We start from the raw sequence: 144,179 nt of genomic DNA, 5'->3' as shown, positions 1-144,179 counted from the left end.
CTCTCTCGCCCCCGAGATGATCATAACTCGAAGGACGCTCAGCAGCGTTCAATTCGACATTGGGTCGCTGCTAAATATCTAGTTGGCCTATCCAAAAATTTCAAGTTGGCCCAACCCCGCATTGCAACTGCGACTACGCCAAATTTCAAATAGGCCCGCTGTGTAATCGAAGTTCACTGGCCCCTGACTTTGTGTTGGACCATCCCCAAATTTAAGTTAGGCCACCCCCACCGCCAAATTCAAGTTCACCAACCCCTAAATTTATTTTGGCCCGCATGCATACTTCAAATTGACCAATCTCAAAAATACAAGTTCGCCAAACCCCAAATTTAACTTGACCCAACCTCAAATTTACCTTGGCCCAACCACAAGTTTAATTTGGTGCACCCCCAAATTTCACTTTGCTCCCTCCTAATATTCAGCTGGTCCGTCCCTAAATTGCAGTTGTTCCAGTTTGAACTTTCAATTTGGCCCAGTCCACATTTCAAGTTGACTCAGCCACAAATGTCAAGTTGGCCCACGTGCAAATATTAAGTTGCCCTACCCCCATATTTCAGTTGTTCAAGCCCCGAATTTCAATTTCAATTTCAAATTTTAGTTGCCTTACCCCTACTTCCCCGTGCATTTTCGGACGACTCTGTATGTCTATGGGTCATCTCTTTCTTTTTTTTTTTGCTTTAAGTTGTTGTAAATTTCCAAAAGCTACAAGTCTTATATATTTACGCTACCACAAAGACTAAATGTCTTAAGCTTGCAAATGGCGCATTTTGTGCAGGTGCGAGGCAGTACACTTCTCGCGCGACAGAGCTCGGGAGCTCGCGAAACAATGCTTACGCATTAAAAAGCTGCTGAGGGACGAGGAACGGAGAGGACTGAATTAGCCGAGTGAACGCATGTAAAACGCAGCGTTTACAGAGGCGCAATTACAACGAAAGCGATACTTCGCACGGGCAAGGTGCGCGCTGAAAACGCAAGCACCGAGAGTATTCTGTCTGCAACAAAAGCAAGAAGCATCTGAGGAGGACGCGTTGGAATGCAGGCGAGGACGGCGAACAAGACGGGCGGTACAAGCGAGTTTACTGGGGAGATCGTCAGTGTGCGTGGTATATTATGGAGTTGGTCGTCACTTAAATTACGGCAGTCGTGGTTTCAAGAGAAGAGTATGTTAGGTTTAGGCGCCGAAAGCCACCCTTGATTATAAGGCACGCTAATGAGAGACTCGGTTTGCTTTTTTTTTTATTTGGGGTTGTTTAACGGGCAGCTGAATCCAATACACGAGCGTATTTTTTTTTCTATTTCCTGTTTCTTTTATTTTCGTCTTCTTTTTTTTCCTTTTGCTCCCATCGAAATTCGGCTCCCGCGGCCACGATTGAATGGACGACCTTCAGTTCAGTAGTGCAACACCTTAGGCACTCAGCTACCGCGGCTCTTATCACACTAAAGAAAGTCTGCAACGTTCACCTTTACAGTTAATATAACCAACTCTAGAAGAAACACTCGCCATGGCTCACATGCAGTGAAATCGGCAACTGCAAAGACGCTGCTACGTTGCTCTTTTCCACAACGGCTGCATCGCAACTGGCGACGAGGAAGCGGCAGGGTGTTCTTTATCTCATCGGCAGCGCTCGGCCAGCAGCATGCATTTGTGCCGTCATCCAACAGGAGCCGACCTTGTTCACCGAGCCCACGCTTGGGAGCAGCCCGATACCACTGCGGAAGCGCTCAGTCACGTGGCTTTTTTTCGTATTTCGCGGGCTTTCTTTACAACCCGGAAAAAAGGATTATTTGAGACGCATCGTAAAGGAAACATCTCAGTCGCTGGTTTCTGAAGGTGCTCTACGAATCTGCTTACCATGCTTGGGGTCCTCAGCCAATAATTAAAAACGTTTTGCAACTAAACAGAATTAATTAGTGAGCATGCGGAAAACCAAAAATAATCTGAGTTGCTATAGCCTAATGCGAATACCATGCGTTCAGTTCAATTCGCTTCCGACGCGCCTTTGATTTTTAAATTCTTGGCTCAAGTTATGTGTGACACCCTGTATGCTCCATAGAGTAAAACGAGATGACTAGCGTGTTTCATTAGAATTGAAGAAGATCTCCATATAAAGACACGAGCTGTGGATATATGAGGTAAATATTATCCATTATGATCTGCATATACCCAGTACCCATCGGGAAAGACGAAAAACTTTTATATAGATTCCAGGGCTCCTATGTAACTTGCATAAAGTACAAAGAGTGCGCTTTTCGTTAGGTTGTGGCTCATTGGACGCTCGATTTTCCCTTGGACTTCAAATCATTGTGGAAATTCAATCATTCTTCTGAGTTTAATCACTGAACCGTGCATTTTTTCTTGCATTGTGCGTCGCGTCCTTTGCTTTCGTTCAATGTTAAAATTCATTCGTTCTTCTGGGCTGAACAGTTTAACCATAGAAAGAATAAGTAGAAAATTACGATGAAACTATGACAACCACCCTCTCTCAAGTGTTCACGAGCAAACGAAAATAACGTGGACGTGCCAACAGCAATGGTGGCTATTCAAGAACTGATTTGCGCAAACTCCCGAAGGTAAGACACTTCTGTCTGTGACAACGCTATCGAGGGTAGGCTGATGCATCTGTCACCCTGCAAAAACATGTAAAAGGCTTTCATTATTTTCCTTCTTTTTTTCCGCTCTGTGCCAGTACAAAATTTGTTCTATGAAAAACCGGTTTACACAATCTTAAGCGGCAATGAACCGCCAAATGTGAACCAGTGCCATTTTTTACAAACAGCGCATGTTCCTGGATGCTGATATTTAAACATCGATTTGTTTGCCCTACGTAATTTGTTCCGCAAAAGCACGGTATTTTATAAACAACTTGAATTTTGCAATCCACGTACATCTGATGATTGACAGAACATCCTGTAGGTTTGTCACTTACCTCGCCGTTCATTTTTTTTTTCGTGGACCGTTGGGCAAACCTGACCAAGCTTATGGCCTACACTAAAGACAACGTCTATCTTGCACCGTCATGCCAAGTTTTTTAACCCGTCTCCTAAAGTACGGATTCTTGGTTTCAAGAGAAGAGTATAGCGAGTGTGAGTGGCATAGTAACGGGGGGGGGGGGGGGGTTGCTTCAAGGGGCCGTGGGCCCCGGGTGCGACTTGGGGTGGGCAGGGTTGTCATATGCCTGATGACTCTATTCTTTCCGCCAGCTTGACTTGACGTAAATTGTAAAGAATGTTCCGGTAACCAGCAGCCCGAGCTCATGTACCCGATGTATCAGATGTGTAGTGCTGCAGAATTGTCGGCAGCAGCTTCAGCAACATCCTACGTAATAATTGCAAGAATGTGCGTGCTAAAAAATTTAGTTTGGTAACTGGTCACTGAGCTACTACTCCCCTTGGCGGAACGTTTCGTGTGCGGTGCGCTCGTGCGTTGCGCTACGATTCATTGCATCGCTCCCTCCCCCGGAATATGCAGCCGGAGAGGAACAACGAGAGACGCTCTGCGCGGGCCAAGGCACTGGCTCGACAGCTGGAAGAGGACCCCGAGGTCCTCTACGCGGACGCCTCGCTTCCCAAGCACGGAACCAGAGCAACGGCGGTCGTCACCACCATTGATAAACTGGTCACAGGCGCGTCGATACGGACGACGAATACAGCCGAAGCAGAAGAAGTGGCCGTGGCCCTCGCACTCGCACAACCGGGAGTGAGGACCGTGGTCACAGACTCGCAGACCGCCTACGCAAGCTACCGCAAGGGGACCATCTCTCCCGCGGCACTAGCGATCCTCACCAAATGCAAATCACCGGGACGGGCCGTTGAGCTCGTGTGGGTCCCGGCTCACTCGCACGTGGAAGGCAACGCACTCGCCGACCACTATGCCCGAGAGCTGTCAATCCGGGCCGAGGACGAGCCAGAGCTACCGCACCCCGTGACAAGCTACAAAGAAATCACGCAAATGTACAGAAGCGGCAGATGTAGGCTTCCCCGTCCGCATCCGCAACTGAACCGAATGCAGCAAACGATCGTGCGACGCACGCAAGCGGGGTCGCTAGCGCATCCCGTGCTCTTGCACAAGATGTTCCCAACAGAGCATGACACTTCATGCCCTTTTTGCAGACGGTCAAAAGGCACTCTAGCCCACATCCTTGCAGAGTGCACTAAGCTCAAGAACCCCCCACCATCCCTACCCCCCACCCTCCCCAGTCCCAACCCCCCCGAGCGATGGGAGGCCTTGTTGTCCAGCCCCGACCTACCGACCCAGCTCGCGCTGGCGGCTAGGGGCCAGGAACTGCTGGACGCATATGGGACCTGAGAAGAAGGTTCCACCCCATCTGGTGCCAGCGCGCACCAACCGTCACTAAGGGCTCAGCACAAAAGTTGATTCTCTCTCTCTTGGGTCCTTCTTCCGTTCATTCCGCGGTATCCTAAAATAATATCTTAAATAACTACTTAATTAGCAATTATAGAGCAACGAGAGAGAGAGAGAGAGAGAGATGCAAATGAGAGGAAGGCAGGGAGGTTAACCAGACTTAAAACGTCCGGTTTGCTACCGTGCACTAGGGGAAGGGAAAGGGGATGTAAAGACGGAAAAAATAGCGTAACAAAAATAAAAGCGTGAGAAAAAATATGAAAGGGGACAAAGTGGGGTCATTACAGTCTTTCTAATAGGCCACTGTCACGTAGAAAAGTCAACAAAGCCTTGACCGACTTTTGCTACGACGACAGTTCACGTCGGCATTCCAAAATTGACTGTTCTGAAAGTGGCCTGTCGTCAAGGCGTGCCAACGCGGTCGCTAGTGACAGCCGGTGCGCGTTGTATCGAGGACAGTGGCAAAGCACGTGTTCGATAGTCTCTTCTCCACCGCAGAGCAAACATTGCAATTACAGAGTTGAGGACCCAAAGTCATATTATTAACTCAACAAAAGCTTTCCTAAACAAAATCGTCTAGAGCGATAGAGCCTGCAGCATGGCAGTACCCAAACTAATAAGAAATAGTACACCAGTGGCGTCGACCTCTCTATCCTATCCATGGCGAATGCAGACCAACAGTAGCGCACGCTTGCATTCTGATAGCAGATGTGCAAATGCGCTTATCACAAGTTATCAGTGCAACACCCTGTGTTATCTTGCGCAGAAAATAAAACAGCGTGTACAACTGCTATATTCGTGATCTCAGGGAATGAAAGCGAAGGGGTTGGATGTGTGGTTTCCAAAGCAGTTGTGCTTGTGCTGAAACATCACTCCTCCCCTCAGCTTCCCGGAAATTTTCCATATCCTGCTCTTCCTTACAACAACTGGGGATGGGGGGATGACCAAACACCTATGGGCCCCGGGTGCCAGACGACCCAGATACGCCACTGTGGAAGGTGCTTCAATACTTTTCACACTGGTATAAGGTTCATAGGTAGTGGTTCCCAAGAATGCTACGCAATTTCCGACCGTTCCCCTGTGTCGAGTACCTGCTCCAAATTTCCAATGTGGCTCTTGAAACCTTCGGTTTTATCGGAGGGTTGTTGCGTCCCTGGTGATCATAAACGCGCCACTCCTGCGTCATTTCCTACTTCTTTTTGTCATTAGCAAGGTGAGGTCGCTTCTTCCGCTTTGGTAATTAAGGCTGCAATTTAGGCTGAGCGCAAGCCGGCCGCTGCCACTTTACTTAAATTTTAAGCCTCGTTCACAGAAGGAAGAAACGTTCTCGTCTATTCTTGTCGCCCCCACCAATTTAAATTTTGTTTCCGAACGAGAGTTCTTAGTACTGCACAAAAGTGCGGTGAACGTGTCAACAAACCTGTCGAAACCTCGATGAGCGTTCGCTAGGAGTGATAACATGGAAGCGCATTGCTTGTGTGTTCGTGTTCGGTTAATAGTAGTGACATATATCAATAAACTGTCTCTAAGATGCGTACTCGCATTTGCACCTTGATATCTCGCTTGTAGCTAGGCCATCACTTTTGTTCTACACCAAAAGTCACCTTGATATCTCGGTTGTAGCTAGGCCATCACTTTTGTTCTACCCCAAAAGCCGATAATCGCGATAAAGTGTAAGTTTACATATACACATTTGTAATGGTTCATTTTTGCGTGCTTGTTGTTTTGACGCATAGTGAAGAATGGTTAGTATCATTGACCCTTGCAAAATTAGCCCGACTTCGCTGAAGGTGTAAGGGGGAGATGATTTGATAAAGCAGAATTCCTCGCTGTTGCAATGGTTTTTAAAGCGAAGCTGCTTACCTCTACCGTCCTAAAAAATTTTCGTGTCGCTGTCGGCGTGGTAAGCAAAAAACTCCCCATACGTGGGCCGATACCGGAGAAAGTGCAATGCCGGTCCTACCGGCGAGGGGGGGGGGGGCGCAGTTCGTCATTAAGGGGTCCACATATACAGTTTCGCGGGTCATACTTCTTCACAGACGGGAAGGGCACTGAGTTTTTTTTACGATTCTTCCATGGTGCCACTGGCTTCCTTAGTTTCGGGCTCTATAACGTAAAGCTATTCCAAAGTTTTCGATTCCGATTCTACAATCAGCCCTCCACAGTTGGTCAAAAAATTTTGGCGCCACCACCTATACGCCTGTCTGTCACGAGACGTCACGGAAGCTGCGAAAACCTCCCTTCAAATATGATATGCGCACGCTAGTTATTCATGATTAGAAAGTCTTACAGCTTCGCTGTAAAACAGTAATCTGTGATCGTCAGTGAATGAATCAATAAATAAAGGCCGCGCACTAGGTCACGCAAAAATTTTTCTAAGGAGCTAAGTTTATTGCAAGAGTCATGTTCGACTTACATGGTAATAACATTGCAGCAGGAGGTCCCAGAGTTTCGAAACGCTACCAGGAGGACCTCCTATGATTAGAAATTGGGTTATTATACAAAAACAGCAAAAAGTGTGGTCATGTGAACAATAATAATTAGGCAAGTTCATTATATATAACAGGAAATTGGATAGATAAGTTAAGGGCAATGCGAATTATTCAAATAACATGAAAAGTAACTTAAAACGTGGGAAGAAGCAGAATAACCGCCAATGTTAACAAAAATAATCAACCCGACATGACCGACCCAACTCGTTGCACTATCAATAGTATGAATTACTTATAGAAAACGAAAGGTATACAGAAAAAGGACAAACATATTGACAGTTTATTAAAAAATTAGGATAAATAAAAAATTCCAGAATGAGATATTTCTTGATGCACGTGTAGAATGTATGAACGTTCTGTGATGATATTTCCAAAGGTAATTTTATATTGCTATGCGGAGAAGGGGGCTGTGACCTTGCCGTTATTCGTTCTCACAACAGGTACAGGAAGATTATTCCGCAGGCAAAACCGGGTGCTGTTGGTCTTAGTAATGTGTTCAGGATCAATGCCTTCAATGAAGACGTCATGTGTGATGAGCCTATATGCAGTTATGGATAGTTTCTGGCGAAATAATTGTAACAGGAGAATGTTAAATTTAGGAAACAGTGGGCGGCAGGACAATTCATATGAGCTGAAAGCCATTAGTCTCAAACCTTGGTTCTGAAGTCGCTGCAGACGTTCAATATGCGCAGAATAGCTCTTGGCCAATGACGATGCACAAAACAAAAGATAGTGTTCGAAACCTGTATGACGTAATAACCAATATCAACAGGCGGGATGTCGACTGAATTTTGTTGGCAATGGAACACCATAAATATGCTTTTAGTTGGATTAATGTACAGAATATTATTTTTTACCATAAACTAATATTGTTTAAGTCGGTGTTAGGGTTAAACTGGAGTGCGGGAATGGATTTACTGGATGTAAAGATGGTCGTGTGATCAGCGGAAGTATGCACTTAGTGTTAGCAAGAATAGTAGGTAGGTCTTTAATAAACATCAAAATAAAATTGGGCCTAAAATTGGTCCCTGTGGGACACCTAGGCTAATTATCCTCGATGATGAGAGATGGTCGTAACCTGTACCGTTTGAGACCGGTTACTCAAGTAGAGTCTTATAATGTTTAGCGGAGGACAAGATATACCAAATGATTCGAGTTTAACAAGTATTATAGGATGGTTTATCGCGCCAAATGCCTTCGTCAGATCGATGAATACGGAATCGACAATGAGACCTCTGTCAATAGCTTGCTCGATTTCTTCAGGTAAAGTATTAAGTGCCAGTTCGGTTGAATATCCTTGGCGACATCCGAATTGCTGAAGAGGCAAAAGATGAAATTTCTTTACGTCGCGCCTTAATCGAGTGTGGAAAACATTTTCAATCACTGTGCCAAAGAAAAGAGGGCTACAAATTGTCCTGTAGTTCCCTAGTGAAGTATGATGACCGTTTTTTTTTTCGAAAACAGGAACCATACTACCAATTTTAAGACCGCTCGAAGACACCCCGGCAGGGAACAGCTTGTTAATGATGAGTGCCAAAAATGATATTTCATTTGAAATTAGTTTTACATTAAGAGGATCAGTGTAGTCTAATCGAGCGCTTGTAGTCTTCAATGATGTGATGACCTGGCGAGCTTCATCGGCAGTCGTCGAATGCAGATAACAGGAATGGCTACACCGAGGTGTATGAGGTAAAGGACACGCCGGCTGCTGCGTATCCGTAGATGCACAAAAATGCGAACTATATATATATATCTATACATATATATGTATATATATATATATATATATATATATATATATATATATATATATATACCGTGGGCAAAAATGCTCAAACTATATGCAACGAGAAGTTACAGGTCTCTGTTATTGCGTGCTTGAAAGGTGCTATGTTGATGGTTAACGTCAAAGAGGTGCACATTTCTATGCTCTGTCATGAGAACTGGTAGATGCGTGCTAATTTCAGAAAGGTGACGTATAGAGAATACGGGCAATTAACCCACGTTTCCTAAGCGCTGACAGCGCACGGTCCTAAATTGCCTTTAGGCATGGGCAAGACGCCTTGGAACCTTTACAGGTTAATAAGGTGTTCTATGGCAGCTGACACTGTCGCTTTATGCTGTGAGAAGGCATTAATTTCAATCATTCTGCTAACAAAGCTTCCAATATTATAAAGGAAATGCAGAGCAGTATGGCTTCACCTGAGTGCATAAGACTTAAGTGGCACTGCGTCTAACTTTGGACAGCCTGTATGTATTACATGTTTGCTATGAGGCCTGTGTTGTGTATGAATTGAAGCATTGCTTTGTGGAATCTGTTATCACGTATCCGGTGGTCATGGCTGGTTCCGACACTATATCGGAGGCAAGCGTGCAATAGGAGACACGATCGTTCCGATTCTAAGCCTGGACTTCTGCATATTAGGTGCTACGCATCTCCTCGTCCGTCACTTGTAATTAGCAGTATGGAAACGGTGCACCCAGTGGTAAATGCAACCAGTTCCACTTCCAGACGACAGCCGCCGTAAGGGCCATTCCAGCCCGAAGCATCTCAAGCACAACTTCTTCCGCCTTGTAAGGTTAAGGGGGAGGGAGCAGACGCAGTGTGGTATAAGAGCACTTGCTCACGCAATTTTTATGATGGCTGAAACTGACTCATTTGAAACTTTGCTCGCTGATCAGCCTAGATATTGTAATGTCGCGTTTTCCGCGCCGGACGCCCGCCTTGATCTTGAGGCACACTACAATAAGGGCCTAGGAGTGATGTTTCAATGTGGGGTTGTTTAACGTGCCCATAAATTCAAGTACACGAGCGATTTTTTTTTCTCTTTTCATCTTTTTTTCTGTATTTCGCTCCCATCAAAATTCGGCCCCCGTCTCCACGATTTAATGCATGACTTGAAGCTCAGCAGCGAAATGCTTTAAGCGCGAAGCTACCGTGACTGGAATCGCATTAAGCCTGCAATGTTCACCCATAGAGTTAATGTAACCAACTCTAGAGGAAACGCTTGCCAAAGCGCTCATCCATTGAAACCTTCAACAGCAAGGACGCCGCCATGTTATTAATTTGCGCTGCCACGCAGGCGCCGACAAAGAGATGCGAGTCAGACGAGATGCGCAATGAACGCGACACGGAGCCTCCCTTCATCATGGTGGCGCCATCTAGTTCGGGCGCCTGCAAACGCTTCTTTTAACGCACGATAATAATTCGCTAAATGTTTTATAAATGTTCATCCGATATTTCTCCAAAAAGACACGGAATGAGCTTTACATAATGCCCCTACGGTCATGCACTTGGAAATGCTAGTTTTCGCATCGTATATTCAATATTGTTAGCTTGACAGAAATGGGAGGTAGCAACTTGGCGGCGCCTTTTCGGTGGCCACTACTTTTCACGCAAATTCACTCTATTGTGTCTAGCGGTAAAATCATTACGACGTCATGCCTCAGTGCGCGATCAACCAACGTAGAGGACTGACATATATACTTAGTGAAGCAAAACAAGAAGACAAGCATTTTTGGTTAAAAGAAAAGCAGATCTTGGTATAAAGACACGGGCGGCGAATATGTTTCTTAAATATTATTTAATTGCTCTTTCCATTTGTTCAGAAACCTTCGGGACCTGTAGAGAAACTTATGTATCGATCCCAGGGAACCTAGCGAGTTTGTCTAGCATACTAAGGGACCGCTTTTCGTAAGCTGTTGCTCTACTTGCACTGCATGACGAGTCTCTGGCTTATACGAACATTTATACATTTTTTCTTGGCTTAACCGTAGATGTAGCGTGCTTTCGGTAAATACTGAAATTCATTGATTCTTCTGGGCTCCATTATTCACTGCATGACGAGTCTCTCGCTTATACGAACATTAATACATTTTTTCTTTGCTTAACCGTAGATGTAGCGTGCTTTCGGTAAATACTGGACTTCATTGATTCTTCTGGGCTCCATTATTTCACCCTAAAAGTTAACTCCGGTGATATTTTGTCCAGATGTATGAAATTCATTAGAGACCCTCCTCTCGACACATTCGAGGCGCTCTTCGAAGCTGCAAGGCTGAGATAAATAAATCCTGAATTTTAGGTGCCAGAACTACGATTTAAATTTGACACACACCGCAATGGGGCACATGGAAATTTGCACCACCTGGGGCTCTTTACCGTGCACCTGAGTTTAAGTACACCGGTGTTTTCGCATTTCTCCGCCATCGAAATGCGGCGGCCATGAGCACGGTTAAGAGTAGAGCAGAGTCTTTAGAAATTATTCCTTCAACCACCTGAACCCACATTCTTTTTCTTCTCCTCAGGTGTCGGCTACATTGTGTTACGAGTTGAATAGCCGTATGTGCAGAGCATACTGGGAATTAATGACAGACGACAAATTCGACGACCGTGAGGTCGAGTTTGACATGAGATGTTGCTGTCTCTAGAAGTTAAGTTTTCTGTAAACGTGTGACTCATGGTTGGAAAGTGTTGATGAATTGTTGGCTGCACAAGCTTCAGTTTTCACGAGCCGCGAACACAGTTTAGCCAATGTCGGTCTCTTTGAGCCCATAAGGTTCGGCCCAGTACACTCCCCGAGTTTCTGCGCCTGCTACTCGCAGGCCCGAACTTGGGCACAAGCCAACAGATGAAAAAAGACTTTTTCTATAGTGCAGTGTTTACCACACTGATTTGAGATGAACCATCTTTCACGAACGCGATGAGACTGCTCGCTATAAAGATCGATACGTTGCCGTTCACGAATGCTGCCAGTCGTACTCGCTGGCGCTTCCCTTAATGAATGAGTAGACGTAGATGGGTGTGCTTGTGCATATTGTTAAGCAGGCTCATTATTTAACCTACGAGATTCATTGTTTGCCTCTTATCCTAAAGGGGAACGAGTGGCGGCCACTCCGATACATTAGCGTTAAACAACTGCCTCATTATTCTGCCAACGGTTTCAATATTCACATCGGCACCCGACGTTCCTTAGATGAAACTTTGCGTTCCCAAAATGAGATATTATACACAAGAAGTTCTAATATATCTCTGATTTCTAGTGCACTCGAATTGTATGATGAAAACATTACGAAGGATCATAAATTTACAGTACTATGTCCGTTCTCCTGCTCACTTCTCTGAAGATGTCCCGCCAGATTTGTACGAGTTACAAAAAACGTGACAGGCCGGCGTGGCATACGTTGCAATGTAACATCGTAAGCTGGAGGAGCGGCCGATTAGGCGCTCCATTTTTGCCACCACACTCGACAGAATCTTCGCGTCGAAGTCTCTTAGCGTCGTTTTCACGAAAACGATCAGAACTGCCCGCCCAGCTTCGACGGCGAGCTGCGGCTTGCCCGGCTGCTAGTCCTGCCTTGTACACAGCGCTCTGGTGATGTAGGCTGGATGCAGCCGCGTGCGTAGTTTCTACGATCAGTTTCAGCAGCGGTTCGTTCCTTGCGTGGAGGCGCCATTACGTGTACCGAAAGGTAAACAGAGGTATCCAGACTACGTTGCGCACATGTCACAACCCTGGACCTGTGGCACGGTACGATTCTGTTCTTATTCTTGATGATAATGGTGGTTTATTGGCATCCCCTTCAAAACGGTGTAGCGATAAATTGTCAGCTAACCTGCTTGACCTAACCTGGACCAGCTACATGCCGATGCAACTTCTACACGTCGGAATACCTGCTGCAATATAGCGAAACTGAAATGCAAACTTTGTACGTATCGACGCTACGCGGCGCGCATGTCACATCACTTGTGATATGGCATGATAGGATGCTAATGATGATGATGAATATTTAATGACATTCCCCCATAAAACGGGACGGTGATAGTCACCTAGCCTTCTTGAATATATAATATATATCATACATGTTTTTTCATTACATCAGTATCTATACATCTCAGTAATTTCCATTTTCTTCAGAGTCCTCTATCTACCTTGTACCGCTGCCTAAGCAACTGCTACATGGCATGCCACGTGGTGTAATAATGTGAAACTCCAATGCAACGGCCGTGCGTACAGATGCTAAGTGGCCCGCATCTCACAACGGAAGGCAAGTGGCAAGATACGATGCTAATGATGATGATGATTTTTGGCGTCCCCTCTTAAAGGCGGCAGTGATGTAGTCACGTAGCCAAGCTGATTTAATCAGGTACAGAATGTATAGTTTTTGTAGCATTCTTTTATACATCTGCTTAATATTTTTTCTTCCTCAATCTTTCTTTAACTGCCTTGCACTGCTATCTGCGCATCTTCTACGTCGCGATCCTCCTCGTCTACTAATGCAATGAAAAATGTGCACACATCGACGCTACGCGGGGCGCATGTCGTATCGCGTGTCTCCTTGCGCGCTAGGACGCCTTTATAGGGCATTTTTCCGCTGTGTGCTAGGCGGCGCTGGCTTGGCTAAGTGGTAGAGTAGCTGACTCCTGGGCAACGGTCCTGGCACCTATCCCAGCCGGAACTTCATTTTGTTTCTCATTCCTGGTGATAGCTGCTACGGACACAGGACATCGTCACCAGTGATTTCCAATTATCCCTGTCTTGCGCTAGGTGAGTCCAACTTGCACTCCCAAACTTGCTAATTTCCTCATTCAAACTGACTTACTGCCGTCATCGACAGTACTTCCCTTTTCTTGGTGCCCATTCTGTAACTCTAATGGTCCACTAGTTATTTGCCCTGCGCATTACATGGGCTGTCTAGCTCTATGTCCCCCCCCCCCCCCCCTCCGTTGTCATCGAGGTTTTCTCTCTCATCCATGCTGTTGTACTCCTGTCTGTAAACGTTACGCCTAAGGTTTTTTGTTGCATTTTTCTTTTCGTTGTGCTTAAGCTTGTTCTTGAGCTTTGTTAATGTCCACGTTTCTGCCCGTATGTTGGAGTGGGCAAAATGCATAGATTGGATACTTCTCGAGGAAAGTGCTAAGCTTACAATCAGGAATTACGTACTGCCTGTCGTACTCACTGCAGCCCATTTTGATTCTGTTGTAAATTTCCTTCTCCTGATCTAGGTGCTCTGTGAGTAATTTACCTAAATGAACGTACTATTGCACATATACTAGAGGATTACTGGCGATCGTGAATTCTTGCTTCCTTGCGAGATTACTTAACATTAATGTTGTCTTCTGGGTATTAAATTTCAAGTTTACTCCGACAATTTCTCTGCTAAGGCCATCAGTAATTTCTTGCAATTCATCGCCAGGGTTGCTCAACAGTATATATTCAAGTACAGATTGCTTTGAAACATAGGATAGTGAAGGCTAATAAAGCATAATAAATAAAACTGCAGAGGAATTCACCGATGAATACGATGCTCCATAATGCAAAATTTGAGCGCCGCTCTTTAGGGGTGTCGAATTCCACCGGTTGCGTCGCTCATTGTTCAGAAAGAAGGCACGAACACGGGAACGGCGCGTCTTGCTCCTCAGCGCAAGCCAGCGCTTTGTTTCCATATTTCGTATCAGTGGACGTGTTCGCCAAGCGCTTGCAGGATGCCTTAGTAATGAGGTCATCGGCGCAATACGGCGTACATGACTGTGACGCCAAGTCGTATTCTCGTGTGGCACTCTGCTTTCCTCCTCATCGTTTCGCCACGCTCTGCTACTCCGGTTTCCGGTTCATGCCTTCGCTGTAACCTCCTCCGATTTCCTCCTTGCGCTCTCTTCGCTACTGCTACGTTCCAACCCCCGCCGCGCTCCGCGTTCAGTCTTTCATCCTTCGCTGTGCTCGTTCGCTCGGCGAGGCCGAGGTACGCCGATGACCCCGACGCTCAACGCAGCAACGGGCACCTTAAGGCCGCCCCACATTCAACGTCCTTAACGGCGTCTTCTGGCGTCTTCCGCATGAACGCGCGTCCAGAACGCGGATTAGTACTGATTGGTCTGCGCTCATTGAGCCGCTTCCGACTGCGGCGGCGAGATCTGGGGTGGCTTGCTCGAATGTTTAGCAACGAAAATATTAAAGAATTTAAGACCGCGTTCTAGTGCGGACTAGGAGTTGTCTACGGAGCATTTGCGAACGCGTTCTTCAGTTTGTTTTTATTATTATTATTAAATGCTCGTGCAAGTCGCCGATGGTGTCTCTTGAGCACGCAAACATCAGCATCGACGCCGAGTTACGCCGGGTGACGAAACGCCGCGAGCACGCTGAATGTGGTGGCGGCGGTAAGAGCTGCGCTCTAAAACGGCTATGATCATGGTGGGAGTCACAGCTTTGTCATTGTGATCACTAAGCGAAGTACATAAAGCGAAATTAGGGAGTGACTACGCGAATTAGGAGGATGAGTAAATGAATTAAGGGGAATGTGTACATTATGTGTCCGTCTTTCATGCATCGGCACTTGGGCTTTCGCCTTCGTTTTACGGATAACATTAGGACCCTGTGAATTTTATTGAATAAAACTCTGTGGCCCAACTATCATTAGAACTTTCTCTACACGCGATTGGCGCACTCCACATTGGAGGTATCAGTGTCACATCATGGGCTGGAAAACAACAATTTCCGAAAGATTTTATTGTGTTTATTACCTAAAAATGAAAATTGTGTTTGTATTCCCCTCCCCAAAAAGCTACAGGTATTCAGATAATTGTCTACCGATGCGTAAGCATTGTATGGCTCCGTTGTGACTTCGTTTTTACTTAGTTTTGCGCACTTGCCTTTCCTAGCTTATGCGCGACTACTCATGTCCTTTCCGGGGGCAAAGGATACTTGGGCTTTAGTAGACAATTGTCGGAGCTTCTCGCCGCATCCGGCTTCTTGAATGCAAGTGTGTCAATGAAGTCAAAGCGCTGAGAACAAGCACGCCTCGACAGAGCAGGGTAGTCGAGGCGCCCTTAGAATCCATTCAGAAAAAGCTGTTAGATTTATCTATGGCAATTATGACCTTATGTGTGACCGTGTGCCATTATGACCACACGCACGTGCTTTAACACTCTACCCATTATTGTTTCGTCGCACGTGTGACCTTCTAATCGTGCTGCTCAAAATCGTACATGGATCGACTAAAATTTAAGCGCCTATCTCACTAATCACACCTACTGCCCGAGTAAACCGACGTACTCACCCATTAAGCATAGATCCCTTGGTTCCAATAATAGATTGTTTTAAGTTTTCTTTTTTCCACAGACTATTGAATTATGCAACAAATTGTATGGTTCTCTGAGTTTATTGCCGACTAAGCAATTTCAGAAAGAACTGCCGAACCACGTTAGTTAACATTCCTGTGCTCATAAGTTATGCAGCCCATCTCCGCTATGCCTCAAAGTGAGATGGCAGTACTTGCAAATAAATAAATAAATAAATAAATAAATAAATACAAGAGAACACCAGCTGCCACAGTAGTGTGCGAAGCGTTGCGTGAGTGGAGAGTGCATCACCGCGAAGCCACGTGACCCTCGCTGTTGCTCTCGCAAACGTGTATTATGCGCGCATTCATTGTCCATGCACTCTCGCGCCCCCGAGATGTTCATAACTCGAAGGACGCTCAGCAGCGTTCAATTGGACATTGGGTCACTCCTAAATCTCTAGTTGGCCCATCCCCAAATTTCAAGCTGGGCCAAGCCCCCCTTTCAATTGCGACTACCCCAAATTTCAAGTAGGCCCACTGTGTACTCGAAGTTCACCCGCCCCCAAATTTAAGTTGGGCCACCCCAACCACCAAATTCCAGTTCACTAACCCCCTAAATTTATTTTGGCCCATATGCATATTTCAAATTGACCCATCTCCAAAATTCAAGTTCGCCTAACCCCAAATTTAACTTGACCCAACCTCAAATTTAACTTGGCCCAACCCCAAATTTTATTTGGCCTACCCCTAAATTTCGATTTGCTCACTCCTAATATTCAGCTGGTCCGTCCCTAAATCGCAGTTGTCCCAGGTTGAACTGTCAATTTGACCCATTCCACTTTTCAAGTTGGCTCAGCCACAAATGTCAAGTTGGCCCACGTGCAAATTTTAAGTTGCCCTACCCCCAAATTTAAGTTGTTCAATCCCCGAATTTCAAGTTCACCCATGGATGGATGAATGGATGAATGAAAAACTGTCCCGACGTGGGAGCGGGCCGCTTCCACGTCGGGACAGAGAGGCCGAGCCTCTCCGCCGCGTCGCGGCCCCGTTGGAAAGCCCATAACTGTTCTTCAATGTTGGGGCTGTGTAGGATCGCATCCCAGCGTGAACAAGTGTTGCTTTCATCGCCGCGTAACGTGGGACATCGCCAGAGCATGTGAGGTAAGTTCGCTTACTCATTGTATAGTGCACATGCACTTGTCTGAATTTCGGGGTACATCTTGTGAAGAAGCAGGGGGTTTGGGTATGCCCCAGTCTGTAGAAGCCTTAGTGTCAAAGCCTGAGGTCTATTGAGTTTGCAATGTCGGAGGGGGTAGATGCTCAAATTTTAGTTGCTTTACCCCTACTTCCCCGTGCATTTTCTTAGGACTCTGTATGTATATGGGTCTTCTCTTTTTTTGTTTGCTGTAAATTGTTCTAAATTTGTAAAAGCTGCCAGTCTTATATATTTACGCTACCGTAACGACTAAATGTCTTAAGCTCGCAAATTACGCATTTTGTGCAGTTGCGACAAACTGCACTTCTCGCGTGACAGAGCTGGGGAGCTCGCCAAATAATGCTTACGCATTAAAAAGCTCCTAAGGGACGAGGAACGGAGAGGTCTTAATTAACCGAGTGAACGCATGCAAAACGCAGCGTTTACAGAGGCGCAATTACAACGAAAGTAAGACTTACTTAGCACGGGCAAGGTGCGCGCTGAAAACGCAAGCACCGAGAGTATTCTGTCTGCAGCAACAGCAAGAAGCATCTGAGGAGGACGCGTTGGAATGCAGGCGAGGACACCGGCGGGCAAATTGCACGAAAAAAGAAACACATATTTTTTTCAATTACCAAAACAAGACCGGCGGTGCAAACAGGTTTGCTGGGGAGATCGTCAGTGTGCGTGGTATATTATGGAGTTGGTCATTACTTAAATTATGGCAGTCTTGGTTTCAAGAGAAGAGCATGTTGGTTTTTAGGCGCCAAAAGCCAGCTTTGATTATAAGGCACGCTAATGAGAGACTTGGTTTGCCTTTCCTTTTTTGGAAGACGACGAAGTGTCTTCTTGGCAGAACACTTGTTTCTGTGCTCTGTGAATTTTTGGTAAAATCTTCGGCTTTCGAGGTGCCTCGCCTCCCCGTCTTGCAGCCATGGACGCGGAGCATGCTAGAGGCCCGCCTGGCCAGACGTCATCACAGCCGTCAACCGCAAGGAAGCGAGTTGGCTCCCCCAGTGACACCGAAGACACCGAGCTGTACTCCATGTCGGACGACTCATCCGATGACGGCTTCATACCCGTCCGGAGTAAGAGGGCGAGAAGAAAAATCGTCAACACAGCGCCGTCAACTCCTGCGAGCACAACGACTATGAAGTCAAGGCCTGCGCGCTGGCCACACGTCATCATTTATATGCCGGAAGAGCCATCAAGCAACCTACGATTGCTGAACAGGCAAGCCCTATCCATTTTTCTGGAACGTGCGGTGCCGGATCAAATTAAAGATATAAGAATAAATCCACGCAAGAATATACTCGCCATAGACGTGTACAACGCGAGTGCGCTTGGAAAACTTCAAGCGATCACGGAGCTAGGCGGAATCAAAATGCGCCCCTTTATCCCGATCGACGACACATCCATAGCCGGTGTGATTTACGACATCGACATAGCCATTCCTAATGATGACTTACCTAGCCTCATCAAGCCGCCATACGAAGGCACGATCATTACGCAAGTGCGCCGCCTTGGGAATACGCGCTGCGTAAAAGTAATATTCAAGGGGGATTGTATCCCATCCCACGTTAAAGTCGGACATTTTCGACATCCGGTCCGACCATTCATCCAGAAGCCGCTTCAATGCCATCAGTGTTTCCGGCTAGGACACGTCAAGGGCGTGTGTCCCAACTCGCTACTGTGTCCCCGTTGCGCTGAACCTCATGCAGAACAGACCTGCGGTGCCACGGTCCTGAAGTGTGCTAACTGTAGCGGCCCTCACGCGGCCTCGTCGAAAGACTGTCCCCGCATCAAGAGGGAACGCGCGGTTCTCAAGCAAATGGCCAGAGACAATTCGGCCCACAGGGAGGCAGCCAAAGTAGTCCGGCGTCGGCGTCGACGTCGGCACCATCGTACGTCTTCGAAGAAGACGCATGCGCGAAGTGACAGTACCCACTCCTCTGCGGTGCCAGTTAGCCGCGCCGCGAAAGGGCCCACCACTTCCACGAAGGAAGCAGAAAAGACTCTATCTTTAGAGGAATGGCCTACGCTACCGAGCCGCTCCCTTGCGAAAGAACCTCAGAAGGTCGGGGCCCCACCTGATCCTTCTCCGGCCATGGATGATTCACCTAAAACAGACCGTCAAGTCATCTCGGTGCTACGTTCTCTCATGGAGGCCATTCGAGCGCTTTTAGTGGACATGAGGACACCATCTGCTCGAAGCGCACTTAAAGTGTTGGACGCCTTAAGCCCAGTGCTTGCATCCCTCAACTAGAAAGATGGCTACTCCTACCCCATCCTTCCGGAAAGAAGTCAAAGCAGCGTCCGTCATCCAGTGGAACGCCAGAGGGCTAAAATCACGAATTTCAGATTTTCGTCAGTTTGTCTACACCAATGGGTTTCCACTCATCGTCATTTGTGAGCCCAACTTGTCGAAACCAATAAGACTGTCAGGATACGAGTTTATCATCTCATCAACAAACGGTGCATGCAGCAAAATCGTCGTTTTTGTTCGTCGTGAACTCACCTATGTTTTGCAACCAATTGCGCCCCACGACGACAATCAATATATATGCATCACAGTTAAAAAGAACAAACTCTTGTTTACTCTCATAGGCGTGTATATATCGCCTTCCAGCAATTTCGATACCAAAAGATTTGCGGATATCTTGAGTGTTTGTCCCGCCCCATGGGTCATCATAGGAGATTTCAATGCACACCATCCAGCATGGGGAAGTACAAGGACAAATGCAAGAGGACGAATATTAGCAAGTATCGCCCACAACTATGGCCTTATTCTCCTGAACGATGGTAGCCCCACCTTTCTTCGAGGCGTGACATACGGCAGCTGCCTCGACCTTGCTTTCGTCTCCAACTCTCTCGCCAGATGTGTGAAGTGGTTTCCAGACATTGAGACACATGGGAGTGACCACATTCCCACCTATCTGAACATCAAAGGCTTGTCGTCTACATCAGGCTCACGGAATACCATTCGGACGATTCAATGGGCCAACTTCAAATCTGAGATGGAAGATGCCTGCCGCGAGGGCCTACCCTCTGGGTTAGAGCAAACGATTAAAATGACGATGCAAAACGCCACTCGCATGATGACGATCTCTTCCACGCGAAATGACTTCGACATAGAATTAGAGCGACTTCGAGCGCTTCGTCGCCGGGCGGAACGTCGATATCGACGTACAAAATCAATCCATGACCTTAGGGCAGCGAGGAGGATGCAAAAGAAGATTAAGCGTCGTATGGATAGATTAGCGTCGGAACGGTGGGCAACGTTTTGCCAGACACTCGACCCCCGCAAGCCACTGTCTCACATTTGGAAAACGGTGCAAGGTCTGCGTTGCCTTCCGGAACGGCGTTTTCCATTCAAGGCGCTAGCGCTTTTCCAAGGGCGGCAAGACATCGATGTCGCAGAAGACTTTTGTGCGCGGATCGCAGACCAAGCGGCTCGTCCAGATCCTCCAGCCCGAGCTGACGTCCCCCATTCCCGTGATTGCCGCATGGACCTTCCTTTTACAATGGAGGAGCTCGAAGCGGCACTAGCTCTCTGCAGGCGCTCATCATCTCCGGGTCCAGATGGTATATCGTACCGGGCCTTGTGCTATCTCGGAGAGTCCGCACGGATAGAATTGTTGAGCCTTTACAACTCCTCATGGCAGGAGGGAAATGTTCCTGACGAATGGAAAGTAAGCCGCCTGGTGCCACTCTTAAAGCAGGGCAAATCCCCATTGGAACTCACCTCTTACCGCCCAATAGCACTGGCCAGCTGTGTAGGAAAGATAATGGAACGGATGATCCTTGGCCGCCTGGAATGGTACCTTGAATTTTACAAGATTTATCCGCTTTCCATGGCTGGTTTCCGACGTGACCGCTCTTCCATCGACAGTGTAGTTGATCTCGTTTCATATGTCCAGCACGAAAGGTCCCGTAAGCGTTTATCTGCAGCTTTATTCTTAGATGTGAAAGGGGCATACGATAACGTATTACATGAGGCCATTCTCGACGCTCTTGCGACGGTTGGCCTAGGTGGTCGAGTTTTTTTGTGGATTGCAAGTTACCTGTCTGCAAGATCATTCTATGTGTTAACTGACGATGGCCCAACTACGCGACGCTATACCAGCAGGGGCGTTCCTCAAGGCGGTGCTCTCAGCCCGACGCTATTCAACCTCGCTCTTGTTGGACTTGCTGAATGCTTGCCAACTACCATCAAGATTTCAACATACGCTGACGACATCTGTGTCTGGACTTCGGCAGTCACACGTCCTCAGATACGTGCGCGACTTCAAAGAGCGGCCACTTTGACAGCGAACTACTTGTGTAAACAGGGTCTCAGCATATCACCTGAAAAATGCGCACTAGTCGCATTTACTCGGAAACCGATGACGCCTTATATCATCTCAATCAATGGGCGGACCATTTCCTATGTCCGAAACCACAGATTCCTTGGCGTCATTATTGACCGAGACCTCGGTTGGAGCCCACACGTGGCCTACATGAAACGGCGCCTGACAGCTACTTCCCAGTTGTTCAAATACTTGACAGAGAAGACGTGGGGGATGTCAGTAGACGCAATGCTTAAACTCTACAGAGCTCTCTTTCTCGGTTTTTTAAGATACAGTCTACCTGTACTGAACAACACCTGCAAGACAAATATTCGTGTTCTGCAGGCAGTACAAGCTCAAGCACTCAGAGTCTGCCTTGGTTTGCCCAGATGTACGTCAACAGAGGCGACTCTTGCGATTGCTCGGGACCATCCAATGCGAACTCACATTACGGTGGAAGCCCTGAGAACGCACATCAGACATTTTGCACGTGCCCCCTATCACCACCTTGCAGCACTACCTTCAGACAGGCACCAATCATCATTCTCTAAAACTATCAACAAGTACAACGACAAACTTCCCTCGGGCTTCACCGCTGCATCTAAACCATCGATACCCCCTTGGTGTCTTATCAGCCCCACAGTACATCTCAGTGTACCAGGAATCGGAAAAAAGTCTGAACTGTCGTCGCCTGTCCTCAAACAACTGTCTCTGCTTCTTCTGCACGAGAGGTACGCGGACAGTGAACACATTTATACTGATGGTTCCACAAACATCCAGTGTTCGTCCGGTGCTGTGGTTGTCCCAGCAAAAGCTATTACCATCAGCTTCAGAACTGACCACCCGACAACATCGACATCTGCTGAACTAGCTGCTCTTCGCGCTGCACTCCGTTTCGTCAGTCGGGAGCCACCTCGACAATGGTCCATCTTCAGCGACTCAAAGGCAGCCCTACAATCTGTACTATCAGCTCTGCGTCGCGGGCCATTCGAACAGCTCGTATTCGATATTAGATGCCTACTCCATACATCACAGGAGAAAGGACACCACGTGACGTTTCAGTGGCTGCCAAGTCACTGCGGCGTCACTGGAAACGAAGACGCCGATAATGCAGCTCGGGCAGCTCTTGAAGACGCACAAGAAGAGGCCATACCGCTTTCACGATCCGACGCAGCTAGCAGACTTCGAGTGCTTGCACAGGAGATGACGCTCTCTTCATGGTGCACACCAAACAGCCAGACCAACCAGAGCAACCGTCAATACCACCTGCCCTCTTTGATGCATCTCTATATGCCAACTGGACTCCGCCGAAGCGAGGCGACTCTGCTTTATCGCTTATGGTTAGGGGTGGCTTTCACGAAATCTTACTCATTCCGCATTGGAATGGCCGACAACGCTCTCTGCAATGCCTGTCTTTGCGAGGAGACGCTGCAACACATTCTGTGCGACTGTCCTGAATATAATGTTCAGCGACAGTCCCTGGCATCCGTTCTCGCGCACCTTGACACTAGACCATTGTCCCTCGACACGATTTTCACATGCCGCCGACAGAAGACATCGCAGGTGAAGGCGACAAAGGGACTACTTCAGTTTTTGAAAGAGACGGGATTGGACAAGCGGCTCTGACAGTGTTATCACGTACAATGCCAGATTGATAGACTCTACCGGACGATGTTTGTGTGCTGTGCTATGTGCTCTCTCTCTCTCTCCCCCTTGCCCATCTTTCATCGCACCCATCCCTCTCCCATGTGTAGGGTAGCAAGCCGGTTACGCTAAACTGGTTAACCTCCCTGCCTTTCCTTCTCTACTTTTTCCTTCCTTCCTTCCTTTCCTTTTTTTGGGTTGTTTAACGTGCACCTAAATCCAAGTACACGAGCGTTTTTTTTCTTTCTTTTTCATAATTCTTTTATTTTTGTCTTCTTTCTTTTCCATTTGCTTCCATGGAAATTTGGCTCCCGTGGTCGTGATTGAATCGACGACCTTCAGTTCAGTAGTGAAACACCTTAGGCACTCAGCTACCACGGCTGTTATCACACTAAAAAAAGTCTGCAACGTTCACCTTTACAGTTAATATAACAAACTATAGAAGAAACGCTTGCCATAGCGCACATGCAGTGAAATCGGCAACTGCAAGGACGCCGCCATGTTGCTGTTTTCCACCACGGCTGCATCGTGAAAACGAAGTCGGCTGCATCGTGACTGGCGACGAGGAAGCGGCAGGACGTTCTTTATCTCGTCGGCAGCGCTCGGCCAGCAGCATGCATTTCTGGCGTCATCCGACGGGCGATGACCTTTTTCACCGAGCCTACGCTTGGGAGCAGCACGATACCACTGCGCAAGCGCTCCGTCACGTGGCTTTTTTCATATTTCGCGGGCTTTCTTTACAGCCCGGAAAAAAGGACTGCGTCAGACGCATCGTAAAGGAAACATCTCAATCGCTGGTTTCTGAAGGTGCTCTACGAATCTGATTATCATGCTTGGGGTCCTCAGCCAATAATTAAACACGTTTTGCAACTAAACTAAATTAGTGATTATGCAGAAAACCAAAAATTATCTGAGTTCCTATAGGCTATTGCGAATAGCATGCGTTCAGTTCAATTCGCTTCCGACGCGCCTTTCATTTTTAAATTCTTGGCTCAAGTTATGTGCGACACCCTGTATGCTCCATAGAGCAAAACGAGAAGACTAGCGTGTTTCGTTAGAAATGAAGAATATCTCCATATAAAGACACGAGCTGCGGATATTTGCGGTAAATATTATCCTATTATCATTTGCATAAACCCAGTACACTTCGGGAATGACTAAAAACTTTTGTAGAGATTCCAGGGCACATATGGAGATTGCGTAAAGTACAAAGAGTGCGCTTTTCGTTATGTTGAATCATTGTGGAAATTCATTCATTCTTCTAAGCTCAACCGCGCACTTTTTCTTGCACTGTGCATCGGGTCCTTTGCTTTCATTCAATATTAAATTCATTCATTCTTCTGGACTGAACAGCTTAACCATAGCAAGAGTGCGCTATTCGTTACGTGAATTACCATTGTGTCGTTAAATACTAAAAGGCTTTCATTTTTCTGGGCTTAACGGTTAAACCATAATAGAATGCGCTTTCCTTAAACTATATGCATCGAGTGTTTCACTTTGGTTCAATACTAAAATTCATTCATTCTTCTGGGCTGAAGCGTTTAACCATAAAAAGAGTACGCGTTTGGCTAGACTCGTTGTTCCATTGACAATGTACCAGGTGTTTAACTTTCGTTCAACACTGAACCTCATTGATCCATCGGGGCGTAGCTGTCTAACCATAAACAGTAACTATGTAACAGTAACTAATATCTAAGTACACGGCTGTTTTTGCACTTTGCCCCCATCGACATGCGACGGCCGTGATCAGGATGTAGAGTAGCGCAGATATTTTACAAATTATTTTATCAAACACCTGAAACAATACAATTTATCTTCTTTTCTATTGCTGGCCACATTGTGTTATGAGTAAACTAGTGGTATGGAGAGCATACTAGGAACTAATGGCAGACGATAAAGTCGGCAACCGTGAGGTCGAGGTTGAAACGATATGTTGCTGTCGTAAGAAGTTAAGTTCGCTGTCAGCAGGTGACTCATGGTTGGAAAGTGGTGATGCAGTGTTGGCTGCACAAGCCGCTGTCTTCACAAGCCCCGAGCACAGTTTGAGCCAACGTAGATCGCGGTGAGCCGATAAGGTTTGGTTAGCACATTCCCCATGTTTGTGTGCCTGCTACTGGCAGACCCAAACTTAGGCACAAGCCATTAGATGAATGAGATTCCTTTTATATAGTTGAGAATGTACCATACGGAATAGAAATCAACCATTCTTCATTTCGTGAAGCGCACACCCAAAAAAAGTGAGAAGCGACAATACTACGCGGTATAAGCATCGGTACGTTGCTTTCTCGAAGGCTGCCAGTCGTAGTCGCCATCACTGCCCTTAATAAATGTGACGATGTACATGGATTAACTTGTGCATATTGTGAAGCAGGCTCATTATTTACCTTCCAAGATTCGCTGTTTCTCTCTGAAATAAAAGGTGAAACAAGTGGTGGCCACTTCCATAAACAAGCTTGAAACAAGCGCCTCGTTCTGCTGCCAACGGCTACAGTATTGGCATCACTGCCCGCTCCAGCGGGCAAACTATTCATTCCTGAAATGAGCCATCATACGCAAAAAGTCCTAATATGTCTGGTTCTAGGTACGCGTGAACTGTATGCATGAAAACAGTACGAAGAATGATAAATATGCCGTACTATATGCGCTCTCCTGCCCACTGCTCCGAAACTGTGCGGTCGCCAGACCTGCACTCGTTACAGAAAACAGTCACTGGCCTACGTGGCACACGCTGCACAGTCACATCGTAAGCTGGAGGAGCGGCGGCACAGGATCTCCATTCTTGGCACAACACACTGCTGGCTCTTCGCGACGAAGTCTCCGAAATAGCAACAACCCGTCAAAATTTATTTCATTTACCAAACACAAGACTGGTGGTACAAAAGAGTTTCCTTGGGAGATCGTCAGTGTGCGTAATATGGATCTGCTCGTCTACTAAAATAAGGCAGTATTGTTTTCAGTAGGTTGTAAGAAGGATACCGAAATACTTTTCACCCTGGCATAAGATTCATAGGTAATGGTTCCGGAGAATATGCTACGCACTGTATGGCAATTCCCCATTGGCGATTTTCTTTCCAATTTTCCCTATGGCTCATCACAAGTCAGTTTTTATCGGCGGGTTTTTGCGTCCCTGGTGATCATAAATGCTCCACTCCTCGTTAATTACTACTGCATTTTGATAACGGAAATGTGAGTGTTTTTCTCCTGGGTAATTAAAGCTCAAATTTAGGCTAAGTGAGCGGCGGCCGCCGTTACTGCACGTAAATCTGGATCCTCCTTAACGGGATCTTACGAGGAAACGTTTTCGACTGTTCTTTTTGGCCCCAACGATGCATAACCTGTTTGCGAAGTAGAGTTCTTAGTATTGGACGAAGGTATGGTCAACGTGTCACCAAACCTGTCGAAAGCGCGAGAAGCGTTCGCTAGGAGTGATGACATGGAAGCGCATTGCTTGCGTGTTCGTGTTCGGGCACTAGTAGTGTGATTACTCTGATGTGGTACTTGCCCACATCTTCCCCCTTGATATCTTGGTTGTAATGAAGAGATTTTTCTTCCACACCTAAGACCGCAAATCGCGATTAATAGTCGTTTACATATTTACATTTGTAATACTTTGTTTTTTGCGGTTGTTTTTGCTGACGGACAGTAAAGAATTGCTAGTATCATTGGCCGTAGCAAAATCAGCCTGATTTCGTCAAAGGTGGAAGGCGCAAAGGATTTCAGTAGGCTGAATTCCTGGTTATTGCAGCTGTCGTTTTAAATGCCTCTTCCATTGTGCCACTGCCTTCGTTAGATTGACATCAAAACAACAGTGTGACAGTCTTTAATTTTTTGCTACAGTGACGTTTCCAAATATCACTTTAAGGAAATGCGATGAGTTATTACTACAGGCGCTCTTACAATAGAAACAGTTTAGGAGGTAAAGACAAACAAATAAAAACAAATATATTGGATTTAGCTTTTCAAGTTTACGCTAAATATTGCACCAGCTACTGCCACTCTGACGCCCATTCCGGTTTAATAAAGCCTTTGTCGTTCCTTCCGTGAGAAAACTTACTAACATATAATCTGTGATTTCTCCGAAAAGTTGCATCGCCTCCCGATGAATGAAAGCGAAAGAAAAAGCGGCAGCAATATATCGTATCCTCTGCCTAATGTTCTGTTCTATCTGGTTCAAAGAGGAAAAGAACCGCAACTTCAGACGGAACGTAAGACGTATGACTGGACAGGACGAGCTGTAACTAGCAATTGATGTTTATTACATTACCATAAAACACATTGCAGCAAAAGATCGCGCATCAGCTTGCAGCTATCTATCCATATTCAATCTGGGCGCTCGCACTCGGAGGCTATTTACAAGTTCTACATTCGGTATTCGGCGAACTTAGAAATCACGTGACAGGAACGCGCAAAATCCTAAAAGCCCCAAAATTTGTCGCGGCCAGTGGACCTAGTAGCGTATGAAGACGCGTCATGCCGATTTCATGAACCCCTAAGTAGAGTGCTTGAGCTCAATCGAGTATGAGTCGTCGTTCTGTCACGGTGAATTTGCATTTGGTCACTGTTGCCGCTTACTGGTAGAAGGAATTCGACACATTAACAGGCACCCTAAGCAACAATCTTTCTTCGAGTAATTTCAAATGTTCAAATAATTTATTTCACCGCGTTCCACAACGTTTTCGGAATTATATGTCAGGAGCGACACAAACGGTCACAATTACTAATGACTTGCATGTATTCCTTCACTCTGGGTTCTTAATTGGCTAAACATTTTAGAAATTTTCGAAAACTTTCGATAAAGTAGATCAGGAACTACTAGTAAATAAATTAACTGCTTTAAAATTGAACCGAAAATGCTCGACTAGATTGAAATCTTCCCAAAAGAACTCAGTATGTCGCTGCTAACGATGCTAACTCACCTGTGATGCCTGTAATATCACCTGTACATTAGGGATCAGTTCCAGGAGCCATCTTATTTGTAATTTATAGTAATAATTTATCTGAATAAATCTTTTCGTCTGTCTGCCTTCATTACTGAAGATTGCTCGTCTTACCGAAAAATTAATTCTGACACTCGTACTACTAATAACAAGGGACGTTAATAACATTGTTACCTGATACAAATTTTAGAAAATGGAATTGAACATCGTCAAATGTAAATTAATCAGTGTTTCTGATACTCGATCCCCCTGTTCTATTTATTCCCTTAGATTCACTGAAGTCTGACTGCCTATAAAACCACGGAGTTCACATCTCTAAAATTTTCTTCATAAACACATATTTTGATAACTGTCGGTAAAGTTAATCATGAACTACCAATTAATAAATGAAGCCATTGGAAGATTGAACAGATTGTGCTCTACTGGATTGAAATTTTCCTAGCAGAACTCAGTATGTCGCTGCTAACGATGTAAACTCACTTGTAGCGCCGGCGGGATCATGTGTGCATCAGGGATCAGTTCTAGGGCACTTGTGATTTGTAATTTATAATTATGATTTACCTGAATAGATGTCTTCTTCTGTTTGCCTTTTTACTGACGACTGCGTAACGTACCGAAATATTTTTTTTCTTGCACTGATACTACTAATCTACCACTTACCTTAATAACATCGTTACCTGATAGAAATTCCAATGTAAATTAAAGAGAGTTTCTTACACTATATCCCCCTGACATACTTATTCCCTTAACGACATTCCGCTGAAGTCTGTACGTGCCTAGAAATACCTCGGAAATCACATCCCAAAGAATCTTTCTTTAAAAATTCATCTTGACTAAATCATACTTTAAGCCAATCGCATGATTCATTTTCTAAAACGAATTTCTTTCACTTGCTTCTACAGTGCTCAAACTTAACACTGCCCAGTTTGCCTTAACCTGAAATCAGCTTCGTCATTGTGGGTCCCCGGTCACTTTGCACTTAAAAATAAATTTAAGCGCTGCAGAATCGCTCAACTCGCTTGATTATGTCTGTCAATGCACTGCCATCGCACCTAGCATGAAACCCAGTCTAAACCTTCCTTGCTGCTAGACAAGACTTGTCGAGACTGTGTCTCTTTCATAAAATGCATCACGGTAATGACGTATTCAATGCCCATCAGATCAGACCAGCTCCTTTCGTTTCTCCGCGGACCACATAGTCAAAGTAAGCATCCCGCGTCTAACACTGTCACTTATTCCCTGTCCTTCGTGCCTAAAGCATGCCACGAATGGAACCACCTTCCTACTTCGTCAATCATCACTACAGACACTGGTCATTTCCACAGGTAACTCGCCAGCATAATATAAATCCCGTTCTGATTGTGCTAATGTGTGTTCAGCTTACGCATTTGTTTGTTTATTTTTTCGGCCTTTGTACGTCTAACGACACCAGTTAACTCTTGCGCGTATATTTTCTTTTGTGACAATATTGTTTCTTTGCTCATTGTGTTCTTGTGCATTATTTTTTGTCTGCATTTCTTCACATATTTATGATGATAGCCCCTGCCCTCTCTTAAGTACTGTACGGCTTTTGGGGTACAATAAGTAAATTCATAAATTGTACACTTTCCCAGTCAACTGCGAGAAATGGGGGAAAAGTGGTAATTAGTCAAGATTAGGTAGTACCTTTGCGAAAAAAAGAAATTTGGATAATTGCGCTTGTGAAAACTGCTGAGCGAGGTGCTGAAGGAGCACGGCAGTGGGCCATACTCGCAGATACCTAGAGAACAAAAGTCCCGGATGCCGTAATATGTGCGCGTTCTAAAATCAGGCAAGACAAGTTGGCGGGGAAGCAGTTAGGTGAGGTCTACCTAGTTGTAGGTGGATTGGCTTGGGTATATGGAAGCCGATGGTGCGTCCCGATGAGCTTGTGTTCTCTGAGGTGCTGATGTTAGCCCTAGAGTGCGTGTAACATTTCTACGGAAGGCTTCCAATTGGACCTAGCGTACGTTCAGCGCCAAATAGTGCCGACAATTGTAAATGGAGGCATTATAATTTTGATGCATTTTATTACGATAAATATTATATACACACTCTAGGCGCAGTTTTTCTGTCGTCGTTGGCGCGTTCTTCTGTGTGAAGTCCAAGCACGATAACACTTTCGCCGTGCGTCGTATGCTGTATGTGCGGGTGAAAACATGCAAAGAAAGTCAAAGATCGCCGCTCAACCTCAGCGAACGCTCCGTATTACTCCAAAGGCCGTGGGGGTGGGGGTGGGGGGGGGGGGCGTGAAAGGGAGGCGGCGTTGGCGCAAGGGATCTGACGATGGCGGCTGAATCTCGCGCGCCATATTTGGAGGAAAGCGGCGAGGCAGCGCGCAAGGGAGGAGGTCCGGCTTCAACTCCGCCAACAAGTGCGTACTTTGCGCGGCGGTGCCCGTACGCGCGCGCCGTATCTTGAAAGGAATCTTCAGACGGCTCATACATGTGTGCAAGTCATGTTCTTGCCGCTCTTGCGTTGAAGCAACACACAGCACGAAAGTCGCTTGGCTCGCTGCTCCTGCCGCGCTTTCTTGCACCAGCATTTTGACAGCGCGTCCGCCCTTATCCAGTGTGATGTGTTCATGTTTGCTTCGCTTGTTCGCTCTGACGCCATGCTTGTTAATTCAGTTAGTAAGCGATTGTTTAGAAGTTCATACGGCCGACAAAACTTATTACTTAGTATACATGTCTACTAATTTGCTATCGCAATCGACGATTCTCTTTTGGGGCGAAACTGCGATTATTTTTATGTGGTTCTTTACACCTTAGCTCACATAGGAAAGTACGCAGCCGTTATTGTCTATAGGATAAATTTTTAATAAGTCGGTATAACTAACCTGCTGCATAATTCAATTGCTGCTAATCTATTTTCTTGACAGCAATCTTGTCCATTCAGGGAACATTACTGATGAGAAACACGTCGAGCGGTAGCGGCTAATTATTATCGTTATGATATAGGCACCTCATCTCCGGACACCTGTAGGCGGTGTATGGCTTTTCGCTTCTGGAATACAGTTGTTGTTCTCTAATCACTATCCATATGCACCTCACCGTAGAGTATTGCTTGTCGAGGAAATGCGCGCCAACTTATATTGCGATGAGTACATAGGCATGGGCGTTCGGCAAAGCAGCTTTTGTGCCTCCCGTGTAGGGTGGATAATGTGGTTTGACAAATAACTGCGCAGAGTGAGCGATGTGCGACTCTTCCCCGAAAAACTGCAAGTAACGCATAAATAAGTACTCAAACATGCCTGAAATTGAACACGGACATAATAACAGTTAGGATATACAATTAATGCGAAAAGGTGAAGTTTGCCGCCAATCGCAAGAGTAGCTGGATAAGCGAAAGGAGGCAAATTTGGTGAAAACTTAGGTTTAGGAACGTCACCAAGTGGTTCCCACCACTGGTTATTAGGCATAAATAAATCGCCCACTGATAAGGCGCTTATAACTCATTGGGAGAAAATTCCCTTGGTATGCAGTATAGGGGCAGAACAATTAACATATAAGTGTTGGAAAAATAATGCTACTGATCACAGACACCTTTCGACTGTCAAATAAGGAATCCGCTATTTTCCATGGAGTTTCGCTTAAGAATTGCAGTACCCAGGAATACATACAAATCTAGGAGTTCAACGCTTGAAGAACGTATTGACGCTCGCCCGAAAGTAGCACCATCTATATATCAGTGCTGAATGAGCTTGCGTTTGCAAAGCTGACTCTTCGTTCATGCGACTTGTTCGTCTATTATTTCACTGTGGACAACAGAAGTCGAAACACGTTGTTTGAAACGAGAACGTTCAATTATGCGCATCCTAGCAAATGTGTCAGAGGTTTGTGAAGCTCTTTTGCTGCACTTATGCAATTTCTCCGAGGGTCAGTATTCCTAAACGTTTGGAGAATTGGCCTTAAGGGTGCCTCACCAGGTTGGGCCTAACAAACACATACGCGGGACTCCTAGATCACGAAGTGCTTATTCTGTATGCAAATATGAAGCAGCTGCACGCATCCAGAACAGCTGGAATTTGAAACAGCCCGGGCGTCCTCTTTCCTGAGGAATCCCGCTCTCTGCCACAGATTCAAGCTCACTTTTTTTGCGCTGTATGCCTGTACAAAATTTGTTTTATCAAAAACCGGTTTACACTATCTTAAGCGGCAATGAACCGCCAAATGTGAACCAGTGCCGGTCTTTACATTGAGCGCATGTTCCAGGATCCTGATAATTAAACATCGATTTCTTTGCCCTACGTATTTTTTTTCCGCAAGAGCACGGTATTTTATAAACAACTTGACTTTTGCAATCCACGTACTTCTTATGATTGACAGAACATCCTGCAGGTTTGTCACTCACCTCACCATTCATTTTATTTTTCGTGGACAGCTGGGCAAACCTGACCAAATTTATTGCCTACATTAAAGACAACGTCTATCTTGCACCGGCTTGCCACGTTTTTAAACCCGCCTCCTAAAGTACGGATTCTTGGTTTGAAGAGAAGAGTATAGCGAGTGTGAGTGGCGTAGTAACGGGGGGGGGGGGAGGTGTTTGCTTCGGGGGGCCGTTGGCCCCGGGTGCGACTTGGGGTGGGCAGGGTTGCCATATATGTCTGATGACTCCCTTCTTTCCTCCGGCTTGACTGGCCGTAAATTGTAAAGAATGCTCCGGTAACCAGCAGCCCGAGCTCATGTACGCGATGTACCCGATGTGTAGTGCCGCAGAATTGCCGGCAACAGCTTCAGCAACATCCTACGTAACAATTGCACGAATATGCGGGCTAAAAAATGTAATTTGGTAACTTCACTAAACTACTCGCCTTGGCGGAACGTTTCGTGCGCGTTGCGCTCAGAGTCATGCGTCGCTAAACATGGAGTCTGGCGATGTGGGACTTGAGTCCCTCTTCCGTTCACTCAGCGGTATCCTAAAATAATAACTTGAATAACTACTTAATTAGCAATTATAGAGGAAACATTGCAGTTAGAGAATTGATACCCAAAGTCATATTATCAAGTCAACAAAAGCTTCCCTAAACAAAATCGTCAAGGGTGATAGTCTGCAGCATGGCAGTACCCAAAGTAATAAGAAATCTTACACCAGTGGCATCGATCTCTCTATCCTATCCATGGCGAATGCAGACCAACAGTAGCGCACGTTTGCATTCTGATAGCAGATGTGCAAATGTGCTTATCACAAGTTATCAGTGCAACAGCCTCTGTTATTTTGCGCAGAAAATATAACAGCGTGTACAACTGCTATTTTCGTGAGCTCAGGGAACGAAAGCGAAGAGGGGAGTGGCTTCCAAGGCAGTTGCGCTTGTGCCGAAACATCACTCCTCCCCTTTCCGGAAATTTTCCCTAACCCGCTCTTCCTTACTACAACCGAGGACGGGGGGATGACCGAAGACCTATGGGTCCCGGGTGTCAGACGACCCAGCTACGCCTCTGTGGAAGGTGCATCAATACTTTTCACCCTGGTATAAGGCTCATAGGTAATGGTTCCAATGAATGCTACGCACTTTACCACAATTCCCTAGTGGCGAGTACCTGCTCCAAATTTCTCCTGCGGATCTTGAAGGCTTGATTTTATCGGCGAGTTGTATCGTCCCTGGTGATCATAAACGCGCCACTCCTGCGTTAATTCCTACTTCTTTTTGTCTATGACAAGGTGAGGTCTCTTATTTCCCCCTCGGTAATTAAAGCTGCAATTTAGGCTGAGCGCAAGCCGGCCGCTGCCACTTTACTTCAAGTTTAAGCCTCGTTCACGCGATTTTAGGAAGAAACGTTCTCGACAATTTTTGCGGCCCCCACCAATGTAAATCTTGTTTCCGAACTAGAGTTCGTAGTACTGCACAAAATTGCGGTCAACGTGTCAACAAACCTGTCCAAAGTGCGACGAGCGCTCGCTAGGAGCGAAAACATGGAAGAGCATGGCTTGTGTGTTCGTGTTCGGTTAATAGTAGTGAAATATATTGATAAACTTTCTCTCAGACACGCACTCACATTTTCCACCTTGATATCTCGATTGTAGCGAGGCCATCAGTTTTGTTCAACACCAAAAGCCGATAATGTAAGTTTAGATATGCACATTTGTGATGGCTCATTTTTGCGTGCTTGTTGTTTTGATGGATAGCGAAGAATTGTTAGTATCATTGTCCCTTGCAATATCAGCCCGATTTCGCTCGTGGTGTAAGGGGGAAATGATTTAATAGAGCAGAATTTCTCGCTGTTGCAGTGGCTTTTTAAGGCGAAACTGCTTACCTCTACCGTTCAAGGAAATTTTCGCGTCGTTATTGCGTGGTAAGCAACAGCTCCCCATACGTGGGCCGATCCTGGACATAGTGCAATGCCTGGACGAACCGAGGTGGAGGTGATTCAGGCGTTAAGCACTCCCCATACGTGGGCGGATGCGGAAGATAGTGCAATGCCGAGGCGACCCGCGGCGGAGGTGCCGTTCGCCATTAAGCGTCCCACCTGTACAGGTTCGCTGGTCATCCTTTTTCACAGAGGGAAAGGACATTGAGTTTTTTAAACGATTCTTCCATCGTGCCACTGCCTTCCTTAGTTTGAGGTGCTATAATGCAAAGCTATTGCAATGTTTTCTATTCCGATTCTACAATCAGCCCTCCACAATTGGTCAAAAAATTTTGGAGCCACCACCTATGCGCCTGTCTGTCATGCGATGTCACGAAAGCTGCGAAATCCCCCTTTCAAATGTGACATGCGCACGCTGATTGTTCATGATTACGAAGTCTTACAGTTTCGCTATAAAACAGTAATCTGTAATCGTCAGTGGATGAATTAATGAATACCGTGCCCTAGGCCATGCAAAGATTTTTCTGAGGAGCTAAGTCTAGTTTATTGCAACAGTCGTGTTCGAGTTACATGGCAATAGTATTGTAGCAGGAGCTCCCAGAGTTTTGAAAAGCTGCCAGGGGGACCTGTTATGATTACAGAAATTCTAATATTATACAAATACAGTTAAGAAGTATGGTCATGTGAACACTAATAATTAGGCAAGTTCATTATCTATAACAGGAAATTGGATACATAAGTTAAGGTTAATGCTAAATACTCAAATAACATGAAAAATAATCGAAAGCGTGCGAAGAAGCAGAATAACAACGAATGTTAACGAAAATAATCCGACATGACCCACCCAACTCCTTTCTTTATCAATAGTAATAATAAATGATAGAAAACAAATGGTATACAGCAAAATGACACACATATTGACACTTATTTAAAGAATTAAGATCAGTCGGTTAATTCCTGAATAAAATATTTCTTGGTTCACGTGTAGAATGCATGAGCGTTGTGTGATTATATCATTTCGAAAGGTAATGAATTTCATACAGCTATGCGGATAAGGGGGCTGTGAACTTGTCGTTATTTGTCCTCCCGGCAGGTAAGGGAAGATTATTCCGCAGGCCACAGCGGGTGCTGTTGTTATTAGTAATGTATTCAGGATCAATGCCTTTAATGAAGGCGTCATGTGTGACGAGCCTATATGCAGTTATGGATAGTTTCTGGCGGAATAACTGTAACAGTGTAATGTTAAATTTTGGAAACGGTGGCCGGCAGGACAGTTCAAATGGGCTGAAAGTCATTAGTCTCAAACGTTGGTTCTGAAGTCGCTGCAGACGTTCAATATGCACAGAATACGTCTTGGCCTATGACGATGTACACAACCAAAGATGACTACGAATATGCAAAATGCAAAGATCGTACGATGTGAGGTGGAAAATAAGTGCGTGTCTTTACGATAATGTGGATGCCAAATGCAACCCTTTTCACAGTTTATTTGGCGGGTCCATGAAATTCATTATTTAGTATTCAGCATCTGGCGGGTCATGGAGTTCAGTATCTCAGATGACACCGAGGAACGGCGCTTTGTTCGAAACCTGTATGACGTAATCACCAATATCAACAGGTGGGACGTCGATTGAATTTTTCTGAGAATGGAATACCATATATATGCTTTTAGTTGGATTAACATGCAGATTATTGTGTTGTTAACATAGACTAATATTGTTTAAGTCGGGGTTAAGGTTAGACTCGAGTGCGGCAATGAATTTACTGGATGTAAAGATGGTCGTGTCATCAGCCAAAAAGTATGCACTTGGTGTTAGCAAGAATAGTGGGTAGGTCATTAATAAACATAAAAATAACATTGGGCCTATAATTGGTCCCTGTGGGACACGTACGTTAATTATCCTGGATGATGAGAGATGGTCGTAACCTGCACCGTTGGAGACCGGTTACTGAAGTAGCCTCTTATAAAGTTTAGCGGAGGACAAGATATACCAAATGATTCCAGTTTAACAAGCATTATAGGATGGTTTATCGCGCGAAATCCCTGCGTAAGATCGATGACTACGGAACCCATAATTATATCTCTGTCAGTAGCTTGCTTGATTTTTTCAGGAAAAGTAATAAGTGCCACTTCGGTTGAATATCCTTGACGACATCCGAATTGCTGAAGAGGCAAAAGATTAAATTTCTTTAAGTAGCGCGTTAATCGAGTGTGGAAAATATTTTCAATCACTTGACCAAAGAAAGAAAGGCTACAAATGGCCCTGCAATTCCCTAGTGAAGTATGATCACCTTTTTCTTTCGAAAACAGGAACCATTCTACCAACTTTAAGACCGCTCGGAGACACCCCGGCAGAGAACAATTTGTTAATGATTAGTGCCAAAACTGACGACATTTCCTGGGAACTAATTTTTACTTTACAAGGATCAATGTAGTCTAAGACAGCGCTTGTAGACTTCAATGATGTGATGACCTGACGAACTTCATCGGCAGTCGTCGAATGCAGATAACAGGAATGGCTACACCGTGGTGTATGAGGTAAAGGACACGCCGGCTGCTGCGTGTCCGTAGATGCGCAAAAAGGCTAACAATATCTATGCACTGTGAGCAAAAATAGTCAAACTACATGAAATGAGAAGATACAGGTCTTTGTTATTGCGTGCTTGAAAGGTGCTACCTTGATGGTTTACGACGAGGAGGTGCACAAATCCATGCTCTGTCATGAGGACTGGTAGATGCGTTCTAACTTTAAAAAGGTGACGTATGGAGAATACGGGTCATTAACCCGCGTTTCCTAAGCGCTGACGATGCACGGTCGTAAATTATCTTTAGGCATGTGCGAGGCGCCCTGGAACCTTTAGTGGTTAATAAGGTGTTGTATGGCAGCTGACACTGTCGCTTTATGCTGTCGGAACACATTAATTTCAATCATTCTGCAAGCGAAGCTTCCAATATTATAAAGGAAATGCAGAGCAGTATCGCTTCACCTGAGCGCTTAAGAAGACTGAAGTGCCACTGCGTCTAATTTTGAACAACCTGTATGTATTATATGTGTGCTATGAGGCCTGTGTTGTGAATGAATTGAAGCATTGCCTTGTGGAATCTGTTATCACGTATCCGGTGGTCATGGCTGGTTCCGACACTATAGCGGTGGCAAGCGTGCAATAGGAGGCACGATCGTTCCGATTTTAAGCCTGGACTTCTGCATTTAAGTGGGTACGCATTTGCTCGTCCGTCACTTGTAATTAGCAGTATGGAAACGGTGCACCCAGTGGTAAATGCAACCAGTTCCACTTCCAGACCACAGCCACTGTAAGGGCCATCCCAGCCCGAAGCCTCTCAAGCACAACTTCGTCCGCCTTGGTAAGGTTAAGGGGGAGGGAGCAGGCGCAGTGCGGTATAAGAGCACTTGCCCACGCAATTTTTATAATGGCTGAAACTGACTGATTTGAAACTTTGGTCGCTGATCACGCTAGAAATTGTAATGTCGGGTTTTACGGGCCGGAAGCCCGCCTTGATCATGCGGCACACTACAATAAGGGCCCAAGAGTGATTTTTCAATTTGGGGTTGTTTAACGTGCACATATATTCAAGTACACGAGCGTTTTTTTTTCCTTTCTTTTCTCTTTTCATTTTTCTTTCTGTATTTCGCTCTCATCAAAATTTGGCCGTCGTGGCCGCGATTGTATGCACGACCTGAAGAGCAGCAGCGAAACCCTTTAAGCGCGAAACTACCGTGGCTGCTATCGCATTAAGCCTGCAATGTTGACCCATAGACTTAACCCTTTACTGCACAATTTTTTGTTTCCTCAAAATATTATTCATCGAGTTGTAGGGAAGGATAACAGTAGCTGTGCTCCCATGGAAACTAACTTTAGCGAATTTCTGTAGTTTGAATTCGCAGAAAAAGGGTATGTTGCGTATTTGCAACAACGTGCAAATAAGGAAGAAGTTGAAGGTGAAAAATAGACTTAGTGCGATTCACACTCGGATGTTCATTTGCACGTGACAATCGTTGGTGCACCTACTATTTAGTGTGGAACACTAAGGAGCAATTGTTGCTTGTGCACCACAGGTGGTTCCCACACTTCGTGCAGTACGTCATGCAGATTCCTGTGCAGCCAGGAAACAATGCAGTGTTTTCGTGTTATTGTGAAAACTTAGAACATAGAAGCACAGACTGTGCTTCTATACAAGGCTGTGCCCGGTGATGACGCGACACGACAGCGTGCGGATGCACCGCATCCTTTTGAAAAGAAAATTAGGCCTGAAAACATTTTTCACACATATTGAATCAAACCGGATTTACTCTAGTTGTTGTCGTCACTCCAGGAAAGGTCGCTGCATTCACAATCGGAAAGAATTGCTCGGCCATAAAAGCGTTTGGAAGCCATTTCACTTTTCCGAAGAAAATAAACCATGTACACGTTGTTGCATTTGCGCAACATAGCATCGTTTTGTCGCCAGGAACAAACTATTCCTAGATAACAATGCTTTTTTGAATCTACAGAGTCAGGAGGTTGTGGAGCTAAGCGCAAGAATTTTTTTTTTCGCTTTGTCTTATCGAGAAACAACTTTACGATTGGCAAAACTTATCCGTATCAATGCTCGTGAGCGCGCGCAGCCTCCATCACGTTTCTTTTGGTAGAAAATGTGAAGGATGAGCACAGATGTAGAACAAGGCGGCTCGTACTTTAGAAGAATGCTGCGGAAATGCAACAACTTGTACAGGCAGCTCTAAACCGACTTTGCTTCTGTGCTTAACGCCGTTCATCGGAATGTTGCGTAAATGCAACAAGGTGCAGCAAAGGGTTAATGTAGCCAACTCTAGAGGAAACGCTTGTCATAGCGCCCATCCACTGAAACCTTCAACTGCAACGACGCCGCCATGTTGTTACTTCGCGCTGCCACGCAGGCGCCGACAAAGAGATGCGAGTCAGACGAGACGCGCAAGGAACGCGACACGGCGCCTCCCTTCATCATGGTGGCGCCATCTAGTTCGGGCGCCTGCAAACGCATCTTTTAACGCGCGATCATAATTCGCTAAATGTTTTATAAATGTCCATCCGATATTTCTCCAAAAATACACGGAATCAGTTTTACACAATGCCCCTCGTGGAAATGCTAGTTTTCGCATCGTATATTGAATATTGTTAGCCTGACAGAAATGGGAGGTAGCAACTTGGCGGCTCCTTTTCGGTGGCCACTACTTTTCGCGCAAATTCACTCTATTGTGTCTTGCGCTAAAATCATTACGATGTCACGCCTCAGTGCGCTATCCACCAACGCAGAAGACAGACATGAATACTTAGTCAAGCAAAACGAATAGACAATCATTTTGTGTTAGCAGAAAAGCAGATCTCGGTATAAAGACACGGGCTGCGAATATGTTTCTTAATGCTATTTACTCGCTGTTTTCATTTGCTGAAAAACCTTCGGGACCTGTAGAGAAACTTATGTAGAGATCCCAGGGAAACTGTAGAGTTTGTCTAGCATAACAAGAAACCGCTTTTCGTAAGTTGCTGCCTCCAATGACACTGCTGCCGACACTTTCCGTCTTCTGCAATACGAAAATTCGTACATTATTTTGGGCTTAACCGTACATGTTGTGTGCTTTCGTTAAATACTGAACTGCATTGTTTGTTCTGGGCTTCATTATTTCGCCATAAAAGTTAACTCCGGCGATATTTTTTCCAGACGTCTGTGAAATTCATTGGAGACGTTCCTCCAGACATGCACGTCGGCGACATCTTCGAAGCAGCTGGGCTGAGATAAATAAATCCTCAATTTAACGCGCCAAAACTACAATTTCACTTTGACGCACACCGCAATGGGGCACACTGGAACATAGCACCACCTGGGGTTCTTTACCGTGCACCTGAGTCTAAGTACACGGGTGTTTTCGCATTTCTTCGCCATCGAAATACGGCGGCCATGAGCACGGTTCTTCTCCTCAGCTATCGGCTACATTATGTTACGAGTTGCATAGCTGTATGCGCAGAGCATACTGGAAATAAATGACAGACGTCAAAGTCGACGACCGTGAGGTCGAGTTTCACATGAGATGTTGCTGCCGCCCGAAGTTAGGTTCTCTGTAAACGTGTGACCCATGGTTGGAAAGTGGTGATGGATTGTTTGCTGCAGAAGCTTCAGTTTTCAGGAGCCGCGAATACAGTTTGAGCCAATGTCGATCTCTTTGAGCGGATGAGGTTCGGCCCAGCGCATTCGCCGAGTTTGTGGGCCTGCTACTCGCAGACCCGAACTTGGTCATAAGCCAACAGATGAAAGAAGACTGTTGTTTTATAGTGCCATGTTTGCCACAAGGATTTGAGATGAACCATTTTTATTTCGTAAAGCGCGCACCCAAATAAGTGAAACGCGAATAGACTGCACGCTACAAACATCGATACGTTGCCGTTCTCGAAGGCTGCCAGTCGTACTCGCCGGCGATTCCCTTAGTAAATGAGAAGATGTAGATGGGGGTGCTTGTGCATATTGTCAAGCAGGCTCATTATTTAACTTACGAGCTCCATCGTTTGCCTCTTATCTTAAAGGGGAACAAGTGGCTGCCACTTCAATACATCTGCATGAAACAACTGCCTCGTTCTTCTGCCAACTACGCGTTCCCAAAATGAGATATTATACACAAGAAGCCCTAATATATCATAGATTTCTTGTGCACTTGAACTATGATGAAAAGAGTACGAATGATGATAAATCTGGAGTAATATATCCGTTCTCCTGCTCACTGCTCTCAAAGTGTCCCGCCTGATTTGTACACGTTACAAAAAACGTCAGAGGCCGGCGTAGCATACGCTGCAATGTCACATCGTAAGCTGGAGGAGCGGCCGCATAGGAGCTCCATTTTTGCCACCACACTCGGCAGAGTCTTCGCGTCGAAGTCTCTCAGCGTCGCTTTCATGAAAACGATCAGAACTGTCCGCCCAGCGTCGACGGCGAGCTGCGGCTTGCCCGACGGCTAGTCCTGCCCTGTACACAGCGCTCTGCTGATGTTGGCTGGTTGCAGCCGCGTGCGTAGTTCTACGATCAGCTTCAGCAGCGGTTCGTACCTTGCGTGGAGGCGCCATAACGTGTACGGAAGAGGTATTCAGCCTACGTTGCGCACATGTCACATCCCTTTACCCGTGGCACGGTACGCTTCTGTCCTTATTGTTGATGATAATGGTGGTTGATTGGCATCCCCTTCAAAACGGTGTAGCGATAAATTGTCACCTAACCTGCTCAACTTAACCAGGACCAGCTACATGCAGATGCAACTGCTACACGTCGGGATACCTGCTGGTATACAGCGAAACTGAAATGCAAACTTCGTACGTGTCGACGCTACGTGGCGCGCATGTCACATCACTTGTGAAATGGCACAATACAATGCTAATGATGATGATGAAGATTTAATGACATTCCCCTATCTATACATCTCCGTTATTTCCTTTTTCTTCAGAGTTCTCTATCTACCTTGTACCGCTGCCTAAGCACCAGTACATGGCATGCCACGTGGTGTAATAATATGAAACTTCAATGCGACGGCCGTAGTACAGATGCTAAGTGGCCCGCATCTCACAACGGAAGGCAAGTGGCACGATAATATGCTAATGCTGATGATGATTTTTGGCGTCCCCTATTATACGCGGCAGTGAAATAGTCACGTAGCCAAGTTGATTTAATCAGGTACACAATGCATAGTTTTTGTAGCACTCTTCTATACATCTTAATCTTTTTTCTTCCTCAATCTTTCTTTATCTGCCTTGCACTGCAATCTGCGCATCTCCATGCATCGCGTTCTTCCTCGTCTAATAAAGCAATGAAATATGTGCACACATCGACGCAACGCGGGGCGCATGTCGTATCGCATGTCTCCTTGCGCGCTAGGACGCCTTTAAAGGGCATTATTCCGCTGTCTCATTATTCCGCGGTAGAGTAGCTGGCTCCAGGGCAACTGTCCTGGGTCCTATCCCGGCGGGAACTGAATTTTCTTTTCTCATTCCTGGTGATAGCTGCTTCGGACACCGGACATCGTCACCAGTGACCTCCAATTGTCCCTGTCTCGCGCTAGCTGAGTCCAACTTGCGCGACCAGATTTGCTAATTTCCTAATCCAAACTGATTTTCTGCCCTCATCGACAGTACTTCCCTTCTCTTGGTACCCATTCTGTAACTCTAATGGTCCACTAGTTATCTGCCCTGCGCATTATATGGCCTGTCCAGCTCTATTCCCTGCCCCCCCCGCCCCCCCATTGTCATCGACGTTTTCTCTCTCATCCATACTGTTGTCTTCCTGTCTCTAAACGTTACGCCTAGGTTTTTTGTTCCATTCTTGTTTTCGCGGTGCTTAAGCTTGTTCTTTAGCTTTGGTAATGTCCACGTTTCGGCACCGTATGTTGGAATTGGTAAAATCCATATATTGTATACTTTTCGAGGAAAGTGCTAAGCTTCCAATCAGGAATTAGGTACCACCTGCCGTACTCACTGCAGCCCATTTTTATTCTGCTGTAAATTTCCTTCTTCTGATCGAGGTGCTCTGTGAGTAATTCACCTAAATGAATGTACTATTGCACATATCCTAGAGGATGACTGGCGATTACGAATCCTTGCTTGCTTGCGAGATTACTAAACCTTATTGTTGCCTTCTGGGTATTAAACTTAAAACTTACTCTGATAATTTCGCTGCTAAGGCCATCAGTAATTTGTTGCAATTTATCGCAAGTGTTGCTCAACAGTATATATGCAAATACAGAGTGCTTTGAAACGTCGGATAGTGAAGGCTGATAAAGCATAATAAATTAAGGTGCAGAGGAATTCACCGATGACTACGATGCTCCATAATGCAAAATTTGAGCGCCGCTCCTTAGGGCTTTCGGATTCCACCGGTTGCATCGCTCATTGTTGAGAAAGAAGGCACGAACACGGGAACGGCGCGTCTTTCTCCTAACCACAAGACCGCGGTTTGTTTCAATATTTCGTATCAGTGGACGTGTTCGCCAAGCGCGTGCTGCGTGCCTTAGTAATGAGGTCATCGGCGCAAAACGGCGTACATGACTGCGACGCCAAGCCGTAGTCTCGTATAACACTCTGCTTTGCTCCTCACCTTTCGCCGCTCTCTCTTCCTCCGGTTTCCGGCTCATGCCTTCGCTGTAACCTCCTCCGATTTCCTCCTCGCGCTCTCTTCGCTACTGCCACGTTCCAACCCCCGCTGCGCTCCGCGTTCGGTCTTTAATCCTTCGCTGTGCTCGTTTGCTCTGCGAGACCGAGGGACGCGATGACCCCGGCGCTCAAAGCAGCAACGGGCACCTTAATCTAAGGCCACCCCACATTCAGCGTCCTTAACGGCGTCTTCTGGCGTCTTCCGCATGAACGCGCGTCCAGCCACTAGAGCGGCACGCGGATCAGCACTGATTGGTCTGCGCTCATTAAGCCGCTTCCGACTGCGGCGGAGAGATCTGGGGTGACTTGCTCGAACGTTTAATAACGAAAGTAATAAAGAATTTAGGAACGCGTTCTAGTGCGGACTAGGAGTTGTCTACGGAGCATTTGCGAACGCGCTCTTAAATTTGTTATCGTTTTCGTTGTTAAATGTTCGTGCAAGCCGCCCATAGAGAGAGAGAGAGAGGAAAGGGGAAAGGCAGGGAGGTTAACCAGAGAAAAAGATCCGGTTGGCTAACCTACACTGGGGAGAGAGGGGAGCGGGAGGTAAAGTGGTAACAAAGTAGAGATAAGGAAAGGATCGAAGGAGCGTAGACACACAATCACAATCGGTCACTGGCACCGAATACTGTCATCGCACAGCACAGTGACACTTGCCGCACTATCAACATCTGTTCAGGCTACAGCCGCCTGCCCAATTCTGTCGCCCTCAAAAACCGCAACAGTGCCCTCGTCGCCCTCTGCTGCGATGGCTTGTGATGGCGGTATTTTAAAATAAGTTCCTCTTTGAGAGGTCTTTGGTCAAAGCGCGCTATCGCGGTTGCGAGTGATTGTCTCTAAATTATATCGAGCACAGTCACAAAAAAGGTGTTGAAAAGTCTCCTCGTTACCACAGTTCTCACACGAGGCGTCGTCGGCCCATCCAATTCGGTAAGCGAAAGACTTGGTGAAAGCCACCCCTAGCCATAGTCGACAAAGCAGGGTAGCTTCGCGACGGCAGAGTCCAGCTGGAATACAAAGGCGTAGAGGGTAGTCAAGATTGTGGAGTCGGTTGTCGTGAAAACTTCCAGCGTTCCACAAGGAGAACGTGATGTCACAGCTGATCATTCGAAGTTTTCGAGCGGCAGCTGTCCTTGATAACGGTATCGGCTCCTCTTCGTCCCCTTGAAGAGCCCACCGAGCAGCGTTGTCAGCGTGTTCGTTCCCTATGACTCCGCGGTGACTTGGAAGCCACTGAAATGTCACGTGGTGTCCTTTCTCAGTTAAGGTATGAATGAGTTCTCTAATCTCAAATACCAGTTGTTCGTGTGGTCCGCGCCGCAGGGCCGATAGCGAAGATTGCAGTGCAGCCTTCGAGTCACTGTATATTGACCATCTTCGAGGTTGTTCTTGGCCGACGAGACGAAGTGCAGCGCGAAGGGCTGCAAGTTCCGCGGCCATCGGTGTCGTTGGGTGACATGTCTTGAAACTGATGGTGGTGGCTTTCGCTGAGAAGACCACGGCTCCAGAGGAACACTGGAGAGTTGCCGATCCATCACTATAAATATGTACGTGTTCGGCGTACCTCTCGTGCAAAAGGAGCAGAGTTAGTTGTTTAAGAGCAGGTGATGACAGCTCAGATTTTTTCCTGATTCCTGGTACGGTGAGGTGCACTGCGGGTCGAGCCAAACACCATGGAGGATTCGATGGCTTAGTTGCGGGGGTGAAGCCTGACGGGAGGCAGGTGTAATACTCCGAAATCGTAGTACAAAATGCTGCCTGCGGCCTTTCTGACGGTAGCGTTGCCAGATGGTGGGAACAGGCACGGGCAACGTGCCTAATGTGCACTCTCAACACTTCTACCGCAATGTGTGTTTATATAGGTTCTTCCCGAGCAATCGCAATAGTCGCTGCTATCGATGTGCATTTTGGCAAACCAAGACAAACCCTGAGAGCCCGAGCTTGAATAGCCTGTAGAGCACGAAGATTTGTCTGGCAGGTGTTGGTCAGTACGGGCAAACTGTATCTCAAGAAGCCCAGAAAAAGAGCCCTGTACAATTCCAACTTTGCATGCACTAACATTCCCCAAGTCTTTCCTCCCAGAAACTTGAAAAGTTGGGAGATTGCTGTCAGACGCTTTTTCAAGTAGGTCACGTGCGGGCTCCATGAGGGATCTCTATCAATGATTATGCCAAGAAATTTGTGAGTCTTCTCATAAGAAATTAACTGGCCATTTATTGATATGGCGTAGGGCGTCATTGGTTAGCGAGTGAACGCCATCAGTGCACATTTGTCTGACGAGATTTCAAGACCTTGGTGGCGGAGGTATATAGCTATTAGAGTAGCAGCTTTTTGGAGTCTTGCACGTATCTGAGGAAGTGTCACACACCTGAGGTCCATATACATATGTCGTCGGCGTACATTGATATCTTGATCGCTGCTGGCAGATGATCAACGAGACCAATGAGTGTGAGGTTGAATAGGGTAGGGCTTAGTACACCGCCTTGAGGAACACCTCGGTACGTGTAGTGTAGTGCGGTTTTACCATCACCGGTACAGACAAAGAACGATCTCATAAAAAGGTAATGAGAGATCCATTGGAAAACTCGACCACCTAGACCAACCATCTCAAGAGCATCCAGGATAGCCTCGTGAGATACGTTATCGTATGCCCCCTTGACATCCAAGAACAAAGCTGCACATAATCTTTTGCGTGACTTCTGAAGCTGGACGTACGTATAGAGATCAATAACACTGTCTACTGAAGAGCGATCTCGACGAAAACCAGCCATGCAATTCGGTAACATGTTGTAGTGCTCCAGGTACCACTCCAAGCGGGCAAGAATCATCTTTTCCATTATCTTTCCCACACAGCTGGGTGGGAAAGCAGATTAGAAAGTTTGCAAGGACAACATGGCCACAATTAGTACATGACCGGGGTAGTTGGAGAAGTATGGGAGCGGCCTTTGCCCTGCAGTGGGCATAACCAGGCCGATGATGATGATTTGTAAATAAATAAATATGTAAATAATTAAATAAATAAAAGGAAACACCGGCTGCCGCAGTAGCGTGCGAAGCGTTGCATTAGTGGAGAGCGCATCACCGCGAAGCCATGTGACCCTCGCTGTTGCTCTTGCAAAGGTGTCTTAAGCGCGTTCATTGTCCACCCACCCTCTCGCCTCTGAGATGATCATAACTCGAAGGACGCTCAGCAGCGTTCAATTCGACATTGGGTCGCTTCTAAATATCTAGTTGGCCTATCCTAAAATTTCAAATTAGCCCAACCCCACATTTCAACTGCGACTACGCCAAATTTCAAATAGGCCCACTGTGTAATCGAAGTTCACTCGCCCCCAACTTTGTGTTGGACCATCCCCAAATTTGAGTTAGGCCACCTCAACCACCAAATTCAAGTTCACCAACCCCTAAATTTATTTTGGCCCGCATGCATACTTCAAGTTGACCCATCTCGAAAATACAAGTTCGCCAAACCCCAAATTTAACTTGACCCAACCTCAAATTTACCTTGGGCCAACCACAAGTTTAATTTGGCGCACCCCCAAATTTCACTTTGCTCCCTTCTAATATTCAGCTGGTCCGTCCCTAAATTGCAGTTGTCCCAGTTTGAACTTTCAATTTGGCCCATTCCACATTTAAAGTTGACTCATCCACAAATGTCAAGTTGGCCCACATGCAAATTTTAAGTTGCCCTACCCCCACATTTCAGTTGTTCAATCCCCGAATTTCAAATTGCCTTACCCCTACTTCCCCGTGCATTTTCGGAAGACTCTGTATGTCTAAGGGTCATCTCTTTTTTTTTTGCTTTAAGTTGTTGTAAATTTTCAAAAGCTACCAGTCTTATATATTTACGCTACCACAAAGACTAAATGTCTTAAGCTTGCATATTGCGCATTTTGTGCAGGTGTGAGGCAGTACACTTCTCGCGCGACAGAACTCGGGAGTTCGCGAAACAATGCTTACGCATTAAAAAGCTGCTTAGGGACGAGGAACGGAGAGGACTGAATTAGCCGAGTGAACGCATGTAAAACGCAGCGTTTACAGAGGCGCAATTACAACGAAAGCGAGACTTCGCACGGGCAAGGTGCGCGCTGAAAACGCAAGCACCGAGAGTATTCTGTCTGCAACAAAAGCAAGAAGCATCTGAGGAGGACGCGTTGGAATGCAGGCGAGGACTGCGAATAAGACCGGCGGTACAAGCGAGTTTACTGGGGAGATCGTCAGTTTGCGTGGTATATTATGGAGTTGGTTGTCACTTAAATTACGGCTGTCGTGGTTTCAAGAGAAGAGTATGTTGGGTTTAGGCGCCGAAAGCCACCCTTGATTATAAGGCACGCTAATGAGAGACTCGGTTTGCTTTTTTTTTTTTTTATTTGGGGTTGTTTAACGGGCACCTGAATCCAATACACGAGCATCTTTTTTTTCTCTTTTTCCTGTTTCTTTTATTTTCTTCTTCTTTTTTTTTTCCTTTTGCTCCCATCGATATTCGGCTCCCGCGGCCACGATTGAATGGACGACCTTCAGTTCAGTAGTGCAACACCTTAGGCACTCAGCTACCGCGGCTCTTATCACACTAAAGAAAGTCTGCAACGTTCACCTTTACAGTTGATATAACCAACTCTAGAAGAAACGCTCGCCATGGCTCACATGCAGTGAACTCGGCAACTGCAAAGACGCTGCTACGTTGCTATTTTCCACCACGGCTGCATCGCAACTGGCGACGAGGAAGCAGCAGGGCGTTCTTTATCTCATGGGCAGCGCTCGGCCAGCAGCATGCATTTGTGCCGTCATCTACCAGGAGCCGACCTTGTTCAACCAAGCTTGGGAGCAGCCCGATACCACTGCGGGAGCGCTCAGTCACGTGGCTTTTTTCGTATTTCGCGGGCTTTCTTTACAAGCCGGAAAAAAGGATTACTTGAGACGCATCGTAAAGGAAACACCTCAGTCGGTGGTTTCTGAAGGTGCTCTACGAATCTGCTTATCATGCTTGGGGTCCTCAGCCAATAATTAAAAACGTTTTGCAACTAAACAGAATTAATTAGTGAGCATGCGGAAAACCAAAAATTATCTGAGTTGCTATAGCCTAGTGCGAATTGCATGCGTTCAGTTCAATTCGCTTCCGACGCGCCTTTCATTTTTAAATTCTTGGCTCAAGTTATGTGTGACACCCTGTATGCTCCATAGAGCAAAAGGAGATGACTAGCGTCTTTCATTAGAAATGAAGAAGATCTCCATATAACGACACGAGCTGCGGATATATGGGGTAAATATTATCATATTATTATCTGCATATACCCAGTATATACTCCTATATGAATACAACAATCAAACCCCGGCCCTCAGTCCCCAGCAGCCGCGAAGCAACTGACCACGGCGGCGGTCAGATCTGTGACGCTGCAGAGGGTGCTAAGAATACCTGGCTCCGGACAGGCCGCCATTGGAATCTGAACCTGGCAACGTTTAACGTTAGAACGCTATCTAGCGAGGCGAGTCTATCAGTGTTATTGGAGGAATTAGAGGGTAGTAAATGGGATATAATAGGGCTCAGTGAGGTTAGGAGGACAAAAGAAGCATATACAGTGCTAAAAAGCGGGCATGTACTGTGTTACCGGGGCTTAGCGGAGAGACGAGAACTAGGAGTCGGATTCCTGATTAATAAGGAAATAGCTGGTAACATACAGGAATTCTATAGCATTAACGAGAGGGTGGCAGGTCTTGTTGTGCAGCTTAATAAGAGGTACAAATTGAAGGTGGTACAAGTCTATTCCCCTACATGCAGTCATGATGACCAGGAAGTCGAAAGCTTTTATGAAGACGTGGAATCGGCGATGGGTAAAGTCAAAACAAAATACACTATACTGATGGGCGACTTCAATGCCAGGGTAGGCAAGAAGCAGGCTGGAGACAAGTCAGTGGGGGAATATGGCATAGGCTCTAGGAATAGCAGAGGAGAATTATTAGTAGAGTTTGCAGAACAGAATAATATGCGGATAATGAACAACTTTTTCCGCAAGCGGGTTAGTCGAAAGTGGACGTGGAGGAGCCCGAATGGTGAGACTAGAAATGAAATCGACTTCATACTCTGCGCGAACCCTGGCATTATACAAGATGTAGACGTGCTCGGCAAGGTACGCTGCAGTGACCATAGAATGGTAAGAACTCGAATTAGCCTAGACTTGAGGAGGGAACGGAAGAAATTGGTACACAAGAAGCCAATCAATGAGTTAGCGGTAAGAGGGAAACTAGAGGAATTCCGGATCAAGCTACAGAACAGGTACTCGGCTTTAACTCAGGAAGAGGACCTTAGTGTTGCAGCAATGAACGACAATCTCATGGGCATCATTAAGGAGTGCGCAATAGAAGTCGGTGGTAACGCCGTTATACAGGAAACCAGTAAGCTATCGCAGGAGACGAAAGATCTGATCAAGAAACGCCAATGTATGAAAGCCTCTAACCCAACAGCTAGAATAGAACTGGCAGAACTTTCTAAGTTAATCAACAAGCGTAAGACAGCGGACATCAGAAACTATAATATTGATAGAATTGAACAGGCTCTCAGGAACGGAGGAAGCCTAAAAACAGTGAAGAAGAAACTAGGTATAGGCAAGAATCAGACGTGTGCGTTAAGAGACAAAGCCGGAAATATCGTTACTAATATGGATGAGATAGTTCAAGTGGCTGAGGAGTTCTATAGAGATTTATACAGTACCAGTGGTACCCACGACGATAGTGGAAGAGAGAATAGCCTAGAGGAATTCGAAATCCCACAGGTAACGCCAGAAGAAGTAAAGAAAGCCTTAGGAGCTATGCAAAGGGGGAAGGCAGCTGGGGAGGATCAGTTAACAGCAGATTTGTTGAAGGATGGTGGTCAGATTGTTCTAGAGAAACTGGCCACCCTGTATACGCAATGCCTCATAAACTCGAGCGTGCCGGAATCTTGGAAGAACGCTAACATAATCCTAATCCATAAGAAAGGGGACGCCAAAGACTTGAAAAATTATAGACCGATCAGCTTACTGTCCGTTGCCTACAAAGTATTTACTAAGGTAATCGCAAATAGAATCAGGAACACCTTAGACTTCTGTCAACCAAAGGACCAGGCAGGATTCCGTAAAGGCTACTCAACAATAGACCATATTCACACTGTCAATCAAGTGATAGAGAAATGTGCAGACTATAACCAACCCTTATATATAGCTTTCATTGATTACGAGAAAGCGTTTGAATCAGTCGAAACCTCAGCAGTCATGGAGGCATTACGGAATCAGGGTGTAGATGAGCCATATGTAAAAATACTGCAAGATATCTATAGCGGCTCCACAGCCACCGTAGTCCTCCACAAAGAAAGTAACAAAATCCCTATAAAGAAAGGCGTCAGACAGGGAGATACGATATCTCCAGTGCTATTCACAGCATGTTTACAGGAGGTATTCAGAGGCCTGGAGTGGGAAGAATTGGGGATAAAAGTTGATGGAGAATACCTTAGCAACTTGCGATTCGCTGATGATATTGCCTTGCTTAGTAACTCAGGAGACCAATTGCAATGCATGCTCACTGACCTGGAGAGGCAAAGCAGAAGGGCGGGTCTGAAAATTAATTTGCAGAAAACTAAAGTATTGTTTAACAGTCTCGGAAGAGAACAGCAGTTTACGATAGGTAGCGAAGCACTGGAAGTGGTAAGGGAATACATCTACTTAGGGCAGGTAGTGACCACGGATCCGGATCATGAGACTGAAATAACCAGAAGAATAAGAATGGGCTGGAATGCGTTTGGCAGGCATTCTCAAATCATGAACAGCAGGTTACCACTATCCCTCAAAAGGAAAGTGTATAACAGCTGTGTGTTACCAGTACTCACATATGGGGCAGAAACCTGGAGGCTTACGAAAAGGGTTCTGCTGAAATTGAGGACGACGCAACGAGCTATGGAAAGAAGAATGATGGGTGTAACGTTAAGGGATAAGAAAAGAGCAGATTGGGTGAGGCAACAAACGCGGGTAAACGACATCTTAGTTGAAATCAAGAAAAAGAAATGGGCATGGGCAGGACATGTAATGAGGAGGGAAGATAACCGATAGTCATTAAGGGTTACGGACTGGATTCCAAGGGAAGGGAAGCGTAGCAGGGGGCGGCAGAAAGTTAGGTGGGCGGATGAAATTAAGACGTTTGCAGGGACAACATGGCGACAATTAGTACCTGACCGGGGTAGTTGGAGAAGTATGGGAGAGGCCTTTGCCCTGCAGTGGGCGTAACTAGGCTGATGATGATGATGATGATGCTGATGATGATGATGCTGATGATGATGATGATGATGATACCCAGTAACCTCTGGGAAAGACAAAAAACTTTTATAGAGATGCCAGGGCACCTATGGAGTTTGCGTAAAGTACAAACAGTGCGCTTTTCGTTAGGTTGTTGGCTCCATGGACACTGCATATGGCCCATGATGTGAAATAATTGTGGAAATTGATTCATTCTTCTGAGCTTAATCGCTGAACCGTTCACTTTTTCTTGCACTGTGCATCGGGTCCTTTGCTTTCGTTCAATATTAAAATTCATTCGTTCTTCGGGGTTGAACAGTTTAACCATAGAAATAGTGCGCTTTTCGTTACGTCAACTATCCTTGTGTCGTTAAATAATAAAGATCTTTCATTTCTCTGGGCTTAACCGTTCAATCATAAAAGAGTGCGATTTCCTTAGACTATAGGCATGGAGTTCTTCACTCTGGTTCAATGCTAAAATTCATTGATTCTTCTGGGCTTAAGTGTTTAACCATAAAAAGATTGCGCGTTTCGCTAGACTCGTTGCTCCACTGACAATGTGGCAGGTGTTTAACTTTCGTTCTACACTGAACTTCATTGATCTATCGGGGCGTAACCGTTTAACCCTAAACAGTAACTATGTAACAGTAACTAAAATCTAAGTACACGGCTGTTTTTGCACTTCGGCCCCATCGACATGCGGTGGCCGTGATCAGGGTGTAGAGTAGCGCAGATATTTTAGAAATTATTTCATCAATCGCCTGAAACCATACAATTTATCCTCCTTTCTGTTGTTGGTCACATTGTGTTAGGAGTTAACTAGTGGTATGGAGAGCATACTAGGAATTGATGGCAGACGACAAAGCCGGCAACCGTGAGGTCGAGTTTGAAACGAGATGTTGCTGTCGTGTGAAGTTAAGTTCCCTGTGAGCAGGTGACTCATGGTTGGAAAGTGGTGATGCAGTGTTGGCTGCACAAGCTGCTGTCTTCACAAGCGCCGAGCACAGTTTGAGCGAATGTCGATCGCAGTGAGCCGATGAAGTTTGGTTAGCACATTCCCAATGTTTCTGTGCCTGCTACTGGCAGACCCAAACTTAGGCACAAGCCATTAAATGAAAGAGATTCCTTTTATATAGTTGAGATTGTACCACACGGAATAGAAATCAACCATTCTTCACTTCGTGAAGCGCACACCCACTAAAATTGAGAAGCGAGGAGACTACGCGCTATAAGCATCGGTACGTTGCCTTTCTCGAAGGTTGCCAGTCGTAGTCGCCATCACTGCCCTTAATAAATGTGACGACGCACATGGATGTACTTGTGCATATTGTGAAGCAGGCTCATTATTTACCTTCCAAGATTCGCTGTTTCTCTCTTAAATAAAAGGGGAAACAAGTGGTGGCCAGTTCCATACATAAGCTTGAAACAAGCGCCTCGTTCTGCTGCCAACGGCTACAGTATTGGCATCGGTGCCCGCTCCAGTGAGGAAACTATTCATTCCTGAAATGAGCCATTATACTCAAAAAGTCATAATATGTCTGATTCTGGGTACACGCGAACTCTATGCATGAAAACAGTACGAGGAATGATAAACATGCCGTACTATATGCGGTCTCCTGCCCTGAAAGTGTCCGGTCGCCAGACCTGCACTCGTTACAGACAAGAGTCACAGCCCTACGTGGCATACGCTGCACAGTCGCATAGTAAGCGGGAGTAGCGCCGGCACAGGAGCTACATTCTTGGCACAACACACTGCTGGCTCTCCGCGGCGAAGTCTCCAAAAAAGCAACAACCCGTCAACATTTCTTTCATTAACCAAACACAAGACTGGCGGTACAAACGAGTTTACTTGGGAGATTGTCAATGTGCGTAGTATTGAGCTGCTCGTCTACTAAAATACGGCAGTATTGGTTTCAGTTGATTATAAGAAGGGTCTGAAATACCTTTCACCCTGGCATGAGATTCATAGGTAATGGTTCCGGAGAATATGCTACGCACTGTATGGCAATACCCCATTGCCGAAGTTCTCTCCATTGTTCCCTATGGCTCGTGAGAAGTTCGGTTTTTATCGGCGGGTTTTTGCGTCCCTGGTGATCATAAATGCTCCACTCCTGCGTTAATTACTGCTGCATTTTGACAATGGAAATGCGAGTGTTTTTTCCCCTCGGTGTTTTCACCTCAAGTTTAGGATAAGTGCACTGCGGACGCCGTGACTGCACGTAAATGTAAAACCTCGTTAACGGCATTTTACGGGGAAACGTTCTCGACAGTTTTTTTTTCCCCAACGATGCATAACATGTTTGCGAAGTAGAGTTCTTAGTATTGGACAAAAGTATGGTCAACGTGTCAACAAACCTGTCGAAAGTGCGAGAAGCGTTCGCTAGGAGAGCTGACATGGAACCGTATTGCTTGCGTGTTCGTGTTCGGGTACTAGTAGTGTGATTAGTCTTATGTGGTACTTGCCAACATTTTCCCCCTTGATATCTTGGTTGTAGCGAGGAGATTTCTCTTCTACACAAAAGACCGAAAATCACGATTAATATTCGTTTATATATTGACATTTGTAATACTGTGTTTCTTGCGGTTGTTTTTGCTGACGGACAGTGAAGAATTGCTAGTATCATTAACCGTAGCAAAATCAGCCTGATTTCGCCCGAGGTGGAAGGGGCAAAGGATTTCAGTAGGCGGAATTCCTGCTTGTTGCAGCTGTCGTTTTAAATGCTTCCACCATTGTGCCACTGCCTTCGTTAGATCACGTCAAAACAACACTGTGACAGTCTGTTTTTCCTTTTTTTTTTTTTGCTACAGCGACGTTTCCAAATATCAGTTTAACCAAATGCGATGAGTTATTACTACATGCGCTCTCACAGTAGAAACAGTTTAGGAGGTCAAGACAAAGAAATAAAAACAAATATATTCGATTTAGCTTTTCAAGTTTACACTAACTATTGCACCCGCTATTGCCACACTGACCCCCATTCCGGTTTAATATAGCTATTGTCGTTCCTTACGTGAGAAAACTTACAAACATATAATCCGTGATTTCTTCGAAAAGTTGCATCCCCTCGCCACGTATAAAAGCGAAAGAAAAAGCGGCAGCAATATATTGTATCCCCTGCCTAATGTTCTATTCTAGTTGGTGTAAACAGGAAAAGAAACGCGACTTCAGAAGCGACGTAAGACAAATGAGTGGAACGAATGAGCTGTAACTAACTAGGTTTATTACCATGAAACACATAGCAGCAAAAGATCGCGCATCAGCATGCAGCTATCTATCTATATTCTTTCAGGGCACTCGCACCCGGAGCCTATTTGCAAGTTCTACGTTTGGTACTCGGCGAACTTAGAAATCACGTGGCAGGAACGCGGCAAATGCTAAAAGCCGAAAAATTTGGTCCGGCCAGTGGAACTAGCGGCGTATGGAGACGCGGCGTACCGATTTCATGAACCCCTAAGTTGAGTGCATGAGACTCAATCGAGTATGAGTCCCTGTTCGGTCACGGTGAATTTGCATTTGGTCATTGTTGTCACTTACTGGTAGAAGAAATTCGACAAATGAGCCGGCACTCTAAGCAAAAAATCTCTCTTCGAGTGTTTTCAAATGCTCAAATAATTTATTTCACCGCGTTCCACAACGTTTTCGGAAATATTTGTCAGGTGAGACACAAACGGTCACATTTACTAATGACTTGCATGCATTCCTTCACTCTGGGTTCTTAATTTGCTGCACATTTTCGGGATTTTCGAAAACTTTCGATAATGTAGATCATGAACTACTAGTAAATAAATTATGCTGTTTTAAAATTGAACCAAAAATGTTCGAGTGGATTGAAATCTTCCCAAAAGAACTCAGTATGTCGCTGCTAACGATGCTAACTCACCTGTGGTACCTATAATATCACCTGTACATCAGGGATCAGTTCCAGGAGCCAACTTATTTGTAATTTATAATAATAATTTGCCTGAATAAATCTTTTCGTCTGTTTGCCTTCTTTACTGACGATTGCTCGTCTTAACAAAAACTCATTCTGACACTGGTACTACTAATCTACAAGGGACCTTAATAACATTGTTACTTGACGCAAATTCTTGAAAATGGAATTGAACCTCGTCAAATGTAAATTAATGAGTGTTTCTGATACTCGATCCCCCTGTTCTATTTATTCCCTTAGCGGTTCTCGCTGAAGTCTGACTGCCTATAAAACCTCGGAGTTCACATTTCTAAAACTTTCTTTATAAATTAATATTTCGATAACTGTCGATAATGATAATCATGAACTACTAACGAATCAATTAAGCCATTGGAAGATTGAACAAATTGTGCTCCACTGGATTGAAATTTTCCTAGCAGAACTCAGTATGTCGCTACTAACGATGTCAACTCAATTGTAGCGCCTGCGCGATCATGTGTGCATCAGGGATAAGTTTTAGGGCACTTGTGATTTGTAATTTATAATTATGCTTTACCTGAATAGATCTCTTCTTCTGTTTGCCTTTTTACTGACGACTGCGTAACTTACCGAAATATTTTTTTTTCTGGCACTGATACTACTAATCTACAACCGACATTAATAACATCGTTACCTGATGCAAATTCCAATGTAAATTAAAGATAGTTTTTCGCACTAGATCCCACTGACATACTTATACCCTTACCGATATTCCGCTGAAGTCTGCGACTGCCTAGAAATACCTCGGAAATCACATCCCTAACAATCTTTCTTTGAAAATTCATCTTGACTAAATCATACTTCAAGCCAATCGCATGCTTCGTTTTCTAAAACGAATTTTTTCACTTGCTTCTACAGTGCACAAACTTAACACTCCCCAGTTTGCGCTAACCTGAAATAAGCTTCATCATTCAGGGACCCCGGTCCCACTTTGCGCTTAACAATAAACTTGAAGCGATGCAGAATCGCTCAACTTGCTTGATTATGTCTATCAATACACTGCCATCGCACCTAGCATGAAATGCAGTCTAAAGCTTCCTTGCTGCTAGACAAGACTGGTCGAGCCTGTGTCTCTTTCATAAAATGTATCACGGTAATGACGTATTCAACGCCCATCAGATCAGACCGGCTCCTTTCATTTCCCCGTGTCAAGACGACATGCTCAAAGTAAGCATCAAACGCAATAACACTGTCACTTATTCCCAGTCCTTCGGACCTCAAGCATTCCACGAATGGAGCCACCTTCCTGCTTCGTCAGTCATCATTACAGATACTGGTCATTTCCGCAGGTCACTCGCCGGCATATTATGAATAACCGTTCTCATTGTGCTAATATGTGTTCAGTTTACGCAATCTTTTGATTCTTTTTCTGCCTTTGATACGTCTAACGACACCACTTGCGGGTATATTTTCGTTTGTGACAGGAGTGTTTCTTTGCTCATTGTGTTCTCGTGCGTTATTTTGCATCTGCATTTCTTCACATATATTTATGATGATAGCCCCTGCCCTCTCTAATGTACTGTACGGCTTTTGGGGTACAATAAATAAATTAATAAATTCTACACTTTCCCAGTCAACTGCGACAATTGCGGGAAAAGTGGTAATTACTCAAGGTTAGGTAGTATCTAGGCGAAAAAAAAAAGAAATTTGGATAATTGCGCTTGTGAAAAGTCTCGCGCGAGGTGCTGCAGAAGCACGGCAGTGGGCCATATTCGCTTATACCTAGAGAACAAATGTCCCGGATGCCGTAATATGTGCGCGTTCTAAAATCACGCAAGACAAGTTGGTTGGGAAGCAGTTAGATGAGGTCTACCTAGTTGCAGGTGGATTGGATTGGGTATATCGAAGCCGATGGTGTGTCCCGATGAGCTTGTGTTCGTTGAGGTGCTGATGTTAGCCCTAGAGTGCGTGCAACGCTTCTACGGAAGGCCTCCAATTGGACCTAGCGTACGTTCAGCGCGTGATCGTGCCGACAAATGTAAATGGCGGCATTTATCGTTGTGACGCAGTTTATTGCGACAAAAATTATATGCACATTCCAGGCGCAGTTTTTCTGTCGTCGTTGGCCGTTGTTCCGTGTAAAGTCCAAGGACGATAACACCTTCGCCGCCACTCTGCTCGTTGGCCATAGAACGTCGAATCGCTTCCGCTGATTATTACGCCCTGCTCGTAATGCAAAGTACGCAGCAACTAATCGCTTCACCTCCTGCAACTTAGCGTCGTCGTCCAGCGTCGCCGTGTCAGCCATTTTGTTTGTTTTCAATTTATCGGCTACTCAGGTGGCTAAGCCTTGTTTTGGCTTATACTGGTCACATAGCCTGAAATAGAACAACTTTTTTTATACGCATTACTAAAATATTTTTTTTTTGCAGGGAAGTGACGTCCCAAAAATATATTTAAAAGTATAGATTGCTTATGCAAGCACTTTATACCTACCTTGTTCTACTTTAGTTGCCACGTTTTTCGGAATCATCGCCATTGATATCGCCAACGAATGACATTAATTTTTCGAGTATAGCACCTCCGCGGGCGAATGATATTCGTTGCACCGAATGCCATTCGATTCGAATGAGATTAAAACTCCCAGTGTGACAGGGGTATTAGTATACCTGCCTACTACTTTGCTATCGCAATCGACGATTCGCTTTTGGGGCGAAACTGCGATTGTTTTTATGCAATGATTCACACCTTAGAACACAAAGGAAAATACACAGCCGTCATTGCCTATATGATAAATTTTTTATAAGTCGTTATGACTTACCTGGTGCATAATTCAGCTGCTGCTAATCTATTTTCTCGACAAAAACCCTGTTAATTCAGGGAACATTACTGATGAGAAACACGTCCAGCGGTAGCGGACAATTATTCTCGTTATGATATATGCCCCTCATCTCCGGACACCTGTAGGCGGTGTACGGCATTTTGGTTTCAGGAATACAGTTGTTGTTCTCTAATCGCTATCCATATGCACTTCCCCTCAGTATATTGCTTGTCGATTAAATGCGCGCGAAGTTATAATGCGCTGAATAAATAGGCATGCGTGTTCCGCAAAGCAGGTTTTGTGCCACCAGTGTAGGGAGGATAGTGTGGTTTGACGAATAACTGCGCAGAGTGAGCGATGCGCGGCTTTTTCCCGAAAAACAGCGAGTAACGTATAAATAAGTACTCAGTCGTGCCTGCAAGCGAACACGGACAAAATAACAATTAGGATATACAATTAATGCGCAAAGGTGAAATTTGCCGGCAATTGCAAGAGTAGCTGGATAAACGAATGGAGGCAAATTTGGTGAAAACTTAGGTTTAAGAACGTGACCAAGCGGTTCCCGCTACTGGTTATTATGCATAAATAATTCGCCCGCTGATAAGGCACTTATATCTCATTGGGAGCGAAGTCCGAAGTAATGCGGTGTAGGGGCAGAACAATTAACATACTTCACCATCATAATCATCAGCCTGGTTACGCCCACTGCAGGTCAAAGACCTCTTCCACACTTCTCCAACTACCCCGGTCATGTACTAATTGTGGCCATGGGAAACATGGCCACAATTAGTACAAGTCTTCGAAACATACAAATGTTTAAAAAAATACAAATGATCACAGACACCTTTCCATTGTCAAATAGCGGATTCGGTATTTATTCGGATTCGGTATAGCGGATTCGGAAAAAATGTTTTTCCAGCGTCTGCACAGAAACCAAGCGAGCCCCTCTGGAAATCGCAGCCATCGGCATGTACAAAAGAGTGAGCCAGCTGACTGCTGCATCAGCTCTGCCGACGGCAGCGTCGGTGGCGCGTTGCCACACGGCTGCTTCGGAGCTCCGACGCAGGCTGCGATGCTGGCTGTTCAGAACTTGGTACACGTCGTATGTGAATGAACATTGATTCGCGCCGAGTTATTGTATCTGCCTTGACTAGGAGAGGTTGTGCGAGGTTGGCGAAACCGAAACCGGTGCCGAGCGCGCCCGGTCTACATTGCGTAGGAATACCATCAAATGCAAAAGCTCCGCCCCCGGAGCTTTCGCTTAATAGCCAAAAAAAGTTGTCTGCGAGTATAAAGAAATCTGAGACCTCATTTTGTATGTTTCTTCATAATTGTTTTGTTGTTTTTTTTATTCATTTTTCTATTCTGTGCCCAGCATCGGTACGCTGCTCTCTTAGAGGGAAAGGAGGGCGCCACTCATACTTGTTTATCTTTTCCGGTAACCGTCTTTCATCGGCCAACGAACGTTAAATGTTGCCGCTCAACGCAAGACTCACCTCTTTGTATGCGAAGTTTCTAGAATGTTAAAGCTAGTTTTATCTTTCGTCTACGTTGCGCTTGAAGCTTTTTCATGGTTGAATTCATGCGCGACGCAAATAGCGTTGTACATACTTGAATACACGCGAGCACGAGCGATTATGCTGGAATTGACGCTGAGTCGTGTATGAATAGTCGGCGCATTTGAGCGGTAGACCAGAGTTCGATGATCGCTGCCTGCACCCGCACCTGTCAATGCAAATAATTGACCGTTGCTTGTTTTATTTCGCACAAGTCCGCCCAATAAAGGGGCGGCTTTGTTACTCGTCCTAAGGGTACTAATCTTATTTACTACCTCTCAATATATGACAGTTTAATTGTTGAGTTTTGACGTGCCAAAATGAGGGTTTACATCAAATCACCAGGCGAGAAACGTACTATCAAGCCCGGGGTCTGCACGGTTTCGGCATCGCAATGAGGTTTCACAAGCCACATACCGTCGCACGCTGTGACAGAATTCTAGTCCACAAAATACACCTTGGTCTGGCTTTCACGTGGCATCATGCATCATGTGAATGGCACATACCCTCTGTCTCAAACCGACGGGAAATGCGCGCAATGTGACATGACTGGGCACGAGCTCAGTGGTACATACACAGTAGCACCTGGGTGCATATGCTCATCAGCGAATGGCAAGTTACTAAGGTATTCTCCGTTACCTCTTATCCCCAATTCTTCCCAATCCAGGTCTCTGAATACCTCCCGTAAACACGCTGTGAATGAGCATTGGAGAGATCGTATCTTCTAGCCTGACGCCTTTGTGAGGACTTTGTTGCTTTCTTAATGGAGGACTACAGTGGCTGTAGAGCCGCTATAGATATCTTTCAGTATTTTTACATACAGCTCGTCTACACCCTGATTCCGTTTTGCCTCCATGACTGCCGAGGCTTCGACTGAACCAAATGCTTTCTCGTAATCAATGAAAGCGCTATATATATATATATATATATATATATATATATATATATATATATATATATATATATATATATATATATATGTATATATATATAGGGCTGGTTATATTCCGCACGTTTCTCTATCACCTCATTGATTGTGTGAATATGGTCTACTGTGCAGTAGCCTTTAGGGAATCCTGCTTGGTTCTTTGATTGACAGAAGTCTAAGGTGCTCCTGATTCTATTTGCGATTACCATAGTAAATACTTTGTAGGCAACAAGACAGTAAGCTGATCGGTCTATAATTTTTCAAGTCTTTGGCGTCTCCTTTCTTATGGATTAGGATTAGGTTAGCGTTCTTCCACGAATCCGGCACACTCGAGGTCATGAGACATTGCCTATACAGGGTGGTCAGTTTTTCTAGAAAAATCTCCCCACAATCCTTGAACAAATCTGCTGTTACCTGATCCTCCGCAGCTGCTGTCCCCCTATGCATAGCTCCCAAGGCTTTCTTTAATTCTTCCGACGTTACTCGTGAGATTTCAAATTCCTCTAGGCTATACTCTCTTCCATTATCGTCGTGGGTGCCACTGGTACTGTGTAATTCTGTATAGAACGCCTCAGCCACTTGAACTATCTCATCCATATTAGTAATGATATTGCTGGCTTTGTCTCTTAACACATCCTTCTGATTCGTACCCATTCCTAGTTTCTTCTTCACTGCTTCTAGGCTTCCTCCGTTCCTGAGAGCATGTTAAATTCTATCCATATTAAACTTCCTTATGTAATCCGTGTTACGCTTGTTAACTTGGAAAGTTCTGCCAGTTCTATTCTAGCTGTAGGGTTCGAGGCTTTCATACATTGCCGTTTCTTGATCAGATCTTGCGTCTCCTGGGACAGCTTACTGGTGTCCTATCTAACGGAGTTGCCACTGACTTCTATTGCACACTCCTTAATGATGCCCATATGATTGTCGTTCATTGCTTCAACACTAAAGTCTTCTTCGTGAGTTAAAGCAGATTACCTGTTCTGTAACTTGATCAGGAATTCCTCTATTTTGCCTCTTACCGCTAACTCATTGATCGGCTTCTGCTTTACCAGTCTATTATGTTCCCTCCTCAAGCCTAGGTTAATTCGAGTTCGTATCATCCTATGGTCACTGCTGCGCACCTTGCCGAGCACGTCCCCTTTTTGTATGATGCCAGGGTTAGCGCAGAATTTAAAGTCTATTTCATTTCTAGTCTCACCATCCGGGCTCCTCCACGTCCATTTTCGGCTATCCCGCTTGCGAATGACCATTATCCGCATGTTATTCTTCGCTGCAAACTCTACTAATACCTCTCCCCTGCTATTCCTAAAGCCTATACCATATTCCCCCACCGACTTGTCTCCAACCTGCTTCTTGCCTACCCTGGCTTTGAAGTCGCCCATCAGTATAGTGTATTTTGTTTCGACTTTAAGCATCGCCGATTCCCCGTCTTCACAGAAGCTTTCGACTTCCCGGTCATGATGACTGGATGTAAGGTAGTGGACCTGTACGACCTTCACTTTGTACCTCTTATTAAGTTTCACAACAAGACCTGTCACCTTCTCGTTAATGCTATAGAATTTCTGTATATTACCAGCTCTATCCTTATAATCAGGAATCCGAATCCTAGTCCTTGTCTCTCGGCTAAGCCCCGGAGCACAAGACGTGCACGCTTTTTAGCAATGTGTATGCTTCTATTGTCCTCCTAACGTCAGTGAACCCTATTCTATCCCATTTATTGCCCTCTAATTTCTCCAATAGCACTGCTAGACTCGCTTCACTGGATAACGTTATAGTGTAAAACGTTGCCAGGTTCACGTTCCAATGGCGGCCTGTTCGGACCCCGGTATTCTCAGCACCCTCTGCTGCGTCACAGGTCTGACAACCACCGTGGTCAGTTGCTTCGCAGCTGTTGGGGATGAGGGCTGATTGTTGTATTCCCACCCACGTATGGGGAGCGCTTAATTCCTCCCTCACCTCCGCCGCGGGTCGGCCCGGCATTGCACTATCTTCGCGATCGGCCCACCTATGGGGAGTGCTTAACGCCTGCTTCACCTCCGCTGCGGGTCGGGCCAGTATCTCACTATCTCCGTGATTGGCCCACGTATGGGGAGTTTTTGCTTACCACGCCAATCACATGAACATTTCCTTGGAAGGTAGAGGTATGCAGCTTCGCTGTAAAACTGGGTTGCACTCGCGAAGGATGCCGCTCGCGTCAACACAGGTAACACACTAAGCCCACCACCAGCGGCAAGCACAGTTTTCTATTTTCCAAAACCCGGTGCACAAGTCAAGTTTGGTTGCCATTTATCGATGACACATCGCACATTCTTGTGTTGTGGCTTATGATCGCGTAAGCACCAGAATATACACCGCTATACGCGTCGCACGCGCGATCGGATTAGGCGATGTAACACGCTTTAGTACAGGCGACAACATTAGAAAATTTTGGATGCATGTGGGCGAGACGTCACCGAGTGGTAATTTTGTGACAGTGCTTACTCGGTAAAAAAGAAAGAACACAAAATTACTGCAGGAACTCCGCTGTGGGACTTCTGAGATAGTGCGTGAGCATTCTTCCCAGTCGCTCGCATGTAGTGACTATATAAAATATATAGTCCTAATCATAAATCGCAGTTGTCACACGTAGCCATAGGGCTACCTGTGAAGTAGATGATATAATCTGTTGTTGTGTCACCTATAATGTCGGATTTCTTCTTGCGCTGACTGTTGTGGCAACTGTAGGTCTACTGTACGTTTTCTTAAGTAAAACCAAATGAAATCTTATAATACGCTATCTTACATAGGCTTTCCTTTTTCTACGTAAGCATGGTAGTCATACTTGTTGCGCCGACTGTAGAGGCTCGCTTTCTTTCTGTGCTGACTGTAGGCGTTCAGTAGTCATGGTCATAAATCTCATAACTGTCATGTGCAAGGTGCTTCCCGTAACTTGAACCAATGATTTAAAAAGAATGGTTAACGGTACCTAATAAAAAAGAAACAAAGCTCGCATTCGTGCATAGCGTTCGCCGCCAGCGTTTCCAGGAAACCATTACAGTTACATAAGCTCCAGTTGCTGGGAAGCGTGAGTAGCATGCAGGGATCTTATCGTGCTATCGCGTTCCACACTTACTGGCGAATCTTAAGCGTCGTCCTGCTTTTAAGCATGAAATGGTTTCAGCTTCCGTCCTTGAGCCAAAAGCCAGAGAGCTTATCCGGGCAAGTTGACAAGGAAATTTATTCACCCGTAGGCACGCTTACAACTGCGCTAGGAACAAAATGTACAATATAAGGTACAGCACATGTAATACATCATACTTGTTGTAAACAGAACTGATTAGCAAATGAAATAATAAATGGTGTCTGCTTGACACTGGCTTTGCCACTTGCGAGATTAACACAAAGACCCCTCCTATTTATTACCTCAACGCCGCCCAATATGGGGGCTATTCCCTAAGGTTATTACATAAGACCGCATTGCATGCGCTAGTTGCTTCCCAAAAAAGTTACAAAGAATATTGCTTCCGAGTTATTCCTAATGTGCGTTGCTAATATCACTCAGGCTGTAACTTCCAGTACGCTGAAATTTTATTTGTCATTTCTAATAGCGGGGGGGGGGGGGACGTTCCAAAGGCAGATCCAGGGCACTATACACTTGATTGTCATTTTTTGGAGCTGAGTGTTTTTTTTTTCTTTAGCGCCCGAGGTCCATGAGTCCCGCGGGGCGTCCGGCGCGCCGGCAGCGTCCGGCGTACCGCGAATGGCTGTTTGACCGAGACTGACTGACTGAAAAACTTTATTGTTCGAAGTATTTACAGGGAGCGTGTGGAGCAGTCCTTAAGGGGCCGTTCCTTATAAAGACTAGGTGGGCTCCTCATTGCAGGAGCCCATTGGCTATAGCTTCGGCTCGGGCAAGGCCGAGCAGGGCCTTCTGGTTCGCCAGGTCGGAGCAGCCGCGCAGGGCCACCTCCCAGTCCTCCCGGGTAGAGTTGGGTATAGGGGAAAGTGCGGGGTTGATTGGCATGCCCACACCATGTGGAAGATGTCCGAAGATTTTTTCCTCACAGTGCGCGCACTTCCCTGTGCAAGCCGGGTCGAAATCTTTTAGGAGTGCCGGGCACAACAGTCTTTTAGTATAGAGGCGAAGGACTAACGCTCATCCGCCTTCGTGAGGCCCTTACAGGGCTTAGGAAAGATTGCATCGCCGTATTGGTAACGTTGGGTGATTTGCTTAAAGGGGTCGGGGTCCGCAAGGAGGGAAGGCGAGGGCGATTCCCGGAGAGTGAGCGCGCGGGCAGCGGCGTCAACCGCCTCGTTGTCCTTGAGAGCCTCGTGCGCGGGAGTCCATATTATCGTGCGGGACGCGGGGAGCCCGAGATAATTGCTGCCTTGAAGTAAGCGGTACGCAAAATAGGGAATAAAGCCCCTTTCAATGTTTCTGCAGGCCTCTCGCGAGTCGCTAATAATTACCCGCGAGTCCTGATCGGCGGGGGCGAGCGCGATGGCCACGTCTTCCGCATGTGTTACGTCTTGTGCTTTGGACGCAATGCCGTTCACCGCTGCGTTTTGGTGGACGAGTGCGGCCGTATACCAACCCCCATGGTGTGGGCCGGAGGCGTCCACGTAGAATACTTCGTGCTTGTTCCCATAGTGACGTGCCAATGCTTCCGCCCGTGCGAGGCGCCGGCCGCTATGGTCGTCTCGTGTCATGTTGGCCGGAAGAGGGCGCACGCGCAGGGCTTATCGCCAGATTTCCGGGATGCGCACGCGCTCTTGCGTCAGTGTTGGATGGTGGAAGAAGGCGGCAACCCGACGGCGTCCTTGAGTGTCTTGTGTAATGGTTCGTCATGTATGCTTCTCGAAGTTCCGCGAAGGTGCTGACCATTCACAGGCCGAGGAGGCGCCGGTTGGATGTGTTGACTGGGAGGTCGAGAGCACGCTTGTAAATTTTACGGAAAATCACCACGAGGTCTTTCTCGTCAAACCTGCGAAGGTAGAGGTAAAGAGTCGAGTACAACACTCGACTGGTTACGAATGCATGCGCCAGCCGCAAGGCGTCTTTGCACCGTGACCCCCCGCGTTTAGTGGAAACCCGGCGAACCATGCGGCCTACCTGGTCTCCCACCTTGCGCAGTTTGGCCAGTGTTGTGTCGACTCGGCGGTGTTTATGAATAAAGAGACCCAGTACTCTGATCTCATCGTCTTCTGTGATGGGTCCATTTGGTAGGGACAGTTCGGTTTTGGTAGTGCACTTCGGCGAGGGGCGAATGTGCACAAATTACGATTTAACCGGGCATCACTGAAGGCCGCAGCGGCGGGCGTAGGCATCGACGATATCTGCCGCTTGCTGCAGGTTGGCTTCAAAGTCTCCTACCGATCCGTATTTAGCCGAGATGGTGATGTCGTCGGCATACAGCACGTGCTGTATGCCTTCTACATTCTCCAGTTGAGCCGGCGTTTCAGCATTGCCAACGTGAATAGGAGGGGTAAGAGGACCGCGCCTTCTGGGTACCTCTGGTGCCTAATTGGTAGGGGCCGTGTTCTTTATCGCGTACCCGGATGTAGGATTGTCAGTCGGAGGGAAATTGCTTAACGTATTGAAACGTGTTGTGTCCACAGTTGGTTTGGGAGAGGTGCGTCAGAATTATGTCGTGTGTGACATTGTCAAAAGCCCCCTTCAAATCGAGAGCGAGTACTGACTTGTCATTGAGGGGGTATTCGACGGGATTTAGAATTTCGCTGTCTAGTTGAAGCAGAATATCTTGCGCGGACTGGTGCGGGCGTAACCCGAGCATGGTGTCTGCGAAAACGTTTTGGTTTTCCAGAAACTTGGAAAGCCCATCTCGCACCCTAGTCTCAGTCAGCTTCCCTGCACAAGGCGTGATAGAGATGGGGCGGAGGTTGTCCGTGGTTATGGCTTTGCCGGCTTTGGGAATGAAAGTGACCAGGGCCGTCTTCCATTCGATTGGGAGAGGTGCCTTACAGAGCCAGGTTTAGTTTATGTATGCGAGGAGCGCCTTGTAGGCGTAGTCGGGAAGGTTGGCAAGTAATTTCACTATAATTTTGTCTCTTCCCGGCGCCGTTCCTCGCTTCATTTTAGTGAGGGCCTCCTTCAAGCTGTGGAGCCGGAACGGTTGGTCCAGCTCCGCGTTCTCGGAACCTGCATACGAGTACACTGGCCCTCGGGGATCCTGTTGTATAGAGAGGCATTGATCGCGCAGTTTCCATGCTAATATTGATATCTCTCCGTCGAAGCTATGGATAGCCCGTTGGAGATGTTTTGCATCTCGCTCTGGTTTCAGTCGGAACGATCAAGCCGTGAAAGAGACGCTAGTTGCTACGGCTAGACATTTGTCTAGCGGCCGTGTTGCATCGGTACACCCAATTCGAGTCGGCGAGCTGGGCCGCGTACTCTGCCACGCATTGGGTGAGCCCGGCGATGCGAATTTCGAGCTTCCGATTGTGTTTTTGACGGCACCACCTACGCACAGGGCTGTGCCGCGCCTCCCATAGGTGCAGCATGTGGTTGTCCACCTCCGGCGTGGCCTCCGATAGTTCAACTTGAGTTTCCGTTGAACGAAGCTGTGTAATCAATTCTTGTGACCACGCGCGGTAACCTCGTTCAAGGATAGGGGCCGAATTAGTGTAGTTTTGCTGGATCTTGGTTCAGTCGGGTAGGCGGGCTTGGGTGTGGGATCTTGCAAATGGTTTGGTTCTGAGGGTTGTGTTGAGTATGCAGTGGTCACTGCCGAGGGTTTTCTCGCTGTTGGCCCATTCTGCGTGTGTAATGTTTTCCGTGAAGGTAAGCTCCGGACACGTGTCCCGAGTCACCGAGTTACCCACCCGCGTTGGATGTGCAGGGTCGGTCTGAAAAGTCAGGCCCAGCGTGGACGCAAGTTACGCTAGCTTGAGCCCGCGCTTCTCTACAAGGACGTACCCCCAAAGTGCTGTGCTGTGAGCGGCGAAATCGGCCACAATCACCAGGGGGTCTCTGCCCGCAGCCTTACTGAGGGCAGGGACCAGGCCCCGGCCTCGCCTTGTGGCGGAGACGTCGACAGCTTTCCAGTGCCGCCGTGTGGTGGCGGCTGAGTCGGCGATCGCAAGCCGGCTCCTCCGCTTGGTGGCGCCGGCTTCTCGGTGTTCCTGTCGTCCCGGCTCGGTGACTCACCGGAGAGGCCAAGATGGCGGCTCTTCTTCTTGGCCGTCATTTTCCTCTTTCTCCCGTCCTTCGGGGCGGCCATCTTGTGTGTGCGGAATTTTTCGCGCACTCCCGCGAGTTTTTGGCCTGTCCACCACCCCAAACAGAGCACCGCGAAACACACTCGTGAGGGGCCCGCACCCCCTCCACAGGAGGGGCTTCTTGCCCGCAAAGTCCGTACATATTCTGCTGCGTGTTGGGAAAGCATCCGCTCGGTGGCCGGCAGACCCACACAGGCCGCAGGCCTGGATTATCCGGTAGTAGGTTTGTACTGGGATGAGCATGTTCTCATAGTGCACAAAACGCGGTTTTCCCTCCCGGCGAAGGTTACCCAAGCTTTGTTAGAGCTGCTGAATTCCCTCACCTCGACGATGGTGCCTGCTCTCCATTGCACCTGCTGCCGAAGCGATTCAGTGATGCCAGAATTGCTGACGACGATGACGCCGTGGCACACATCGCCTCTGTCTTGTCTAAGGTATCCGTGGAGCGGAATCGCCCCACGCTCGATGTTGATTAAGTCCCCGAGGAGCCGATCTGCCACCGCCGGTTTCGGGGTGTGGATAATTATAGGGTTTTGTTCACCGACGGCAGAACCGTAACAGACCTTGCCACCTCAGGCCCGAGGTAGGCCGTAATGGCGGCACCGTAGCGGTTCTCGGAAAAGGCTTGGTGCAGCGACACATGTTCGCGTGGCTGGAGCACGACCACGAAGTCGTCAGGGCCCAGTTTCGGAAATGGGTGAGGCTTCCAGTTGATAAAGGCCTTACCTTTGCTTCCCGCAGCGCATGAGACAGGAGGTTGCGTTTCTCCGGCCGGTGTGCCGGATGCCGGGGCGGCGATTGACGCCGCCGTCTTTGCTTGAACGAGCGTGCGACGCGCGACCGCTTCATTGAGAGATTGGTGCTGAAATTTCTGAATAAGAGCGGAGTTTTTATCTTCTGATGTTGAAACTGTCATCCAGGCCATGGCGTCGGGATCGTAACCCCACAGGAATGACGCCGGAGCCGTCATTTTACCTAGGGAGGCCGCTTCCACGCCGCCGGGTGTTGGCGGCGCCGTGTGGCCTAACGGCGTCGCCCACGTAGGCGGGTGTAATTCGGTCATGAAATCTTCAAAAGCGGCCCCACCTGGTGAACATTAGTATCCACGTGGTCCAGGCGGTTTGCTGCATCGATTGACGTCGGTCTTGTTGGGGTGCAGAGCTTTGAGCCGTGATTCCTGCCGAAAATCGACGGAGCCGATACACCGCACGTTTTACGCCGTTACGCGCTAGCAGCGTTCTTTTCCCCGGATCCTTGACCGAGGTGAGACTTGCAATGAGGTTCTGTCTGTGACAGGAAACTATTGCGTACATGTGGACTAGTTCACAGTATGGCATGGTGCGGTGTGGTATGGTGTAATGTGGTGTGCCGTCGCGAACATGCGCATACATCAATTTTAATATTGTGGCCAGCATCATTTCAAACCAATATGCTTTGCGGCAATCCGTTTCATGTTTACATCAACTCTAGATTACTGGAGAGCCAGGATTTCTTTATGTCATCCGGTTTATTTAGACTCCACGATATACCCTCGGGATCGGCTCACATTTTAAGACTGCGTGATCTCCGGGGTAGGCCCGTATATTCGTTTGGCAAAGCCGCTCTTCTGCTTTCTGTTTTATAGGTACGTGCACTTTGAGCAAGTGTATCTGAGTTTATTGTCGGCTGTGTTGCGGTAATTACGCATTATTACTTCTCCATACATAACGCTGTGCTAACGTGCCTGCTTTTAGTTCCAAGCCTCACTTTGACGCCTTTCTCGTGGTCCTATGTGCACTATACAACGTCAAATCACTTCATTCATTGAATAAAACCTCACTTCCTTCTCTGGTTTGAGGAGCGCACCGTTTGAAAGAGCACGTCTTTGGATTTCTTTCGATCTGTTAGCCTATATTGAGCGCTATTACTGCTTCATACATGTATGGCTCTACGATAATTTGGTTGGAACAACGTAGGGTAACTTGGTGCGTTGTTTTTATTGCAAGCTTCATTTTCACACGTCTTTTGTTATCCTACGTGTTCCGGGAAGCCTAAAAAAATCTGACTTAGAAAGCGAAAGTGACCATAAACCATAATTCCACGAAGCACAAATCGAACTCAAGTCTCCGAATAAGTCCTTCTCTTTCAAAAGGGAAAGGAGAGGTGTAACGTGCATGATTGATAGAGAAAGCTTTATATGTGTTGGTTGGCCCAAACTTTGTCTTTTGACCACACCAAAGAGTTCTGGCATAGTGCACGCTGAAAGTTTTTTTTGTACGCACATACGAGTGCCGGTATATCTTTGCCCGATTCCGTTTTGGCCGCATTTTCTTATTCGCACGTAGCCTTGAGGACGACAAGTATGCAAATGAAGACGCCGGCTGTAAAAAGAAAAGCGATGTATGGTAAAACAGTCACTAAGTACGTGTTTTGGATAATTGCCTCCCGCAGCCAAAATGAAAAGTTTGGGCTATATCTCTTTGTTATGGCTGTCTGGGAAGGTGCAAGAAAAGCGTATCAACCAGAAAAGCGGGAAAAGTAGGGATGGTTTTTGATGCACACTTCTTCTTGAATTCAACTTGTTCCGTCTCACTCTTGCCTAACGTCAAGCTGACTTCGAATATCGTGAGATACGCTAATAAAAGCGCATGAAGTGCTTCAGTTTCATTGCTCACACTCGAAGTGGGAAATCTCAGTGACACTGGCCAAAAGAGGAATAGCGTATTTTCTTCTGAAAACTGGTGTAACATGTATTTCACGCATGTTCTGGTGTATTTTGATTGGATTGGATCCTGCAACTGTTCGCTTGCTTTATGGGTAGAGTTCTGCGTGATCCATTGAAAACTGCCTCTGAGTTCAGAAGGCCACTTTGTATTTATTTCATTTTGTCTTTATTAAAAAATAACGTACAGCGCAAAGGACAAGGACAGCGATAGACGACATACACAGCGCTGACTTCCAACAAGATTTTATTGCGTTGCCACATCGTGTGTATATATACAAGAAGAGGTATGCGCAGAAAATGTACGACAGTCACAGGGGGTGTCCTAACAGCAAGTCATTGAACTAAGAACATGGTCACCTGAAAAAATAAAAATTACGATTACTATCTGTTTAGAAACGCGACTTCACCAGGGATCAGCGCGATAGAGGGCGCACTAACGCAAATACTGCCAAGTTTTCTGATGAAATCAGCTTCCACAATTTCCCGGGTGAGCTGTGAGCAGTGTCTCGCTAAAACTTGCGTATCTTCAAAGAATGGCACGCAGCCGCAGTCCCGGCAATGGATGCCCAAGTGGCCTTGTACAGTGCTGCGGACGTTGTTACAATGCTCTCTTAGTCGATCGTTTAAGCACCTGCCCGTCTGTCCTACATATTTACTGCCGCAAGACAGGGGAATTTGGTAGACTACATTAGTTGTGCACGTCACAAACCGTTTTCCGTGCCCGACAGAACAACTCTGATGCGATTTAGGCGCGTTTATACGCTTACAGAGCCTTGCCAATTTTTCCGGGGCTTTCCTTATTTTTCCGTTATTTTTTAATCATGAGTTACCAACTAGCCCAAGCAACCACCCTAGTTCATTTTGTCTTTATATTTTGTAATCGTTTTTCTTGAAGATAAAACATCGTAATATACATCGTAACCATTTTTATTATTTACGAAGTTTTTACCTAATGCGCAAACCTACATTTACCATTTATTTCGCTGGATAATGTGCACGTCGTAGTACGCACTTGTATTTGCTATGCCGATAATGTTGGTTCTGACATACGTTCAGTATAGCAAGATTATACCATTTTTCGTCGTTGTGACTTTTCATCAACATTATTCATAAATATGTTCGTGCCTTTTGGTACCACGAGCTACACCTTTTTTCACAGGGCGCACATAATTACGCGCAGAACTTAGCAAATGATACAAACTAAAAAAACGGCTACATTACTTTTGCATTTCCCACATGAAATATCTTCACTGCACGTCTAGTTCTCTCATCGCTTACTTTCCCGCAAGACTCGGAAGAGCAAGGAGAGGCAAAAATGCTAGCGGAGTTAGCAGAGTGACACCCGAAGGCTTATTATTCAATAAACGATCTGTAAAGCAAAAAGGTGTCAGTGATCTAAAGTTGCTGGGGGGATGAAGAATTAAAATGATTCATATTCATTACATGTAGGTAAACTACGGAGGCACCTATCTCGTACAACAGCGATGACAAAGTAATTAAGAAATTATCTACAAACTAGACTAATTTAAGGAATATACATTCGGCAAATTAATTGGCGCTATATTTTGTCTTATAGATTGGGCCACAATAGATAGACAGAATAAACTTTATTGTCCAACAGATAAGGTGGTCTGTACCCACCCCCCGACACGCAGGTCAAGGGGGCGGGTGCCGCCGCTTCAGTCTCTGGACCACAATAAAAAAATTAAGATCACGCTCTTCTGCTTTAAAAAAAAAAAACGAATAATCCCGGCCGTAGCAAACATACATAACTTAGAGCACTTTGCAATAGCTTCACAAAATTAGAATATTGAATCTTTTAACATTATATGAAAAGTGAGTCTAGTAATTTTTTACAAGGCAAACAAAAAGCTATATTTAGATTAAGTTTCTATGCTAAAGACACACAATACAGGGTGTGCCACCTAAATTGAGCCAAGATTTTAAAAATTAATGGCGCGTCGGAAGCGAATTGAACCGTACGCATAATATTCACACTGGTCGATTGTAACTCAGACAATTTTCTTGCTTTCCCCATACCCCAATAACTACTCAAGTTTAACTACCCAACTGTTAAATTATTGGCTGAGTACCCCAAGTAAGATACGCAGATTTGTAGAGCATCTTCAGGAACAACCGATCGAGTTGTTTTCTTTACGTCTCTCGTAGCCTTTTTCTCCGGGAGGCAAGGAAAGCCCACGAAATACGTAAAAAGCCGCTTGACGGAGCGTTTGCGCAGTGGTATTGCGCTGCTCTCAAGCGTGCGTTCGGTCAACAAGGTCGGCTGCATCGTGAATGGCGACGAGGGACCGGCAGGGCGTTCTTTATGTCATGGGCAGCGCTCGGCCTGCAGCATGCATTTTCGCCGACATCCGAAGGGAGCCCGCCTTGTTCACCGAACGATCGCTTGAGAGAAGCACCATATCACTGCGCGAACGCTCCGTCATGTGGCTTTTTAGCGCGACAGCGTTAATGAGCTCGTGTCGCAGAAAAGCCGGCGTCATCGCAGTCGGCATCGGCGACGTTGGCCGTGAGCGAAAAATGGCGGAAAGCAATTCTTAAATAAAAACCACTTGCAAGATGGGCTGCTTGGGAATCGAACCAGGGAATCCGGAGTGTGAGACGGAGACGCTACCACTCGGCCATGAGTTCGATGGTTCAAAGCGAGATAAAAGCGCCTCTAGTGAATGCGGTGTTGCCTCAGAAACGTGCCGTAGAATGTTATACTTCAGTGTATATCGCTAATTATGAGCATATAAATTACAGAAGTTGCCGTTAGACGTGTAGCGAAGTACGTTTCCACTACATTTCTTCTGCGCTTGGCGCATCCGCAAAGCCATCTTGCGGCAAACGCAGAAGACCTCCTCCTCGCAAGACCCCCTCCTCGCAATGTGCGGCGCTGTCCCGACAGGTGGCGCGCCACTCGGTCGCTTCTCCCCTTCGTCTCCTTTGAGCGCATTGGGCCCGTGCGGGGACCGGTGCGAGGATGCCCGAATACCCTTGCGTTTAATAGGTTTTCTCGCTCTCTCCCCTTCCATCTTCAGCGTGCGTCACTCGAACCCTCAAGTTTAGGCGACGCGGCTCCTGTTTACACTCACAGCGCTATTCCTAGGTGCGGAGTCTGATGCGGGATGCCTCTGACGTGATCGGTGCCCCGTAGCGCGTCCGGTGGGAAAGCGTCCCCTGCGATGTGTGCCATGCTGCGTCTGCGTGGTGCTGTCATGCGTGTGCGTGGTGCTCCCAAGCGAGATAGAGGACGATCCGATCGAGGCGTCAGCCCCATCGCGTCCACCTTCATGCGCGTCGCGGCCCGGCTGTTCGTGCCGATCACGACGTTTGGCTAGCGTAAATCGTTTCTCCCTCCGAGACACCAAGTTCTTTGGTGCGTTCCGCCTGCTCAGGCGCACGTTTCGTTGCCGCGCCGAACGCTGCGTTGCTCGGCGCTCACCGCATGTCTTTGTGTGACTCAAGAGCATGCCAAGCGAATGAGTGGGTGGTATGAACGGGGGTGCGATAACGCTGTCGCGTTCGACTCTTGAAGGCGAAGCTTAAGCGTTCTCCAATTTTTTCATATTTCAAGGGCTTTCTTTGAAACCTGGAAAAATGTACTACGTGAGACGTCTCGTAAAGGAAACAAATAAAGCGGTAGTGTCTTAAGGTTCTCTGCAAATCTGCGTATCATAGTAGGGGTTCCCAGCCAATAATTAAAACTTGAGGTAATCAAGCTATACTAATTAGTAAGTTACGGGGAAAACAAAAAATTCTTTCTGATTCTCAGGTACTTTAGGCTATTGGGAATAGTATGCGTGTGGTTCAATTCGCTTCACACGCTCCTTACATCTTTAAATTCTTGGCTCAAGTTGTGTAGGACACTGGATGTACACCATAGAGCAAAACGAAAAGACTAGCGTGTTTCAATAGTAATGAAGATCTCCATATAAAGACAGGCGCTGCGGTTATTTTAGGTAAATACTCTTTGATTACCATTTGCATATACCAAATACCCTTCGGGAATCACGAAAATATTTTATAGAGATTCCAGGACGCCTATGGAGTATGTGTGACGTAGAAAGAGTGCGCTTTTCTTTAAACTGACTGTTCGATTGCCACTTGGTCAAAATGAGATCCGTTCAATGTAAGAATTTATTCATGCTTCTGGGCTTAATCGCTGAACCATAAACAGCCACTATTTCTTCGGTGCTTCATATACTTGGGGTCCTCAGCCAACAATTGGAAAGTTGGGCAACTATACTAAATAATTAGTGAGTCATGGGGAAAACAAGAAATTGTCTGAGTTACTATAGGCTATTGCGAACCGTATGCGTTCGATTCAATTCTCTTCCGACGCGCCTTTCATTTTTAAATTCATGGCTGAAGTTACGTGGGACACCCTGTATATATTTTCTGGCAAACTAATTTGTACAGGACGTTTCCGAAGAAATTTGCAGTTCATCATTTGACGGGCATCAGACTTATTAAATCATAACCCTATATTTCGGAGACGCTAAAGTTACGAGCAGCTGTGTGCTAATTTAAGAACAGCAACACGGAATATTTTCTGGCTGGAGCGCACAGCACATTGTAATCCGGTTGGTGTATCAATCAACTGTCTCTTCTCTCTTCCTTAGAAAGCTTCAAGTTTATGTTCATACATATTTTTCATGTAATCTGCGAGTTTTCCTTTCTACTATCCGTAATTAGGATAATGTTTGATTCATGTAAAGAATACCGTGCTTTTACCATGTTTCTTTGTTCTGTCGAACAGCTTTTTCTAAATATTTGTCTTGTGTTCGTTTCGGTTACGTCTGCTACACTGGAATGTGAGTGCAATGGTTGCATGCCTTTTCAGCTGCTGTATTCATATTGCCTTCCCAGCCATGGCAATTTCTTTGTATAATTGCCTTGAATAATGAAGAAGTGGAAAAGACCGCACAATGTGTCGATTTATCCACAGAGTTTATTCAGTCTAACAAAAGAGTGGCTTAAGTGGCTTACGCAGAACGAGTACCACTCGGTTCTAGCACACCGCACTGTGGCTATGCAGCAGACATGCTCGAAGTCAGCTTTTTGAAGGCCTCGCTCCATTGACGTATGTATACGTCTTGAAAATGGACGGAGAGAGGCGTATAAGTGAAAGGCAGGGAGGGTAACCAAAAAAGACTCCGATTGACTGCCCTGCAGCGGATAAAGGAGGAAGCAAAAAATTAAATTAAGTTATAGGGTTTTACGTGCCAAAACCACTTTCTGATTATGAGGCACGTCGTAGTGGAGGACTCTGGAAATTTCGACCACCTGGGGTTCTTTAACGTGCACCTAAATCTAAGTACACGGGTGTTTTCGCATTTCGCCCCCATCGAAATGCGGCCGTCGTGGCCGGGATTCGATCCCGCGACCTCGTGCTCAGCAGCCTAACACCATAGCCACTGAGCAACCACGGCGGGTAAGGGAGGAAGCAAGTATGAAGACAATAATTCCAGCGTACGGGGTTTCTACACAATATAAGAGTCGTGCGTGGTGGCTAATAGTAGTTAATGACAGTACGCGATGACAAGATACCTACTTTATAAGTTTATTCCTAACTAGCATTTTTTTTTCACTTTTCTATTTCCACTTACCTTGTCCTTAGCCAAAGAAGCAAACCGCTTGTTTCTCGTCCTGTTAACTTCCCTGCCTTTCGCACCTAATTTTGTTCTCTCTCCCTCTTTCACTAGCAAGATGGCGCGATGATTCGTTGATGCTTCTGCTGTTGGTACTGTACATTTGCTCGTAGGTTTCTGTATGCCTCAGTCAAACAAAACAGAATTTACGTGAGCGTCCAAATAGTTATCTGTGTATGTCTCCGTTTTTATATCGTATTCCTTTTATATCAATATTTCGTCGTTTCTTCTGAGGCTGCTCTAAGCTGGATAACCACGTCATAATTAGTAAAAGGGGGTTGGCTTGCAAGCTCTGTTCAGTATGTGCTTTTTCTGAAAAGCAAGATCAGTAAAAAATTCTACTTCGAAAAACAGCATTTTAGATGCGCATTGGAACTTCCAACGGTGCACCCGATCATTCACGCTAAATATTTTTTTTTTCGCAGGGCAACAGACCGTATTGATAGGCATATACTGTCGAAAATTGAAGATGTGTATCTTCTGCCAAGAGAGCGCGTGCTTCAGGGAACAGCGATATGTATTCAATGGCGACAGTTGTTCCCTGCGACGTTATTTCTGTACCATCGGAATGGTGGCGTGCCGGCAAGTTATTGCAGATGTCACGCGAAGCGGTGCTTCGTTATATCGGATATTGAGGAAGCCTCGAAGGGTGAGTGCGTGCACCCTAATTACCGTTTTCTGAAAACGCTAGTTCCATCCGCACATGCGGCGATCGCCACTTCTAAGGAGATGCATTCACGCTAACTTCCTAGCCTTTATTTCGGCTGCTAGAGAATACACGCGGGCCTCTGGTTATCTCGGCCGCAAGGCTATTCTATGTTTTTGTGAAGAAAAAAAATTCCTGCACGAGCAACGGGAACAATGATTGGGCTTCTTTTTGGTTTGGTTTATTAGAAAATAAGCCGGTTTTGACTCGATAGCAAACTTCTTCATTCCTCCTTCAACTTCCTTTTAAGTTGAGTACTGCGCTGTTTCTCCTGCGGTTTATAATTTAGCTGGTCCTTATGTTATCTGATCTTTTCGCAAACACAGCGTTACTTGGAAATGTGCACGCGTGTTCACAGTCCTAATAATCTTCATTGATAAAGAGGGAATATATGGATAACACCTTACGTTTATTTCCTTGATGGTTCCCATTTGGCTGAGACAACCAGTAATATATTGCGGGCTGATAAAGTAAGCATTATTATAGGAACACAATTTGCCGCAGAAACAAGTCGTGCATTTCCGTAGGCGCTGTAAATAGCTATAAAGCAGGGAATGTCAATTGTAGCTCCTGTACTTCATAGGTTTTCTCATATAATCCAGTTTCCAAAAAACTATCTGCCAAATTGATGTTGCTTTTCCGCGCAATCACCTCTGCATTTTGATCGATGCGATAACCCTCGTGACATTCTTCCTGCAAGGTGTGAAAGAGAACTGTTGCCTTTTAGAGACGCCCCCAATACTCCTCATTTAGCCGTAACCGTTTGGTTGGAGTCCTAACTATGATTAGTAGTCGTTCCCTGGAACCTAGTCGTCGCTGCACTTGCTTCACCTTGCCACACCTTCAGCGCGGGAGCACCCCGAGTGGAACACCCACAGGCGGGAGCACCCATAAGTATTTGCAATAGCTATAACTAGATTGAAGTACTATTTTCAGAAAGGCCATTTAGAGTGCCTGCACTCACCCTTCGAGGCTTCGTCAATATGCGATATAATGAAGCACCGGATCGCGTGACATCTGCAATAACTTGCAGGCACGCGACCATTGACAGGGTACCGAAATAGCTTCGCAAGGAATAATTCCCGCTATTGAATCCAAATCGCTGTTCCCTGAAGTACGCCTTCTCTTGGCAGAACGTACACATAGTCAGCTACTATAGAAATCACCGTATCGGAGCTATGAGACTTTAAGAAAACGTTTTTTCTGGTTTTAAGTTTTCATGTTATTTTGCGAAAAGATCTGTGCGGGTTTTCAGTTTGCGATTTTCTTTTACTCGATTGGGTGCCACCGTTTGCCATTGGTGTGTTACATATACCACTGTTGCGCTGGGCGTTTTCAAGGCCCTAAAACACCTGAGGCACGAAGAAGACGAAGTGCTTCTCTTGCGGAATAAATCTCGCTCGTCCGCATATTTTCGTCAATTTCACCGCAACCAGGCCACCTATGGCCACGAAAGTTGCTAAGGATTTTCCCTACCTCATCCGGCATCCGATTTTACCAACGGAAGACCCCTGCAAGTAACAGTTGTTCGGCAGTTAGCCCTTTTATCCTGACCAAGCCGGGACGCCGCCCTTGCCTAACGGCAACCGGCGTCTCGCGTCCGCGGCCGCTCAGTGCGGCGTTTGCCTGCCTCGCCGAGCCTCGCCCGAGCCCAGCCATGGAGTACGCCGTAGAAGGCGGAGACATTGACCCAGCCGAGCTGTCCGACGGGACGTGGAAGACGGCCCTGGAAATGCAGCAGAGATATCGACGCCGGACCGGAGCCGCATCGAGGCCCGCCAACGGAGAAGCCTCGCCGGAGGTTGGGCCAACACCGACACCGCGACGACGGGCCCGCCCGCCTCCGATCGTGCGCCGTGGACCCATGCCACGCTTAGAGTGGACGATTACAAGGTAGTCTTTCGACCGAAAGGTGCCGTCAACCTGACAGAGGTTGGGCCAGCTGTACTCCCGGACGCGATATGCGCCGCCGACAACCTCGACCCTCGCCAAACCCTCCCTATAGACTAGGTGAGGATCATCCCCACCAACAACACGACCACCGTCAGCACCCCGGACCGGCAACGGGCCGAGGCCTACTGCAATATCACAAAGCTGCAGCACCCTCAGCATAAGCTTGATACGCCTGTGACAACGTAGATTCCGGCGCCCGACAACTCGGTACGAGGGGTGGTGTACAGGGCATGCAGCTACGAAACGAACCAAACCATCTACGCCGAGCTTCGCAACAGAAATCCCGATCCGACAATTGTGAACACGTGGAGAATGGCCACGACTCACCACTTCGTGATCACCTTCGCCGGAGTCAAGCTCCCGAAATTCGTACGTTACCGGGCTTTCACGTTTGAAGTCTTCCCGTTCCGAGAACGGCCGGAGGCCTGCTTCAACTGTTCGAACCTGGGGCACCGAGCAGACGTGCGTCCTCAACCCCGACTGACAGGACCTAGATGCCGGCGGTGCGGCGAAGAACACCCTTCGCTACCTATGGAGAAAAGCCAACCTGCTCTCCCTCCTGCGTAGTATGCGGTGGAGGCCACCCGACCGGCAGCAGGAGTTGCAAATATCGGTTTATCCAAAAAAAGCAGCCCGCCAACCTAGCCAACGCTAACACCACGCCATCGCCATGTGGAGGAGACGAAAACGGCAAGAAGGAGTCCACGAGAACGTCCAGACCACAGGAGCGGGGTCAGGTGAGCGGCCAGAGCCGAACCGAGTCCTTTCCACCTCTTCGCGGCCGGAGCGCGACCGTGAGACACCCGTCGGCGTCCCGGCCCCCTGGAGACCGCTCGAGATCCAAGAGCACACAAGTCGCTTGGGGAACAGCCAAGCCTCAGCCGAAGCCCCGGAAGAAGCTGCACCATGTGCCATATTCTAAGACAGCAGCTCATTTTACAATGTCCTGTAGAGCGTATGGATGTTCCTGACTGAGAGTAAAGTGCTTTTAGAAACGTGTATATTCTCATGTGAGGCTGCACGTTCAGCTAGTTTTGCTTATATTTCACATAAAATTATTCAGGTATAGGCTGCACCTCATTGTTTCTAAGTGTGGCTTGTCGTGGTTCTGCAGCAATATCCTGCTCGGTCTCAAAGCGGTGCAGAGGCATATCATATTTCCTATTCGGTCGGCCTCCTCATGAATGTAGTTTCCTGGTGCTATTGAGATTCATCCGTTACACTTTCTCACAAAAGATGCAATTTACAATATTATCTGGTGTGTACCAAATGAGTATAAAACTACGGAAGGCATTGACATTAAAATCTTGCACGTCAAATTTCAGGTCATATATGGTAGCTTTTCACTCCCATTACGGTGTAAGAATGCTATACTTCTGAGGAGCAGCTTGCATAAATAAATGATCAATTATTGTGAGTCGTTGAATATGCAATCTAACTAAAGTATTGCATGGCTTCAGATGTGAACGAAAAATCAGATGTGATGAATATGATGCATCAAAGTCGGCATAAGCATAAGTACAGGCTGGTAAGTGCATGAAAAAGACAAACAAAGAAGCAAAACACAAATTGACAATGACCCCATGCTGTTTCACATTTTCCTTCCATGCACGTGGATTTTGCATGCGACTGTTCATATACTTGCACAATGAAGCAACTATCTGAAACGAAAGCTTTTTTTTTGTGCTGGAGTGGTTAAGATGCGCTAAAGCTAGAAAAATTATCGCACTTCACAGAATCTTCGTCTCAAAAGAAGTGCATATGTGTCTGGCAAGACTAATACATCGCCTCACTCTGTACTCTATCCCAAGTCCCGAAATTTACCACTCGCAAGAACGCTTTATTTTATAATTCCTTATAAAAATTGTGTCTATAGAAGCCATGAAACTAAGAGGCTTTTGCCTAACACTATATATCCACATCCGCCAATGGATGAACAAGTGTTCTACTCAGAGGATCTCTGTTCTTTGCATTGAACATATCTCTACCTCCACTAGCATACTTGGTTAGCAAGTAGATTGAGTCTTCCTAATCAAAACATCAAATACCTGCCAGAAGCTTTCATATCACTGTTTCACAGATGCAGAAACCACAATTTTACATTTTTAAAATAAGTTTCAATTCCAAGTGACTATCCAGCTTCTAATATATCAAGTGGGCACCACGGTATACACAGTTAAAGGCCTTAATTGCTCCTTGCTTTCGCTTCGGGAGGCACGAGCGGTTCTGATGAAGTGGTTTCGTCAGCATGCACGTAAACGATAATTATTTCTTAAACATTCCCCCAATGCTCCCCCTTTCTGTAACCAAAAAGGAAGCCATAATTCTAAAATTAGGTGCAAAATGTAGATAAAGGGAAGACATGACAATATGTCTGCTTTAAAATTTAAATTTAAAATACACAATCCCAGTGGTTTGCATTTGCACCCTTGCATTCACGTGACGTTAAATGTAAGCTATTAAATCTGTTAAATGTATGTAAGCACCTAACCAAGCATGACCTGTTGCGTTTTATAGTGAAGACAGGCACCGTGCTCATTGCAAGTATGTATCGTGTCACTAAGCATATATACAGTTTCATTGTACCACTATTTTTGTCACATGGTTATATCGGACGAGAGGCAACACAAAAAGCAGTCACTTATCATTAAAACTAATCAGCTTCTTCTTAAAAACATTTCTAACTTTTTAATTACACTTGCTCCTCTGTGCTTGTCTCCTGAGGGGATACCTGATTTTGACTTTCCCATCAGAGACATTGCATACATATGTTATGTTAAGATGATTGTCTAGAGCACATTAGAATTTTCAGCTTGGTGTGACATACTGTATATTGATTTTATTGACATTTAGTCAAATTATGCACCTAATATACCCACATTCTAGTTTTCTCGTCCGAATTGCATGGCAATGTGTTTTGATGTTTTAGCTTGCGCTCCTCTGCACTACATGGAGTCGTGCTTGGCTGGCTCTTTGACATCCTTGTTTTCTTGCAGCTGCCTTATCGCGGTATATAAAGCGGGTGCCTGAGAAATATCGTGTGCAAAAGTGAACATGAGGACATGGTGTAAAACATCAACACAGTCAAGGTCACGGCATTAAAGAAAGTCTTAGCTCTTAGTCTTCCTACTGGAATGCATGCGAAACATCTTAATGACTGCAACAGTCTTGAACTAACATCAGTTTTTAGATTGAAACAAAAAAGAAATAGTCGAAAGTTCATCCTCGTTCAGCACCAATGTTAAAGTACTCCTGCTAATAAATAAAATATTGGTGATTGTCAGATGTCATAATTCTGTCATTAGTCTAGTGTGTCGCGAACAGCGCTTGTGACACCCCTTAAGTGCGTCCGCAATGTGGCTAACGCACAATCTCTCGTTCTGCCACTGCTAAAGCCATAATTTGAAGATCATATCTGCAAACGCAATGCTCCGTAGGGATGAAAATGTGGTCCTTCAGTTCAATGAATATGACTGTATGTTCCTATAAGAAAGGGCAACAAGCCTTGTTATGACAAGCTTACCCACATTTCAATAATAACAAGAAAGTTCACTGTGGCCTTTGATCTGCCATGCAGTAGCAAGAGGCACACATTACTCTTGTAACCCCAAGAGCAAGGGTGTACACCCAAGATGAAAGGACACGCCACTGCCCTCAGAGTGTGGCGTTTCCAAGCCAGATATGCGCTCAGCCTGACCCGGCCACGACCCCTCAGAGTACGATCGGCATCGGCGAAAAGGGCGACCTACCTCCGCATTGGTGGGACCTTATGTCAGCGGCCTCCTGGCACCGGATCGGTGGGAGCTGATGTCATGGACCCCCCTGGCAACAGATTGGGGGAAGTGACTAAACAAAGATCACACGCGGCATGAAAGGAGCTACGAACGGCGGAAGTAAATTAGCGACTACCACTTTATCATCAACTTTTCTGTATTTCGTCGGATTTCTTTGTATTTCTTTGATTTTCGTGTGCTTATATAAATATACCTGTTTGTCCAAGGTCTTGAATATCGAACCCAGCCTGACGTTCTCTTACCCCTCCACGAGGAAAGAGGGTCCCCCGTCTTCGATCCCCGAGTTGCAACATTGGATTGCAGCGGTGAGATAGTCTGCGCTGCGCTTCAACTTTGGCATGGTCAGTTATATATGAAACGAACTTTGCGGCACCTTCGCGATCAACCCTTTTTCCTTTTGCGCAACTTTACTCTAATGTGTTCATCGGTAAAATCATAACGATGCCATGCCTCAGTGCGCCATCAAGTTCAGTAGTGGACAGGCGCAGATACTCCATCAAGCGATACGAGAAGACTACCATTGTTCGTAAGCAAAAAAGCTGATTTCCGTATAAAGATATGGGCTGCGGATGTTTTAAATGAATACTATTGATCGCCGTTTCCATTTGTCCAGAAACCTTTGGGACCTGAAGAGAAACTGAAGGAAGGATGCCAGGGCTACGATGGAGTTTATCTAGCATAGCTAGAGTGCGCGTTTCGTCAGTCTGGTGGCTCCATTGACGAAGCGCTGTCGTAGGGGCTTCTGCTGCTTAACTGTTTGACCATAAACGTCAAGTCCCACAATATTTCGAGAAGAGAAACTGATGGAAGGATGCCAGGGCTACGATGGAGTTTGTCTAGCATAGCTAGAGCGCACGTTTCGTCAGGCTGCTGGCTCCTTTGACGAAGCGCTATCGCAAAGGCTTCTTGTGCTTAACTGTTTAACCATAAACGTCAAGTCCCACGATATTTCGAGAAGAGAAACTGATGGAAGGATGCCAGGGCTACGATGGAGTTTATCTAGCATAGCTAGAGTGCGCGTTTCCTCAGTCTGGTGGCTCCATTGACGAAGCGCTATCGTAGGGGCTTCTTCTGCTTAACTGTTTGACCATAAACGTCAAGTCCCACAATATTTCGAGAAGAGAAACTGATGGAAGGATGCCAGGGCTACGATGGAGTTTGTCTAGCATAGCTAGAGTGCGCGTTTCGTCAGTCTGGTGGCTCCATTGACGAAGCGCTATCGTAGGGGCTTCTTCTGCTTAACTGTTTGACCATAAACGTCAAGTCCCACGATATTTCGAGAAGAGAAACTGATGGAAGGATGCCAGGGCTACGATGGAGTTTGTCTAGCATAGCTAGAGCGCACGTTTCGTCAGTCTGGTGGCTCCATTGACGAAGCGCTATCGCAAAGGCTTCTTGTGCTTAACTGTTTAACCATAAACGTCAAGTCCCACGATATTTCGAGAAGACAAACTGAAGGAACGATGCCAGGGCTACGATGGAGTTTGTATAGCATAGCTAGAGTGCGCGTTTCGTCAGTCTGATGGCTCCATCGACGAAGGGCTATCGCAAATGCTTCTTCTGCTTAACTGTTTAACCATAAACGTCTAGTCCCACGATGTTTCGAGAAGAGAAACTGAAGGAAGGATGCCAGGGGTACGATGGAAATTGTCTAGCATAGCTAGAGTGTGCGTTTCGTCAGGCTGGTGGCTCCATTGACGAAGCGCTATCGCAAAGGCTTCTTCTGCTTAACTGTTTAACCATAAGCGTCAAGTCCCACGATATTTCGACTTGTGCGGAAGTCTGTGAAATTCGCTGGAGACATTCCTCTGGACATGCACGTCGGCCACATCTTCGAAACAGCAGGGTTCAGATAAATTAATATTGGGTATTAGGTGGAAAAACTACGATTTGATTTTGAGGTACACCGTAGTGGGACACAGTAGAAATTTTGAACACCAGGAGTTTTTTAACGTGCACCTAAATCTAAGTACACGGGTGTACTCCCATTTCTCCCCCATTGGAATGCGACGGCCATGAGCACCATGAGAGTAAAGCACATTGCGTAGAAATTATATCTTCAATCACGTGGAAGCAGATACTTCTTCTGCTCCTCAGCTATTGGCCACATTATGTTATGAGTTAAATAGCTGTATACTGCGAATTCATGGCAGACGACAAAGTCAATAACCATGAGGTCGAGTTTGACTTTAGATGTTGCTGTCGCGAGAAGTTCTATTCCCTGAGAACGGGGAATCATGGTTGGAAACTGGTGATGCATTGTTGGTTGCACAAGCTTAAGTCTTCACGACCCGCGAGCACAGTTTGAGCCAATGTCGATCGCGCTGAAATGATGAGGTTAGGTTAGTACATTCCCCGAGTTTGTGTGCCTGCTATACTCGCTGACCCGACCTTAGGGACAAGCCATTAGATGAAAGAACATTGCTTGAGTTTTTAGCACACGGAGTAGAAATCAACTATTCTCGATTTCGTAAAGCGCACACACACAAAAAAGGAAGAAGCGACGAGACTGCGCGCTGTAAGCATCGGTACGTTGCTGTTCTCGAAGGCTGCCAATCGTATTCGCCTTCGCTGTCCTTAATAGATGTGACTGCGTGCGTGCGTGTACTTGTGCACATTGTTAAGCAGGCTCATTATTTAACTTCCCCGATTTACTGTTTGCCTCTTATATAAAAGGGGAAAAGTGTGGCGGCCACTTCCATACATAAGCGTGAGACAACCGCCCCGTTCGGCTACCGACGGCTTCAGTATTGGCATCGGCGCCCGGCGTTCCTTCGTGGAAACTAAGCGCTCCCAAAATGAGCTGTTATAGGCAAAAAAGCTTGAATATATGATTGATAATAATATATGTCTGATATTACATGTGAGCTGTGTGCATGAGAAGAGTACGAAGAATGGTAAATATGCAGTACTATATGCGGTCTCCTGTTCAATGCTCCGAAAGTATCCTCTCGCCAGACCTGTGCTCGTTACAGAAGAGTCACAGGCCTACGTGGTGTACGCTGCATAGTCACATTGTAAGCTGGAGAAGCGGCGGCACAGGAGCTCCATTCTCGGCACCCCACACTGCTTTCTATTCGCGGCGAAGTCTCCGAAAAAGCAACACGTCGTCAACATTTCTTTCATTAACCAAACACAAGACCGGTGGTAAAAAAGAGTTTCCTTGGGAGATCGTCAGGGCGTCGTATTCTACGGAGTACTCGTCTAATAAAATACGGCACTGTTGGTTTCAAGAGTAGATAATAAGGAGGGCGCTTCAATGCTTTTCACTCTGGCATAAAATTCATAGGTAATGTTCCAGAGAATATGCTACGCACTGTATGACAATTCCCCAGTCGCGAGTTTTTCTCCAATTTGCCATATGGTACGAGAAAACATCTGTTTTTACTTTTGGGCTTTTGCGTTCCTGGTGATCATAAACGCTTCACTCCTACCTGAATTCCTACTGCATTTTGACAATAGCAATGCGAGGTTTTTTCTCCCCTCTGCAATTAGAGCTGCAATTTAGGCTGAGAGCTCGCCGACCGCTGTGACTGCATATAAATATTAGGCTTCGTTAACAGGATCTTACGGGGAAACGTGTTCGCCTGTATTTTGGGCCCCAGCGATGGATAACTTGTTTCCGAACTAGAGTTCTCAGCATTGGAGAAAAGTAAGGTCAACGTGTCAACAAACCTGCCGAAGGCTCGACGAGCATTCGCTAGAAGTGATAACATGGAAGCGTATTGCCTGCGTGTTCGTGTTCAGGTAATAGAAGCGTGATTACTCTTACGTGATATCTGCCTGCAATTTTTCCCTTGATATCTCGGTTGTAGCGAGGACATCAGTTTTCCTCTACACCAAAGACCGAAAAGCGCGATAAATTGTTAGTTTATATATTGACATTTATAATGCTTCGTTTCTTGTGCTTGTTTTTGCTTACGGACAGTGAAGGATAGCTGGTGTCATTGACCCTAACAAGATCAGTGTGATTTCGCTGAAGGTGCAAGGGGGGAACGATTTAATTAAGCAGAATTCCTGGCTGTTATAGCGGTTTTTCAAGTGCTTTTTCAATTGTGCCACTGCCTTCGTTAGCCTGACACCAAAACAGCGTGACGCTCTGCCATTTTTTTTTTTTTTTTGCTACAGCGTTGTTTCCAACTATCCGTTTAACCAAATGCGATGAGTTATTGCTGCAGGCGTTCTCATAGTAGAAGCAGTTTTGCAGGTCGAGACGAACAAATAAACAACGAAAATTGGATTTACATTTCCAACATTGCATGAAATTTGGCAACTGCTATTGCAACATTGAGCCTCATTTCGGTTCAATAACGCTGTTGTAGTCCTTACCCTGAGAGAAGCCTTACTAATATAGAATCTCTGATTTCTCCTAAATGTTGCATCCCCTCGCGACGAATGAAAGCCAAGGAAACAGCGGCGGCGGCAAATTGTATCCTCTGCTTAATGTTCCATTCTATCTACGCAGGTCGCACTTGGAGGCTATTTGCAAGTTCTACGTTTGCTGCTCGGCGAAGTATGAAATCGCGTAACAGGAATGCGGCCAATCGTAAAAGCCGAAGCAATTGTCGCGGTCAGTGGAACTAGTGGCGGGTGCAGACACGACGTGCCCATTTCATGAGCCCCTAAGATGTGTGCATGAAACTCAATCGAGTATAGGTCCCCGTTCTTTGATGGTGAAGTTGCATTTGGTCACTGCACTCGCCTACCGCTAGATGGAATATGACACAGTAACCGGTACTGCAATCAATAATCTATATCCTGTGTTACTGGATGTGAGAGCGCTAGGGATTCGCGAGGGATTTGAGGATGCTCGGTCGCGTGGGTCTGGCATGTCAGCAAATAATTTACCGAGCAAAAGAATTAGTTGACGGCGACAGCAATTCAGAACCGTCAATGTTACCATACAGTTGTGAATTATGGCATGTATCATGCATGTATTATGAATATTTTAGGTACCCAAGTGTCTACATATATATCCCGGAAGCCAGAATATTTAGAAGTCCGAGTTTTGAGTTTAGCTGATATATTTCTTTCTTTGAAAAAATAGCAGCAAGAGCTAAAGCTTTAAGGTTCACAAAGGCTCTTGCTCCCTTTTTCACTTCGGCACAAGCCTTTTGTGCCGCATTACAATTTCACCTTCAACATTAGAATAAAGGATGCCGAAAAACCTGGCGCAATTGATTGTTTATCTTACAAATTAGAACATTAACCAAACCACACAAATGCATAGAACTATTTGAAGTCACAGTTCATCATTACATTCTATAAATTACACAATGGCATAAAATCCAACGCCACACGTCATTTCCAAGATAAAAGGCGTCATGTATTGAAAAATGTTTTTACATTATAAATCAGTAAGTACTTTTTTTGAAATATGGTAAATCAATATGTTTTGAGGAGTCTGATAATCTGCCTACCGGCAATCATAATTTTCTTGACCTAGAGGCTCTTCGGTATGTTCTACGACCAACAACCAAGATAAATCAATGTTTGAAATACAGAAGCTCAGTAATTTCTTCCGAACACCGTTTTATTGCAGTGTAATGCTTGTAGGGAAAGGTCATGTTTTTCGGCAACGGGAGGTCTGCCTCTTCGATTCGTGGTTAAAGTGTCCTCTTTTGTTTCAGCGTTAAACAAGCAGCTAAAATACGAATTTTCGCTGCTAGCGGAGTTTATTGCTGACAGTTTGGTTCATTGTAAACCCTGAACCCCACTGAACAAAGGCCGACATATGTCGGGAAAACAGTGTTTTAATGGCGTAGGAGCACAATTATACTATAATTATAAAAATTTTAAGCAAGTTAAGAACATGCGTACATAAAACTATGGCAATAAACGCGCTGCCAGAAGCTACAAGGAGAAAGAACTCTGGTTCAAAAATCCAATGACAATTATAACATAGAGAAAAGCAATGGCGTACTTTGGCTAAGTTACGAATGGCAAAAGAATAACGCTAAAAATTTCTGTTTTGTCAGAATTGTTACGACCTTTGAAAGGAAGGCTGCTAAGCAATAAGCACATAGAAAACCCGTAAGAACACCACCTTGAAAAAATAATGCTCTTTGGTGCAATAAACATGCAAGGCAAACTGACACATGCGCTTGTCTGAGTAATGGCCGATCTTGTATAACGGCACATGACAGACGAAAATGCGAATTCGTTATATTGTAGGCTACGCCTTCTAATGTTCTCCTACATGGCTATCGTCAGTGATGTTAATAACGGAGGGTAATGAGGATTTTTCAGACATCTCAAAGTTACAAGAAATAGGACATCATTATTAGGACACGTGCCAAGCTATGGCTCATTTCTACCTTTCAGAACTTTATGTTAAGCTTTGGAGACTCCTTTAGTTTGGAACTGTTTCCTCACAGCAACTTTCACAATTCAGCCCTCAAAAAGCCTTTGCTTCTTCGCTAAAATATTGTTTACAATGTATTCGCAAAAGAAGAGATTGACCACTCAGGGTAAGCAAATATTGAAAGGAACAAAAAAGCCCGTATCATCGCCCTGAGAATCAGACCTGAACGATGCTTACCGTAGAAATTATTGGGGAGAAAACAAGATGCACATTGGGTTATTTGCAAATAAGAGAGGCAAACGTTCAGCAAAATACCCAAATAAATGCAAGACAATGTGTGTCATCATTTAGGCACTTCGCCGATGAAGAGGCCTTCGAAATGAGTCAGTAGAATAGAAACAAAAGAAAGCACTCGTAATAGACCGTACGTCGCAGTTGTGTGCACTGCTGATCTCTTGACAGGAAGATTCTGCAAGAAAACAAAAGCTCATCCCCGATAAGGGGTAAAAACAATAAAAACTGGTGAGGGAATAAAGCAACATCAGTGAAAAAGCACATAGATGAAGAAGTAATTGAAAAAAGGTTGAGAAAGCAATTAATATACAGACGAGAAAACACAACACAGGTGCACCCGTGCATTTTTGAGAGAGAGAGAGAGAGAGAGTGATCTTTGATGGAGGAGGGACAATAAGGTCGGCCGGTTAAGCTGGGGCTTTTGGCACTTACTAAGGCAAATGGTGACGGGTTTGAGAACAAGCGGAAATGGTGGCTGTATGGAGGATGATACACTAAAAAGGGTTGAAAGTTAGCATTCCGCATTGTAACACTTTCACTTGTTCCCCGTCCTACGCTCCTAAAGGATGCCAGGGCTTGAACCAATTTCCTGCTTCGTCAGTCATCATTACACAACTCTTCATTTCCGCAGGTCGCTGGCCAGCATAATTGTAATACGCTTTCCTATTCTGCTCATATGTGCTCAGTTTACACATTCTTCTGTTTATTTTGCTTCCTGTCTACGTCTTACCTTGCACGAAGAACTTAATTTGTGACGTGATTGTTTCTTTGCTCATTTCGTTCTCGTGCTTTATTTTGGATTTTTTGCATGTACGAGTAATTATGATGATAGCCCCTCGCCTCTCTAATGTATTATATGCCTTTAGGAAACGAGAAATAAAATAATAAATCCTATATCTCCAAAGTCAACTGTGACAGATGTGTGTGAAGTGATAGTTACTCGAGATTAGGTACCATCCATCTGAAGAAATAAATAAATTAAGATAATTGCGCCTGTGAAAACTGCGGGTGCTGAAGAAGGACGGTGCTATGTCTCACTCGCATCAACCTAGAGAACAGAAGTCCCGGATGCCATAACGCTTGCGCGCTCTGAAATCAGGCCAAAAAAGTTCGGGTGAAGCAGCTATCCAAGCCCGACCTGGTTGTCTGCGGATTGGCTTTGACATTTCGAATTCGATGGTACGCCCCGACGGTCATGTGTTTGTTGACGTGCTGATGTGAACGCTGGAGTGGGTCTAAAGATCAAGCTAGACCTACGCGTGCCGCTATGCGAAAGCTCGCGCCCACGTGCCTCACGCATGCGCAGATTCTGCCGGACAGATCGTACGCGTCGAAGCACGATGCGAGCACAGATATCGAATGTTTACGCACGCTAACCAATAGCGTTGTGCAACATGGCGGCACCCGTGGCTCCCGCTTCAGCGTGAATTCTAGTGATGGCTACGTTCTCACTCGCGTCGATCGCCAGGAACTATTGAACTGAGCTTTCCGTTTCTCTAAACTCAACAGAAAAGTTCATTATGAGTGCATAGTGCGTCCAGTTTTTAAGATCGCTCTGCGATTCCGGAGCCCGTAGGCCTAACATGCAACAACATGCAACAACAGGATTATGGTCGCTAGTGGCATGCTGGAAGAGTAGGTGTTCCGACCGACCAATAGACGAAGGCACACATGACCGACCCGTCTGGAGCGTAGTTCGCCACTTCTCGACATGCTGACGCAAACGTTGCGCTGCCCTCAGTACAACAGTTCTCAGAGGCGCATGCCGTCTGGTAGATGTGGCAGATGGCCCGCAAACAATAAAGTATGCAGAGTAAAAAGAAATGAGCCATTCTACTCTGTGAAGATAGTTAACCAACGAAGCGGTTTAGCTCACGACACGGAGGCGCACATAATCTTGAAAGGTAGGAACACATTTATTGTCTTGATGGGTGGTCATCGTGACGCAAGATACGCACATTCATTTATCGTCTTGATCGGTGGTAATTATTTCGCTCGCAACTGCAATCACCTTGTTTCGTAATGTGAAATCGGTGCACGTGTGCCGCTGGGTGGTCTTATGGGCCGGATCGCTGGGACATCGCAAGCGATATGTGTGCAATAGGGAATGCGTAAACCGCTCCCTTTTCGGTAGCGCCACATCCACACTGAAATCACGGACAATGACAACATGGGTGGTGTCAATGGAGCTAATCCACGCAAAGTGAGTAGCCATGAACCTTACGGAACTATGAATCACTGCACTTTTTGCTTGCTTACGGGGGTATCAGCCATTGGTCACGAGGCTATGAGCCATTGATGCTGAGAGTTTTCGACATGCTGCTATGTACGTTGTATGCACGAGTGGAAAGAATTTAGGCAATGTTCGCTTCAATTTGCTGTGTGCTTGTAGTCTCTGCCTTACGGGGCTATGAGTCATTGCATTTTCTGCTTGCTTACGGGAGCATGAATGCTCACGTGGGTATCAGCCGCTGATGATGATAATTTTTGTTTACGGAGAACAAAAATGCACGGAACCCTTGCCTACAGAAGACAGTTCTACACCTTCGCTGTAAGACTGTCATCTGTAGTCGTCAGTGAATGAATGAATGAATGAATGAATGAATGAATGAATGAATGAATGAATGAATGAATGAATGAATGCCGTGAAATTTCACGCAATGAAATTTCTAAGAAGCAATGTCAAGTCTATTGTATCAGTCATGTTGGAGTTGCATGGTATTACCAATACAGCAGGAGGGCCCAGAGTTTTGAATAAACTGCCACGGGGACCTCCTATATCTACATAAATAGGCTTGACATAGAAAAACAGCAAAGAAGTAGGGTCATGTGAACAATGAGAATTAGGGAAGATGATTATCTATGGCAGAAAATTGCATACAATAGGTAATGCTAATGCTTATTATTTAAAAAATGATGAACAATATTTGAAAGCGTGTGAAGATGCAGAATAACAACAATTATTCAACAAGATATTCAACTCGACATGACAGACCAAACTCGTCTCATTATCGGCAATATTAGTTATTCTACAAAAACAAAACTTATACAGAAAAATGACATACCTATAGATAATTAATTAAGAAATTAAGTATTATTCGGTTAATTACTGAATGAAATATCTCTTTTTGCGCGCGGATTGTGTATGTACATTGTGTGATGATTTTATTTCCAAAGGCAATGAATTCCATATTGGTGTGCCCGAGAAGGGGTTTGTGAACTTGCCGTAATACGTCCTTACGGCAAGTAAAAGAAGATTATTGCGCAGGCCAAACCACCTGCTGTTGTTGTTAGTAATGTGCTCAGGATGAAGGCATTCAATGAATATGTCATGTGTGATGATATATGCAATGATGGATAGTTTCTGACGGAATAAATGTAACGGGAGAATGTTCAGTTTTGGATGAAGTGACCTGCAGGACAAATCAAATGGGTTGAAAGTCATTAGACTCACAGCTTGGTTCTCAATCGCTGCAGACGTTCAATATGCGTAGAATACGTATTGGCCCATGACGATGCACAATACGATAGATGGCTACGAATATAAGCAAAATATAAAGATCGTACAATGTGAGGCGGAAAATAAGTTCTTGTCTTTACTATAATGTGGATGCCAAATGCAATTTTTTTTTCAAAAGAGATCGCGCGTGTCCGTCAGTTCAGTATCTCAGATGACACCGAGGAATCGCGCTTCGTTCGAAACCTGTATGACGTAATCACCAATATCAACAGATGGGACATCGATTGAATGTCGTAGGGAATAGAACACAGTAAATATGCTTTTAGTGGGATTAATGTGCGGGTTATTGTTTTGGCACCAGTATCTAATATTGTTTAAGTCGGTGTTAAGGTTAGAGTGGCGTGCGGCAATTGATTTAGCGGATGTAAAGATGAGCGTGTCATCAGCGTAAAATATGCAATTGGTGTTAGCAAAAATAGTAGGTAGGACATTAATAAACATCAAAAATAAAAGTGGGCCTAACATGATCCCATTGAGACACCAACGTTAATTAGCCTGGATGATGAGAGATGGCCGTTAAGCTTCACCGTTTGAGACCGGTTATTACTCAAGTAGTCTATTATAAAGGTTAGCGCAGGACCAGATATACCAAATGATTCGAGTTTAACAAGTAGTATGCGATGGTTTATCGTGTTGAATGCCTTCGTCAGGTCGATGAATACAGAATACATAATTAGACCCCTGTCAAGCGAGTCTGCTTGAGTTCCTCAGTTGAAGTAATAAGTGCCAGTTCGGTTGAATATACTAGGCGAAATCTGAATTGCTGAGGAGACAAAAGGTAAAATTTATTTAGGTGGCGCAGTAATCGAGTGTGGAAATACTTTTCAATCACGTTATCAAATAAATGAAGGATCACGTTTTTATGAAAAGACGAACTATTCTACCAACTTTAAGACCACTCGGAAACACCTCTGGAGAGAACAGTTTGTTAAAGATTAGCGGCAAACCTAACAATATTTCATGCAAAATTAGTTTTCGTATAATTTCCGTATGGGTAGAATTAATGATACAATTCTTCAAATTGGATTATTAATAGCAGAGATGAAAATTATTGCAATGGCGCTAACCCGCTATTGCAGGAGACGAGCGTCACCGCCAAAATAGGCACTCTCTCCACTTGCCCTAGTCTAACCTCGGCAAGCGAAATTCTGTCCCTGCGTTGCCCCATGCCACGGCCGGAGGATGGCCTGACTGATGCGCCACCGGGCCCGCCTTGTATTTTTCTGTCGCATTATGGCTGAATGGTGAAGTGCCGGTGACGGTCGCGCGCGCGAGTTCTTTTGTCTGTCTTGTTTTGCGCAGCAAGTGCTTTGTCGCGCTCTGCTCGAGAACACCAGATCATTGCCGTAATCACGACGAGCAATAACGCAGGCGTGAGTGGATGAAAGAGCATGACCGCGGCGATGGTGTACGCTTGAACACAGCATTGTTTCGTACCCTGCGAGCGCGACTGCGTGATGTGGGACCAAGCAGACGAAACGGAAGTACATCTCTCTTGTCACACGGCACGAAGTAACAGAAAAACATGTGGACATTTGGCTTGCGTGTTTCATTACTTCTCTTAACTCTAAGTCATCCATTGAAACAACATAGTAAACGAACAAATGATGTTGGCTTGAGTAAATATTGTAGTCGCGTGTCACTATGACCGACGTCACACCGCTGCCATGTACGCAGGCACACTTGCGCGATATATACGCGAACTCACTCGCTGGAAGTGCTGCGTCCGCGATGACAACGGCAAACTGCGTTTGGTTTGAAATTTCATCTCTTTAAGTGACGCGTAAGGATGTAATACTTAGCAGACACGATCGTTCGCACGCATGATACATGCACTGGGCTTGTGAGCTCAAAATGGCCAGACCTGCTGAGGGGCCCGACCTTGAAGGCAATATAATCGCGGTGGAAGGGATACTTGTCAGCGGAGAGCTTACTAAATTATGCAGCCCCCGGCCGTTCACGAAACACATTTAAAACGCTCCCTCGCTGCTCGAATACGCAATCTGCTACAGACTCTGTGGTTAACTCTGACGCTTTTGATTTCACCTACGCATTACCCACGGCATTCCTCTTCTTCTATAGCAATATGGTAAACTGTCTTGTTTAGTTCAACAATGAATTTCGGTAATTGTACAAACCGTGCGTAAATATTTAAAATAGTGACACAGAGTGGAACTAGTTTTCTTTAAAATTTCATCACAGCTACAGACTTAATATTTTCACCATGAATTAAACATTTGATGAGTCCCATTTTCGCTACACGCAAACTCGGCGTGGCGTGAAAATTTTCTAAGGCACTCGGAAACGTGGTTGACAAACACCCTATAACGTGTTCGAGCACTTCCTTTATATATGTTTTTTATAATGCTATAATGACTTGCCCTGAAACCTTAATTCTCGAAGTGTCTATCTGTAATATATGTGTTCTGCGAGGCCTGTGTAGTGTACTAATTGAAGCAGTGTTTTGTAGAATGTGTTACCACGTATCCAGCGGTCACAGCCATGGATGCAACACTGTGGCGGCGGCAAGTTGCAGTAAGAGACGCGAGAGTTAGGATTGTAAGCTTGGACATGTGCATATTAGGTGGTACGCATCTGCCTATCAATCACTGGCACCGATCAGTCTGGGCACGTAGCACCCAGTGGTAAGTGCGACCAGTTCCACTTTGAGACCAGAGCCACTGTAAGGGCCTCCCCGGCCCGAACCCTTCTAACCACAACTTGTGTTTCATGTACGAGGCGACACACGCTACTCTAAAGCCGTCTACCTCCTCTAGACAAATGTCGGTGCTCTGGCCGCCTCACAAACGTACACAACGACGTGTACCAAGGCGAAAATGCTAGCCAAATGGACAAGCACTGGAACGCGTCTTGTTGGTTCACACCGCCATTACTCGCAAGGCACGGCAAACGCAAGGCGCGGGGGCGCTAGCTCCCACGCGCCGGCATATGTACGTGTAGTTTGGCCTTAAAATGTGCACGGTAGGCCTCCAATTGTACCCAGCACGCGTTCAACGCGAAAACGTGCAAACAACTCGAAATGGAGGCATTTATTCCTGTGACACATTTCATTGTGGATACCCTAGGCGCATTTTTGACCTCGGCGTCGCCTTGATGTTCCGTATAAAGCCCGTACCACACGTACGCTTGCGAAAGTGCTCATGCTCGCGTCTACGCGTCTTGCGCCTGCCACGCCTCGCGAGCAATGGTGCCTTTCACCCACAAACAGGCGCCTCCATGCGAGCGACAACACGCGTTCACTGGCCTGTATCACAGACGCCTTGGGAAACGCCACTTCGTACTTTGTTATTGACAGTGCTTCAGAATACTTCGATACTTATAAATTCAATTGTTATATTTTTGGAGCTGTTAGATCAGCACGAAAAAAGAAAGATTAAGCTCTTTCTTGCACGGTATAAATCTGCTTCACTGAGAGTTGAATGTACCGCGCCGTAGCTGCGTAGCCAGGTGTGCCGACGCGAGGCATCCCAAACGCGCGATAACAGAGAGCGGCTGTTGACCGAGATCGTGCCCCGATTCGACGCGTACGAGCCGTGCCGCACTGTCCGCGCACGCGTGGGCGCGCGGACGTGAGCTTGCGCGTGTCCACAAGCGCACGCGTGGTGAGGGCTTAAAGGAACACTAAAGGCAAATATTAAGTCAAGCTAATGCGATAGATTAGGCCTCTGTAATCTCTACGGCTTCGATAATATCGCGAACACAGCTTTCATAACCGAGAATTTAAGGTAAATGCAGGGCATGATTAGATTATCCCCCGTGACCTTTAAGTGCTTGGAGAGGACGAAATCACTCCTCAGTTAAATTCTGTCCCTTGTGTTCAAACACTCGTTGCAAAAAGAAAAAAAGAAAAACATTCCTTTATTGTATTATGAGACGAAATAAAACGCTGCTTCTCCAGTTCTACTTTATCTTTAGAAAAAAAAGAAATGTACACATTGAAATTCCCTCGACAACGACGCAGGTGGTTGAAAGGTTTCGTTTTCGCTGAACTGCGCGCCGCCCACGTGACTATGCGCCGCCGCGCATGCGCACACGACGAGAGGCGACTCAGGCGAGACGCTCAACCAACGCGATGCAGAGGCTCCCTCCATTATGGTGGCGTGATCTAGTTCAGCGTCCTGCAAAGGCATCCTTTAACGCACCATAAAAATGAGCTCAATGTTTATTAGGTGGCCATCCGATATGTCTCAAAAATACACGGAATGAGTTTTACACGAAATACATGAAATGCTATAGTTTTGGTATCATATATTGAATACTATGAGCTTAGCAGCAGTGGGAAGTAGCAACTTTGCGTCGCCTTAGCGGTTGCCACTTTGCGCAAGCTTACTGTAATGTGTTCAGCCGTAAAATCGTTACGATGTCATGTTGCGTTATCAAGCTACTAGTGGACGGGCAAATATAATCCATAATGGGAAACGAGAAGTCCAGCATTTTTAAATAGCAGCAATGAAGAACTGGATATAAAGACACCGGCTGCGGATATATTATGTTAATACCATTTGATCCCTATTCGCATGCACCCAGATCCATTGGGAAACTGAATAAAAACTTAAGTAGGCATCGCAGGGCAGCTATGGAGTTTGTTTAACGTACCAAGAGAGCGCTTTTCGTTAGGTAGTTGGCTCCATAGACCGTCTGCGCCGGTGTAGTTTGTCTCCGTCCTTCAACTCATGCACTCTTATCGGTTTGCCCGTTTAATGATAGCGAAGTAAATTCACCGAGAACTGGTAACAGGAAACATGTCATCCCTAGTGTTAAGCCCATCCGTCAGCTAATGCGAGCATCGGCAAAAACAGGAGTGTGAAATAAATTTTGCATAACGTACCGATTGAGCGCGCTTTTCTTTAGGCTGTGGCTCCACAGACAGTTCCATCATGGTCTCCGCTTGGTTCAATGCTTAAGTTCATTCAGTTTTCTCCGCTTACCCGTTTAACCGTAGGGAAAGAAATTAAACAAGGAGGGATAATCGGCAAAAATTGGCAACAGGAAACACGTTATGCCTAGTGTTCATCCCATACGTTAGGTTACGCGAGCAGCCAAAAAAAAAAAAAGGAACGTGAAATAATTCTAGGCTGCCGCAAAACTAAGAAGTTTTGCTTTTAAATGGACTTATACTTTGGTATTTATTTTTATTTAGTTACATGGCAACAAGTTAGTGGCACCACTGACACGTTATCCGTCAGACACGCCACCAAAGCGAGTAAAGCAGGCTGCATATGTGAAATTCACCTCTTCGGCGACCCCCATCTATTGGATGTAGGCAGTTTCTTATGCGGCCGGCGTAATCTTGCGTTCGTTGGGCACTTCAACACGGCGCCAATGCACTATTGAACAACAGCAAGGTGAGAAATTTCGTTTCACAGCCTGCGACGCATTCCAATCAAATTTGGCAATCAATTAGGCATTCCAATCAAACCGAGGCTTGGGACGCAGTAAGCGAAAGACAGCTCAGCTGTCCTGGCGTAGGCAATTTGAGGTAATGACTCATACTAGCAGATGTTTGCGATGCTTTCTAAGAGCCCCAAGATTAGTTTACCTTTTTCCGGTAGTTTTCAGGCATAGTTAGTTTCGTGTGCACCTAATCTTAGTGGGAAAAGTTCTAGCGCTTTCTCTGGCCTCGAACTATATTGTAAATAATTTCGTTACTTTTTGAGAGGCCTTCGAGGCATGCTCACCGCGCCTAGCGTTGCGACGCACTCAGCGAAAAGCGGCTTCGTCGTGGTGAGAAAGTAAGTTTGCGTTTACTGAATCTAAGTGGGAAAAGTCTATGACGCTTATTGTGGCCCACACATATACCTTTTTAAGTACTCACGCTTGCGAAAACGCGGCCACCAATTGCCGGGGATGATAACACTGGAGTGTGTTGCTTGTTCCGGCAAAGCATGGAATCGTTAACGCCAAGCAGGTAAAAGACTAGGAACTGTAAAATTCTGTCTTCTGAATGGCTGAAAAACGGTTCTGCACCCACGCATGTGTCTTGAGTGCGAGTAGAAGGAATTCTGCCAGCGTCTAGCATGGTCTGGCAGAGAGCCTATGTTGTGGCCACCTCTGTGTACCATCGCCTCGGCTGAAGCCAAGTTTTTTTTCTATTTTGTACGTCTGTTATTTCTGTTAAAGCGCATGAAATTTGTTCCGAGAATGGGGAATGCTTGCAATTCAGGTGTTTTTTATATTTCGTAGTATTGTTTCGGATGGAGCCGGGTATTTTCTACGCCACGTGTACGCAGAAGGGAGTTGCTTTGGTTTGTATTGCCGCCCATTCGCGACTTTCGAACGCTTCGCTTCTATACACGCAGTATTGCTAAAAGGTCTAAAGACCAAAATGACACGTGCTTGTAATTTTTTCAGCAGCCGCCGTCCAGTGGAGCTTCGTACGACAACTACTGCTGCTTACCTGGTGTTACAACGTTGGATGAATGGACAAAAAGCCCGGAAGGAGCATTACTGTACAGCAAGAAAACATTTCTCCTTTAGAATGCCTCTTGCATTAATCTTGCCTTAGAATGCCTCTTGCTTTATGAAATTGAACGTGGCAGTGATTCGATGGACGCTTGAAAGATCGTTCGCAATCATATCAACTAAGAAAAACCATTCCGTACCAAGAACGCGGGCGGTTGAGCTGCAGAAGCAAAAAAAAAAAAAGAGTGCTGGGTCGATTAGCGCGGCCAGTGGAACGCGAGCTAGCTAGCGATTAAAACCGAAACCGGGAGATGTTAATCTCATCTTAACTAAAAAGTGCGCGAAATATACGTCGACGAGAAACGTAGAAGCGGCAAACGCGGGCGCTACTCGCAAGGAACAGTTTATTTTCAAAGAAACAGAATAAGTAGAAAATTACGCTGAAACTGTGGCAACCACCCTCTCTCAAGTGTGCACGAGCAAACGAAAATAACGTGGACGTGCCAACAGCAATGCCGGCTATTCAAGAACTGATTTGCGCAAACTCACGAAGGTAAGACACTTATGTCTGTGACAAAGCTCTCGAGTGTAGGCTGATGCATCTGTCACCCTCCAAAAACACGTAAAAGGCTTCCATTATTTTCCTTGTTTTTTTTTTTGCGCTGTATGCCTGTACAAAATTTGTTTTATCAAAAACCGGTTTACACAATCTTAAGCGGCAATGAACCGCCAAATGTGAACCAGTGCCGTTCTTTGCATTAAGCGCATGTTCCAGGATCCTGATAATTAAACATCGATTTGTTTGCCCTACGTATTTTTTTTTTCGCAAGAGCACGGTATTTTATAAACAACTTGACTTTTGCAATCCACGTACTTCTTATGATTGACAGAACATCCTGCAGGTTTGTCACTCACCTCACCATTCATTTTATTTTTCGTGGACAGCTGGGCAAACGTGACCAAATTTATTGCCTACAATAAAGACAACGTCTATCTTGCACCGGCTTGCCACGTTTTTAAACCCGCCTCCTAAAGTACGGATTCTTGGTTTCAAGAGAAGAGTATAGCGAGTGTGAGTGGCGTAGTAACGGGGGGGGGGGGGGGGGTTTGCTTCGGGGGGCCGCTGGCCCCGGGTGCTACTTGGGGTGGGCAGGTTTGCCATATATGTCTGATGACTCCCTTCTTTCCGCCGGCTTGACTGGCCGTAAATTGTAAAGAATGCTCCGGTAACCAGCAGCCCAAGCTCATGTACGCGATGTATCAGATGTGTAGTGCCGCAGAATTGCCGGCAACAGCTTCAGCAACATCCTACGTAATAATTGCACGAATATGCGGGCTAAAAAATTTAATTTGGTAACTTCACTAAACTACTCGCCTTGACGGAACGTTTCGTGCGCGTTGCGCTCAGAGTCATGCGTCGCTAAACATGGAGTCTGGCGATGTGGGACTTGGGTCCCTCTTCCGTTCACTCAGCGGTATCCTAAAATAATAACTTCAATAACTACTTAATTAGCAATTATAGAGGAAACATTGCAGTTAGAGAATTGATACCCAAAGTCATATTATTAAGTCAACAAAACCTTCCCTAAACAAAATCGCCAAGGGTGATAGAGTCTGCAGCATGGCAGTACCCAAAGTAATAAGAAATCTTACACCAGTGGCATCGATCTCTCTATCCTATCCATGGCGAATGCAGACCAACAGTAGCGCACGTTTGCATTCTGATAGCAGACGTGCAAATGTGCTTATCACAAGTTATCAGTGCAACACCCTCTCTTATCTTGCGCAGAAAATATAACAGCGTGTACAACTGCTATTTTCGTGAGCTCAGGGAACGAAAGCGAAGAGGGGAGTGGTTTCCAAGGCAGTTGTGCTTGTGCTGAAACATCACTCCTCCCCTTTCCGGAAATTTTCCATAACCCGCTCTTCCTTACTACGACCGAGGACGGGGGGATGACCGAAGACCTATGTATGGGTCCAGGGTGCCAGACGACCCAGCTACGCCTCTGTGGAAGGTGCTTCAATACTTTTCGCCCTGGTATAAGGCTCATAGGTAAACGTCCCCAAGAATGCTACGCACTTTACCACAATTCTCTAGTGGCTAGTACCTGCTCCAAATTTCGCCTGCGGATCTTGAAGCCTTTGATATTATCGCGAGCTGTTGCGTCCCTGGTGATGATAAACGCGCCACTCCGGCGTTAATTCCTACTTCTTTAAAATTAAAGCTGCAATTTAGGCTGAGCGCAAGCCGGCCACTGCCACATTACTTCAAATTTAAGCCTCGTTCACACGATTTTAGGAAGAAACGTTCTCGACAATTTTTGCGGCCCCCACCAATGTAAATCTTGTTTCCGAACTAGAGTTCGTAGTACTGCACAAAATTGCGGTCAACGTGTCAACAAACCTGTCCAAAGCGCGACGAGCGTTCGCTAGGAGCGAAAACATGGAAGCGCATGGCTTGTGTGTTCGTGTTCGGTTAATAGTAGTGAAATATATTGATAAACTTTCTCTCAGACACGCACTCACATTTTCCACCTTGATATCTCGATTGTAGCGAGGCCATCAGTTTTGTTCAACACCAAAAGCCGATAATGTAAGTTTAGATATGCACATTTGTGATGGCTCATTTTTGCGTGCTTGTTGTTTTGATGGATAGCGAAGAATTGTTAGTATCATTGTCCCTTGCAATATCAGCCCGATTTCGCTCGTGGTGTAAGGGGGAAATGATTTAATAAAGCAGAATTCCTCGCTGATGCAGTGGCTTTTTAAGGCGAAACTGCTTACCTCTACCGTTCAAGGAAATTTTCGCGTCGTTATTGGCGTGGTAAGCAACAGCTCCCCATACGTGGGCCGATCCTGGAGATAGTGCAATGCCTGGACGAACCGAGGTGGAGGTGAGGCAGGCGTTAAGCACTCCCCATACGTGGGCGGATGCGGAAGATAGTGCAATGATAGTGCAAGATAGTGCAATGCCGGGCCGACCCTAGCGGAGGTGCCGTTCGCCATTAAGCGTCCCAAATGTACAGCTTCGCTGGTCATCCTTTTTCACAGAGGACAAGGACATTGAGTTTTTAAACGATTCTTCCATCGTGCCACTGCCTTCCTTAGTTTGAGGTGCTATAATGCAAAGCTATTGCAATGTTTTCTATTCCGATTCTACAAACAGCCCTCCACAATTGGTCAAAAAAGTTTGGAGCCACCACCTATGCGCCTGTCTGTCATGCGATGTCACGAAAGCTGCCAAATCCCCCTTTCAAATATGACATGCGCACGCTGATTATTCATCATTACGAAGTCTTACAGCTTCGCTATAAAACAGTAATCTGTAATCGTCAGTGGATGAATGAATGAATACCGTGCCCTAGGCCAAGCAAAGATTTTTCTGAGGAGCTAATTCCAGTTTATTGCAACAGTCGTGTTCGAGTTACAAGCCAATAGTATTGTAGCAGGAGCTCCCAGAGTTTTGAAAAGCTGCCAGGGGGACCTGTTATGATTACAGAAATTCTAATATTATACAAATACAGTTAAGAAATATGGTCATGTGAACAATAATAATTAAGCAAGTTCATTATCTATAACAGGAAATTGGATACATAAGTTAAGGATAATGCTAAATACTCAAATAACATGAAAAATAATCGAAAGCGCGCGAAGAAGCAGAATAACAACGAATGTTAACGAAAATATTCAGCGCGACATGACCCACCCAACTGCTTTCATTATCAATAGTAATAATTATTTATAGAAAACGAATAGTATACAGCAAAATGACACACATATTGACACTTATTTAAAGAATTAAGATCAGTCGGTTAATTCCTGAATAAAATATTTCTTGGTTCACGTGTAGACTGCATGAGCGTTGTGTGATTATATCATTTCGAAAGGTAATGAATTTCATACAGCTATGCGGAGAAGGGGGCTGTGAACTTGCCGTTATTCGTCCTCACGGCAGGTAAGGGAAGATTATTCCGCAGGCCACAGCGGGTACTGTTGTTCTTAGTAATGTGTTCAGGATCAATGCCTTTAAAGAAGGCGTCATGTGTGACGAGCCTATATGCAGTTATGGATAGTTTCTGGCGGAATAACTGTAACAGGAGAATGTTAAATTTTGGAAACGGTGGCCGGCAGGACAGTTCAAATGGGCTGAAAGTCATTAGTCTCAAACGTTGGTTCTGAAATCGCTGCAGACGTTCAATATGCACAGAATACGTCTTGGCCTATGACGATGTACACAACCAAAGATTACTATGAATATGCAAAATGCAAAGATGGTACGATGTGAGGTGGAAAATAAGTTCGTGTCTTTACGATAATGTGGATGCCAAATGCAACCCTTTTCACAATTCATTTGGCGGGATCATGAAATTCATTATTCAGTATTCAGTACCTGGCGGGTCATGGAGTTCAGTATCTCAGATGACACCGAGGAACGGCGCTTTGTTCGAAACCTGTATGACGTAATCACCAATATCAACAGGTGGGACGTCGATTGAATTTTTCTGAGAATGGAATACCATATATATGCTTTTAGTTGGATTAACATGCAGATTATTATTTTGTTAACATAGACTAATATTGTTTAAGTCGGGGTTAAGGTTAGACTCGAGTGCGGCAATGAATTTACTGGATGTAAAGATGGTCGTGTCATCAGCGAAGAGTACGCACTTGGTGTTAGCAAGAATAGTGGGTAGGTCATTAATAAACATAAAAATAAATATGGCCTAAAATTGGTCCCTGTGGGGCACGTACGTTAATTATCCTGGATGAGGAGAGATGGTCGTAACCTGCACCGTTGGAGACCGGTTACTGAAGCAGCCTCTTATAAAGTTTAGCGGAGGACAAGATATACCAAATGATTCCAGTTTAACAGGTATTATAGGATAGTTTATCGCGCGAAATGCCTTCGTAAGATCGATGAATACGGAACCCCTAATTAGACCTCTGTCAGTAGCTTCCTTGATTTCTTCAGGAAAAGTAATAAGTGCCACTTCGGTTGAATATCCTTGACGACATCCGAATTGCTGAAGAGGCAAAAGATTAAATTTCTTTAAGTAGCGCGTTAATCGAGTGTGGAAAATATTTTCAATCACTTGACCAAAGAAAGGAAGGCTACAAATGGCCCTGTAATTCCCTAGTGAAGTATGATCACCTTTTTTTTTCGAAAACAGGAACCATTCTACCAACTTTAAGACCGCTCGAAGACACCCCGGCAGTTTGTTAATGATTAGTGCCAAAACTGACGACATTTCATGGGAAGTTAGTTTTACCTTACAAGAATAAATGTAGTCTAAGACAACGGTTGTAGTATTCGATGATGTGATGACCTGGCGAACTTCATCTGCAGTCGTCGAATGCAGATAACAGGAATGGCGACACCGTGGTGTATCAGGTAATGGACACGCCGGCTGCTGCGTATCCGTAGATGCGTAAAAATGCTAACAATATCTATGTACTGTGAGCAAAAATACTCAAACTACATGAAATGAGAAGATACAGGTCTTTGTTATTGCGTGCTTGAAAGGTGCTACCTTGATGGCTTACGACGACGAGGTGCAGAAATCCATGCTCTGTCATGAGGACTGGTAGATGCGTTCTAACTTTAAAAAGGTGACGTATGGAGAATACGGGTCATTAACCCGCGTTTCCTAAGCGCTGGCGATGCACGGTCGTAAATTACCTTTAGGCATGTGCGAGGCGCCCTGGAACCTTTAGCGGTTAATAAGGTGCTGTATGGCAGCTGACACTGTCGCTTTCTGCTGTCGGAACGCATTAATTTCAATCAATCTGCAAGTGAAGCTTCCAATATTATAAATGAAATGCAGAGCAGTATCGATTCACCTGAGCGCTTAAGAAGACTTAAGTGGAACTGCGTCTAATTTTGAACAACCTGTATGTATTATATGTGTGCTATGAGGCCTGTGTTGTGAATGAATTGAAGCATTGCCTTGTGGAATCTGTTATCACGTATCCGGGGGTCATGGCTGGTTCCGACACTATAGCGGTGGCAAGCGTGCAATAGGAGACACGATCGTTCCTATTTTAAGCCTAGACTTCTGCATTTAAGCGGTACGCATTTGCTCGTCCATCACTGGGAATTGACAGTATGGAAACGGTGCACCCAGTGGTAAATGCAACCAGTTCCACTTCCAGACCACAGCCACTGTAAGGGCCATCCCAGCCCGAAGCCTCTCAAGCACAACTTCGTCCGACTTGGTAAGGTTAAGGGGGAGGGAGCAGACGCAGTGCGGTATAAGAGCACTTGCCCACGCAATTTTTATAATGGCTGAAACTGACTGATTTGAAACTTTGGTCGCTGATACGCTAGAAATTGTAATGTCGGGTTTTACGGGCCGGAAGCCCGCCTTGATCATGCGGCACACTACAATAAGGGCCCAAGAGTGATTTTTCAATTTGGGGTTGTTTAACGTGCACATAAATTCGAGTGCACGAGCGTTTCCTTTTTTTTTCTTTCCTTTCTCTTTTCATCTATCTTTCTGTATTTCGCTCTCATCAAAATTTGGCCGTCGTGGCCGCGATTGTATGCACGACCTGAAGCGCAGCAGCGAAACGCTTTAAGCGCGAAACTACCGCGGCTGCTATCGCATTAAGCCTGCAATGTTCACCCATAGACTTAATGTAGCCAACTCTAGAGGAAACGCTTGTCATAGCGCCCATCCACTGAAACCTTCAACTGCAACGACGCCGCCTTGTTGTTACTTCGCGCTGCCACGCAGGCGCCGACAAAGAGATGCGAGTCAGACAAGACGCGCAATGAACGCGACACAGCGCCTCCCTTCATCATGGTGGCGCCATCTAGTTCGGGCGCCTGCAAACGGATCTTTTAACGCGCGATCATAATTCGCTACATGTTTCATAAATGTCCATCCGATATTTCTCCAAAAATATACGGAATCAGTTTTACACAATGCCCCTCGTGGAAATGCTAGTTTTCGCATCGTATATTGAATATTGTTAGCCTGACAGAAATGGGAGGTAGCAACTTGGCGGCTGCTTTTCCGTGGCCACTACTTTTCGCGCAAATTCACTCTATTGTGTCTTGCGCTAAAATCATTACGATGTTACGCCTCAGTGCGCTATCCACCAACGCAGAAGACAGACATGAATACTTAGTCAAGCAAAACGAATAGACAATCATTTTGTGTTAGCAGGAAAGCACATCTCGGTATAAAGACACGGGCTGCGAATATGTTTCTTAATGCTATTTAATCGCTGTTTCCATTTGCCGAGAAACCTTCAGGACCTGTAGAGAAACTGATGTAGAGATCCCAGGGAAACTGTAGAGTTTGTCTAGCATAACAAGAAACCGCTTTTCGTAAGTTGCTGCCTCCAATGACACTGCTGCTTGCGCTTTCCGTCTTCTGCAATACGAAAATTCATACATTATTTTGGGCTTAACCGTACATGTTGTGTGCTTTCGATAAATACTGAGCTTCATTGTTTGTTCTGGGCTTCATTATTTCACCATAAAAGTTAACTCCGACGATATTTTGTCAGACGTCTGTGAAATTCATTGGAAACTTTCCTCCCGACATACACGTCGGCGACATCTTCGAAGCAGCTGGGCTGAGATAAATAAATCCTCAATTTAATGTGCCAAAACTACAATTTCACTTTGACGCACACCGCAATGGGGCACACTGGAACATTGCACCACCTGGGGTTCTTTACCGTGCACCTGAGTCTAAGTACACGGGTGTTTTCGCATTTCTTCGCCATCGAAATACGGCGGCCATGAGCACGGTTCTTCTCCTCAGCTATCGGCTACATTATGTTACGAGTTGGATAGCTGTATGCGCAGAGCATACTGGAAATTAATGACAGACGTCAAAGTCGACGACCGTGAGGTCGAGCTTGACATGAGATGTTGCTGTCGCCCGAAGTTAAGTTCTCTGTAAACGCGTGACCCATGGTTGGAAAGTGGTGATGGATTGTTGGCTGCAGAAGCTTCAGTTTTCAGGAGCCGCGAACACAGTTTGAGCCAATGTCGATCTCTTTGAGCCGATGAGGTTCGGCCCAGCGCATTCGCCGAGTTTGTGGGCCTTCAACTCGCAGACCCGAACTTGGTCATAAAACAACAGATGAAAGAAGACTGTTGTTTTATAGTGCCGTGTTCGCCACAAGGATTTGAGATGAACCATTTTTATTTCGTAAAGCGCGCACCCAAATAAGTGAAACGCTATGAGACTGCACGCTATAAACATCGATACGTTGCCGTTCTCGAAGGCTGCCAGTCGTACTCGCCGGCGATTCCCTTAGTAAATGAGAAGATGTAGATGGGTGTGCTTGTGCATATTGTTAAGCAGGCTCATTATTTAACTTACGAGCTTCATCGTTTGCCTCTTATCTTAAAGGGGAACAAGTGGCTGCCACTTCGATACATCTGCGTGAAACAACTGCCTCGTTCTTCTGCCAACGGTTTCAGTATTCGCATCGGCGCCCGACATTCCTGAGCTGAAACTACGCGTTCCCAAAATGAGATATTATACACAAGAAACCCTAATATATCTTCGATTTCTTGTGCACTCGAACTATGATGAAAAGAGTACGGATGATGATAAATATGCAGTAATATGTCCATTCTCCTTTCGCCACTCTCTCTTCCTCCGGTTTCCGGCTCATGCCTTCGCTGTAACCTCCTCCGATTTCCTCCTCGCGCTCTCTTCGCTACTGCCACGTTCCAAACCCCGCTGCGCTCCGCGCTCGGTCTTTAATCCTTCGCTGTGCTCGTTTGCTCGGCGAGACCGAGGGACGCGATGACCCCGGCGCTCAATGCAGCAACGGGCACCTTAATTTAAGGCCACCCCACATTCAGCGTCCTTAACGGCGTCTTCTGGCGTCTTCCGCATGAACGCGCGTCTAGCCACTAGAGCGGCACGCGGATCAGCACTGATTGGTCTGCGCTCATTAAGCCGCTTCCGACTGCGGCGGAGAGATCTGGGGTGGCTTGCTCGAACGTTTAATAACGCAAATAATAAAGAATTTGTGAACGCGTTCTAGTGCGGACTAGGAGTTATCTACGGAGCATTTGCGAACGCGCTCTTAAATTTGTTATCGTTTTCGTTGTTAAATGCTTGTGCAAGCCGCCCATGGTGTCTCTTGCGCACGCGAACCTCAGCATCGACGCCGAGTTACGCCGGATGACAAAATCTGCGATTGCTTGAATGCGAATTTTGAGACGCTGACACCCATCTCCTACACACACTAGAAGACATGTATATAGGAGCAAATTCCAAGCAAAACCATGATACTCCCACATATTTAGGAAGGAACAATGAGGAGCTAGATGCCTCTATATTGGTGGCAGAGGTTTTCGCGGCAGCGCAAACTTTCAAGAAAAGTACGGCGCCTGGACCGGACAAAATAACAAACGCCATGATTCGCAATCTTAGCCTCAATGCTTTAACAGGGCTAACAGAGCTTTTTAACAAACGTGTATGGACTGAAGGAGGTCAAATCCCACAGGCATGGAAGCATGCAGAGATAATTCTAATACCGAAACCAGGGAAACCGAGGGACATAAAAAACCTCCGACCCATATCCCTTACCTCATGTCTGGGTAAGCTCTTTGAAAAGGTTATACAGATGAGACTCACTAGGTACATAGAAAACAACAACCTTTTCCCGGAAACTATGTTCGGCTTTAGACAGCATATGTCGGTACAGGACGTGTTTCTCCTACTGAAAGAAGAAGTATTAAACACAGAGAGAGGAAATGCAGACAAATTCATAGTAGCATTAGATATCAAAAAAGCTTTCGATACCATCTCGCACGAAAGCATTTTAACGGAACTATCGAACATGCACTGCGGACAGCGCACTTATGAATACATAAAATCCTTTCTAGACAACCGCACAGCCACGATAGGGCTAGGATCCACCCGCTCAGATGTTCTACAGACCCCCAAAGAGGAACGCCGCAAGGTTCAATTCTTTCACTGCTACTCTTCAATATAGGGATGAAAGGACTAGCGGTGAAACTACAACGGATCCCAAACTTAGGACATGCGATTTACGCGGACGACGTAACTCTCTGGACCGCAAAGGGATCTCTAGGGGAACGTCAGGAAACCCTCCAGAAGGCAATTGGCTTTGTTGAGGATCATGTAACACAAGCTGGCATGAATTGCGCCCCGGAGAAGTCCGAACTAATCCGAGTAAGAGCGCCTTATACACGAAAGGACGATAGACTTCCGATAAAGCTTGCTCTGGGAGGTCAAACAATACAGGAGGTATCTAAAGCTCGGATACTAGGACTATGGATACAGGAAAATGGAGCAGTAGGGCACACGATCGCCAACCTCCGGAAAACGGTTAACAGCGTGTCTAGAATGATAAACAGAGTAGCAAGAAACAGAAAAGGCTTCAAGGAGGAAGAGACGATAAGGCTCGTACAGGCATTTATCATAAGCCGTGTAACCTTTGGCCATCCTTTCCAAAAAGTCTCAAACTCAGAGGAAACTAAAATAAACGCCCTTATACGCACAGCTTATAAGGCGGCGCTTGGTCTACCGATTTGCACTAGCACGACCCTTTTTAATGCAATGGGTATTAGCAACACGTTTGAAGAACTCGTGGCTGCAACACTGATCGCACAACGAGAAAGGCTCAATTCCACGGAGCAAGGTCGAACACTTCTCCGTCGATTAGGGTATCCACTCAGACCGGCACATTGTAACGACCAAACAGAACTACTCCCACCGAACATACGAGCGCAGATCTCTGTGTCCTCAATCCCTAAAAACATGAGCGAGAAATACCACAGACAACGGCGCCTTGCACGGGCCAGGACACTCGAACGCAGGTTCGGTAGAAATCCGGAGGTTTATTACACGGACGCGTGCAAACAGAATAGCAAAACTTTCACTGTCGTAGCCACAAACGCACAAACTACTATTTCCGCAACAGTCAGAACAGGGTCGGTGGCCACAGCAGAGGCTACTGCGGTGGCTCTGGCTATACGTGACGCTGAAAATAGAGCACGTTCTGCGGTAATACTAACCGACTCGCGGTCGGCATGTCGCCTTTTCATGGCAGGCACCCTGCCCAAACTCACCGTCAAAATCCTAGGAAGAAATCTCACGGAACACCACGCTATTACGTGGTGTCCGGCGCACGCCGGAGTGAGCGGTAACGAGAGGGCGGACCGCCTCGCTCGAGAATATAGCATCCGAGCGACGGAACGCACTCTCGTAGAATCTCCGATCACAGCAAAAGATATCTTGGAGGCACAGAGACGAGGAAGGCAACGGTATAGCTTTCCAGACACATCCTTGGACTCAGCGCAAATGCGGGCCTGGCCCCGACTACAAACCCGTACATACCAACACCTACTCCTACTACACCGCATACACCCCACCCGGTATCCCAACACTTGCCCTTGGTGCGGAGGGCGGCCATCTCTTGACCATATCACATGGTCGTGCCAGAGTCGGCCACAAGAAATCCAATCACCCCTTATGGGGCAAAATTCCAACAGTAGGCAGTGGGAGGTGTGGCTAGCCAGCACGGTGCGGGAGGACCAACTGGCCCTTCTCGACCAAGCCTGGCGTGCCGCGATCGCCAGTGGGGCACTGGACTGAGGTACCCACCCACTGGACTTGAGTGTGATTTTTTTCTTTTTTTAAATAAAAGTTTTATACTTTTATACTACTACGCCGCGAGAACACTGAATGTGGGGCGGCGTTAAGAGCTGCGCTCTAAAATGGCTGAAGCCACAAACATGAAGATCAAGCAGATCCACGCACTAACCATCATTCCCATACTGGCTGAATGGTCGCAGCGCCAGAGTTCGCTTTATTTATTAAGGCGAAAGCCTTATGTCTCATCGGTCAATCGGCCAAGAGCGAAAAAGTGTTCGAAAGGTATGAACGGAAGGTACAAAAAAGCTTACGAGCCCTGTACTTGATTTTAAAATTATAACTGCGCTAACACATGCAACCACAAAAGAACATTGACGAGACACAAACGCTTGTGTCTCGTCCTTGTTTTTCTTTTGTGGTTGCATCTGCTAGCGCTGTTATAATTTTAAAATCAAGTATGTATGAACTCGGCCAGAAAGAAGCTTTAATGAACTCTCTACCTTTGGTGGGAGCTGAACCCACAACCTTTGGCGTTGTGAGAGTCGAACCCTAGACTAGGGTTCGACTCTCAGACTAGGGTTCGAACCCTAGACTTTGTGAGAGTCGAACCCTAGACCTTTGGTGTTAATAAATGCGAAGTTAATTCAGGCACAGTTAATCAAGATACCGCTAAGCCGCGTGAACCTATGATCTATGTTGGAAGTCACAGCTTCGTCGTTTTGATCACTAAGCGAAGTACACGAAGGGAAATTAGGGAGTGACTGACCAATGAGGAGGATGAGTAAAGCAATTAAGGGGAATGTGTACATTATGTGTCCGTCTTTCATGCATGGGCACCTGGGCGTTCGCCTTCGCTTTTCGGATAACATTAAGACCCTGTGAATTTTATTGCATAAAACTCTATGGCCCAAACTATCGTTAGAATTTTGTCTACACGCGAGAGGCGCACTCAGCATTGGGGGCAGCTGTGTCATATGATGGGCTTGAAGATAACAATTTCCGAAAGATTTTATTGCGTTTATTACCTAAAAGGGAAATTCTGTTTGTATACGCCCCTCCCCCCCTAAAGCTACAGAAATTCTGAGAAATGTCTACTGATGCGTAGGCATTGTTTGGCTCCGTTGTGACTTCGTTTTTACTTAGTTTTGTTAACTTGCTTTTCCTGGCTTTCCTTGCTTTTCCGGGATCAAAGCATACTTAGGCTTTAGCAGACAATTGTCGGAACTTCTCGCCGCATCCGGCTTCTTGAATGCAATTGTGTCAATGAAGTCAAAACGCTGAGAACAAGCGCGCCTCGTAAGGGCAGCGCAGTCAAGGCGTGCTTAGAATACATTAAGAAAATGCTGTTAGATTTATATATGGCCATTACAACTGTATATTTTCACAATCATACCACGCACACGCTTTAACACTGTACCCATAGTCGTTTCGTCGCACGTGTGACCGTCTAATCCTGCTGCACAAGATCGTACACGGATCGACTAACATTGAAGCGCCTATCTTACTAATCGCACCTCCTGCCCGAGTAGCCCCACGCATTCACCCAATAAACATAGATCCCTTGGTTCCAATTAGGGATTGTTTCAGGTTTTCTTTTTTTTTTCACACACTATTGAATCGTGCAATAACTTGGAAGGTTTTCTGCGTCCATTGTCGACTAATCAATTTCAGAAAGAACTGCCTAACCACGTGCGTTAGTTAACATCCTTCTGTTCATAAGCTTTGCAACCCATCTCTGCCATGTCTCTAAATTAGGTAGAAGTATTTGTAAATACATCTACTTAGGACAGGTAGTGTCCGCATATCCGGATCATGATACTGAAATAATCAGAAGAATAACAATTGGCTATGGTGCGTTTGGCAGGCCTTCTAAGATCAAGAACAGCAGGTTGTCATTATCCCTCAAGAGAAAAGTGTATAACAGCTGTGTCTTACCAGTACTCACGTACGGGGCAGAAACCTGGAGGCTTACGGAAAAGGTTCTACTTAAATTGAGGACGACTCAACGAACTATGGAAAAAAGAATGATAGGTGTAACGTTAAGGGATAAGAAAAGAGCAGAGTGGGTGAGGGAAGAAACGCGAGTTAATGCCATCTTAGTTGAAATCAAGAAAAAGAAATGGGCATGTGCAGGAGATGTAATGAGGAGGGAAGATAACCGATGGTCATTAATGGTTACGGACTGTATTCCAAGGGAAGGGAAGCGTAGCAGGGACGGCAGAAAGTTAGGCGGGCGGATGAGATTAAAAAGTTTGCAAGGACAACATGGCCACAATTAGTACATGACCGGGGTAGTTGGAGAAGTATGGGTGAGGCCTTTGCCCTGCAGTGGGCATAACCAGGCCGATGATGATGATTTGTAAATGAATAAATATGTAAATAATTAAATAAATAAAAGGAAACACCGGCTGCCGCAGTAGCGTGCGAAGTGTTGCATTAGTGGAGAGTGCATCACCGCGAAGCCATGTGACCCTCGCTGTTGCTCTTGCAAAGGTGTCTTAAGCACGTTCATTGTCCACCCACTCTCTCGTCCCCGAGATATTCATAACTCGAAGGACGCTCAGCAGCGTTCAATTCGACATTGGGTCGCTTCTAAATATCTAGTTGGCCTATCCTAAAATTTCAAGTTAGCCCAACCCCACATTTCAACTGCGACTACGCCAAATTTCTAATAGGCCCACTGTGTAATCGAAGTTCACTCGCCCCCAACTTTGTGTTGGACCATCCCCAAATTTAAGTTAGGCGACCCCAACCGCCAAATTCAAGTTCACCAGCGCCTAAATTTATTTTGGCCCGCATGCATACTTCAAGTTGACCTATCTCGAAAATAGAAGTTCGCCACACCCCAAATTTAACTTGACCCAACCTCAAATTTACCTTGGCCCAACCACAAGTTTAATTTGGCGCACCCCAAAATTTCACTTTGCTCCCTCCTAATATTCAGCTGGTCCGTCCCTAAATTGCAGTTGACCCAGTTTGAACTTTCAATTTGGCCCATTCCACATTTCAAGTTGACTCAGCCACAAATGTCAAGTTGGCCCACATGCAAATTTTAAGTTGCCCTACCCCCACATTTCAGTTGTTCAATCCCCGAATTTCAATTTCAATTTGAGATTTTAGTTGCCTTACCCCTACTTCCCCGTGCATTTTTGGAGGAAGTATGTCTATGGGTCATATTTTTTTTTTTGCTTTAACTTGTTGTAAATTTGCAAAAGCTACCAGTCTTATATATTTACGCTACCACAAAGACTAAATGTCCTAAGCTTGCAAATTGCGCATTTTGTGCAGGTGCGAGGCAGTACACTTCTCGCGCGACAGAGCTCGGGAGCTTGCGAAACAATGCTTACGCATTAAAAAGCTACTGAGGGACGAGGAACGGAGAGGTCTGAATTAGCCGAGTGAACGCATGCAAAACGCAGCGTTTACAGAGGCGCAATTACAACGAAAGCGAGACTTCGCACGGGCAAGGTGCGCGCTGAAAACGCAAGCACCGAGAGTATTCTGTCTGCAACAAAAGCAAGAAGCGTCTGAAGAGGACGCGTTGGAATGCAGGCGAGGACGTCGAACAAGACCGGCGGTACAAGCGAGTTTACTGGGGAGATCGTCAGTGTGCGTGGTATATTATGGAGTTGGCCGTCACTTAAATTACGGCAGTCTTGGTTTCAAGAGAAGAGTATGTTGGGTTTAGGCGCCGAAAGCCACCCTTGATTATAAGGCACACTAATGAGAGGCTTGGTTTGCTTTTTTTGATTTGGGGTTGTTTAACGGGCACCTGAATCCAATACAGGAGCGTCTTTTTTTTTCCTGTTTCTTTTATTTTCGTCTTCTTCTTTTTTTTCCCTTTTGCTCCCATCGATATTCGGCTCCCGCGGCCACGATTGAATGGACGTCCTTCAGTTCAGTAGTGCAACACCTTAGGCACTCAGCTACCGCGGCTCTTATAACACTAAAGAAAGCCTGCAACGTTCACCTTTACAGTTAATATAACCAACTCTAGAAGAAACGCTCGCCATGGCTCGCATGCAGTGAAATCGGCAACTGCAAAGACGCTGCTACGTTACTCTTTTCCACAACGGCTGCATCGCAACTGGCGACGAGGAAGCGGCAGGGTGTTCTTTATCTCATCGGCAGCGCTCGGCCAGCAGCATGCATTTGTGCCGTCATCTACCAGGAGCCGACCTTGTTCACCGAGCCCAAGCTTGGGAGCAGCCCGATACCACTGCGGGAGCGCTCAGTCGCGTGGCTTTTTTCGTATTTCGCGGACTTTCTTTACAACCCGGAAAAAAGGATTACTTGAGACGCATCGTAAAGGAAACACCTCAGTGGGTGGTTTCTGAAGGTGCTCTACGAATCTGCTTATCATGCTTGGGGTCCTCAGCCAATAATTAAAAACGTTTTGCAACTAAACAGAATTATATAGTGAGCATGCGGAAAACCAAAAATTATCTGAGTTGCTATAGCCTAGTGCGAATAGCATGCGTTCAGTTCAATTCGCTTCCGACGCGCCTTTCATTTTTAAATTCTTGGCTCAAGTTATGTGTGATACCCTGTATGCTCCATAGAGCAAAACGAGATGACTAGCGTGTTTCATTAGAATTGAAGAATATCTCCATATAAAGACACGAGCTGCGGATATATGAAGTAAATATTATCATATTCTTATCTGCATATACCCTGTAACCTCTGGGAAAGACAAAAAACTTTTATAGAGATGCCAGGGCACCTATGGAGTTTTCGTAAAGTACAAACAGTGCGCTTTTCGTTAGGTTGTTGGCTCCATAGACACCGCTGATCGCCCATGATGTGAAATAATTGTGGAAATTGATTCATTCTTCTGAGCTTAATCGCTGAACCGTGCACTTTTTCTTGCACTGTGCGTCGGGTCCTTTGCTTTCGTTCGATATTAAGATTCATTCCTTCTTCGGGGTTGAACAGTTTAACCATAGAAATATTGCGCTTTTCGTTACGTGAACTATCCTTGTGTCGTTAAATAATAAAGATCTTACATTTCTCTGGGCTTAACCGTTAAATCATAAAAGAGTGCGATTTCCTTAGACTATAGGCATCGAGTTCTTCACTTTGGTTCAATGCTAAAATTCATTCATTCTTCTGGGCTTAAGTGTTTAACCATAAAAAGATTGCGCGTTTCGCTACACTCGTTGCTCCACTGACAATGTGGCAGGTGTTTAACTTTCGTTCTGCACTGAACTTCATTGATCTATCGGGGCGTAACCGTTTAACCCTAAACAGTAAATACGTAACAGTAACTAAAATCTAAGTGCACGGCTGTTTTTGCACTTCGGCCCCATCGACATGCGGCGGCCGCGATCAGGGTGTAGAGTAGCGCAGGTATTTTACAAATTATTTCATCAGTCGCCTGAAACCATACAATTTATCCTCCTTTCTGTTGTTGATCACATTGTGTTAGGAGTTAACTAGTGGTATGGAGAGCATACTAGGAATTGATGGCAGACGACAAAGCCGGCAACCGTGAGGTCGAGTTTGAAACGAGATGTTGCTGTCGTGAGAAGTTAAGTTCCCTGTGAGCAGGTGACTCATGGTTGGAAAGGGGTGATGCAGTGTTGGCTGCACAAGCTGCTGTCTTCACAAGCGCCGAGCACAGTTTGAGCCAATGTCGATCGCAGTGAGCCGATGAAGTTTGGTTAACACATTCCCAATGTTTCTGTGCCTGCTACTGGCAGACCCAAACTTAGGCACAAGCCATTAGATGAAAGAGATTCCTTTTATATAGTTGAGATTGTACCACACGGAATAGAAATCAACCATTCTTCACTTCGTGAAGCGCACACCCACAAAAATTGAGAAGCGAGGAGACTACGCGCTGTAAGCATCGGTACGTTGCCTTTCTCGAAGGTTGCCAGTCGTAGTCGCCATCACTGCCCTTAATAAATGTGACGACGCACATGGATGTACTTGTGCATATTGTGAAGCAGACTCATTACTTACCATACCAGATTCGCTGTTTCTCTCTTAAATAAAAGGGGAAACAAGTGGTGGCCACTTCCATACATAAGCTTGAAACAAGCGCCTCGTTCTGCTGCCAACGGCTACAGTATTGGCATCGGTGCCCGCTCCAGCGAGGAAACTATTCATTCCTGAAGTGAGCCATTATACTCAAAAAGTCATAATATGTCTGATTCTGGGTACACGCGAACTCTATGCATGAAAACAGTACGAGGAATGATAAACATGCCGTACTATATGCGGTCTCCTGCCCTGAAAGTGTCCGGTCGCCAGACCTGCACTCGTTACAGACAAGAGTCACAGCCCTACGTGGCATACGCTGCACAGTCGCATAGTAAGCGGGAGTAGCGGCGGCACAGGAGCTACATTCTTGGCACAACACACTGCTGGCTCTCCGCGGCGAAGTCTCCGAAAAAGCAACAACCCGTCAACATTTCTTTCATTAACCAAACACAAGACTGGCGGTACAAACGAGTTTACTTGGGAGATTGTCAGTGTGCGTAGTATTGAGCTGCTCGTCTACTAAAAATACGGCAGTATTGGTTTCAATTGACTATAAGAAGGGTCTGAAATACTTTTCACCCTGGCATGAGATTCATAGGTAATGGTTCCGGAGAATATGCTACGCACTGTATGGCAATACCCCATTGCCGAAGTTCTCTCCATTGTTCCCTATGGCTCGTGAGAAGTTCGGTTTTTATCGGCGGGTTTTTGCGTCCCTGGTGATCATAAATGCTCCACTCCTGCGTTAATTACTGCTGCATTTTGACAATGGAAATGCGAGTGTTTTTTCCCCTCGGTGTTTTCACCTCAAGTTTAGGATAAGTGCACTGCGGACGCCGTGACTGCACGTAAATGTAAAACCTCGTTAACGGCATTTTACGGGGAAACGTTCTCGACAGTTTTTTTTTCCCAACGATGCATAACATGTTTGCGAAGTAGAGTTCTTAGTATTGGACAAAAGTATGGTCAACGTGTCAACAAACCTGTCGAAAGTGCGAGAAGCGTTCGCTAGGAGAGCTGACATGGAACCGCATTGCTTGCGTGTTCGTGTTCGGGTACTAGTAGTGTGATTACTCTTATGTGGTACTTGCCAACATTTTCCCCCTTGATATCTTGGTTGTAGCGAGGAGATTCCTCTTCTACGCAAAAGACCGAAAATCGCGATTAATATTCGTTTATATATTGACATTTGTAATACTGTGTTTCTTGCGGTTGTTTTTGCTGACGGACAGTGAAGAATTGCTAGTATCATTAACCGTAGCAAAATCAGCCTGATTTCGCCGGAGGTGGAAGGGGCAAAGGATTTCAGTAGGCGAAATTCCTGGTTGTTGCAGCTGTCGTTTTAGATGCTTCCACCATTGTGCCACTGCCTTCGTTAGATCACGTCAAAACAACACTGTGACAGTCTGTTTTTCCTTTTTTTTTTTTTGCTACAGCGACGTTTCCAAATATCAGTTTAACCAAATGCGATGAGTTATTACTACATGCGCTCTCACAGTAGAAACAGTTTAGGAGATCAAGACAAAGAAATAAAAACAAATATATTCGATTTAGCTTTTCAAGTTTACACTAACTATTGCACCCGCTATTGCCACACTGACCCCCATTCCGGTTTAATATAGCCATTGTCGTTCCTTACGTGAGACAACTTACAAACATATAATCCGCGATTTCTTCGAAAAGTTGCATCCCCTCCCCACGAATAAAAGCGAAAGAAAAAGCGGCAGCAATATATTGTATGCTCTGCCTAATGTTCTATTCTAGTTGGTTTAAACAGGAAAAGACACGCGACTTCAGACGGGACGTAATACAAATGAGTGGGCCGGATAAGCTGTAACTAACTAGATTTATTACCATGAAACACGTAGCAGCGAAAGATCGCGCATCAGCATGCAGCTATCTATCTATATTCTTTCTGGGCACTCGCACTCGGAGCCTATTTGCAAGTTCTACGTTTGGTACTCGGCGAACTTAGAAATCACGTGGCAGGAACGCGGCAAATGCTAAAAGCCGAAAAATTTGGTCCGGCCAGTGGAACTAGCGGCGTATGGAGACGCGGCGTACCGATTTCATGAACCCCTAAGTTGAGTGCATGAGACTCAATCGAGTATGAGTCCCCGTTCTGTCACGGCGAATTTGCATTTGGTCATTGTTGTCACTTACTGGTAGAAGAAATTCGACAAATAAGCCGGCACTCTAGGCAAAAACCTCTCTTCGAGCATTTTCAAATGTTCAAATAATTTATTTTACCGCGTTCCACAACGTTTTCGGAAATATTTGTCAGGTGAGACACAAACGGTCACATTTACTAATGACTTGCATGCATTCCTTCACTCTGGTTTCTTAATTTGCTGCACATTTTCGGGATTTTCGAAAACTTTAGATAAAGTAGATCGTGAACTACTAGTAAATAAATTAGACTGTTTTAAAATTAAACCAAAAATGTTCGACTGGATTGAAATCTTCCCAAAAGAACTCAGTATGTCGCTGCTAACCATGCTAACTCACCTGTTGTGCCTATAATATCACCTGTACATCAGGGATCAGTTCCAGGAGCCATCTAATTTGTAATTTATTATAATGATTTGCCTGAATAAATCTTTTCGTCTGTTTGCCTTCTTTACGGACGATTGCTCGTCTTAAAAAAATTTCATTCTGACACTGGTACTACTAATCTACAAGCGACTTTTATAAAATTGTTACTTGATGCAAATTCTAGAAAATGGAATTGAACCTCGTCAAATGTATATTAATGAGTGTTTCTGATACTCGATCCCCCTGTTCTATTTATTTCCTTAGCGGTTATCGCTGAAGTCTGACTGCCTATAAAACCTCGGAGTTCACATTTCTAAAATTTTCTTCTAAATTTGTTTCGATAACTCTCGATAAAGTTAATCATGAAATACTAACGAATAAATTAAGCCATTGGAATATTGAACAAATTGTGCTCCACTGGATTGAAATTTTCCTAGAAGAACTCAGTATGTCGCTACTAACGATGTCAACTCAATTGTGGCGCCTGCGCGATCATGTGTGCATCATAGATAAGTTTTAGGGCACTTGTGATTTGTCATTTATAATTATGATTTACCTGAATAGATCTCTTCTTCTGTTTGCCTTTTTACTGACGACTGCGTAACTTACCGAAATATTTTTTTTCTGGCACTGATACTACTAATCTACAACCGACATTATTAACATCGTTACCAGATGCAAATTCCAATGTAAATTAAAGATAGTTTCTCACACTAGATACCCCTGACATACTTATACCCTTACCGATATTCCGCTGAAGTCTGTGACTGCCTAGAAATACCTCGGGAATCACATCCCTAACAATCTTTCTTTAAAGATTCACCTTGACTAAATCATACTTCAAGCCAATTGCATGCTTCGTTTTCTAAAATGAATTTTTTTTCACTTGCTTCTACAGTGCTCAAACTTAACACTCCCAGTTTGATGATGTGTGGAGTTTTATGGCGCAAGGGCCAGGTGTGGCCAAAGAGCGCTATGTCTGTGGTAATGAGTTTGCGGTGTAATTATGATTGCTATGAAGTTGGTGTGAGGTGGCTGTAAAGGGGCCTTAAAATATACGGTCTAAAGTGCGTAAAATCTGTATGATAAAATTATGGCGATGACGTATGACTTGTACTATGAAAATTTAGATGCATATAAAAAGAATGATACGATAGGTAAAATATATCACGATTATAAGAAATGCCAGAGCACTACTGCCTCCTTAGAGCCCTTGAACCACAAGGGCCTGGAGGCATGTGCTACGCAAAACAATTATCGTAGTGGCATCCTCTCGAGAGAGGAGGCGCTACGAATTCATGGGACTAATAACATGTAAGACGACATCTCTGAGGAAACCTAGGACACTGTTTGTATTAAAAAGCGGTTCTGGACCGAGAAACATTAGAGGATGAAGAGGAATGTGTTGGCGGTATGCTAAGGAAAAATGTCTCCTTCTCTCAGATTCGGCTTCGCGACACTCCAGGAGGACGTGGAGTACGGTCAGCCTCTCCCCGCATCTACCACAGTTTGGAGGCTCACTTCCGGTCAGTAGAAAGTTATGGGTGCCATATGTGTGTCCTATTCTTAAACGACAGAATAGGACATCTGTTCGGCGCGATTTTGTTGTAGAGGGCCAGAGTCCTAACTGTGGCTTTATTAGGTGGAGCTTATTATCTTTTTCCGCGTCCCACATGCGTTGCCAGTGGGCCCGCAGCCGCCTTCGCAAGAAAGGCCTCAGATCTGTGACAGGCACCTCGGCGGTAGGGTTAACGGCTTGCGATGCTATAGACGTGGCCATCTCGTCCGCCAGAACGTTGCCCTCGATGTTCCTATGGCCAGGCACCCAGCATATAATGATATGCTGGTTAGATATGTACGCTTTGCACAAGACGGAATATAGTTCATTAAGTACTGGATTTTTGTATCTATAGGGTGACATCAGTGCCTTCACGACACTCAGAGAGTCTGTATATATCGCCGACTTTTGGAGTTTTGATTTTCTTATATGCTTCACAGCAGTCAGTAACGCGTAGGCCTCGGCCGTAAATATACTTGTTTCCGGATGTAGTATATCGGATTCTGAGAAGGATGGGCCGACGGCAGCATACGACACCCCCGTATTAGACTTCGAAGCGTCTGTGTAGAACTCGGGGCAGGAGTGCTTGTGCTGGAGTTCTAGGAAATGAATTCGTATTTCGATCTCTGGTGCGTGTTTTGTTACCTCTAAAAAGGATATGTCGCATTCTATGACCTGCCACTCCCAAGGCGGTAACAATTGAGTTGGATGCATTAGGCGAGGCTCGAGTAGTGGGACATGTATCTCATCACTAAGCTCCCTCACTCGAAGCGAGAAAGGCTTTCTTACAGAGGGGTGATTATGGAAAAGTGTAGTGCAGGTCATGTCGTTAACAGTGTTGAAACATGGATGTTGATTATTGGAGTGCACTTTAAGGAAGTATGTGAAGCTGATGTAAGATCTTTGCAGATTGAGTGGCCACTGATCCGATTCTACATACAAGCTTTGAATGGGGCTAGTTCTGAATGCGCCTGTGGCCAGACGGATACCAAGGTGGTGGATGGGATCCAGCATCTTTAGTGCACTCGGGGCGGCAGAGCTGTACACTATGGCGCCATAGTCTAACCGAGATTGAATAAGGCTCTTATAAATATTCATTATACATTTCCTGTCGCTACCCCATGTTGTGTGTGATAGCGTCTTTAGTAAGTTCATAGTTTTTAGACATTTAGTTTTGAGATATTTTATGTGCGAGATGAAAGTAAGCTTAGAGTCAAGTATTACACCTAGACATTTCTGTTCTTTGTTGACAGGTATTTGTTGTCCACCCAGTTCCATGCACGGGTCTGGAACCAGGCCTCTCTTTCTTGTAAAGAGAACACATGAACTTTTGTGGGGGTTGACTTTAAATCCATTTTCGTCTGCCCACTTGGATATCTTGTTCAAACTCTGCTGTACTTGTCTTTCGCACACTGCAAGGTTACATGATTTAAAACTTATTTGTATGTCATCTACGTACACGGAATAAAATATAGGTGGTGGTAATGAAGCGCGGAGTGTGTTCATTTTAACTATAAAGAGCGTGCAGCTGAGCACACCTCCCTGGGGTACACCAGTCTCCTGTATAAATGGACGTGATAGTACATTCCCGACTTTCACGCGGAAGGTACGGTTGGACAGGTAACTTTCTATCAGTTTTAGCATATTGCCATGGATGCCCATTCTCGTCAAGTCTTGCAAGATTCCGTACCGCCACGTTGTGTCGTACGCCTTCTCCATATCCAGAAATACCGATAGGAAAAACTGTTTGTGGACGAAAGCGTCGCGAATATATCCTTCAATACGTACAAGATGATCGGTTGTGGACCGCCCTTCTCTAAAGCCACACTGACAGGGATCTAGCACTTTCTTCAGTTCAAGGAAGTGAATTAGTCGTCGATTAATCATCTTTTCAAATACCTTACAAAGGCAGCTTGTGAGGGCTATCGGGCGGTAACTTGCCACTGAGGAAGGGTCTTTGCCTTGTTTCAAAACAGGGACAACAATGGCTTGTTTCCATGCGGTTGGAAGGTACCCCACAGCCCAAATAGTGTTAAAAAGTGCAAGTATTGTAACTTGCGTGTCACTGTGTACGTTTTTAATCATTTCATACATTATTCTGTCCGATCCTGGCGCAGAGCTCTTGCATGCGTTCAAGGCAGCTCTCAACTCTGCAATACTAAAAGGACGGTTGTATGGTTCGTTCTGACGACATTTTCTGATTAGAGGCTTACATTCTTCTATTTGTTTGTGTTTGAGAAAGGATTGTGAATAATTTGTTGAACTTGACACGTTCTCAAAATGCTCCCCAAGTGAGTCTGCCTGGTCTTGTAGTGTATCGCCCTGTGTGTTTACCAGGGGGAGTGAATGTGTTTGCCGCCCTCTAATCCTATTAACTCTGTTCCAGGCTTTGGCCTCATCCCTAAACGAGTTAATACTCGATAAAAACTTCTGCCAGCTTTCTCTTCTGGCCTGTCGGCGGGTTCGCCTGCCTTGGGACTTTATTTTTTTAAAGTTCATAAGATTCTCCGCAGTGGGAGAAGCGCGTAGCAACCCCCACGCCTTGTTCTGATTCTTACGGGCGATCCTACATTCGCTGTTCCACCACGGTACACATCGTTTGCATGCCAGACCACTCGCTTCGGATATGCATTTTGATGCGGCATCTATTATGAATCATGTAAGATACTCTACACCAGCATCAATTTCTAGAGAAGACATGTCGGCCCATGAGATGTTAGTGAGAGTTCGAAATTTCTCCCAGTCGGCTGTGTCTATCTTCCACCTAGGAGCTTGTGGAGGATATTCGTTTTCTTTAGCTGTTCTTATCAGTATGGGAAAGTGGTCGCTCCCGTAAGGATTCTTCGTAACTTCCCATTCAAGTTCGAGCAGTATAGACGGGGAAACTATACTAAGATCTATTGAAGAAAATGTTCTGTTTGCTAGAGAGTAATATGTGGGTTCCTTTTTATTCAGCAAGCACGCACCTGAAGAAAAGAGGAACTGTTCAACAAGACGACCTCGCGCGTCTGTACGAGAGTCGCCCCACAGGGAGCTGTGCGCATTGAAATCGCCAAGAACAACATAAGGTTCTGGCAATTCGTCTATAAATGACTGAAATTCATGCTTGTTTAATTTGAAGTGTGGGGGTACATAAAGCGAGCAAATGGTGACGAGTTTATTTAAAAGAACAGCTCGAACAGCCACTGCTTCAAGGGGCGTTTGGAGCTGTAAACCCTGACAGGAGATACTTTTATGGACCAAAATGGCAACACCGCCTGATGATACGACTGCATCATCGCGATCTTTGCGAAACTTTACATACGGTCGGAGAAAGTTTGTATGTTGTGGTTTTAGGTGTGTTTCCTGTAGACACAGCACGGTTGGATTGTGTTTTTGGATAAGCTCTTGCACATCATCAAGGTTCCTAAGAAGACCTCTGATGTTCCATTGAATTATTTGTGTATCCATATTGGGAGCAAATGGGTGCTGTGTAAACAGAAACAGAAGTATTAATTACGCAGATTTCAGTGACTAAATTACAGAGCCCTTTCGAGGCCCTGTAATAGGGGTTTTGTTCTTTCTGGAGCGCTCGAGGGAGCCTCGCCGCTCCTTAGGCGCTTGGTGCGCCTTGAGGATGGGTGTAGTGTCCATCGCCTCTAGCGAGGCGCCGGACACATGCTCTTGCGAGCGGGAAATTACCAGCGAGGGTCCCACCTTGGAGGGCAAGACCCCTGCGCCCACCAGCCCGGAGGTCGATGGGGCTCCCTGGGGGATTTGGCTGCGCCGGCAGTTGCCAGCGCTGGAAGGGGCCTCTGAGGTTGGGGCAGCCTCGGCTGCGCCCACCTTCGGGTTCGATGGCCCCGTCTGCTGGGTTGGCGGAGCAGCGCTAGCTGCAACCGCCGCGGGGGCAGATGGCGTAGCTGCCGACTCTCTGACTGTGGGCCGGACAGCCGCCGGAGGCCGTTGTGACGTTGCCCCCTGACGCGTCACATCGGCAAAGCTTTTCTTGGGCAGGTATGAAACCCGCTTGCGTGCCTCTTTGAAGGTGATATTTTCCGTGACTTTAATTGTAACAATTTCCTTTTCTTTCTTCCAGGATGGGCACGACCGCGAGTACGCGGCGTGCTCCCCATCACAGTTTACACAGCGGAGAGCGTTCTCACAAGTTTCAGTGGTGTGTTCTTTGGCACTGCATTTAGCACAAGTTTGGCGGCCGCGGCAGCTCTGCGAGCTGTGGCCGAAGCGCTGGCATTTGAAACAACGGAGTGGGTTTGGCACGTACGGCCTAACACGGAGCTTGATGTACCCGGCCTCGATTGACTCGGGCAGGACACTTGAATTGAAGGTGAGTATTATGTGTTTGGTCGCAATCTCTTTACCGTCGCGCCTCATCTTTATTCTTTTCACATTGACAACATTTTGCTCACTAAAGCCCTCCAAGAGCTCTGCGTCTGTCAGCTGAAGCAAATCATCGTCTGAGACAACGCCGCGGGTAGTGTTCATAGTGCGGTGCGGAGTCACTGTCACTTGAACGTCCCCAAATGACACGAGACTGGGTAGCTTTTCAAATTGTTTCAGATTCTGGAGCTCCAAGAGGAGATCTCCACTTGCCATCCTTGTTGCCTTGTAACCTTGACCAAGAGCCTCAGTTAAAGATTTTGAAACTAGAAATGGGGAGATTGTGCGTACTTGTGCGTCTGACTTTTCCGAGTGAATCACATGAAATCGTGGGAAGTTGGGTCTTTCACGACCAAAGAACTTGAATACATCTTCGGTGCGCCCTCTTTTTTGAGGGCGATCAAGGAGGGGTGGGAAGGAATTTGCCATAGGAGACCTTAATTTTCGGCAATAACGCCAGCCACCCACCATGGAGCCCAACAAGGGGACGTTACAGGGACTGTAAAAACAGGTCCTGCAAACGCCAGCTGTACGTTATCACTATAACCAAATATGAGATAACCTAGGTTGGTTATTCACACAAGGTTAACCCTTGCTGCCTGGAAATATTGGAAGTAATCGGAAGCTAGGAGAAGACAGGAAAGATGAAAAAGTAAGAGAAAGACGAAGGCTGGATGGAGAGAGAGACAGGAAAAGGCAACTACCGATTTCCCCCGGGTGGGTCAGTCCGGGGGTGCCGTCTACGTGAAGCAGAGGCCAAAGAGGTGTGTTGCCTCCACCGGGGGCCTTAAAGGTCCAAACACCCGGCATCGGCTCAACCCCCAGGATCCCCCTTTCCCCGGACACGGCTAAGCCGCGCACGGCTACACGCGGGAGGGTCCAACCCTCGTGTGCTCGGGTACGTGGTGTCGCAACACACCAAACGCCTGCTTGCGCAGACGCCCCTGCGGGCACTCCCAGTTTGCGCTAACCTGAAATAAGCATCATCATTGTGGGACCCCGGTCACATTGCACTTAACAATAAACTTGAAGCGCTGCAGAATCGCTCAACTCGCTTGATTATGTCTATCAATACACTGCCATCGCACCTAGCATGAAATGCAGTCTAAAGCGTCCTTGCTGCTAGACAAGACTGGTCGAGCCTGTGTCTCTTTCATAAAATGTATCACGGTAATGACGTATTCAACGCCCATCAGATCAGACCAGCTCCTTTCATTTCCCCGTGTCAAGACGACATGCTCAAAGTAAGCATCAAATGTAATAACACTGTCACTTATTCCCAGTCCTTCGTGCCTCAAGCATTCCACGAATGGAACCACCTTCCTGCTTCGTCAGTCATCATTACAGATACTGGTCATTTCCGCAGGTCACTCGCCAGCATATTATGAATAACCGTACTCATTGTGCTAATATGTGTTCAGTTTACGCAATCTTTTGATTCTTTTTCTGCCTTTGATACGTCTAACGACACCACTTGCGGGTATATTTTCGTTTGTGACAGGAGTGTTTCTTTGCTCATTGTCTTCTCGTGCGTTATTTTGCATCTGCATTTCTTCACATATATTTATGATGATAGCCCCTGTCCTCTCTAATGTACTGTACAGCTTTTGGGGTACGATAACTAATTTAATAAATTCTACACTTTCCCAGTCAACTGCGACAAATGCGGGAATAGTGGTAATTACTCAAGGTTAGGTAGTATCTAGGAGAAAAAAAAAGAAGAAGTTTCGATAATTGCGCTTGTGAAAAGTCCCGCGCGAGGTGCTGCAGAAGCACGGCAGTGAGCCATACTCGCATATACCTAGAGAACAAAAGTCTCGGATGCCGTAATATGTGCGCGTTCTAAAATCAGGCAAGGCAAGTTGGTTGGGAAGCAGTTAGGTGAGGTCTACCTAGTTGCAGCTGGATTGTATTGGGTATATCGAAGCCGATGGTGCGTCCCGATGAGCTTGTGTTCGTTGAGGTGCTGATGTTAGCACTAGAGGGCGTGCAACGCTTCCACGGAAGGCCTCCAATTGGACCTAGCGTACGTTCAGCGCGAAATCGTGCCTACAAATGTAAATGGAGGCATTTATCGTTGTGACGCAGTTTATTGCGACAAAAATTATATGCACACTCCAGGCGCCGTTTTTCTGTCGTCGTTGGCCGTTGTTCCCTGTAAAGTCCAAGGACGATAACACCTTCGCCGCGCGTCGTATGCTGTATATTCGAGAGAAAACCGAATATACACCAGCCGCGATGATCCTGGCGACAGTTGAGGTAGCAGAGTGCAGGTATCTCCCCACATTGTCGTTGTTCCGGCTGCAGCGCGAAAAGTCGCCGCTCCACCCCGTTTCTACAAACGGAAACGCGATATTCTCATCCTCTATCATCATCTTTCAATCACACGCGCAAGTTTCCCGCAAAAAACAACACTAAAAGAACAAAGAAAACCAGCGCACGTGAACGTCTGAGCACTGCCTTGCACATGCTAGCGTGGGAATCGGGAGGCCTTAGAACACGCACCTCTAAAGCGAGATATAAGAAGGAAGAAGAAGCATGTGCTTGCTGCGGTAAAGCTACGACGGATCATGTTTTATTATAATGTTAAGAAGTCTACCCAGCGGTCGATTTAGGCACCACTGGCCTCCTTCAAGCCCTTGGGTTCAGCGCGAGCAGTGGTAAAGCAAACATGTCCGTAATGGGCATTAGTAAAAGGCGATTGGAGGATTGGTGGAAGAAAAGTAGGGAAACGACAAAAGATGGGGACGTACAAAAACACAGATCGCAATAGGGGATCAGAAAACTGGGGCGTGGTAGTTCATAGCTCTTTTTTCTTTTTTCATTGTTTCAGCTAAGTAGGACATTAGGCAGTATAATAGCAAGATCTTGGTGGCGCAACCCACCACCCCGTTCCAAAGGGGACGCTCATACCATCATCCATCCATCCAAGGCCAATTCCCCAGTGGTGAGTTTCTGCTCCAATTTTCGCTATGGCTCTCCAGAACTTCGGCTTTTATCGGCTGGATATTGCGTACCTGGTGTTCATAAACACGCCACTCCTGCGTTAATTCCCACTGCATTTTGACAATGGCAAGGTGAGGTTTTTTTGTTCCACTAGGTAATGAAAGATGCAATTTAAGTTGAGCTTACGCCGGCCGCTGTGACTGCACTTCAATTTTAAGCCTCGTCGACGGGATCTTACGAAGAAGCATTTTCGACTGTTTTTGGGCCCCCAACAATGTATAACTTGTTTCCAAACTAGAGTTCTTAGTATTGGACAAAAGTAAGGTTAACGTGCCAACAAACCTGCCAATTCTGCGACGAGCATTCGCTAGAACTGATGACATGGAAGAGCATTGCTTCCGTGTTCGTGTTCGGTTTATAGTATTACGAGTACTCTTATAAGATACCTGCTCACATTTTCCCCCTTCATGTCTCGGCTGTTGTGAGGCACACAGTTTTCTTCTACCCTCAAAAAACCAAATTTGCGATAATCTGTATGTTTACATAAACGATAGCCAAAAGTAGAACAAGTTAAAATGCTTTTACCTTATTCTCGTTTTGCTCATCTTCTTGAATTTCCATCTCCCGCCTTCCGCGCGTTTTCCCCAAGTTTGCACATAGTTATTTGTAATGTTTCATTTTTGTGTGCATGTTGTAACGGATATTGAAGAATAGCTAGCATCATTGATCCTTGCAAAATCAGCCTGGTTACGCTGTCTGAGACCTCTTTTGTATGTTTCTTCAAATTTGTTTTGTTGTTTTATTTTTATTCGTTTTTCTATTCTGTGCGCAGCATCGGTACGCTGCTCTTTTAGAGGGAAAGGGAGGCGCCACTCATACTTGTTTATCTTTCCCGGTAACCGTCTTTCATCGGCCAACGAACGTTAAATGTAACCGCTCAACGCAAGACTCACCTCTTTGTATGCGAAGTTTCTAGAATGTTAAAGCAAGTTTTATCTTTCGTCTACGTTGTCATTGAAGCGTTTTCATAGTTGAATTGCATGCGCGACGCAAATACCGTTGTACATACTTGAATACACGCGAGCATGATCGATTATGCTGGAATCGACGCTGCGTCATGTATAAATAGTCGGCGCATTTGAGCGGTAGACCAGAGTTCGATGATCGCTGCCTGCACCCGCACCTGTCAATGCAAATATTTGACCGTAGCTTGTTTTATTTCGCACAAGTCCACCCAATAAAGGGGCAGCTTTGTTACTCGTCCTAATGGTACTAATCTTATTTACTACCTCTCATTATACGAGAGGTTAATTGTTGAGTTTTGACGTGCCAATATGAGGGTTTACGTCAAATCACCAGGCGAAAAACCTACTATCAACCCCGGCGTCTGCACGGTTTCGGCATCGCAATGAGGTTTCACAAGCCACATACCGTCGCACGCTGTGAAAGAATTCTAGTCCACAATATACACTTTGGTCTGGCTTTCACGTGGCTTCATGCATCACGTGAATGGCTCATACCCTCTGTCTCAAACCGACGGGAAATGCGCACTGTGTTACATGACTGGGCACGAGCTCAGTTGTACATACACAGTAGCACCTGGGTGCATATGCTCATCAGCGAATGGCAAGTTACTAAGGTATTCTCCGTTACCTCTTATCCCCAATTCTTCTCAATCCAGGTCTATGAATACCTCCTGTAAATACGCTGTGAATAAGCATTGGAGAGATCGTATCTCCTTGCCTGACGCTTTTGTGGGGACTTTGTTGCTTTCTTAATGGAGGACTACAGTGGCTGTAGAACCGCTATAGATATCTTTCAGTATTTTTACATACAGCTTTCCTACACCCTGATTCCGCAATGGCTCCATGACTGCCGAAGCTTCGACTAAATCAAATGCTTTCTCGTAATCAATGAAAGCTATATATAAGGGCTGGTTATATTCCGCAAGTTTCTCTATCACCTGATTGATAGTGTGAATATGGTCTACTGTCCTTGTTTAGTGAATCCTGCTTGGTTCTTTGGTTGACAGAAGTCTAAGGTGTTGCTGATTCTATTTGCGATTACCTTAGTAAATACTTTGTAGGCAACAAGACAGTAAGCTGATCGGTCTATAATTTTTCAAGTCTTTGGCGTCTCCTTTCTTATGGATTAGGATTAGGTTAGCGTTCATCCAAGAATCCGGCACGCTCAAGGTCATCAGGCATTGCCTATACAGGGTGGTCAGTTTTTCTAGAAAAATCTCCCCACAATCCTTAAACAAATCTGCTGTTTCCTGATCCTCCACAGCTGCTGTCCCCCTACGCATAGCTCCCAAGGCTTTCTTTAATTCTTCCGACGTTACTCGTGGGATTTCAAATTCCTCTAGACTATACTCTCTTCCATTATCGTCATGGGTGCCACTGGTACTGTATAAATCTCTGTAGAACGCCTCAGCCACTTGAACTATCTCATCCATATTAGTAATTATATTGCCGGCTTTGTCTCTTAACGCATCCTTCTGATTCTTACCTATTCCTAGTTTCTTCTTCACGGCTTTTAGGCTTCCTCCGTTCCTGAAAGCATGTTAAAGTCTATCCATATTAAACTTACTTATGTAATCTGTCTTACGCTTGTTGATTAACTTCGAAAGTTCTGCCAGTTCTATTCTAGATGTAGGGTTCGAGGCTTTCATACATTGCCGTTTCTTGATCAGATCTTTCGTCTCCTGCGACAGCTTACTGGTGTCCTATCTAACGGAGTTGCCACTGACTTCTATTACACACTCCTTAATGATGCCCATAAGAATGTCGTTCATTGGTTCAACACTAAGGTCCTCTTCGTGAGTTAAAGCTGAATACCTGTTCTGTAACTTGATCCGGAATTCCTCTATTTTGTTTCTTACCGCTAACTCATTGTTCGGCTTCTGCTTTACCAGCCTATTCTGTTCCCTCCTCAAGCCTAGGTTAATTCGAGTTCTTATCATCCTATGGTCACTGCAGCGCACCTTGCCGAGCACGTCCACATTCTGTATGATGCCAGGGTTAGCGCAGAATTTAAAGTATATTTCATTTCTAGTCTCACCATTCGGGCTCCTCCACGTCCACTTTCGGCTATCCCGCTTGCGAATGACCATTATCCGCATATTATTCTGTTCTGCAAACTCTACTAATACCTCTCGCCTGCTATTCCTAACGCCTATCCCACCGACTTGTCTCCAACCTGCTTCTTGCCTACCCTGGCTTTGAAGTCGCCCATCAGTACAGTGTATTTTGTTTTGACTTTAAGCATCGCCGATTTCCCGTCTTCATAGAAGCTTTTGACTTCCCGGTCATGATGACTGGATGTAACGTGGTAGACCTGTACGACCTTCACTTTGTACCTCTTATTAAGTTTCACAACAGACCCCGGTATTCTTAGCACCCTCTGCTGCGCCACAGGTCTGACCACCACCGTGGTCAGTTGCTTCGCAGCTGTTGGGGATGAGGGCTGATTGTTGTATTCCCACCCGCGTATGGGGAGCGCTTAATTCCTCCCTCACCTCCGCCTTGGGTCGGCCCGGCATTGCACTATCTTCGGTATCGACCCACGTATGGGGAGTGCTTAATGCCTGCCTCAACTGTGCCGCAGGTCGGGCCGGTATCTCACTATCTCCGTGATCGGCCCACGTATGGGGAGTTTTTGCTTACCACGCCAATGACAGGAACATTTCCTTGGAAGGTAGAGGTATACAGCTTCGCTGTAAAACTGGGTTGCACTCGCGAAGGATGCCGCTCACGTCAACACAGGTACTACCAGCGGCAAGCGCAGTTTTCTATTTTCCAAAACCTGGTGTACAAGTCAAGTTTGGTTGCCATTTATCGTTGACTCATCGCACATTCTTGTGTTGTGGCTGATGCTCGCGTATGTTCCAGAATATACACCGCCATACACGCCGCACGCGTGATCGGATTAGGCGATGTAACACGCTTTAGTACAGGCGACAACATTAGAAAATTTTGGATGCATGTGGGCGCGACGTCACCGAGTGGTAATTTCGTGACTGTGCTTATCCGGTAAAAAAGAAACAGACACAAAATTACTGCAGAAACTCCGCAGTGGGACTTCTGAGATAGTGCATGAGCATTCTTCCCAGTCGCTCGCATGAAGTGACTATATAAAATATATAGTCCTAATCATAAATCGCAGTTGTCACACGTAGCCATAGGGCTACCTGTGAAGTAGATGATATAATCTGTTGTTGTGTCACCTATAATGTCTGACTTCTTCTTGCGCTGACTGTTGTGGAAACTGTAGGTCTACTGTACGTTTTCTTAAGTAAAACCAAATGAAATCTTATAATACGCTATCTTACATAGGCTTTCCTTTTTCTGCGTAAGCATGGTAGCCATACTTGTTGCACTGACTGTAGAGGCTCGCTTTCCTTCTGTGCCGACTCTAAGCGGTAAGAAGTCATGATCATAAATCTCAGTAGTCACACGGGGCCATATGGCATTGTCATGTGCAAGGTGCTTCCCGTAACTTGAACCAATGATTTTTAAAAAAATGGTTAACGGTAGCTAATAAAAAAAGAAACAAAGCTCGCATTCGTGCATAGCGTTCGCCGCCAGCGTTTCCAGGAAAGCATTAAAGTTACATAAGCTGCAGTTGCCGGGAAGCGTGAGTAGCATTCAGGGATCTTATCCTGCTATCGCGTTCGTCACTTACTGGCGAATCTTAAGCGTCGTCCTGCTTTTAAGCATGAAATGCTTTCACCTTCCGTCCTTGAGCCAAAAGCCAGAGAGCTTATCCGGGCAAGTTGACAAGGAAATTTATTCACCCGCAGGCACGCTTACAACTGCGCTAGGAACAAAATGTACAATATAAGGTAGAGCACATGTAATACATCATACTTGTTGTAAACAGAACTGATTAGCAAATGAAATAATATATAGTGTCTGCTTGACACTGGCTTTGCCACTTGCGAGATTAACACAAAGACCCCTTCTATTTATTACCTCAAAGACGCCCAATATGGGGGCTATCCCATAAGGCTATTACATAAGACCGCATGGCTTGCGCTAGTTGCTTCCCAAAAAAGTTACAAAGAATATTGCTTCCGAGTTATTCCTAATGTGCGTTGCTAATACCACTCAGTCTTTAACTACCAGTACGCTGAAATTTTATTTGTCATTTCCAATAGTGACGTTCAAAAGGCAGATACAGGGCACCATACACTTGATTGTCATCTTTTGGAGGTGAGTGTTCTTTTTTTGTTTTTTTTTTAGCGCCAGAGGTCCATGAGTCCCGCGCAGCGTCCGGCGTACCACGAATGGCTGTTTGACCGAGAGTGACTGATTGAAAAACTGTATTGTTCGAAGTATTTACAGGGAGCGTGTGGAGCAGTCCTTAAGGGGCCGTTCCTTATAAAGACTAGGTGGTCTCCTCATTGCAGAAGCCCATTGGCTGTAGCTGCGGCTCGGGCACGGCCGACCAGGGCCTTCTGGTTCGCCAGGTCGGAGCAGCCGCGCAGGGCCACCTCCCAGTCCTCCCGCGTAGAGTTGGGTATAGGGGAAAGTGCGGGGTTGATTGGCATGCCCACACCATGTGGAAAAAGTCCGAAGATTTTTTCCTCACAGTGCGCGCACTTCCCTGTCCAAGCCGGGTCGAAATGTTTTAGGAGTGCCGGGCACAACAGTCTTTTAGTATACAGGCGAAGGAGTAAACGCTCATCCGCCTTCGTGAGGCCCTTACCGTGCTTAGGAAAGATTGCATCGCCGTATTGGTAACGTTGGATGATTTGCTTAAAGGGGTCGGGGTCCGCAGCGAGGGGAGGCGAGGGTGATCCCCTGAGAGTGAGCGCGCGGGCAGCGGCGTCAACCGCCTCGTTGTCCTTGAGAGCCTCGTGCGCGGGAGTCCATATTATCGTGCGGCACGCGGGGAGCCCGAGATAATTGCTCCCTTGAAGTAAGCGGTACGCAAAATAGGGAATAAAGCCCCTTTCGATGTTTCTGCAGGCCTCTCGGGAGTGACTAATAATTACCCGCGAGTCCTGATCTGCGGTGGCGAGCCCGATGGCCACCTCAGCCGCATGTGTTATGTCATGTGCGTTGAATGTAATGCCGTTCACCGAGGTGTTTTGGTGGACGACTGCGGCCGTATAGCAACCCCCATGGTGTGGGCCGGAGGCGCCCACGTAGAATACTCCGTGCTTGTTCCCATAGTGACGTGCCAATGCTTCCGCCCGTGCGAGGCGCCGGCCGCTATGGTCGTCTCGTGTCATGTTGACCGGAAGAAGGCGCACGTGCAGGGCTTATCTCCCGGTTTCGGGGATGCGCACGCGCTCTTGCGTCAGTGTTGGATGGTGGAAGAAGGCGGCAACCCGACGCCGTCATTTAGTGTCTTGTGTAGTGGTTCGTCATGAATGCTTTCCGGAGTTCCGCGAAGGTGCTGACCATTCCCAGGCCGAGGAGGCGCGGGTTGGATGTGTTGACCGGGAGGTCGAGAGCACGCTTGTAAATTTTACGGAAAATCACCTCGAGGTCTTTCTCGTCAAACCTGCGAAGGTAGAGGTAAGGAGTCGAGTACAACACTCGACTGGTTACGAATGTGTGCGCCAGCCGCAAGGCGTCTTTGCACCGTGACCTCCCACGTTTATTGGAAACTCGCCGAAACATGCGGCCCACCTGGTCCCCCACCTTGCGTAGTTTGGCCAGTGTTGTGTCGACACGGTGGTGTTTATGAATAAAGAGACCCAGTACTCTGATCTCATCGTCTTCTGTGATGGGTCCATTTGGTAGGGACAGTTCGATTTTTGTAGTGCACTTCGGCGAGGGGCGAATGTGCACAAATTGCGATTTGGCCGGGGATCACTGAAGGCCACAACGGCGGGCGTAGGCATCCACGATATCTGCCGCATGCTGCAGGTTGGCTTGAATGTCTCCTACCAATCCGTATTTAGCCGAGATGGTGATGTCGTCGGCATACAGCACGTGCAGTATGCCTTCTACATTCTACAGCTGAGCCGGGAGTTTGAGCATTGCCAAATTGAATAGCACGGGTGAGAGGACCGCACCGTCGGGGTACCTCTGATGTCTAATTGGTAGGGGCCGTGTTCTTTATCTCGTATACGGATGTACGATTGCCGATCGGAGGGCAATTGCTTAACGTATTGAAACGTGTTGTGTCCACAGTTGGTTTGGGAGAGGTGCGCCAGAATTATGTTGTGTGTGACATTGTCAAAAGCCCCCTTCAAATCGAGGGCGAGTACTGCCTTGTCATTGAGGGGGTATTCGACGGGTTTTAGAATTTCGCTGTTTAGTAGAAGCAGGATATCTTGCGCGGACTGGTGCGGGCGCAACCCGAGCATGGTGTCTGCGAAAACGTTTTGGTTTTCCAAAAACTTGGACAGCCCATCTCGCACTCTAGTCTCAGTCAGATTTCCTGCACAAGGCGTGAGAGAGATGGGGCGGAGGTTGTCTGTGGTTATGGCTTTGCCGACTTTGGGAATGAAAGTGACCAGGGCCGTCTTCCATTCGATTGGGAGGAGTGCCTTACAGAGCCAGATTTAGTTTATGTATGCAAGGAGCGCCTTGTAGGCCTAGTCGGGAAGGTTGGCAAGTAATTTCACTGTAATTTTGTCTCCTCCCGGCGCCGTTCCTCGCTTCATTTTAGTGAGGGCCTCCTTCAAATCGTGGAGCCGGAACGGTTGGTCCAGCTCCGCGTTCTCGGAACCTGCATACGAGTACACTGGCCCTCGGGGATCCTGTTGTATACAGAGGTATTGATCGCGCAGTTTCCATGCTAATATTGAGATGTCTCCGTCGAAGCTATGGATAGCCCGTTGGAGATGTTTTGCATCTCGCTCTGGTTTCAGTCGGAACGATCAAGCCGCGAAAGAGACGCTAGTTGCTACGGCTAGACATTTTTCTAGCGGCCGTGTTGCATCGGTACACCCAATTCGAGTCGGCGAGCTGGGCCGCGTACTCTGCCGCTCGTTGGGTGACCCCGACGATGCGAATTTTGAGCTTCCGATCGTGTTTTTGACGGCGCCACCTACGGACAAAGCTGTGCCACGCCTCCCATAGGTGCAGGAGGTGGTTGTCCACCTCCGGCGTGGCCTTCGATAGTTGAACTTGAGTTTCCGTCGAACGAAGGTGTGTAATCAATTCTTGCGACCACGCGTGGTAACCTTGTTCGAGGATAGGGGCTGAATTAGTGTAGTTTTGCTGGAACTTGGTTCAGTCGGATAGGCGGCCTTGGGCATGGGATCTTGCCAATGGTTTGGTTCTGACGGTTGTGTTGAGTATGCAGTGGTCACTGCCGAGAGTTTTCTCGGTGTTGGCCCATTCTGCGTGTCTAATGTTTTTGGTGAAGGTAAGCTCCGGACGCGTGTCCCGAGTCACCGAGTTACCACACCCGCGTTGGATGTGCAGGGTCGGTGTGAAAAGTCAACGCCCAGCGTGGACGCAAGTTCCGCTAGCTTGCGCCCACGCTTCTCTTCACGAACGTACCCCCAAAGTGTGCTGTGAGCATCGAAATCGGCCACAATCACCAGGAGCTCTTTGTCCGCAGCCTTCTGCGGGCAGGGACCAGGCCCCGGCCTCGCCTTGTGGTGGAGACGTCGACAGCTTTCCAGTGCCGCCGTGTGGGGGCGGCTGAGTCGGCAGTCGCAAGCCGGCTCCTCCGCTAGGTGGCGCCGGCCTCTCGGTGTTCCTGTCGTCCCGGCTCGGTGACTCACCGGAGATGCCAAGATGCCGGCTCTTCTTCTTGGCCGCCATTTTCGTCTTTGTCCCGTCCTTCGGGGCGGCCATCTTGTGTGTGCGGAATTTTTCGGACACTCCCGCGAGTTTTTGGCCTGTCCACCACCTCAAACAGAGCACCGCGAAACACACTCTTGAGGGGCCCACACCCCCTCCACAGGCGGGTCTTCTTGCCCGCAAGCTCCGCACATGTTCTGCTGCGTGTTGGGACAAGCATCCGCGCGGTGGCCGGCAGCCCCACACAGGCCACAGGCCGGGATTATCCGGTAGTAGGTTTGCACTGGGATGAGCATGTTCTCATAGTGCACAAAACGCCGTTTTCCCTCCCGGCGAAGGTCACCCGAGCTTTGTTTCCTTACCTCGACGATGGTGCCCGCTCTCCATTGCGCATGCTGCCGAAGCGATTCAGTGATGTCAGAGTTGCTGACGACGATGATGCCGTGGCAGACATCGCCTCCGTCCTGTCTAAGGTATCCGTGGAGCGGAATCGCCCCACGCTCGATGTTGATTGAGAAGTCCCCGAGGAGCCGATCTGCCACCGCCGGTTTCGGGGTGTGGATAAATATCGGGTTTTGTTCACGGACGGCAGAACCGTAACAGACCTTGCCACCTCACGCCCGAGGTAGGCCGTAATGGCGGCACCGCAGCGGTTCTCCGAAAAGGCTTGGTGCAGCGACACATGTTCGCGCGGCTTGAGCACGACCACAAAGTCGTCAGGGCCCGGTTTTGGAAATGGGCGAGGCTTCCAGTTAGTAAGGGCCTTGCCTTTGCTTCCCACAGCGCGCTGGCAGGAGGCTGTGTCTTGCCGGCCGGTGTGCCGGAGGCCGGGGCGGCGATGGACGCCGCCGTCTTGGCTTGAACGAGCGAGCGACGGGCGACCGCTTCATTGAGATATTGGTGCTGAAATTTCGAAATATGAGCGGAGTTTCTATCTTCTGATGTTGACACTGTCATCCAGGCTATGGCGTTGGGATCGTAACCCCTCAGGAATGACGCGGGAGCCGCCAGTTTACCTTGCGGGGTCGGTTGCACGCCGCCGGTCGTTGGCGTCGCCGTGTGGCCTAGCGGCGTCGCCCACGTATACGCGGGTGTAATTCAGTCATAAAACCTTCAAAAGCGGTCCCACCTGGTGAACATTAGTATCCACGTGGTCCAGGCTGTTTGCTGCGTCGATTGACGTTGGTCTTGTTGGGGTGCAGAGGTTTGAGCCGTGACACCAGCTGAAAATTGACGGAGCCGATACACCACACGTCTTACGCCGTTACGCGCTAGCAACGTTCTTTTCCCCGGATCCTTGACCGAGGTGAGACTTGCAATGAGGTTCTGTCTGTCACAGGAAACTATTGCGTACATATGGACCTGTGCACCGTATGGCATGGCGCGGTGTGGTATGGTGTAATGTGGTGTGCCGTCGCGAACATGCGTATACATCAATTTTAATATTGTGGCTAGTATCATTTCAAACCAATATGCTTTGTGGGTAGCCATTTCATGTTTACATCTACTCTAGATTACTGGAGAGCCAGGATATTTTATGTCATCCGGTTTATTTAGACTGCACTATATACCCTCGGGATGGGCTCACATTTTAAGGCTGCGTGATCTCCGGGGTAGGCCCATATTTTTCGTTTGGCAAAGCTGCACTTCTGGTTTCAGTTTTAGGTGCGTGCACTTTGAGCAAGTGTATCTGAGTTTATTGTCGGCCGTGTTGCGGTAATTACGCATTAATACTTCTCCATACATAAAGCTGTGCTAACGTGCCTCCATTTAGTTCCAAGCCTCACTTTGATGCCTTTCTTCTGGTCCTATGGGCACACTGGTCCTATGTGCAAAACTGCACGTCCCACCGGACGTGCAGTTTTGCGCTACCTCAAATACAGTGAAAGCTTCATTGCAGACACAGACCAGAAAGCAAGAATCCCACCTGCAGTCCGGAACTGCATCAGCGTTGCAAGTATACCGCGCAATATGCATCCAACTTATCATAAGGAGCGTCGGCAAAGCAGAATCCGCGCACTCAGCAAGAAATACGGGAGCAACCCTGATACGAGGTACACCGATGCTGCCCTGTAAATTAAACGAAACGCCTTTGCCCTAAACGTCACGGATCACCAAGGCAAAGAACTTGCAGCTGTCACCATCCGAGCAAGAGCCCCTGAGACTGCAGAGGAAACGGCAATTGCTCTGGCAATAACAACCTGCCCTGAAGTAGCAGTAATACTAACCGACTCCCAAGCAGCAGCTCGCAACTATCAAAAAGGCCGCGTATCAGAAACAGCGCTCAAAATACTAACAAATCACATCGCGCGCGCCCCGCTCCCCGACACTTACATCAACTGGGTTCCCGGCCATCAGGGCATGACAGGAAATGAGGCGGCACACGCCGCTGCCCGCGAGCATACCAGCCGGGCTTTCCTGCCATCCCACACTAGGCCGGCCACCAACGTTGATGCTATCGCCCTAAAGTACTCGGAGCTCCTGCAACACCACCGACTCAGCAGAAGAACGTACGCTTTACCAAACAAGAATCTGAGCAAAGACGAAGAAGTCATCCTGCGCCGCCTACAGACCAACACCTACGTGCACGGCATAATGATGCACAGACTGTATCCTACGCAGTACTCGTACATATGCCCTCATTGCGACGTTCCAGACACCCTGCAACACATGGTCCAGGATTGCCCACTGCGTGACACATCCACAGACCCTACCTCACAAGCTCCACAAGACGACTCCAAAGAAAGCCGCCCCATAGAAGCACAAATTGAGCGCCCCAACTCACCGCAGATCCATACGATAACCGAAACGTGGGAGGCCAAGCTTTCCTCCGATTACCTGGACGACCAACGCAGTCTCGTCGCCCGGGCCAGAGAGGCAGCCCAAGCCAAAGGGTTCTTGGAATGAGGAATCCTCCCACCTAGGGTGAACCGGGTTCTGACTCGGTTTACCGTTTCGGAAAATAAAAGTTTAGTTCTCTCTCTCTCTCCCCATACCTCAATAACTACTTAAGTTTCATTACCCAACTGTTCAATTATTGGCTGAGGACCCCAAGTAAGATACGCAGATTTGTAGAACACCTTCAGGACCTACCGATAGAGTTGTTTCCTTTACGATACGTCTCACGTAGTCCTTTTCTCCGGGTGCCAAAGAAAGCCCGCGAAATATAAAAAAAAGCCGCTTGACGGAGCGTTTGCGCTGCTCTCAAACATGCGTTCTGCCAACAAGCTCGGCTGCATCGTGAATGGCGACGAGGAATCGGCCAGGCGTTCTTTATTTCTTGGGCAGCGCTCGGCCAGCAGCGTGCATTTTTGCCTTCATGCGAAGGGAGCCGACCTTGTTCACCGAACGATCGCTTAGAGAAGCAGGATACCGCTGCTCAAGCGCTCCGTCATATGGCTTTTTAGTGCGACAGCGTTAAGGAGCTCGTGTCGCAGAAAAGTCGGCGTCTTTTGGCGTCGGCGGCGTTGGCAGTGAGCGATAAATGGCGGAAGGAAATTCATAAATAAAAACAACATGCAAAATGGGCTAGGTGGGAATCGAACCAGGGTCTCCGGAGTGTGAGACGGAGACGCTACCACTCAGCCATGAGTTCGATAGCTCAAACAGGACAAAAGCGCCTCTATTGAGTTCGGTGTTGCCTTAGAAACGTGCCGTAGAAAGTTATACTGCGGTGTATATCGGCAATTAAGAGCATGTAAATTACAGAAGTCGCAGTTAAACGAGTAGCGAAGTACGTTTCCGGTGCATTTCTTCTGCATGGCGCACACGTAGAACCGGTCCGAGGATGCCCCAATACCCTTGCGTTTAATAAGTTTTCTCGCTCTCTCCCCTTCCAACTTCGAGCGTGCGTCACTCGAACCATCGTGTTTAGGCGACGCGGCTCCTCTTTCCGCTCACAGCGCTATTCCTAGGTGAAGCGTCCGATGCGGGACGCCTCTGACGAGATCGCTGCGCCGTAGTGTGTCTGGTGGGAAAGCGTCCCCTGCGATGTGTGCCGTGCTGCTGGCGAGGAGCCATGCGTCTGCATGGTGCTCCCAAGCGAGATAGAGGACGATCCGATCGAGGCATCAACCCCATCGCGTCCGCCTTCATGCCGCGTCGCGGCCCGCTGTCCGTGCCGATCACGACGTTTGGCTCGCGTAGATCGTTTCTCCCTCCGAGACACCGAGTTCTTTGGTTCGTTCCGCTTGCTAAGGCACACGTTTCTTTGCCCCGCTGAACGCTGCGTTGCTCGGCGCTCACCGCGTGTCTGTGTGGCTCAAGACCATGCCGAGCGAATGAGTGGGCGATGCGAAAGGGGTGCGATAACGCTGTCCCGTTCTACTCTTGAAGGCGAAGCTTAAGCGTCCTCCAATTTTAGCATATTTCGCGGGCTTTCGTTGAAACCCGGAAAAATTTGCTACGTGAGACGTATCGTAAAGGAAACAAATAAATCGGTTGTTTTTTAACGTTCTCTACAAATCTGCGTATCATACTAGGGGTTCTCAGCCAATAATTACAAAGTTGGGCAATTAAACATTATTAATTAGTAAGTTACGGGGAAAACAAAAAATTGTCTGAGGTGCATTAGGCTATTGCGAATAGTATGCGTTTGGTTCAATTTGCTTCAGACGCGCCTATCGTTTTTAAATTCTTGGCTGAAGTTATGTAGGACACTGGGTGTACACCATAGAGCAAAACGAAAAGACTAGCGTGTTTCAATAGTAATGAAGATCTCCATATAAAGACTCAAGCTGCGGATATTTTAGGTAAATGCTCTTTGATTACCATTTGCATATACCCAATACCCTTCGGGAATGACGACAAGCTTTTATAGAGATTCTAGGACGACTATGGAGTATGTGTGACGTAGAAAGAGTGCGCTTTTCGTTAGGCTGATGGCTCCACTGACACCGGACAGCGAATATGAACGCAGTTCAATGTAAGAATTTATTCATGCTTTTGGGATTAATCGCTGAACCATAAAAAGCCACTTTTTCTTCGGTGCTTCACATACTTGGGGTCCTCAGCCAACAATTGGAAAGTTGGGCAAATATACTGAACAATTAGTGAGTTATGGGGAAAACAAGAAATTGTCTGAGTTACTATAGGCTATTGCGAGTATGCGTTCAATTCAATTCTCTTCCGACGCGCCTTTCATATTTAAATTCTTGGCTGAAGTTACGTGGGGCACCCTGTATATGTTTTCTGGCAACCTAATTTGTACAGGACGTTTTCGAAGAAATTGGCGGTTCGCCATTTCATAGGCATCAGACTTATTAAATCATAACCCTATATTTCGGAGACGCTAAAGTTACGAACAGCTGTGTGCTAATTTAAGAACAGCAACACGGAATATTTTCTGGCTGGAGCGCACAGCACATTGTAATCTGGTTGGAGTATCAATCAACTGTCTCTTCTCTCTTCCTTAGAAAGCTTCAAGTTTATGTTCATACATATTTTTCTTGTAATCTGAGAGTTTTTCTTTCTACTATCCGTAATTAGGATACTGTTTATTGATGTAAAGAATACCGTGCTTTTACCATGTTTGTTTATTCTCTCGAACAGCTTTTTTTACATATTTGTCTTGTGTTCGTTTCGGTTACGTCTGCTACGCTAGGATGTGAGTGCAATGGTTGCATGCCCTTTCAGATGCTGTATACATTTCCCCTTCTCAGCCAAGGCAATTTCTTTGTATAATTGTCTTGAATAATGAAGAAGTGGAAAAGACCTCACAATGTGTCGATATATCCAGAGTTTGTTCAGTCTAACAAAAGAGGGGTTACGCAGAACGAGTACCACTCGGTTCTAGCACACCGCACTGTGGGTATGCAGCAGACATGCTCGAAGTCAACTTTTTGAAGGCCTCGCTCCATTGACGTATGTGTACGCCTTGAAAGTGGACGGAGAGAGCCGTATAAGTGAAAGACAGGGAGGGTAACTGAGAAAGAGTCCGATTGACTGCCCTGCAGCGGATAAAGCAGGAAGCAAGTATGAAGAAAATAAGTCCAGCGTACGGGGTTTCTACACAATAAAAGAGTCGTGCGAGGTGGCTAATGGTAGTTAATGACAGTACGCGATGACAGGACAACTACTTTATAAGTTTCTTCCAAACTAGCCTTTTTTACTTTTCTGTTTCCTCTTACCTTGTCCTTAGACAAGGTAAGCCGCTTGTATTTCGTCCGGTTAACTTCCCTGCCTTTCGCACATAATTTTGTTCTCTCTGCCTATTTCATTAGCAAGATGGCGCAATGATTCGTTGATGCTTCTGCTGTTGGTACTGTACATTAGCTCGTAGGTTTCTGTGTGGCTCAGTCAAGCAAAAGAGAATTTACACGTCAGACGTCCAAATAGCTATCTGTTTATGTCTGCGTTTTTATATCGCATTCCTTTTATATCAATATTTCGTCGTTTCCTCTGAGGCAGCTCTAAGCTTGATAACCGCTTCATAATTAGTAAAAGGGGTTTGGGTTGCAGGCTGTGTTCAGTATGTGCGTTTTCTGAAAAGCAAGATCAATAAAAAAAATTCTACTTCGAAAAACAGCATTTTAGATGCGCTTTGGAATTTCCAACGGTCCACCCGATCATTCAAGAAGAATATTTTTTTTTTGCCGCAGGACAACAGACCGTATTGATAGGCATATACGGTCCAAAGCTGAAGATAGACAATGTGTACCTTCTGCCAAGAGAGCGCGTGCTTCAGGGAACAGCGATATGGATTCAATGGCGAGAGTTATTCACTGCGACGTTATTTCTGTACCATCGGAATGGTGGCGTGCCGGCAAGTTATTGCAGATGTCACGCGAAGCGGTGCTTCGTTATATCGGATATTGAGGAAGCCTCGAAAGGTGAGTGCGTGCACCCTGATTAGCCTTTTCTGAAAACGCTACTTCCATCCGCACATGCGGCGATCGCCACTCATAAGCAGATGCGTTCACGC

Source organism: Dermacentor variabilis, chromosome 10, assembly GCF_050947875.1.
Source record: "Dermacentor variabilis isolate Ectoservices chromosome 10, ASM5094787v1, whole genome shotgun sequence".
NCBI lineage: Eukaryota > Metazoa > Arthropoda > Arachnida > Ixodida > Ixodidae > Dermacentor > Dermacentor variabilis.
Note: the sequence above shows the minus strand (reverse complement) of the source record.